This window comes from Capra hircus, chromosome 1 (assembly GCF_001704415.2).
Source record: "Capra hircus breed San Clemente chromosome 1, ASM170441v1, whole genome shotgun sequence".
NCBI classification, from domain to species: domain Eukaryota; kingdom Metazoa; phylum Chordata; class Mammalia; order Artiodactyla; family Bovidae; genus Capra; species Capra hircus.
This window is the reverse complement of record NC_030808.1, coordinates 149,689,188-149,833,366: the sequence shown is the minus strand read 5'-3', so window position 1 is coordinate 149,833,366 and position 144,179 is coordinate 149,689,188. Positions and strand designations below refer to the sequence as shown.

At 46.9% G+C, this 144,179-nt stretch overlaps 1 protein-coding gene across 1 annotated transcript; it reads left to right on the top strand.

The window, feature by feature from the left end:
- KCNJ6 (potassium voltage-gated channel subfamily J member 6) lies at positions 35,827-131,895 on the top strand. Its single transcript, XM_018052846.1, has 2 exons — positions 35,827-36,741; positions 130,533-131,895. Exons 1-2 carry the CDS (start codon positions 35,844-35,846, stop codon positions 130,856-130,858), a joined length of 1,224 nt encoding a protein of 407 aa, XP_017908335.1. The 5' UTR covers positions 35,827-35,843; the 3' UTR covers positions 130,859-131,895.

Sequence of the window (144,179 nt, the reverse complement as noted above, 5' to 3'; positions counted from 1 at the left end):
AGAGAAAAGACAGCCAGTTTCTCAGCTGTTTTTCCTGCAATGGCCTTATGTCTGCTGAACACTCATGGTGTGTCTCTTCATCTCATTATGCCTCTTTGCATCTGGGAACACATCCTATATTCTGGAACCTTCCACCAGGACTTACACAGTGTCTGCACACATGTTCAGTCATTCAATGATTTCACACCAATACATGCAGGAGAGATTTTAGCTTTATCTAGGCAGGGCTTCAACATCAAAAATATAGAAGAATATCGGGCTTTGCCACCAAACTTAATAGCCAAAAAATCCTGTCATTGAAAAGCTTAAAATCTTTACTGAGGATCTGTTTGGATACTGTGCTAGGACATTTGGGGGAAAAAAGCCACAGAGCAATCAGAGAATGAAGTACCATTTAGGGAGCATGGAAAATGAAAAAGCTGCAGAATACCATTCCAAACATTTAGTCTTAAGAAGAGGAAATGAGGCATTCATTCAAGAAACATTGAGTTCCTATTAGGTGCAAGGTCTCGTTTTTTTTTTGTTTTTTTTTTTTTAATTTTTTAATTTTTTTTTTAAATTTTAAAATCTTTAATTCTTACATGCGTTCCCAAACATGAACCCCCCTCCCACCTCCCTCCCCACAACATCTCTCTGGGTCATCCCCATGCACCTGCCCCAAGCAAGCTGCACCCTACGTCAGAGGTCTCGTTTTAAATGTCAAGTTTATGGTCAAAGGAAGCCCTGTGCGCTCGCTTGTTCCTCCACAGTTTAATCAGAGGGGAGTTACTCAGAGTAGAGTGAGTATGATGAAGGATGTGGGGTTTGTCTTTAATAAATTGATTTTGGGCTGCACTGGGCCTTCGTTGCTGTGTTCAAGTTCTCTCTAGTTGCAGTGAGTGGAGGCTACTTTCTAGCGGTGCACGGGCCTCTCATTGCAGTGGCTTCTCTTGCTCTGAAGGGCAGGCTCTAGAGTGTTGTGACACGTGGGTTTGGTGGCCTGTGGGCTTCTCCTGGGCCGGGGATTGAACTCATAGACCTCTGCACTGTCAAGTGGATTCTTTCCTACTGGGCCACCAGGGAATTGCAAGGAGGAAGGCTTTGATGTAAGATAGGAAGTCAGACGTCCTGGCTAAGCTACGAAATGTTTCAGAACCTCCTCTTCCTGTACCTTGCCAATGGTAATGCTGTACAGATGATATCTGCTCACAGTATTTAGGGAAAGAGAGAATTGCACACATAGAGTGAACTTGATAAATGTCCCTCTCGTCCCCCTCTCATCTCAGAGGTCACACTTAGAACCATGCCACATTGCTAGACTTCTGGGTGGAAAGAAGGAAGTGGCTTTCTTGCAATCCCATGCTTTGTTTAAGCTCTTCTCCACGTTTGGGATGTTTCTAAGCCTCTCCTTTTCCACCTAAGAACTCCCTGCTTTCCTCCTGATCCCAGACCGTTAGTCCACCTTCACTACATCTCTATACACTGTGTGTGCGCACGTGAATCACTCAGTCGTGTCCAGCTCTTTCCAGCCCCATGGACTGTAGCCCTCCAGGCTCCTCTCTCCATGGGATTTCCCAGGCAAGAATACTGGAGTGAGTAGCCATTCCCTTCTCCCAGGGATCCTCCCGACCCAGGGATCAAACCCAGGTCTCCCACATTGTAGGCAGATTCTTTACCACTGAGCCACCAGGGAAGTCCTGGACCAAATTCAATTCAGTTCAGTCGCTCAGTCATGTCCAACTCTTTGTGACCCCGTGAACCTCAGCACGCCAGGCCTCCCTGCCCGTCACCAACTCCCAGAGTGCACCCAAACCCATGTCCATCGAGTCAGTGATGCCATCCAACCATCTCATCCTCTGTTGTCCCCTTCTCCTCCTGCCCTCAATCTTTCCCAACATCAGGGTCTTTTCAAATGAATCAGCTCTTTGCAACAGGTGGCCAAAGTATTGGAGTTTCAGGCTCAACATCAGTCCTTCCAATGAACACCCAGGACTGATCTCCTTTAGGATGGACTTGTTGGATCTCCTTGCAGTCCAAAGGACTCTCATTATGTCTTCCCAAAATTTGTATGTCGAAGCCCTAACCTTCAGTGTGATGGGATCTGGAGGTGGTGCCTCTGGGGGGTGGTTAGATTGCGAAGTTGGAGCCCATTGATGGAATTAGTGTCTCGTAAGAACAAACCCCAGACAGCGCTCTCCCTCTCTCTGTCTCGCTCTCTCCCCCCACCACCTCCATCTTATAAGGCCACAAGAAGAAGGAGACCATCTGCAATCCGCCAAGAGTCCCCAGCAGGAACCGAATCAACCAGTGCCTTGACCTAGAACTAGGCCTCCCGGATGGTAAAAAACAAATTTGTGTTCCTGAAGCCTCGCATTCTGCTAGTCTAGTGAAGCATCCTGAGCTGACTAAGATCCGAGTCCTGGGATCCCCAAGGCTGACTTGTGGCTGTGTGCACAGATCTTCCCTTCGAAGCTGAGACTCCACATGGGCGGGGCTGTGTCCTTATTCACCATGGCCCCCCAGCACTTAGCGTGGGATCTGCTATCCTGAAGCCTGTCGCTGCTGTAAGACGTCATCACAGATTCGCCACGCTGCTAATGCAGATGTATTACCTTACAGCTCTGGAGGTCAGAAGGCTGGCACGAGTCTCGCTGGGCTAAGGGCAGGGCTGCATCTTTTCAGGAGGCTCTAGGTGAGGATCTGCTCCCTTCCCCCACCAGCTTCTGGAGGCCACTTGCCTTCCTAGACTCACGGCTTCACTGCATCATGTTTGGTATTATGCTGCCGTCTCTCTGGTCTTCCCTCTTCCACTTTTAAGGACCCAAGGTAATTCCCATGGAGTAAAACTTCACTTCCATCTTAAACTTCAATTTCCATTTGCTGTGTAATATACATACATGTTCACAATGGCTCAGTAGGTAAAGAATTAGTCTGCAATGCAGAAGACATAGGAGACCCAGGTTTGATCCCTGGGTTGGAATGATCCCCTGCAGCAGGAAATGGCAACCTGCTCCAGTATTGTTGACTGAAAAGTCCCATGGACAGAGGAGCCTGGCAGGCTGCAGTCCCAAGGATCTCAAAGAGTCGGACACAACTGAACAACCAAGGGTGCACGCATAAATATTCACAGGTTCCAGGGACTAGGATGTGGGCATCACAGGGCATGGTCTTGCCCACTACATGCCATGGAAGGATACATCAGATAAGCCTGAATCCTAATGTGTGATAACCAAAACTCAGCAAAACCCTAGCCCCACGGCCCTGTTGCAATCCTCATGACACTCACCCCCAATTAGCAGGGTCTCTAGTCTTGAATATCTCAGAAACCTATTCTGGAAAACATTGCTTAAGAGATACATTACCCATCCCATGATGCTTGAGGTTTTTGGTTGGGTTTTTTTTGTTTGTTTTTTTTTTTTTTTTTGGCCTTTAGTCCAATAACCATTTAATCTTCACTTTTCTCACTTGAATTATTTCTGTAAGTGCATGATGGGCTTCTGGGGAAGGTTTTGCAAGGGGGTTCTGCCACTTTTGTTTCCCCCTGCACCTTCCCAAGAAGACACTGGCTGGTGACTAGGAAACCCTAGATGAGCCTCGCCCCTGATCAGCGTGTCTCGAATTCTTTGTTTCCAGCCAGTCATAGACCATCTGCATTGCTTCCCCCATCATCTCTCCTGAAGTCCTGTCATCTGGGAAAATGAAATCCATGCTATCCACTATTCATATGGTAGTGCAGCTCCCTTATTGATTTGGGGAAAAGTGAATTTTCCTGCAAAAAAATTCAAAGCATTTTTATGAATATAACATTTCACTTCCCACGAGATCTTTATAGAATTATAGGCAGGGGAAATAAAAATGGAGGCAACCAATATAGAAGTAGTACTGACCACATTTAACAGCAATAACTGAGATTTTTTTTAAGTGGTTTAAGTGGCCTCCCCATAGAAGGCAGGTGTTGGCATTTTCTCAGTTCAGTTCAGTTCAGTCACTCAGTTGTGTCCAACTTTTTTCAACCCCATGGACTGCAGCATGTCAGGCCTTCCTGTCCATCACCAACTCCCAGAGTTCAGCAAAACTCATGTCTGTTGAGTCAGTGATGCCATCCAACTATCTCATCATCTGTCATCTCCTTCTCCTGCCCTCAATCCTTCCCAGCATCAGGCTCTTTTCCAGTGAGTCAGCTCTTCACATTAGCTGGCCAAAGTGTTGGAGTTTCAGCTTCAACATCAGACCTTCCAGTAAACACCTAGGACTGATCTTCTTTAGGATGAATCTGGTTAGATCCATCCTAGGACTGGTTGGATCCATCCTAGGACTGGTTGGATCTCCTTGCAGTCCAAGGGACTCTCAAGAGTCTTCTCCAACACCACAGTTCAAAAGCATCAATTCTTCTGCACTCAGCTTTCTTTACAGTCCAACTCTCACATCCATAAATGACTACTGGAAAAACCATAGCCTTGACTAGATGGACCTTTGTTGACAAAGTAATGTCTCTGCTTTTTAATACGCTGTCTGGGTTGATCATAACTTTCCTTCCAAGGAGTAAGTGTCTTTTGATTTCACGGCTGCAAACCATTTGCAGTGATTTTGGAGTCCAAAAAAATAGTCAGCCACTGTTTCTACTGTTTCCCCATCTATTTGCCATAAAGTGATGGGACCAGAAGCTTCCCTGGTGGCTCAGACGGTAAAGCATCTATCTACAATGTGGTAGACCCAGGTTCGATCCCTGCGTTGGGAAGATCTCCTGGAGAAGGAAATGGCAATCCACTCCAGGACTATTGCCTGGAAAATCCCATAGACAGAGGAGCCTGGTAGGCTACAGTCTATGGACCAGATGCTATGGTCTTAGTTTTCTGAGTGTTGAGCTTTAAGCCAACTTTTTCACTCTCCTCTTTCACTTTCATCAAGAAGCTTTTTAATTCTTCTTCTCTTTCTGCCATAAGGGTGGTGTCATCTGCATACCTGAGGTTATTGCTATTTCTCCCAGCAATCTTGATTCCAGCTTGTGCTTCCTCCAGCCCAGTGGCATTTTCTACTGATATTCAAAATCAACCCTGATGTGCAGCGAGTTCGTCTACAGATCGATACGTGTGTGGAAACACACACACACATTCATATAATTTCATCCATCCACCAACTTATTCAGACAGTGTCTACAGAGCCTCCACTGTGTTTCCCACATCATCAGAGGCACCGGGGTCAGGCATGCAGAGAAAGCAGGTGATCCATCACTGCTCACCCCTGAGAGTTCAGGGTCTGCCAGGAGAAGGCAGCCTCTGTCACATGACAGGCTGAGTGCTGTCCTTTGCAGGCTTTAGGTGGTGAGGATGCCTGCCAACCATCTTGGGAGCTCCCTGGGGAGGGGAAGCTTGAGCTGAGTCCTGAGGACTCGGGTGAGTTGTGGGAGGTGAGGAAGAGCATGGAAGATGAAGGAAGTGAAAAGACACATGCGTGAAAGTCCACCATGCCTTAGATAACCCTGAGATCTTTAGGTTCAGGCAGAGGGAAAGCCAAGGTCACAGCATCGGTTGGCCCACTGAACAACGCAAAGCAGGCTAGGAATATGGTGGGATCTGAGCTAGAAAGAGCCCAGCTGGAAGCTCTGTGAAAAAGGAAATGGAGTCTTTATCTGTGTTACACCGGAAACTAACACGACATTGTAAATCAACTATACTTCAATTTTTTAAGTAAAAAAGAAATGGAGTAAGAAAGACTGGAGCTGTATCCTAAACCTGGAGACCCCTGCAGGAATCCAGATGCAAACTGATGAGAGGGCTACAAAAGAGCACGCATGGGCTGACCAGTTGGGTGTGAATTTGTGTCGTGACATAGAAAGATGTCCACTAAAATGTTAATGGTGGTTTCCTCTGGCGGCAGGACCCAAGGTGGCTGACTGCTTAGCTTTGCTTCTTTATTCTTTCCTTGGCTCCTCAAAACTTTCTTCTTGAGGCTATATGATCTTTATAATCAAAAACAGAAAAAAAAAAGTTTCATTGTTGTTGCTTATTAAAAACTGACAATGAGGTCCTTCTGTCTGTCCAGTGGTCTATGCTCCCAATGCAGGGGGCTCAGGTTCGACCCCAGGTCAGGGAACTAAGATCCCACATGCCACACTCTGTGGCCAAAACAAAATAAAAAATTTTTTTAAACTGCCAGTGACCTGAGAGACTGAATATATAAATAGGCAATAGCCAGACCATATATAAAAATAGAACATTGACCCACATCCAGCAGCTATTTTCCTGGGAAACCAACCCCTTATGTACAATAAACAACCCAGGAAGCTAGCCTGCTGTTAAGTCAGAGGGGTAGAAACCCAGACTTTCATCTCTAGTAAAACCCAGGAAGCTAAATATTGACTCCCATAACAATCAGCTCAGAATGGCCAGGCCTTGAGTAATAACGGACAGCTTTCCTAACCTTTGTCTCTGCTTCCAACTTAGTACCAATTAAAGAAAGCTAACTACATAGCCCTAAGCAATCCCATGGGATGCCTCCCTGACTAGTTTGGCCACCTACAGCTTCTCCAATAGCTTCACCTTCAGCCTCCAATCAGGGCCCACCTGCAGCCTCCTCTGTCTCCATCATGAAGCTTTCCCACTCCTCTGCCTGCCTTTGAGTCGCTGCCAAAATGCAAGTCTCGTGGCTGACTCTCCTGCTGCAGCAAGCCCTAATAGCCTCTGCTTTTCTTGTGTGGTTGGTCTTCATTTATTCCACAACCCAAGCAGTTCTGGTACAGGGAGGTCATAAAGTGAGGCCGAGGAAAAGCTTTCAGGAAGAAGAAGCCCTGGGAGTTGGCCATCTTAGTGGCCGTGGGGTGCAGCAGACAGGAGCAAGGATGCCCTGGCTCCTGGCTTGCAGGTCTGAACAGATGCCACTGCCAGCCGTGGAGTCAGGGGAAGGGAAGGGACACGTGGGAGATGTATGTGTCAGGGTCTACAGGACACAGAAGACACACGTGGTGGAGGGGGTGTGGAGGCTCGGAAGACAGATCCCACGGTGATGTGTGGAAAGCTAGGGGGAAATAGTCATGGATGGGGAGGCAACAGGGCTGGGAATAACTGGAGCCCTCCCCACCCGAAGTGCCAAAGGAGGAAGCAAGGTAGAACTCTGGGAGAGAGGACCACTGAATGGGACTGTGCTGGTATGAAAGAAAGAGCAAAAAGTCGTGTCTGACTCTTGCAATCCCGTGGACTGTAGTCCGCCAGGCTCCTCTGTCCATGGGATTCTCCAGGCAAGAATACTGGAGTGGGTAGCCATTTCCTTCTCCAGGGGAACTTCCCAACCCACTGCCTTGGCAGGTAGATTCTGTACCACTGAGCCACCTGGGAGGCACCTTTTCTCACTTAGGCCAGCAATTTGGCTGCTCCTTGGAATCAATTTCATTCACAACAGGCTAGAAGGAATAAGTGTTGCTAAGTGGTATAAGTTTCCCGTGACAACCCTGTCCAGTGGAAACATATTGCCAGCCACTCACGTTAACTTATATTGTCTAGCAGGCAAATTTAAAAGGAAAATTAAATGGGTGAAATTAATTAAATGCGTGAAATAGTGATATATTGTATTTAACCCAGTATAATAATAGAGTGTTATCATTCTAGCGCGATCAATAGGAGAACCATTGATGATACATTTTACATTACTGCATTATTACTTTTCACGCAACGGCTTCAAAATCCCCTGCTTAGTTTCACCTACAGCGCATCTCAGTTTGGCTCAGACCCATTTCAAATGCCCAGCAGGGACACGTGGCAGGCAGCTGCCGTGTGAGTGCAGATCTGTGAGACCCCAAGAGACCAAGGAACTTCCTGGCCCACCCTCTGGGAACCACCACCACAGTGTTCTCTCCAGAAAAAGTCAGCCATTCTTCCCAGATGAAATGAGCCCATCAGTCCATCCAAGTGGAGCTTGTGGACTAAAAAGGATCTCTTTGTTTTGCATGTAGCAAGAAGTTTTTAGAAGTTATCGTATTAAGTCCACAGAGTCGGACACAGCTGAGTGAGCACACAAGTAAGTCGAAGACAAGTATATGGCGTTGCTTATATGTGGAATCTATAAAAAAAAGATACAAATGAATTTATTTATAAAACAGAAATAGACCCACAGACCTAGAAAACAAACATGGTTACCAAAGGGGAAGGGGATAAATTAGGAGTTTGGGATGAACATATACACACAACTAATTATATAGAGTTTAGCACAAAGAACCATATTCTGCAATAACATATAATGGAGGGACTTCCCTGGTGGTCTGGGAATTGAAACTTCAACTTCCAATGTGGGGAGTGCAGGTTCGATCCTTGGTTAGGAAGCTAAGAGCCCACATGCCTCACAGCCAGAAAATCAAAACATAAAAACATCAGAAGCAAGATTGTAATAAATTCAATAAAGACTTTAAAAATGATCCATGTCAAAAAAAATCTTTAAAAATACATATAATGGAAAAGGATCTAAAAAAGGATATATATATATTCTTGTAGATATAAAAGAACATATATATCTAAAAGAAGAATATATAGATAAAAGAATATATATCTAAAAAAGAATATATATATATATAGTGTGAAAGTCACTCAGTAGTGTCCAACTCTTTGCAACCCCATGGACTATACAGTCCATGGAATTCTCCAGGCCAGAATACTGAAGTGGGTAGCCTTTTCCTTCTCCAGGGAATCTTCCCAACCCAGGGATTGAACCCAGATCTTCCAAGTTGCAGGCGGATTCTTTACCAGCTGATCCGTGCAGTGTTGACCGCTCAGTTGTGTCCGACTCTTTGTGACCCCATGGACTATAGCCCACCAGGCTCTTCTGACCGCAGGGATTTTCCAGACAAGGATACTGGAGTGGGGTGCCATTTCCTTCTCCAGGGGATCTTCCCGACCCAGAGATCGAACCCAGGTCTCCTGCATTGCCAACAGACTCTTTACCATCTGAGCTCACGTTGCTATACACCTGAAACTAATGCAACTTTGTAAATCATCTATATTTCAATGTTTGAAAATTGGAAAAGAAAAATCTAGAAAAGGAAGCTATTCGTTTTTAGGGCTGGTACAGAAGGAGACCGACACGTAACCCATTGAGCCTGATTATGTATTTAACAGCATTCTCTAAACCAACACAGGAGCCGCTAAAGCAAACACACAAGCAAAATCTCTCCTGGTGCACCTGAGCATTCCATTGGAAAGCATTCTTAGGACTCGGGGGAATGGAGATAAATAGGAATATTACATTTATAGTTAGGAGCACCAGCATCTCTGAATTTATGATAAAAGCCAGAAGTTTGCAAAGCTGGATAAAACATAACTTCTCAAGGACACATCATTTGCAACTGTTGACTTCCATAGGCAAGGCAAAGTCGAGAGAAGAACACAGATTTCTACTTTTCCTTTTAAGAAGAGCAGATGTAATTACTTCAGTGTAGGTATTTGCGTGGAGAATTCAATCAAGTGACTTTAAAGAAATCAAATAAACCTTGGCTGGAGAACTGAAAAGCAAGAATGATTCAGTGGGAGGCTGAACTGAGAGCACAGCACTGCTGATGGGCCCCAGGGGAGGAGCACAGAAGCAGGAGAAAATGTAATTTTAAAAGGACCATATCCCAAGAGCATGAAACCCAAACAGCATTGCAGCAGACAGACCACAGCGGCAGGGAAGCGCAAGACCATTTGCAGTCTATGGGCTGTTAATAAGTCAGCCTCGGGAGATACACAATGCCAAATGGGGCATCATAGTTGCCCCCAAGGGCTGCCTGAAACCATGGCCCACGCCAGCTTCTGCGGCAGCAGAGAATCAGAAAGAGCTTACTGTTTAAAAAGAGCCTGATGGACTTCCCTGGAGGTCTAGCGGTTAAGTCTCCACGCTGCCTCTGCAGCGGACATGGGTTCAACCCCTAGAAGCTAAGATCCCACATGCCACGCAGCGCAGCCAAAATAAAGAAAGAAAATAAAAAGGGCACGGTGTGGACACTGAGCACGCACAGCGCCAGGAAACCTCTGAAGCCACTGTCCCAAACCCCTCCCTCCACCCAGCTTCCCTGAGAGCTGACCAGGTGCAGAGTCACGTCAGTGAGAACATTTCCTCCCTTTCGGCCAAAGGCAACTTCCTTGAGAAGCACATCTCAGCACAGAGACTTCCAAATGCAGACTTGAAACCCTAGGAGCAGACTGGCCCCCCGTCCGCAGTCGGAGCCATGCAGGGCTTCACCAGTTCTACTGTGCAGTCATTTGCAGCTGGTGGCAGGGCTTCCCTCGTGGCTCCGATGGCAAACAATCTGCCTGCAATGCAGGAGACCTGGGTTCCATCCCTGAGTTAGGAAGATCCTCTGGAGAAGGCACTACTCCAGTATTATTGCCTGGGAAATCCCATGGAGAGAGGAGCCTGGCAGGCTACAGTCCATGGGGTCACCAAGAGTCAGGCATGACTGAGTGACTAACACATACAGAAAACAGCCCAGAGCTGTGGCTTAATGGACAGAGAGCCTCAGCTGGTGTCCCAGCCTCTTCCCCAGAACCCACTCAGGCCCCATCCTCGCTAGCTGTGAGAGGACCAGAGGGAGTTGACAGTCCGCTCTCCAGACCTCTTTCCCTCCCGGGACAGAAGACTCAATTCAAGACCTGTTATGGTCAGCGCTGCCTGAAGTTGTTCCAAAATGCAAGGTTGCTGCTTGGGAAAACTGTCTTCCTTTTAGCAAAACGACCTCAGAAAGCAAACAAAAGTGGCAAAGAACTGCAGAGAAATCGTCCTCTTGACATGCCTTCTGCTTCGCTTTAAAAAGGCACTTGATTTTGCAAGAAACACACGCAGTCTGAGCTGGAAGAAGGAGGGAAATGCAAATATTTCCAGTGGCTGATGAAAATTCACACAGTACTGCAGGCTCAAGTGGGGAGTCGTCCTCCGGGAGTAAATGAACAGTAGGTACCGGTCCAGTCCACTTCTGGCCGCTCTAACCCCAAAGGAGACCTTCTCTTCCAGAAAACTCATGCAAAGCGAGGCAAGATGAAATAGGTCTTCACTTGGCATTGGGCCTGGATGGAGTGGGGGCCTCAAGGAAGGAGCAAGTCGTGCTTTCTAAGGAAACTGCTGTGCACCTCACAACATCAGTGCCAACCCGGGAATGCTAACATCACAAAAGGAAAAAGATGGCTCTCCCCAAGGGATCCATTGGGAAACTGACCTCAGAAGAAACGCTTGCTGTCAGCCAGTCAACTGCAACTGCCCGTGGTGGCAACTCGTGTCTAATTTGCATAAGGACCCGATTAAGATGGCATCTCCCATCCAGGGACTGTGAAAGGCTAACACTGGTTGAAGCTCACAGGCTTTCATTATAGTCACTGGTTATGAAGGAGTAGCCAGAGGTCCTAAGCTGGCTTCGGCGTGGTGGTGGGCACTGGAGACGTAGCAGTGAATGGTACGTGAACAGGGAGTTGGACGGACGGTTCTCACCTCTGTCCTCCTCTCCATGAGACCTCCCTGCGCAGGTCTGCTAACATGCTCCATCTCCCAACTGCCTGTGTGATTTTCAGGCTTCAGCAGACAGGGAGTCATGACCTTCTGGATTTTTACCATGCAATGTGACTATTTTTTTAGGTGAAATGCACATAACATGAAAGCTAATCTTTTCTTTTCTTCTTCTTCTTTTTTTTTTTTTTTTTTTTGCTGCACCACTCTGCATGTGAGATATTAGTTTCCCAACAAGGGATCAAACCCAGGCCCCCTACAGTGTAAGGTCAGAGTTTTAACCACTGGACGCCCAGGGATCCAAAAACCTAATTTTTTTGAAGCAGCTTTCAATAGCATTTAGTCCATTGACAAAGCCATACAACCAACATCTCTATCAAGTTCCAAAACCTTCTCATCCACCCCCCAAAAGAAAACCCCTTGCCTATTAAGTTGACACCCTCCCCCATTCCAACACAACATTTAAAAGAACATCTTCTCCTTGTGGTACATGTACACAATGGAATATTACTCAGCCATAAAAAGGAACACATTTGAGTCAGTTCTAACGAGGTAGATAAATCTAGAGCCTATTATACAGAGTGAAGTAAGAAAGAGAAAAACAAATATCGTATATTAACGCATATGTAATGGAATCTAGAGAGATGGTACTGAAGATCCTATTTGCAGAGCAGGAGTAGAGACACAGACATGGAAAACCGACGTGTGGACACAGTGGGAGGAGAGGGTGGGGAGAATTGAGAGAGCAGCACTGAAATGCATACATTCCCGTGAGTAGAACAGAGGGCCGGTGGGAATTTGCTGTATGTCTGTTCAGTTCAATCGCTCAGTCGTGTCCGACTCTTTGCGAACCCATGAATCACAGCACACCAGGCCTCCCTGTCGATCACCAGCTCCCAGAGTTCACTCAAACTCGCGTCCATCGAGTCGGTGGTGCCATCCAGCCATCTCATTCTCTGTCATCCCCTTCTCCTCCTGCCCCCAATCCCTCCCAGCATCAGTCTTTTCCAAAGAGTCAACTCTTCGCATGAGGTGGCCAAACTATTGGAGTTTCAGCTTCAGCATCAGTCCTTCCAAGGAACACCCAGGACTGATCTCCTTTAGAATGGACTGGTTGGATCTCAGAGTCCAAGGAACTCTCAAGAGTCTTCTCCAAAACAACACAGTTCAAAACCATCAATTCTTTGGTGCTCAGCTTTATTCACAGTCCAACTCTCACATCCATACATGACCACTGGAAAAACCATAGCCTTGACTAGATGGACCTTTGTTGGCAAAGTAATGTCTCTGCTTTTCAATATGCTGTCTAGGTTGGTCATAACTTTCCTTCCAACAAGAAAGCATCTTTTAATTTCATGGCTGCAATCACCATCTGCAGTGATTTTGGAGCCCCAAAAAATAAAGTCTGACACTGTTTCCACTGTTTCCCCATCTATTTCCCATGAAGTGATGGGATCAGATGCCATGATCTTAGTTTTCTGAATGTTGAGCTTTAAGCCAACTTTTTCACTCTCCTCTTTCACTTTCATCAAGATGCTTTTTAGTTCCTCTTCACTTTCTGCCATAAGGGTGGTGTCATCTGCATATCTAAGGTTATTGATATTTCTCCCGGCAATCTTGATTCCAGCTTGTGCATTCCCAGTGTTTCTCATGATGCACTTCACATATAAGTTAAATAAGCAGGGAGACAATATACAGCCTTGATGTACTCCTTTTCCTATTTGGAACCAGTCTGTTGTTCCATGTCTAGTTCTAACTGTTGCTTCCTGGCCTGCATTCAGGTTTCTCAAGAGGCAGGTCAGGTGGTCTGGTATTCCCATCTCTTTCAGAATTTTCCACAGTTTATTGTGATCCACACAGTCAAAAGCTTTGGCATAGTCAAGGAAACAGAAATAGATGTTTTTCTGGAACTCTCTTGCTTCTTCCATGATCCAGCGGATATTGGCAATTTGATCTCTGGTTCCTCTGCCTTTTCTAAAACCAGCTTGAATATCTGGAAGTTCACCATTCACATATTGCTGAAGCCTGGCTTGGAGAAATTTGAGCATTACTTTACCAGCATGTGAGATGAGTGCAATTGTGTGGTAGTTTGAGCATTCTTTGTCATTGCCTTTCTTTGGGATTGGAATGAAAACTGACCTTTTCCAGTCCTGTGGCTATTGCTGAGTTTTCCAAATTTGCTGGCATATTGAGTGCAGCACTTTCACAGCATCATCTTTCAGGATTTGAAATAGCTCAACTGGATTCCATCACCTCCACTAGCTTTGTTCGTAGTGATGCTTTCTAAGGCCCACTTGAGTTCATATTCCAGGATGTCTGGCTCTAGGTGAGTGATCACACCATCGTGATTATCTTGGTCATAAAGATTTTTTGTACAGTTCCTCTGTGTATTCTTGCCACCTCTCCCTAATATCTTCTGCTTCTGTTAGGTCCATACCATTTCTGTCCTTTATCAAGCCCATCTTTGCATGAAATGTTCCCTTGGTATCTCTGATTTTCTTGAAGAGATCTCTAGTCTTTCCCATTCTGTTCTTTTCCTCTATTTCTTTGCATTGATCACTGAAGAAGGCCTTCTTATCTCTTCTTGCTATTCTTTGGAACTCTGCATTCAGATGCTTATATCTTTCCTTTTCTCCTTTGCTTTTCGCTTCTCTTCTTTTCACAGCTATTTGTAAGGCCTCCCCAGACAGCCATTTTGCTTTTTTGCATTTCTTTTCCGTGGGTATGATCTTGATCCCTGTCTCCTGGACAATGTCACGAACCTCATTCCATAGTTCATCAGGCGCTCTATCTATCAGATCTAGCCCCTTAAATCTATTTCTCACTTCCACTGTATAATCATAAGGGATTTGATTTAGGTCATACCTGAATGGTCTTGTGAATTTCCCTACTTTCTTCAATTTAAGTCTGAATTTGGCAATAAGGAGTTCATGATCTGAGCCACAATCAGCTCCCGGTCTTGTTTTTGCTGACTGTATAGAGCTTCTCCATCTTTGGCTGCAAAGAATATAATCAATCTGATTTTGGTGTTGACCATCTGGTGATATCCATGTGTAGAATCTTCTCTTGTGTTGTTGGAAGAGGGTGTTTGCCATGACCAGTGCATTCTCTTGGCAGAACTCTATTAGTCTCGCCCTGCTTCACTCTGTATTCCAAGGCCAAATTTGCCTGTTACCCCAGATGTTTCTTGACTTCCTAGTTTTGCATTCCAGTCCCCTATAATGAAGAGGACATCCTTTCTGGGTGTTAGTTCTAAAAGGTCTTATAGGTCTTCATAGAACCATTCAACTTCAGCTTCTTCAGCATTACTGGTTGGGGCATAGACTTGGATTATTGTGATACTGAATGGTTTGCCTTGGAAACAAAGAGAGATCATTCTGTTGTTTTTGAGATTGCATCCAAGTACTGCATTTCGGACTCTCTTGCTGACCATGATGGCTACTCCATTTCTACTAAGGGATTCCTGCCCGCAGTAGTAGATATAATGGTCATCTGAGTTAAATTCACCCATTCCAGTCCATTTTAGTTCGCTGATTCTTAGACTGTTAACGTTCACTCTTGCCATCTCCTATTTGACCACTTCCAATTTGCCTTGATTCATGGACCTGACATTCCAAGTTCCTATGCAATATTGCTCTTTACAACATCGGATCTTGCTTCTATCACCAGTCACATCCACAACTGGGTATTGTTTTTGCTTTGGCTCCATCCCTTTATTCTTTCTGGAGTTATTTCTCCACTGATCTCCAGGAGCATATTGGGCACCTACTGACCCTAGGAGTACCTCTTTCAGTATCCTATCATTTTGCCTTTTCATACTGTTCATGGGGTTCTCAAGGCAAGAATACTGAAGTGGTTTGCCATTCCCATCTCCAATGGACCACATTTTGTCAGACCGCTCCACCATGACCCATCCATCTTGGGGGCCCCACATGGCATGGCTTAGTTTCATTGAATTAGACAAGGTTGTGATCCGTGTGAACAGATTGGCTAGTTTTCTGTGATTATGGTTTCAGTGTGTCTGCCCTCTGATGCCCTCTCGCAACACCTACCATCGTACTTGGGTTTTGTTCTTACCTTGGGCGTGGGGTATCTCTTCACGGCTGCTACAGCAAAGCGCAGCCACTGCTCCTTACCTTGGACAAGGGATATCTCCTCACCGCCTCCCCTCCTGACCTTGAACGTGGAGTAGCTCCTCTCGGCCTTTCCCCGCACAGCCGCCTCTCCTTGGACATGGGGTTGCTCCTCTCAGCCGCCTCCCCTGACCTCGGGCGTGGGGTAGCTCCACAATGCAGAAGCGTGCCAACTGTGATGGACCATGCAGAAGCGTGGCCGAGAGGAGCTACCCTAGCACAAGGTCAGGGGCAGCGACTGAGAGTGCCAGGCTGAGTCGGCACAGGAGTGGCCAGAGGAGCTACCCCACGTTCGAGGTCAGGGGCGGCGGCCAAGAGGAGCTGTATGTCACAGGGAGGTCAAATCTGGTTCTCTCTGACAGCCTAGAGGGGTGGGATGGGGTGGGAGGTGGGAGGGAGGTTCAGGAGGGAGCCTACCTATTGTTGATCCATGTTGATGTATGGCAGAAACCAACACGATATTAAAGCAATTATCTTCCAGTTAAAAATAAATAAAATTTTCAAGAAAGAACATCCTGTTTAATTCCCAAACACTGTCTCCTCTCACTGCCTCCTTGACCTCAGCCCAGCATCTAGCCACAAAAGAGCATGGTGTCCTCAGGCAGGGGGTTAGGTTTTATTCATGCTTACATCCCCAGGGCCTTAGCACAGGGTATGGCTCCCAGTTGAAGCTGTGGGAGCAAAATGGTAAAAACAGGATGTTGAGCCTGCGCTTAAGATAATCAGGAATGCAAATTTCAGCTCCTCTGGAAGTGAACTTCACCCTAGACTCTATGGCAAGCTCACCCAAGGCCTAAGCTACCGGGGAAGCCAGGGAAAGCCAGGAGCGAGAACCCTCCTTCCTTCATGGTGTCCAGACCCCAAGGGCGTCCCAAATGGCACATCCACAGATGGGCTCCATGTCAGCATCCCCCTCCCGCCGGAAACTCAGTCACGGGCGGTCCATGGAATGCTGGAACACGATACATCACAGCACAGAACAGCAAGCACTTTTCAGGGACAGACATTTGACTGTGGCAAACTGTCCCCTAAGAATTCCATCTGGCTCCAATAATAGCTGCACCTGCTGCTCTAGGGATGGGGCTTCGGCCTCAACCCCCACCTGCTGCAGGCCTTTCAGAGCAGATGTGTTTTTCTCATCTGTCTGCAGCTGTGGGTCTGCACCAAACAAGGGCTTTGTCCCTTTAAGCACCTCTTCTGCCCCGTGGCCCCACACTATGTCTCTGGGGGAGGGTTAGGGACTTGCCCTGACCTTTTGGAGCGGGTTCAGGTCTGGATGGGGCTTCCCGGATGGCTCAGCAGTAAAGTATCTGCCTTTCAATGCAGGAGACTCGGGGTCGATCCCAGGGTGGGCAAGATCCCCTAGAGGAGGAAACAGCAACCTGATCAAGTGTTCTTGCCTCGAAGATTCCATGGACAGAGGAGCCTGGGAGGCTACAGTCCATGGGGTTACAGAGACGGACGTGACAGTGACGGACACGCACACACACTGGTCTGGATACTGCACTGGCCTGGCACCAGCTTCCCCCAGAGGGGCGAGCTTTGGGGAAAAGGACTGGAGGGAGATACATACACGAAAATGCCCAGAGCCTGGGTGCTGAGGTCTGGGGCTCCGTGCTCCTCTAAGGGGTAGGACCACGCTTGAACATGGAAAGATTGCACTTTCAAACCCACAGGGCAAGACGCACTCGGTGAAAACAGAAAAAGCAGCGCGATGCATCTGTAGGAGATTCCCAGCCCCGGGCGGTACCCGTTTCTGGTGAAGTGATTCTATTTTAGAACCTTGACTTCCATCTACCCTCTGAGTCTAGCAACAGAGACACAGGTAACCTCCCATTTGTGTTAGAGAGTCTTCCTTTTATTGGGATAATATGTCACTCTCATCTTGGCTGTCACTGAGGGACTGAGTCACATCTTTCTTTCTCGAGCCAAGGGGAGGGAGGAGGAGCGTGGGAGGAGAAACTCCGAGAACAATGGGGATCCTGAGAGTCAGGGAAGCCTGCAGCACCAGCCGTGTCAGCCAAGCAGAGGGCGAGAGGGGCCAGCCCTGAGCAAACAGTAAAGAGGGCCACGTGTGGACCCAACCGTCCCCAGACCCCACTGCACCCCAGGAACCAGCAAACCTGCATTTCAGATACATGGTCCCCAGACCTGAGATGTGCACAGGTTGTCCTGAGCTGAAATGAGCTTGGGGAATTTGTGGGGGGTGGGTGACGGGGGAGCACATTCAAGCAACTACAAATTACATACATGATATATTCTTATATTCCCACTCCAGTACTCTTGGGCTTCCCAGGTGGCTCAGCTGGTAAAGAATCCGCCTGCAATGAGGGAGACCTGGGTTCCATCCCTGGGTTGGGAAGATCCCCTGGAGAAGGGAATGGCTACCCACTCCAGTATTCTGGCCTGGAGAAATCCATGGATTGTATAGTCCATGGGGTCGCAAAGAGTCGGACATGACTGAGTGACTTTCACTTTCACTTTTCGTTCTCATATATAACAGAATATAACATATTATAATAAAACATGTATAATTTATAATATATATAACATTATTTGTTGTTCAGTCGCTAAGTCGTGTCCCACTCTTTGCAACCCCATGGACCGCAACACACAGCTTCCCTGTCCTTCACCATCTCCCAGAGTTTACTCCAGCTCACGTCAATTGAGTCAGTGATGCCATCCAACCATCTTATCCTCTGTCGTCCCCTTCTCCTGCCTTCAATCTTCCCCAGCATCAGGGTCTTTTTCAGTGAGTCAGCTCTTCGCATCAGGTGGCCAAAGTATTGGAGTTTCAGCTTCAGCATCAGTCCTTCCAGTGAATATTCAAAACTGATTTCCTTTAGGATGGACTGGCTGGATCTCCTTGGGAGTTTTTGCGACACAGGAATTGGCAGACTCTCCAATCACGACTTCTCTTCTCCCCTCCCCCAGTGGAACTGCTTTACCAGCATAAGAGGGCTCTTAGCCCAGCTTACAGTGTCTCATGGACTTGGAGGGCATGTCGGGGGCTCTGAAGATTCCCCATGTCCTGCTTTTCACTCTGTACAATTCTTAAACGAAGGTCCCCTTTGGGGAACTTTTGAGGGTTCCCTTCTCCACAGACTGGAAGGGGGTGGTAGTTTCCACTCCACTCTTCCAAGTGGGGACACCGAAGTATAGTTGATTTACAGTGGTGGTAGCTTCTAATGTAGTTTCAAAGTGATTCATATATATAGTCCATGGGGCCGCAAAGAGTCGGACATAACTGAGCTACTGAGCACACATATGCATACACTGAGTTTTATATTTTTTCCAGTATGCTTTATCACGGGATGTTGAATATAGTTCCCTGAGCTATGCAGTTAGTCCTTGTTTATTTTACATACAGTGTTATGTATCTGTTAATCCTCAGATCTTTGTTTGCTTTCCTCTTTCGAAACCATAAATTTGTTTGCCACATCTGTGAGTCTGTCTCTGTTTTGTAAGCAGGTTCATTTGCATCATATTTTTAGATTCCACATATAAGCAATATCATATGATATTTATCTTTGGCTTATTTCATTAGTATGATAATCTCTGGTCCATCCATGTTTTTACAAATTAAGCATTATTTCATTCTTTTCGAGCTTCCTTTTAAAAGAAATTTCTTATTTCATCCTAAAAACAGCTGTAGATGGAAATCATTTTTCAGGATCAAAGCTGGTGGGGTAGGTTGTCTGCCAGCAGTCCTTGGGGAAATGGCACCGGGAGGTGGGAAAGTAAGGCCTGTGGACCAAGATAGGGGACCAAGTGGTTATCTGAGGACTTGAGGCCCCAAACCCAGTGCATTTTCCCTCCACAAAGCCCTGACTAAAGACCTGCCCCTTCCTGAGGACTAAGGCAATGACTGAAGGGATCAGGCTTCTCTTCAAAAGACTCTGAAATGCCAACAGCAAATTTCTCCAGGACAACACAGATTTAATGAAACACAAAATGTAGGCCTTTTGCATTCCAGCCAGAGCTTCACCAGGAATTTAAACCTCATCTCGATAAAAGTGATGCTGTTTCATTGTTGCAGAAATTAGTGTAATCACTGCAATCCATTCAGAGGATGCAAGCCTCCAGAGGAAGGGGGAACATCAGGTTTAATCTGATCAAAATGCTAACAAACTTTGAGTACCAAGTTAAATGACACGATCCCTATAGATGGCGCAGTAAAGGTGAAGATGAGGGGAAATGATACAAGGAAATGACTGTTTTCTTGTAAAATTAAATATACCTTATTAGAGAAAATACCCTGAATCCTGGTCTCCAGGTCACTCCCACAGGTAATAGTTGGAATCTCCCAACAAGGGTTTCACTGCGGGGACCAGTTTTCCTGAAGTTTCCGTTTACCTGGTCACTGCTCAGAGTGAACTACCAGGACCTTTCTCCTCCTATTTATTCCTTTTTAATTTTTATTGGAGTACAGTTGCTTTACTATATTCTAATAAAATCCTAAAGGAAGTCAACCCTGAATTTTCATTGGAAGGACTGATGCTAAAGCTGAAACTCCAATACTTTGGCCACCTGATGCAAAGAGCCAACTCAGTAGAAAAGACCCTGATGCTGGGAAAGATTGAAGGCGGAAGGAGAGGGGATGACATTGGATGAGATGGTGGGATGACATCACCGACTCGATGGACATGAGTTTGAGGAATCTCCGGGGATCGGTGATGGACAGGGAGGCCTGGTGTGCTGCAGTATATGGAGCTGCGAAGAGTCACGCATGACTGAGCAACTTCACTGTCACTTTGCTGCTTAGTCCAGCCACAGCCGACCCCTGTCTCTGACATGCTGGAACATTCTAAGTCTCTTGCTCACCGAACAGCATGCATGTTTAAAGAGATAACTAATAAGACTAACGCACAGCACAGGGAGCTCTACCTTACTCTGTGATGACCTAAACGGGAAGGAAATTCAAAACAGAGGGGATATATGTGTATATACGGTCTGTGGAGCCACAGAGAGTTGGACATGACTGAGCGACTAGCATACACGTGGCTGATTCACTTTGCTTCATACTTTGAATATTAATCAATTCACCTTGATTCACACTGACACAGCAGTATGAAGCACCTATATTCCAATAATTAAACTAAAAATGCAACAGACTAGGGAACACTACGAAAATGAAGCAGAATCACAGATAAAGAGAACAAACCAGTGGGGAGAGGGGAGGAGGGAAGGGCAGCACGGGGTAGAGGATTAAGAGGTGCAAACTATTAGGTATAAAATTCGTTACCAGCATATATTGTACAAGAGGAATATAGCCAATATTTTACAATAACTATAAATAGAGTGTAATCTTAGAAAAACTATGAATCACTATAGCATGCACCTGTAACTAATCTAATCTTGTACATCAACGATACTTCAATTAAAAAATTTGAATTTAGAAAGGAGGAGGATGAAATAAATGATACCCATAGTCTGACAAGGCAGGCAAAGCACAGACTGGATCTCAGCCTCTTGCTCCTCTCCTCTGGGCACCATATGCAGTGTGCAACTACCCAACTGGGTGGTCCTGAGAGGTTCTTAAGGGTCCTGAAACAAAGCAGGACCCTGCAGTCCTTTCCGCTACCCCAGCCCCCATGTCCTCAGCCTGCCTTTTTCTAGGGAAAAACTTTAGCCCAAAAATAAGTTTAATTAGAGTAATGAGAACATGCAGAAACAAAGGAAAATAGTCAAGGACGATCAAATAATAACAGCCATCAAGCATAGTCAAGGACTTTTAGTTTCTTCTCAAGGACTATAGATAATATTCGGAGCCATATCCTGTGAGCTGTCATATAGATACTGAAACCCCCACCAGATGAAAGATGTTAACTACATGGTAACCAGACTGTAGCCACAACATAAGCTGCCATGATCCTGAGGGTTGGCCTCAAGGAAATGGAAACAGATAGACCCTGGAACTAAAGACTGGGGCTTTCCTGGTGGCTCAGACTGTAAAGAATCTGCCTGCAATGCAGGAGACCCAGTTTCGATCCCTGGCTTGGGAAGATCCCCTGGAGAAAAGTGTGGCTACCTACTCCAGGATTCCCGCCTGGAGAATTCCATGGACAGAGGAGTTGGGGGACTACAGTCCATGGGGTCTCAAAGAGGCGGACACGACTGAACTGTACTTGAAACAATCAACATGACATCATCAGACCACCATGACCAGTTTCAAGACGTCTGTCAGAGATGACTCTGCCATTTCTGCATGTAGCCCCCTCTGTCTGTCTATAAAAACTCTTGCTTCCTGCTTTTCCGGGGGGTGGGGAGGAGAGTCTGCCTTTAGAGAGACATCTGCCTTCCCTGCCCCCAACGCCCTGGTGGCCGGCATCCAAAATCAAGCAACCTTTCCTTTCCATCAACCTGGCTTCTTCATTAGCTTTTCAGCTGTGAGCAATTGAACCCTCCGCTTTCAGTAACAGTTGTAACTATCCAAGGTTCTGATTCTTGAAATCCAATGAGAAAAGAAATCACGATATTGAATGTTGGTCTCCTTTGTCCTGTCCAAAGTGAACTGTCATTTCCCTTCTCGTCCAAAGTCATACCCACGTGCAAAGCAGCCAGGGCCAGTCCTCTGACCTTGCAGAGGGTACTAGATGTTCTAAATTTAGGTTCATGTGTGGAGCCCCCGAGTTAGGATTTTAAAAGGCGCCCTCTACCCTTTAGTTTTCATCACATCTTCCCAGTGGAACACAGTAGCTGTTCTGCCACACACACACACACACACACACACACACACACACACACACCTGTGACTTAAACTTTCCAGTGGTCTGGATTTCTGAGCATTATAATAGTCTCCCATTGTTACAACACCTCAAGATACAGGACAAGTAAACATGACTTCACCTCCCCATGGCACATCAGCTGTCGGTGACAAGTGAAGAAGAATCATCACATAAGGACTTATGCAGAAAGACAAGCATCATGGCAAGAGGACCAAGGCCAACTGTTGATTTTGAACTTTAAGCACCGCTTGTAACTACAGCTCTGATTGTTTCTCAGATGTCTTCCAGTCATCAATGGGAGCATAAATGGAAAAATGCAAGAATGACTCTAACAGGAAATCCCCACCCTGTCCTATCTCTGCAGCATCATCACCTGCAATTATTTATTGCTGTTTGTAAACCTTCTGGAGAAGAGAATGGCAACCCACTCCAATGTTCTTGCCTGGAGAATTCCATAGAGAGAGGAGCCTGGGGGGCTACGGTCCATGGGGTCACAACGAGTAGGACACAACTGAGCGACTCTTCCCATTTAGGAAATAGATATGCTTGTCTTTTTGTTTACACAATTTACTTCTTTATTGTGGTAAAGTATATGTAACATAAAATTTACCGTTTCAGTCATTCTATAGAATCGACATTTTTGTGGCATTAAGTACATCCATGTTGTTATGCAGCCATACCATCATTCAACTACAGAATTCTTCCTCTGCCCAAACTGAAGCTCTGTACCTATTAAACCCTGACTCCCCCTTCCCTCCTCCCCCAGCCCTTGGTGCTTTCTGTCTCTAAGGACTTGACTATTCCAGGAAGCTCCTATAAGTGAACTCAAACATTTGCTCTCTGTGGCTTTATCTCACTTAAACCATAATATCCTCAAGGTTCACCCATGTTGTCCCATGTGTCCAAATTCCCTCCCTTTTAAGGCTTATCCATTCATCTGCTGATGGATTCTTGGGTTGCTTCCACCTTCTGGTTGTTGTGAACAGTGCTGCTATGAACAGGAGGATACAAGTCTCTGTTTACATGTGGCTTTCTTGAGCAGTGAGGATGAGGAAAGCTTAGGCTGATCTCTGATTATGCAGAGTTCAGTTATTTGCATTGTGAGATGTACATGCAATTCAACAAGTCTACTGAAGTGCAGACTGTTGTTTAAATTCACACTGGAAAATGAGCCCATCTGAAGCTCCTCCAGGACACGAAGCCTGAGAGAGATGTCGCCAAGATTCCCTCTCCATCCTTCTCACTTCCTCTCCATTCCACACCTGCCTCTCGGGAGGAAACAGACATGCCCATGGCTCAGCGGGTCAAGAATCCGCCTGCAAGGCAGGAGACACCGGTTTGATCCCTGGGCCAGGAAGATCCCCTGGAGAAGGAAATGGCAACCCACTCCAATATTCTTGCCTGGGAAATCCCATGGGCAGAGGAGCCTGGCGGGCTACAATCCATGGGTCACAAACAGGACGGAGCTCGCATGCACCGCCCCCCGCCCCCTCCACCTTTGCTCTCAACAGTACTTTGTCTTGATTTACAGTCCATCAGACACCTCACTCCTCCACAGCCTCCATCCCTGTAGAGTCAACCTCTCCCCTTCGGCTTCTTCTCAGGATAAAAACATGCCCAAACTCCCCCAGTTCAAAGTCACCAACTGCATGAGTTTCCAGCGGCCAGAACACAAAATAGGTGGCTTGAAACAACAGAAAATCTCCTCTTTAATTTCTGGAGGCCAGAGTTTGAAATTAAGGTGTCAGCAGGGCCGCTCTCCCTCCAGACACTCTAGGGGAGAATCCCACCTCACCCACCGGCTTCCAGGGGCTCCAGGTGTCCCTTGGCTTGTGGCCACATCACGCCACTCCCCAGCTTTCCCATCACACAGCCTTCTCTGCCTGTCCTTTTCTGTCTCCTATAAGGATATTCTAATTGGCTTTGGAGCACACCCTATTCCAGAATGATTCCATCTTAATCGTTATCTGAATTGCAGCTCCAAACTGGACCCCTGTTGCTTAGTCACTAAGTTATGGCCAACTCTTTTGTGACCCAAAAGACTATAGCCCACCAGGCTCCTCTGTCCATGGGATTTCCTAGGTAAGAATAGTGGAATGGGCTGAAATTAGACTCTACTTACAAACAAAGTCGTAGTCTGAGGTTCAAGCGTGTGTGAATTTGAGAGCAACACCATTCAAAGCTGCTGCTGCTGCTAAGCCGCTTCAGTCATGTCCGACTCTGTGCAAAAGCTAGTAAATCCCAATTGCCAAGAACAATGGACATGGCTCAGTGGCTGTCTGCAGCAATTGTTTTGATTATTTAAAACAGAAATAGCCTTATATTTCCTACAGATTTTTCAGATTATAGTCATTAAGGGAAAGTTTCGATGTAGAAAAATCGAGAGAAAGCAAAAACACCCACAAACTTACAGCTCTTAGAGACTTACCTAAATTAACATTTTGGATGACATTCTTCCACACTCATTAATATAAGACAATATATGCAAAGGAAACTGCATATTTTATTATGTTTTTTCACTTAAACTGTGGCATGGACAACATGCCAGATTGATAAACACATACTCATTCATCCAATAAATAGATGCAGATGCTTGCTATGTGTCAGACACATTTTCCAGAGCCTGAGATCTAATGGTGAAAAAAAACACGCATAGATCTTTGCTCAGAAACTTCCTTTCGGACAGGGACAACCAACATAAGATTATTAACATAATAAATAACCGCCTTGAAGATGAAAAGTGCTACAGGGAAAGAAACAGTAAGATAAGGAAAAGCAGTGTGAGGAGTGGCATTGACTGTGACTTTTAAAAGAGGAGGTAAGTGCCTCATTAAGAAGGTGACTTCTACACACAGCTGAAGACCCCAAAACACTGGAAAATCATTTTCAATGACTGCATCGTATTCCATTGGTTATACCTGCAACAGTATATTTATTTGACTGGTGCTCCGTGGATAGATATTTAAATTGTCTCTATTTTTTTAACTATTGTAAATATCCCTGCAATAGCCCCTGCCTGGAAGTGAAAGGTGGAAGTCACTCAGTCGTGCCCAACTCTTTGCGACCCCATGGACTATACAGTCCATGGAATTCTCCAGGCCAGAATACTGGAGTGGGTAGCCTTTCCCTTCTCCAGGGGATCTTCCCAACCCAGGGATCGAACCCAGGTCTCCCTCATTGCAGGCGGATTCTTTGCCAGCTGAGCCACAAGGGAAGCCCATGCCTACGACAGATAGATGTTGTAAAATTATTTTCCTAGGATAAATGTCTAGACCCAGAATGGCTAAGACATCTAATCGTTTCTAAATTTTGAGACCTACTCTCACCCTGTCCTCCAGGAAGACTTTGCCAGTTTGCACATCTGATAATACATGAGAATTCACAGTTCTACTGACCTACCATGCACACAAACTCCACGTACTGTATTTGTGGTCTATTTTTAATGATACTAACTTTAGAGTTTAAAAAATGTTATTATATTTGCAGTGCTTTTACTTTGCCATGGTGGAACATATGCTCCTCAGCTCTGTGTATTTCTTCGCTTATAAATTCCTCATTCACTTCCTTTGATCATTTTTTTCCTATGGGGGTATTCATTGTTTTTGTAAATTAGAAACATTATGCGTGAAAATATTTTTCGTGGTTTATCTTCTTGCTTTATCTTTCAAACACTTATAATTTTTATACGGACACAAAATCAGCGTCCCAAGATAGTTTTTGAGACCCCATGGACTGTAGCCCACCAGGCTTCTCTGTCCGAGGCATTTTTCAGGTGAAAATATTTGAATGGGTTGCCATTTACTCCTCCTGGGGGGTCATCCTGACCCAGGGGGTCAAACCCATGTCTCTTGCATTGGCAGGTGGATGCTCTACCACTGAGCCACCTGGAAAGTCCACGAAAGAGGGAAAGGACGCATCACTTTTCTTCCGGCTGTCCCCACAATGTGTGTGTCCCACTTGCCACCTGGGTAGCCCTCTGCCCTTCACGTCTCCCATCCGTCCCTTCCTCAGGACCCTCCCTGGCTCCTCTCCTTCTGACTTCACACTGCACTTGTTTTCCAGACTCTTGTCTTCTGTATCCCCTACTCACGCTACAGTCTCCCAGGAAAGAGAGAGGCGTTCACCATACCCATAGTTATACTTCCATGGGTCTGTGCTGACCACCTCCAAATCCAGAGCTTGGTCCGGCCCCTGATAAGCCTCATCCCCACACATCTGATTTCCCACAGGTGCAAGCACGGGCATACATGCTCAGTCGTGTCTGACTCTTTGTGACCCCACCTGTAGCCCACCAGGCTCCTCTGTCCATGGGGAGTCTCCAGGCAAGAATACTGGAGTGGGTTGCCATGCCCTCTTCCTGGGGATCTTCCCAGCCCAGTGATCGAACCTGAGTCTCCTGCATTGGCAGGCGGATTCTTTACCACTGAGCCACCCAGGCAGCCCACAGAAGTGAGCAGATACTTTCACCTGAAACGTCATCCTCTGCCTCCAGGTTTCAACCATCCTGCCATCCCCCATCCTCCTGGCTGTTCCCCTCTGTGGCCACTAATCTCCAGATTATTTGAGTTTTGCTTCTTATTCAGCCCAGATCCATTGCCCCATCTTCACCCTCATGGCTGCTCCCTTAATCCAGCAGCGAACCATCTTTCTTTCTTACCAGCATCCTGTTAACCCAGAGGTCAGTCAACCATAACCCAGTGAGTCAAATCCAGCCTGCAGCCTCCCTCTGCACTGCCCATGAGCTAAACATAATTTTACACTTTTAAAACAGTGTAAACAATTTTTTAAACTTATTTTTGATGTGGACTATTTTTAAAGTCTTTATTGAATTTGTTACAATATTGCTTCTGTTTTATGTTTTGGTTTTTTGGCATCAAGGCATGTGGGAATCTAGCTCCCCAACCAGGGATCAAACCTGCACTCCCTGCATTGGAAGGTGACGTCTTAACCACTGGATTGCCAGGGGGAGGGAGAGAAAAAAAGAGTATGCAACAAAGATCTATGTTGTTTGCAAAATCTAAAGTAGACCCTTTACAGAAAATATTCACAGGCTTTTGCCTCCAATCTATACTTCATATCCACCCCTCCAGTGGTCTTGTTGCAGGAAGGGGGACCCCTTCCATGGCCCAAAAGTGAGCTCTTATTTAACACTCAGAAATGAATTGTCCAAGGAGATACATGTGCTGAGAAAGCAAGAGATTTTATTGGGAAGGGGCACCCGGGCAGAGATCAGTGGGTTAAGAGAACCCAGGAGAACAGCTCTGCCATGTGGCTCACAATCTTGGGTTTTATGGTGATGGGATTAGTTTCCAGGTTGTCTTTGGCCAATCATTCTGTCTCAGAGTCCTTCCTGGTGGTGCATGCCTTGTTCAGCCAAAATGGACACCAGCGAGAAGGATTCTGGGAGGTGTTTGGACACGTGGTATCACTTTTTGACCTTTTCTGGACTCTTCCGGTTGGTGGTGGCAGCTTATTAGTTCCGTGCTCCTTACCAGGACCTCCTGCTGTAAAACAACTCATGCAAATTGTCACGATGGCGCCTGGCCGGGGTGGGCAGTTTCAGTCAGCGTGCTCGCCCTAACAGTCTCAGACCCACACACATTCCATATCCCCACTGCTCCTCCCAGCACAAGCATCCCATGGGATTCACTCACGATTTCCTTAGAGTCGGGTGAAGCAAATGTCCTCATTTCTTGGGATGGGACACCTTCAGATCAAGTATTTGATCATTCCTTAGCTCTTTTGTGCTAAATTCCATCAGTCATATGCCAGGAGAGTCTCAACATTTTGTTTGAAAAATACCTCTTTTTTCCCCTTCTGATGGTAAAAGAAACATAAAGTCATCCTAGAAATTTTGAAAAAAGTCAAAACTCTTTTAATATTTATTTATTTGCTGCCTAGGTCTTCGCTGCGGCACACGGGGTCTTTGCTGTGGCGTGCAGGCCTCCCTCTGGTCCTGGCGTGCGGGTGTTCCCTTTGTGGTCTGCAGAGCTCCGGCTCTCTCTAGTTGGGGCGCAGGCTCAGGAGTTGTGGTGTGTTCACTTAATTGCCCCAGGGCATGTGGTGTCATAGCCACGCGTTCTGGGAAACAAACTCACGCAGAAGGACAATGCAGATGGTGGGGCGCAGTTTCTCACACTGGCGGGCCCAAGGCAGAGTCTCCTCTTAGCCAAGAAGCCCAACCAGTTTTTGTGAAAACCTTATATACCCTAAGTGTACGTCCCTAAATTCCCTGAAACTAGTCTGAACAAAGGAAAAGAAAGATACAAAGTTAACCTGTGATTCGTATGCCTGAAGCCTAGGTAGTTAACAGTGGACAATTATCAATAGGCCTGTGGGCATATCCCAATAAGCATAATAGAATGTATGATTCTATTCGGTTACGCAGACAATTAGGGTACTCTTCTAGGTGACAGAGAGTCTAGGTACCAGCACTGGGGCTCTTCCTTTGGGGGGGGGAGGGAGATCTGGTTTTCTTGTTGGTGTGTCGTTTCCATAGATACTGGGCAAATAGCTCAAAGTCCACAGTCTGGCCCAGGATGGAGTTCTGCTTTCAAGATGGAGCCTGTTCTGTCTGTTTCCTCCTTCAGTGGGATCTTAATTCCCCAACCAGGGATGAAACCTGCATCTCCTGCCCTGGAAGGAGGATTCTTTACCACTGGACCACCAGGGAAGACCATAGAATATTTAAAAGGAAAATTAGAAGCCCCCTCAGCCCCCGTCTCAGAAGTTCCCTATTAATATCTGTGTGCATTTCCTTCCAGTCTTTGATTTGGTCTGTGCCTTTGAGATCCACCCTGTTTTTCTGTGGGGTTTTCCCGCATGATACTAGAAATTCTCAAAGGGCTCCTTGAACACTCTCTTAGACACATTTCCCCCATTGAATTCGTCTATAATTTGCCATGTAGAATTGCTCATCAGAAGAACATTTCTACTGACCTGGAGCATCTCGGCAGCCTCGGTCCACAAGTGAAGCCCCCAAAACTCGAGGTGATTCTAGTGGTTCTTTGACCAGCTACTTTCCTCTTGTAACTCAGTCATGTGTTGTTTCTTTGAGGTTAAAGTTCACCATCGGATTGTTTTGCACCTCAGCTAGTTTAACGTTAATTAATCATCTTTCTAACGTCTTTCTGAGCTAAGTCACTCAGTCTTATCTGACTCTGTGACCCTATGAACTATAGCCCACCAGGCTCCTCTGTCCATGGGACTCTCCAGGCAAGAATACTGGAGTGGGTGGCCATTTCCTACTTCAGGGGATCTTCCCAACACAGGGACCCAACCCCCATCTCTCGCGTTTCCTGCATTGCAGGCAGATTCTTTACTACAAGCACCACCTGGGAAGCCAGTCTTTCTAATAAGGAGAGAGAGAAAGAACAGGGAGAAGGGGTTGGCTTTTTCACACAGACCCACATTACTCTGAAACAAAAGACAGAAAAGCAACTCGGATCAAGGAAACCATCAAGATCCCGGGCCCCGCTCGGGTCATCCTTTTGCATGCTGTACAGCACTTCACAGTTTGCAGAGAGGTGCACTACGTTATCTCCGGGCAAAGCCACGAGCCGGATGCGGAAGGACCGGGAAAGTGGTTCTGACTGGCAGTCTGAAGCGCATGAGCTTGACTGGGGCCCAGAGCAAGTGCCGGCAGGGCGGTGGCCGGGCTGAGAGGTTGGTGGGAGGTCCTTTGCGTCCCAGGCTATGCAGGAACAGGAAGGATGGTCTGTTCTACCAGCCGCAGCTGCAGCTATCCCCGCTGAGCAGCTCAAATGCTCTTGTCAGAGCAATTCACATCACCCCCTCAAATTCACACCTGGGATTCCAAGAAAGAAAGAAATGTTAAGTGATCATTAACATTCCTTTCTGTATTCCCCGCCCCCACCGCACCCCACCCCCGTGCGTATTTGCATTCGTGCCCACAGGTGCTGAAGCAATGCTCACAGCTCAGACCTGCCATGGCCCTCTCTCCTCCCCAGGCAGGGCAACCCGCTCCAGTATTCTTGCCTGGAGAATTCCATAGACTGAGGAGCCTGGCGGGCTAGTCCATAGGCTCTCAAAGAGTCGGACACGACTAAAGCGACTGAACACACCTCCCCAGTCCAGGGCGGCCTGGGTTTGCTCCAGACAGGGCCTAAGGCAGGGCCGCTCCACACCTGACTCTGGCTCCTCCTGGCATCACTTCTTACTTGACACTCCAGATCAGGCTCCTCTATGTTCCAGGTACTCTCACATTGTATTGGCTTTTTCTGGTTTCTCAACTGTGTCCCTATTCCCCACCAGGCGCTATTAAGCTTCCCATCCCATCTTCCCCAAGATGGATCTCACCTGCACACACAGCCTCACCTGGCTGAGGCTGTCACATAGTCCAGGCTCATACGGCTCCACCCACTACAGGCCAATAAGTCAGGAGATGAGTCGTGGGGGCAAGGAATAGTGACTTTATTTGGAAAACCAGCAGACTGAGAAGATGATGGACTAGTGTCCTAAAGCACCGTCTTACCCAAGTCAGAGTTCAGATTTCTTTCAGACTGAAAGCGGCGGCAGCAGGGTTGGTTGTTGCAAACGTCTTGGTGTCGGAATCCTTTGCTGTTGCCGCTCTTTGTATAGGTCCAGTCATGATGATCCTGGAAACCTCCAACAAGACAAAGGTTATTCTCAATTCTACAACTTTTGATCTCTGTATCAATGAGCATTACACTTTTAAAGGTCAGAGCTTTGAGAATGGGCTACCTTGTGTATTTCAGGCTATAGGCAACATTCTTAGCTTGCAGCAAAAGCAATTGAATCCAAAGGTTAAAGTAAAAGAAACCAGCGCAACGTGGAGTCAGATTTGCTCTTACCTCCTTCAAGGCCACCATTCTATCCCACTCCCTGGGACCTTTAGCTTTCTTTGCTCCCATTTTTGTTCGTTTTAAAAGGCACTTAAGTAGCATGCGCATTGACACTTTTTTCCCTGACACATGACACAGACATTCGATTAACCACATGCTAGTTCATTACAGTGTCAACTGAAAAAAAAAAAAAAAAAACAGCACAACCTTAAGGTTGAGAGTTGCGTTTAATTCAGAGGACCGACTGAGAACCTCAAGCCCAGGAGGCAGTATTTCAAGTAACCCTGAGAGAACTGCTCCAAGGAGGCGAGGAGGGAGAGCTAGAATAGGTAAAAGTTTTGCAACAAAGGGCATATAATAGGGAAAAAAAGGTGACAGCTAATAAAAGAAAGCTAGATATCTCAAGCTAAGGAACTGAGTGCTTGTCTACGAATGGGAAAATGCAAGCATCTGAGCTTCCTGAAATCATTCCTCTGACATGCTCCTCAGCTGTCTGGGGCCAGCAGCCTGTGTTTTCACAGCCTGAGTTTCCACAGGGCTCCCTGTGGGGAGCGGTCACAGTCTGAGGGCTGCTAGGTGACAAGTATTCTTTATTTCCTTCCTGAGCTCCCTCAGGGCTCACCGTTGGAGGGCTGCAATTGCTCATGACCGTGACATTCTTTGTTGACTGACATGGCAGGCAATATTTTATTTCTCACTAGATACTGTCAGAGGTTCAAGTGTCTGCCCACAATGCAGGAGACCAGGGTTCGATCCCTGGGTCAGGAAGATCCTCTGGAGAAGGAAATGGCAGCCCACTCCAGTATTCTTGCCTGGAGAATCCCATGGATGGAGGAGCCTGGTAGGCTACAGTCCACGGGGTCGCGAAGAGTCGGACACGACTGAGCGACTTCACTTTCACTTTCACTGTTAAAAAATAAAACTCAACTGAGTACCTTTGAAGATCAAATTGGCTTTATTCAACAATGCACGAACTAGGCAGCATCCTATTTAGCAGATAGACACTAGGGGTGCTGTACAAAGTGGATGATTTTTAAAGGTCTAAAGGGGATGGGACAGAGTGTCGTAAACAATAAAGGATTATGTCAGGCAAGATCACCTGCTTTACGGGGAATGTAGGGGTCTCTGTGAGAGATTACCTCATCTGTGGCCGGGAAATTCCAGACTGACTATAAAAGGTTACATTTCTGGAGGGACTGAACCTCGGGTTAGGATAGGTAACCAGTCTGCCTTAGCTGATACAGAGCTTAGCACAGGGGACTCCATGTGGGGAGACCTTTGTTTCTTTTCAACATCATCAAACCCACACACACCCCATCTTCACTCTCTTCCTCCCTCCCAGCTTTTTTCCGCATCAGCCCTCCGAGAACTCTTCTGCTTATCCATGTCAGTACTGATGCCCACAGCATTAGAGAGAAGGCTAGAGTCAAAATTAGTACCTGTTTAAACACAATTATTTTTGTTTCTGGTTAGATGGCAGCTTTCTGCCACCAGCTGGGGACCCAGGCCCCTCCATCTCATGATTCCATCATCCATCCTACAAGGGGCAAGGCCAGAGGAGGGGGCATACCCATTATTTAAGACCTTGGCCCAGCAGGGCACACCCAGTCCTAATGGGCCAGGTCTGGGAGCATGGCTGCCCCTCCATGCAAAGGAAGCTGGGAAATGTGATTCAGTCCTGAGCTAAGAAAAGGGGGAAAGTGGGTTTGTAGGATCAACTGGCAGGTTCCCAGGACTGCCCAGAGCAGTTACCTCTGTTCGTGTAGGTCCAGAAACTCACTGACCATTCAAACAGGAAGGTTACAAATGAGCCAGAAGATGGAGAAAACAGCTTCAAACTGGGGGCTGAGATGAGTGTAGGTTCCCTCCATGACATATGAACATGTGGAAAGATTGCAGAAAACTGTTGCTGTTGTTGTTGAGTTGCTAAGTCATGCCCAACTCTTTCGTGACGCCATGGACTATAGCCCACCAAGCTCCTCTTGTCTGCAGGATTTCCCAGGCAAGGATACTGGAGTGAGTTTTGCCATTTCCTTCTCCAGGGGATCTTCCCACGTCTCCTGCATTGACAGGTGGCTTCTTTACCATCGGAGCCACGAGGGAAGCCCAGAAACCTGCTAAGAGTCAGCTAATCTGACAAAGCCGCCCTCTTCCACCTCAACACTCAGGGAAACAAGACCCCAGGGTGACTCTGTGTAGGCAGAGAGCTCCCCACCTGAGGCCAAGATCAGACCACACTCCAGGTCTCCAGACAAGAGTGCCCAGCCTGGCTGATTTTGAACCGAGTTCAGCCCACCTGAAGTCAGACTTAGAGATTCCGTCTCAGGGCAAAATTAGCAATGAGAGCTCAGACATGGCAACCGCTGCATCAGACACCCCACCCCGCCTTGCATGGGGTGCTAGCAGTGAGCAGGGACATTGCCCATGACTCCCATCCAGATCCCCCAACCCCATCCACCCTGTCCCAGTCTCAGCTGCTTCCTTTGACTCTTGTCCTGGTATCTGTTCTGTTCTAAGAGGAAAAAAGACAAGGTTCCTCCTCTACAAATGAAGAGTTACTGAGGGCAGTTATCTAAACATCAAAGCTATCTCGCCAAACATTGGACTCACAGACCAGATGCTGCTTCTTCCTTGTGCTGAAAGATAGAAACAGATCCATGGGATTGATTATTAAGGAAACTATCCAAGCATGAGCAAGGTTAATCCATAAGATAAGTTGGTACCGCTCGAGTCCCATCCCCAGCTGCTTGCTTATTCAGATAAATGTGTTCTCAACAGACTGTTTTTCTCCTTTAACCAAGGGGAGAAAAGGCACCCCAGAGTCAAATGACACAGAGCACAAGCCTGAGGGAAGAAACTGCTTATAAAACTTTCAGAAAGCTTTAAAATTATTGGCTGAACAAGAAATTTCACACAGTGGTTTATATGTGTTTCATAGCAACATCGGTTCTAAACGTCCCCTTGCACTCGGATTCCGGGAGAGTCTTCCTAATGCTTCATCATCAAATGATCGTACCAATGCATTAATCATGATGGCCAGCAGAAAGAATTCAACCACGAGCCAGAACTGCAGATGTTAAATGTTGAGGCAGAAACCAAACCAAATATGTAAACATATAGAAAGAGAAAGACATGCCCCACACTGCTTTTAACCTTGGCATCGCCTTAGGGTAAAATGCATGCATGTGAAAGTCACTCGGTCATGTTCAACTCTTTGCCACCCCATGGACTGTTACAGTCCATGGAATTCCACAGAATACTGGAGTGGGTTGCCATGCCCCCTTTCAGGGGATCTTCTCAACCCAGGGATAGAACCCAGGTCTCCTGCACTGCAGGCAGATTCCTTACCAGCTGAGCCATGAGGGAAGCCCAAGAATACTGGAGTGGGTAGCCTATCCCTTCTCCAGGGGATCTTCCCGACCCAGGAATTGAACCGGGGTCTTCTGCACTGCAGGCAGATTCTTCACCAGCTGAGCCACCAGGGAAGCCCAAGAATACTGGAGTGGGTAGCCTATCCCTTCTCCAGGGGATCTTCCCGACCCAGGAATCAAACCAGGGTCTCCTGCATTGCAGGCGGATTCTTTACCAGCTGAGCTATCACGGAAGCTCATACTTACCAATAAAAACCAGAAATTTTTCAACTCTGAAATTTGACTGAATTAAAGACTTCGCTCAAAATTCTTGCCCCTAAAACCAAGGAGAGTAGCAAAGGAACAATTACAAAGGAGTGTTTATTACATGTCTGTTCCACGCAGGCACATGTCTGTTCCACGCAGGCACATGTCTGTTCCACGCAGGCAGATATCATGCACGTGGTCTTGTTTAACTTTATAATAACCCTATGAATTGGCTATTGTGATGACCGTTTTGTAAATGTGAAAACTGTGGCTCAGTCAATGAATTCGAATAGTCTGTTGGTCTACTCAGGCTGCCCTAACAGAACCCTACAGACTGGAGGGCTTAAACAGCAGCAATTTGTTTTCTCGCAGTTCTGGGGGCTGGAAGTTTAAGACCAAGGTGCCAGCAGGGTTGGTTTCTGGTGCCCTCCATCGGTTTGGAAGACCTTTCTTCCTGCCTCCTCTCTGTGTCCTCACATGGCCTTTCTCCGCAAACTCAGCCCCGGTGTCTCTTCCTTTCCTTAAAAGAGCACAAGTCCTTTTGGATTCAGGCTTCACCCTTTTGCACTCATTTCACCTTAATTATGTCCTCAGAGGACCCATCTCCAGACAGAGTCACACTGGGTGTCAGGGCTTCAACATATGGATTTAGGAGAATACCATCCGTAACAGCACGACCAGGAACCACAGCCGCTGAGTGGTAGAACCAAGGCTGTCTGGATCGAAACATTTCTGTATCCGGAGTGTGCTGCTTCTCACATACCACAGCATCTCAGAGAGAGCCAGGAGACACCCTGCTGCCAGAGCCGACTCTTAGAACTTGCTGGCAGGGAGACACTTTCACAGCAGTGAGCCTTGATCCGGTGGGAAGTGTGGTAAAGTGCTTACACAAGCTAGATCACAGGGCACAGGCAGATGACGCTCCTCCCAAAAGAGGCTTCATCTGCTCTGATAGGAGCTGCGCAAATGGGCCAATGATGCTCGGTCGTCTACGGCACTGCCAACCACCAAGGGGGTTTCCAGGACCCTCAGAGAGCCAGCGGTTCATTCGGTTTCTCTTTTCTTTTCTCCAAACCACCAGCTAACGTCCTAGAGGGTGACTCCATGGACCAGGACGTTGAGAGCCCCGTGGCCATTCACCAGCCAAAGTTGCCTAAGCAGGCCAGGGACGACCTGCCGAGACACGTCAGCCGGGACCGGACCAAAAGGAAAATCCAGAGGTACGTGCGGAAAGACGGAAAGTGCAACGTTCACCACGGCAACGTGAGGGAGACCTACCGCTACCTGACCGACATCTTCACCACCTTAGTGGACCTCAAGTGGAGATTCAACCTGCTCATCTTCGTCATGGTCTACACCGTGACGTGGCTCTTTTTTGGGATGATTTGGTGGCTAATCGCATACATTCGCGGAGATATGGACCACATAGAGGACCCATCGTGGACTCCGTGCGTCACCAACCTCAACGGGTTCGTCTCTGCTTTTTTATTCTCCATAGAGACAGAAACCACCATCGGTTATGGCTACCGGGTCATCACGGACAAGTGCCCGGAGGGTATCATCCTCCTCCTCATCCAGTCGGTGTTGGGGTCCATTGTCAACGCTTTCATGGTGGGGTGCATGTTTGTTAAAATATCGCAGCCCAAGAAGAGGGCGGAGACCCTGGTTTTTTCCACGCACGCAGTGATCTCCATGCGGGATGGGAAACTGTGCCTGATGTTTCGGGTGGGGGACCTGAGGAATTCCCACATCGTGGAGGCTTCCATCAGAGCCAAGCTGATTAAATCCAAACAGACTTCGGAAGGGGAGTTCATCCCTCTGAACCAGACGGACATCAATGTCGGGTATTACACGGGGGATGACCGTCTGTTTCTGGTGTCTCCGCTCATCATCAGCCACGAAATTAACCAGCAGAGTCCTTTCTGGGAGATCTCCAAAGCCCAGCTGCCCAAAGAGGAACTGGAAATTGTGGTCATCCTGGAAGGAATGGTGGAAGCTACAGGTAAGGCGTGCCCACTCTGGGGTGTCTGGGGATGGATGTTCATCTTAAGCCGGACTTCAAATCCTTACAACAAGATGTGGAAAACCGAACCTCCCTCACTATTAGACATCACCTCTTTATTCATGAAATAGTGTATAGCTTCTTACCTTAAGGATGTCCATCAAGAAGTCTAACCATTTAGCTTAAAAAAAAAAAACCTTGGGAAAATACATTAATAATTTTTAAAAACACCTCAATATATTTTAAATTTTCAAACATTTACTTAAATGAAATTTTGATCTCCCTCTAAAGCAATTTTAGGTGGTTTTAAAGCATTGTTTAGTTTGTATAACTTGAGGCTATTTATTGCCAAGATGGGAAGAAGAAGTTAAGCCTTTCAAAGGAAAACCTGACAAATTGTTTTAGTAAAAATGTAATTTTGCCCCTTCTTTGGGAGTCAGTCTCTTCTAAAAATAGAGAAATGGTCTGTTTTTATTGAAGTCTTCACTCAAATCTTTTCATATGTCTTACACATCCCAGCCGCAAAGGAGGTCCTTCCATATTTATCTGTAACGTTCTATGAAATAGAGTCATAACCGCTGACTTAAGGTAACAATAGTGTCCCATAGGATAGGCATAAAGTAGAACACTAATCCACACTTTGCTTTACTGTCTTCTGAGTTATCCATTTTAGCCTTGGGATGCTCTTCAGTTGTACAGTCAGCCCTTCTGTGCTTTGAGGTGTTCAGCTTGAGGCTCAGGGTGGGTTTACACAATCTGAAAATGCGTGGCCACTGGCCGGACTCCAGACTCTTCATCTACCCATGACTTGAGCTCAGTCATCCATCCAGGGCAAGTCACTGGTGCCATGTCTCTGCCTCCCTGGACCCAACAGGCAAGGTCATTATCTCTAACAAATTTCTCTTATAAGGTGGTAAAGCCTTCGGCAGTAGATTTTTTTAAATGCTTCAAGCAATAAAACGGTGAGTAAAAGGCGTTGCATAAACTGTGCTCCTTTGCATGAGACAAAAAGAATGTCTAAAAACAAAATAATGCTAAATAAGTGCTATACAGGTGCACAGGGCTCTCTGTACCCTGAGCCTGACTTTGGGGCACACTGGTGAGGCAACAGTTGTGTGGGAGGAAGGGAGAAGGGGGAGGAGGAGAGCGGGGAAGAGCCTGGATCAGGGAGCGGGGAGGGGAAACCAACTCAAACAGGGAGCTCCATCAGTTCCCACAGACCAGAAACTTCCTCCCAGGCCAAGCACAGGGACTCTGGGTCCCCCTAGTGGTAGCCATTGAGATACAGCCTCTGGCAGCACAAACTGACCCCTGGGGATGCAGTTTTAATATTTGATTTCTCGCTATAAACTCTCCCAAAAGGACAGGAGGGAGGAAAATGGGCAAGCTTAGTTCTCCTCCCATCTCTGAGCCCCAGAAGCAAAATCCAGTGGAGAGGTACCATCTGGTTACTGGTGTTAACTCAAACTTCAAATTGCAGGAGCTGTGTTTCCTCAGATCAAAGCCCAATCTCGAAAGATAAACAAATGCGGAGTAAGGAACTTATCTTTGTGTTGTCCCTGAGTCTGAATCATCCCCAGGGCATGCCGTGTCCTTCTGATGACAGCTTGTGATGAGTGAGCCTTTCCAGCCAGAGGACCGTCCCTTTGTTGGTAATTCATAGTGACAGTTGCCTCTGAGCATCCGGTGGCCTTTCTGCTGCTGCTTTAGAGAAAACTGGGTGGTTACCAGCAAAAAGGAATCAACACACCCCTGTTCCTGGGGAAAGGCAACTGCTATCAACTTTCTAAAAATAATAACAATAATTTTCTAATTTCTCAAAAATAGAGGGAGGAGGCGTGCTCTAGAAAGTTCTGGGTTTTTCTAGAAGCTAGACACCTCTTGATTTTTTTCTTGACAGGATTTGCACAGTTCAGTCTTTCCATCACATCTGATCGCTTAAACTTCAGGGAGACACTTTTTTCTTTGTGAATGAAAAGCATAATTGGGATTTATGGGTATGAAACAGGCTTTTGGGAAGGACTCCCTAGTAGCTCAGACAGTAAAGCATCTGCCTGCAATGCAGGAGACCCGGGTTCGATCCCTGGGTCGGGAAGATCCCCTGGAGAAGGAAATGGCAACCCACTCCAGTACTCTTGCCTGGAAAACCCCATGGATGGAGGAGTCTAGTAGGCTACATTCCACGGGATCTCAAAGAGTCCAACTGGACTGAACGACTTCACTTTCACTTTGGGGAAGGAAAGATGCTTCAATGAACCAAAGCCACAGGAAAAAAATTAATGTGGACCAAATGCACACTGAGGAAAACAAATTCACAAAGATCTCATTATTCACTGGAGGGCTAGATGGGAAATTAGGAGCCATGGAAACCCAAGCTGACACAAAACAGCCTCTGCTTGACTCCAGCTTTGTTTCAAGTCTGTCTCAGTTGACCTTAAACTACTGTCCGTGACCTCCTTTAGGGGGCCTCTCACTGAGGCCCGTTTCAAGGACGAGCCTCATCAGCAACACCTCTGCAGCCTCGAAGCAATGCCCTCTTCCTGTCTTGCACGGCGTGGGCGCACAGTGTCACGATATGGTATCTTCTGGAGACCCAAGCTACTGAGCAGTAGGCTGAGAGGACCAGTCCTTCAGACGGCGGGGGGCTCAGGCTCAGCACAGGTCACCCAGTGACACACAGTAAATATGCCATCCCCGAGCTCGCTGCCCCCAGCCTGCTTCATCACATCACTCAGGGTCAGGCTCAACTTTAGAAACGGCAGGTCAGCTCCTGGAAGGCAAGCGGCTGAGTCTTGCCCGCCTCTGAGGGCCTGCGGGTCCTGGCCCTAAGACTCACACCCACAAAAGACAGACCCACGCTCCTGGTGGATGGCTTGGATCTGGCCCTGCCCAGATCAGGGGGAATTTGTCACCTCTCAAGAACCTTCCAGTCATGTGATTCTATTTTTGAAAATGAATCCAACCCTGGAAAATTCTGACACCAGCCACCCAGACATCTGGGCACTGGCCACGGCTCGTCGCGCAAATGTATTTTTAAAGGGGGCCCTTTGTGTGCCTGGCACATGGGCAATTTGGAGATAGTGATGTTTACAGAGGGTTCACAGCTACGTAAACAAACACGCCGAGCAGCTGCGGCAAGCGTGCGTTAAAATAGTAAAGCATTCATATAGACTGATATTTATAGAGGGCAAATTGGCCTGGAGGCTAGATGACAGCCACACAGAACTGGGCCCCGTGCCAGCCAGCGCCTCCTCACTATAGGCTTTCTGATTGATGAACTTCCAAATTTACCCCCAACGATTATGCAACAGTGACAGGCGGCCCTTTCCAACACCTCAGCAAATATGTCTCCTTTAGGATGAATCCCTGTTAAGCTTTTTTTTTTTTCATTTTATACTGGAGTACAGTTAATTTACAACATTGTATTAGTTTCAGGTATACAGCAAAGTGATTTGGTTATATGTATCTGCATTTCTCCTCTTCTTTGGATTCTTTTCTCACATAGGTTATTACAGAATATTGAGTCAAATTTCCTGTGCTGTACAGAGAGTAGTGTTATCTATTTTAACCTTTTTATTTATTTTTTTAATTGATAGAAGCTATGAGACTTCTACAAAAGTAGACCATACATGTAATCAACTCCCATGTACCCAACCAGTCAATTTCTATAACTGTCAATTCATCACCAAGCTTGTTTCATTTGTATTATCTACTCACTAACTGCCCCTCCAGCATCATATTATTCTATCTGCAAATATTTCAAAATCTGTCTCTAAAAGCTAAGGACTCTTTTTAACACGTATTAATGATCATTTCTTGAGATTCAGTATCTATTAAATGGGCCAAGTGCCAATTGTCTTACAAATGTCTTTTTAATTTTTTTTTTTTAATCTGCTTGTTCGAATCCAAACGAGGTTAACACACTGTGGCTGGCTGAAATCTCTTCCAAGCCTTAGTCTGTGAGCTCTTCTTCTGTCTCTGTGGGATTTTTTTTCCTTTCAAGTTTTTCTCAAGGAAGAGAATTTCTGAAACATTTATATACTACATAGAAAACTGGGGATGGTGGAGGGTGGGAAGCTGCCAACTTAGTGAGGTTATCCTAGATAACATTTTGTGGATGACAAAGAGGGCTGACTGTCCAGAAGTTAGTATTTGGGGGTTACCCAGGAGGAGAGGGCAAACCAGAAGCAGATTCTGAAGGCAAACCCTCCTTCTCCCATAGCAGAGCTCAGTTCCATTTCCAGAGTCACTTGATTTCACACTAAGCGAGCTTAGTCGTATAAGTCACGCAACAGACAGCAGGATTTTTGAGTTGCAAGTCTTCACCCTACTCTTACTTTACTGGTGAGGAAATTGAGTCCCAGCAAGACTAGTGAGCTGGCTAAGGTCAGCTCATCAGGAGCAGAGCAAGAATTTGAAGCCCAAAAGCCATGGATGATGTTGTCCAGCCCCCAGGGGCAGTGCTGAATGCTGTCGGTCCGTGAAGATTCTGTGGAGCACCCAGAAGGACAACTGGTATTTAATGTGAGGACAGGATCTCTTCTCTCCCACCATCAGTTCTTTTTCATTAAGGTTTCTCTGTTGGGCTCCAATGTTATCAGCTTATTTTAAAATTCTCTATTACATTCACATGAATTTTTAACAACTGTATATTAAAATCAGATGTGCCACAAAGCCGTTCTGAAATTGAAGTTAAGTAAGCACCACCTACAAAAATACTCCTGGAAGAACATAATGTTCTGTCAAGTCTGATTCCCAAGGACCATTTTTGTTTGCCGTAATCAAAATGCCGCTTCACTGTAACAGAGGTGCTCACAGAGTTTGAAAAGGTGGCGTTTCTCAGCTAAGACGGCTGCGGGTTAGTGCTACAGTACTTTTAAGCTGTTTCTACTAATAATACTTCACAGCCTTTGTATTTCTCAAATCTTATTTTCTTCTTTAGATAAGTTACTGCTAATCCCTCCGCTGGCCATTCATTATCTCCAGATTTGCCATTTTTCTTTTGAGTTGTAACCCCAACTACCTAGCCTGGGAAAAGAGTTCATTGATAAGATCTGGAATGCTTAGATCTTGGGTGAAAATCTCCCAGTAAATCTCTATAAGGTGCAACAAAAAAAAAAAAAAACGATTCAAATGTATATGAATTTATTTTTCCCAGTAGGAATCCAACATCAAGAAATTCAACCACCCTCTCTTCTTCCAGCATTAATTTCAGGTGATTCTTCAGAGCTTCCTCTCAAACATCCACCTCAATATAATATACCCAGGTAGTGTCATTGGCTGTATAAAACCTGATTATAGCTGCTCCGCAAACATGGTAAACATTTTGTAACCCTAAGCAGTTTGGGAACACTGTTCTGATCCTAACAAACGGAAGTTGGATCCGATGGAACACACATAGAATTTTAACCTCTTCCACCACCCCTTCTAAAAAAAAAAAAACCAATGCTTGCACTCTGTTAAACGTTATAACTCTGTTAAATATTTCTCATAATTTAGAAGGCACTTAGAATCTCACAACTTACACAACAGCAGTGTATCAAGGTCAGCATATATTATTGTGATTGAAAAAGCAAAAGTACTGGGTAGCTATAAAACTTTTCATTATTAAAACACCAGTATCCGAAACTCTGGGGCTCCCCGGGCGGCTCAGGGGTTAAGAACTCACCTGCCAATGAGGAGCCTCGAGAGACACAGGTGTGATCCCTGGGTCAGGAAGATCCCCCAGAGGAGGAAATGGCAACTCACCCCAGTATTCTTGCCTGGAGAATCTCCATGGACAGAGGAGCCTGGCAGGCTGCAGTCCATGGGGTCACAAAGAGTTGGACGTGACTGAGTGACTGACCACACACACACACAAGAAAACCCATTGTTCTTCCTTCTCCAGAAGGGCCTTGAGGAGCTCATAAACTAGATGTTCAGGACAAGGCAGGGATGATCACACAATATATACCATTTAAAGTTCAAACCCAAGAGAAAAATAGACTAGCACCTGAAAGTTTGCTTTTTAGCTAATTTTTTTTTTTTCAAACTCTGAAGTCAATACCCATGTTGGGAAGATATTACACCATTCAAATTAAGAGATGAGTATCAAAGAGTGAGATGCCCTCTAATTAGGGCATCCTTAACTAAATTGAGCTTTATTATTTCCTAGGGCATTCAGTAATATGAGTGCTGACAGCGTGGTGCCAGTGAAGCAGTTCTACCCAGCAATTTCTAATGACCAGAAGAGGATCACTGGGAAAAACTGTGTAAATTACTCACATACGCAAATACACACACGCACCTCTGCTAAATACCTAAACATGCAGAGGGGCTTCCTCCCCAGTTAAGCATGCCCTTGCTCCTCTGTTTTATACCAACCCACCTACAAACCTTATTTGTTGGATTAATTATTCAGTTCTCCTCTTTTTTTTTGGAAGTAATCTCTCTAGGCCATAGCTCAGCTTATCTGCACTTTTCTGTGTCATTTATAGTGTCAGGCAATCCTGGGGTGAAACCACAGTTGTCGCGTCCACTGGCCCATTTAACCTCTCTAAGGCCTCAGTTTTGCCCTCTTTAAAATGGGAACGGGCTTCCCTGGTGGTTCAGCGGTAAAGTATCTGCCTGCCAACGCAGGAGACACAGGAGACATGAGTTCGATCCCCTGGGTTAGGAAGATCCCCTGGATGGGGAAATGGCAACCCACTGCAGTATTCTTGCTTAGAAAATCCCATTGACAGAGGAGCCTGGTGGGCTACAGTCCACAGGGTCGCAAAGAGTCGGACTTGATTGAGCATGCACGCACATCGCAGAATGGGAACAGTAATGGAACCTACCTCATCGGTGACTTTTCAGCATCACAGATTCTGTTAGATCATTCCTTCCCCTATAGACAGCACAGGTGAATGTCGGTAGAGAGGAAGGAAGCCGGGCATTTGGGAAAGCCAGCCCCAGGCACGGACTCCATTGTCTCCAGGGACCCGTACCCCAGGATGAGATGACTCCCCCCTGGAAGGCACGCTGAAGAAGTCAAACGGCAAATGCCAACCTGTGATAGCCAGTGCAAGAAACGCCCACTCACCGCGTGAGAGTAAATGCCAGCTGGGCCTCGTCTCACTTACCCACCATGAATCAGAGATTGATGCGCTCTGAATTAATGAGGCTCACTGGACTCAGAAGAGACTTTGCAGGCCTATAGATAGCAACATTTTATCATTATAATGTCTGCCCAAATTGGACAGGAATATCAATTATGCTCAGAGCTTCCAAGGCCACTCCTCAGGGAGGACAGGACCAAGAGTCTGCATTGAAACAAGATTCAAGTTGCAACCGAAACAAGTTTCTTTCTTTCTTTCTTTCTTTTTTAACACATTGAAACAACACAGATTTCAAACAGGACAAGTCCGCACTGAAACAAGTCTGCATAGAAAGAAGATGTCTGTGTTCCCAACGCCCCTCCCAGGTCCTTCATAAGAACTCTTATCAGTTGATGCCCCAATTTGAAGAATGTATTTTTGGGCTGTAAACTCAACTGAATAATACTTATTTACATAATAAGTCCTGAGAGAAAATTCTTCTTTATAGTACAGATGTACTTCCACAAAGCAGACGGTAAATGTAAATTTCTATAGAGCCAATTCCATTGCTCTCTCTTTACTGAGAATGGTAAGCATCATAGCAGTCAGCTTTGGCTCATTCGTGCTGCAGTAATGAGCAACTCCAAGTTTGCTGAACACGGAGGTTCATTTCTCACTCATGTTAAACGCCAGCTGCAGCCCTGGTTCCTGTCCTGCTGGCTCCAAGATGCAGACGGAAGGAGCAGCCTCACATAGGACGTGCCATTCTAATGGCAGAGAGAAAAAGAGAAATGACGGAGCGCCTCGCTTCTGTCTGCCACTCACTAGTCATAGAGAGTCATACGGCAGCGCCCGACGTCCACGGAATGGGGAATGTGATTCTCTCCCAGGAACGTGGAGTGAATAATTCAGAACAAAATAATGCCATCTACCACAGATACCCAGGTGGTTCTGAAAACCCGCAGAGTGAGTTTTAAAGTTTTTGCAAGTTAGGGCTTAAAATATGCAGTAGTCGTTAGCGTTGTTCGTGGGATATGTCCAGCTTTCATCCTTCTAGACACATGTTAGAATCCTACAGGTTTCCCAGGTGGCGCTAGCGGTAAAGAACCCCTCTGCCAGTGCAGCAGACATAAGAGATGCAAGCTCAGCCCCTGGGTTGGGAAGATCCCCTGGAGAAGGGAATGGCAACCCACTCCAGTATTCTTGCCTGGAGAATCCCATGGACAGAGGAGCCTGGTGGGCTGCTATCTGTGGGGTCACGGAGAGTCAGACAAGACTGAGTAACTTAACACGCACACACCAGGATTCCATTTCTGTTGCTGTTGAACGTGGTCATGTGACTTACATTCGTCCCAGCCATTTGGGGCATGAGAACTGGGGGTTGGGGTAGGGGTCCCTATCCCTGACCCCTGGACCTGAAGACTGAGCTCTGGAGGCAGCCCTCCTTCCTCACCCCTCTCTGTCCTGCCTCGTGCTTGGTCACTTGTGATGTCCACATGTGGTAAATTCTCAGGGTCCTGGAAGGCAGTTGCCAGCTCCGTGCAAGAATCAGTCATTCACAGGCTGTGTGCGTCTCATAAAGCCACTGGCCTCTTTCTGCTGTCATGACAGTACTCAGACAATACCCACCCTCGAGCAGGGCCTGCACGTGGCAAGTCAGCGGCTCTTTAGGGACAAATCTTCAGGTTTCCTGTTTTTGTACCGCAAGGTGAGTAAGCATCCCTTTGGCTTCCCTAGGGGCTCAGCTGGTAAAGACTCCGCCTGCGATACAGGAGACCTGGGTTCAATCCCTGGGTTGGGAAGGTCCCCTGGAGAAAGGGATAGGCTGCCCACTCCAGTCTTCTTGGGCTTCCCTGGTAACTCAGCTGGTAAAGAATCTGCCTGCAATGCAAGAGACCTGGGTTTGATCCCTGGGTTGGGAATATCCCCTGGAGGAGGGAAAGGCTACCCACTCCAGGATTCTGCCTAGAGAATTCCATGGGGTCACAAAGAGTCGGAGACAACTGAGCGACTTTCACAACAGTATAAGCACACGTCGTGAGAATCATTCTGGTGGAAACCTTCCAGGTCAACATATGATAATGCCCCTCCTAGCTCCACAGTTCTCATGGACGCACAGGCCACAGTGAAGTTTCTGTCATTCTGGACCTTTGACTGGCTTTGAAGAGTATAGCTTTGCCAAGTCACTTGGGACCTGTTACATGACTGGGGAATAACCTAATGTGTGCTAAGACACTGCAGTCTGGGTTGTTTATTGTTATTCGGGCACCCAGTTGTGTTTGACTCTTTGTGACCCCACGGACTGCAGCTCACCAGGCCTCTCTGTCCATCACCAACTCCCAAAGCTTGCCCAAGTTCATGTCCATTGCCTCAGAGATGCCGTCCAGCCATGTCATCCTCTGATGCCCTTCTTCTGCCCTCAGTCTTTTCTAGCATCGACTTTTCCAATGAGTCAGGTGTTTGCATCAGATGTCCAAAATACCGGAGTTTCAGCTTCAGCATCTTCAGTCCTTCCATTGAGTATTTAGGGTTGATTTCCCTTAAGATTGACTGGTCGGGTCTCCTTGCAGTCCAAGGGACTCTCAGGAGTCTTCTCCAGAACCACAGTTCAAGGACATCAATTCTTCAGCGCTCCATCTTCTTTACAGTCCAGCTCTCACAACTTTATGTGACCACTGGGAAAACCTTAGTTTTGACTATACTGATCTTTGATGGAATTCCAGTTGAGCTATTTCAAATCCTGAAAGATGATGCTGTGAAAGTGCTGCACTCAATATGCCAGCAAATTTGGAAAACTCAGCAGTGGCCACAGGACTGGAAAAGGTCAGTTTCCATTCCAGTGCCAAAGAATGCTCAAACTACTGCACAATTGCACTCATCTCACATGCTAGTAAAGTAATGCTCAAAATTCTCCAAGCCAGGCTTCAGCAATATGTGAACCGTGAACTTCCAGATGTCCCAGCTGGTTTTAGAAAAGGTAGAGGAACCAGAGATCAAATTGCCAACATCTGCTGGATCATGAAAAAGCAAGAGAGTTCCAGAAAAACATCTATTTCTGCTTGATTGACAATGCCAAAGCCTTTGACTGCATGGATCACAATAAACTGTGGAAAATTCTGAAAGAAATGGGAATATCAGACCACCTGACCTGCCTCTTGAGAAACCTACATGCAGGTCAGGAAGCAACAGTTAGAACTGGACATGGAACAACAGACTGGTTCCAAATAGGAAAAAAAGTATGTCAAGGCTGTATATTGTCACCCTGCTTATTTAACTTCTATGCAGAGTACATCATGAGAAATGTTGGACTGGAAGAAGCACAAGCTGGAATCAAGATTGCTGGGAGAAATATCAATAACCTCAGATATGCAGATGACACCACCCTTATGGCAGAAAGTGAAGAGGAACTAAAAAGCCTCTTGATGAAAGTGAAAGAGGAGAGTGAAAAAGTTGGCTTGAGGCTCAACATTCAGAAAACTAAGATAATGGCATCCGGTCCCGTCACTTCATGGGAAATAGATGGGGAAACAGTGGAAACAGTGTCAGACTTTATTTTTCTGGGCTGCAAAATCACTGCAGATGGTGATTGCAGCCATGAAATTAAAGGACACTTACTCCTTGGAAGGAAAGTTATGACCAACCTAGATAGCATATTGAAAAGCAGAGACATTACTTTGCCAACAAATGTCCGTCTAGTCAAGGCTATGGTTTTTCCTGTGGTCATGTATGGATGTGAGAGCTGGACTGTGAAGAAAGCTGAGTGCCAAAGAACTGATGCTTCTGAACTGTGGTGTTGGAGAAGACTCTTGAGAGTCCCTTGGACTGCAAGGAGATCCAACCAGTCCATTCTGAAGGAGATCAGTCCTGGGTGTTCTTTGGAAGGAATGATGCTAAAGCTGAAACTCCAGTACTTTGGCCACCTCATGCGAAGAGTTGACTCATTGGAAAAGACTCTGATGCGGGGAGGGATTGGGGACAGGAAGAGAAGGGGACGACCCAGGATGAGATGGCTGGATGGCATCACGGTCTCGATGGACGTGAGTCTGAGTGAACTCCAGGAGTTGATGATGGACAGGGAGGCCTGGCGTGCTGCAATTCATGGGGTCGCAAAGAGTCGGACACGACTGAGCGACTGAACTGAACTGAACTGATGCTGGGAAAGATTGAGGGCAGGAGGAGAAGGGGACGACAGAAGATGAGATGGTTGGATGGCATCATTGACTCAATGGAGATAAGTTTGAGTAAACTCTGGGAGTTGGTGATGGACAGGGAGGCCTGGCGTGCTGCAGTCCATGGGGCTGCAAAGAGTCGGACACGACTGAGCGACTGAACTGAACGGAAGGGAGGTACTATATTCTCATTTAACAAATGAAGAGGTTGGTTCTCGAGTGGGACGTTGGGGAGAGTAACTTGCCGGAGATCACCCAAATGGTGAACTGGCAAAGCTGGGATTCCATCTCAGGGATGCCCACCTTCCAGCCTGTCTGCTTCGTGCCCCTCCAGGGAAGGCACAGCACACAGAGGCATACTGGAAGCCTTGGATGTTGATTAAAGTTCGTAGGACGTAGACTGCGGTGGTTTGATGATGTATTCTGTATTTAAACTTTCTACTTTGTGTCAGAGGATAGCTGATTAACAGTGTCGTGATAGTCTCAGGTGGACAGCAAGGGAACTCAGCCATACATATACATGTATCCCTTCTCCCCCAAACTCCCCTCCCACCCAGGCTGCCACATGACAAGGAGCAGAGTTCCCCGTGCTCTACAGTAGGTCCTTGTTGGTTGCCCACTTTAAATATAGCAGTGTGCACAGGCAACCAAGAGCCCGTTCTCTAAGACTGTGCGTCTCCTTCTGTTTTGTAAGGAAGTTCATTCGTACCATTTCTTTTTGATTCCACGTATGAGGGATGTCCTAGGCGTTTCTGCTTCTCTGTCTGACTTACTCGCTCAGTGTGATCGTCTCTCGGTCCGTCCGCGGTGCTGCACACGGCATCCTTTCCCTCTTTTTAACGGCTGAGTAATATTCCATCGTGTATATTTACCACCCCCTCTTTATCCATTCGTCTGTCCGTGGCCGTTCCGGTCGCGTCCACGTCGTGCTCACAGCTCAATTATAAGCAGTGCTGCAGTGAACACTGAACAACAATAGACTTTCCAACCATTTTTCCCCCCCAAATATATGCCCAGGAGTGAGACTACATGGTTAGATAGTTATACACCATGTAGCTCTGTTTCTAGTTGTTTGAGGAATCTCCATACTGCTCTCTGAAGTGGCTGCACCAATTTCTTTTGATTACCGGCTTCCCTAATCAGGCTCACCTCACCTGACCACAGGAGGCAGGCGGGGGCATCTGCTCTTACATAACAGTTGGCACTGAGTCTCTTGGAAGGAAACCTACTTGTTCATACCCTCAGATTCCACCCAGTTCAACGTTATCAAGCAACCACGCCAGTCGACACTTCGGGGCAACCCAATCCAAAGCAGTTTTGTTCTGCATCAAGCATAACCCAAAGTGCAACCACAGCTCAAAAAACCCTCAGGGGAGGAGTTTGACATTGAAAGAGAGGAATCACTTTAGACTCTGAGCTTCCTGCCAGAAAGCACGATAATAAAAAGATTTAGGCTCTGAGTAGCCTAAGTAAACCCTGTTGGGGTTTCCATTTCACCGCAAAACATCCGACAAGATGGTTTTTGGAGTTTGAGGGGGGTGATGATCAGTCTTCTCTAGTCACTGAGGCCATCCTTGGGAGATTTTCATTAAACATTTGCTAAGTAAATACATTTTCTCAAGCATAGTTTCTATGGGTGAATGTTAAAAGAAATCTGTGAGAGTTGATGGGTGAAGGAGGGGCCGTCGGGTAATGACATTAGAGAAGAACATGGAGCAGCAACGGGACAAGGCTGACGGCTGAACCTGAGTTGGACAAATGCTTTGTTCACATTAGCCCCAGACAGCTGGTGTTCAGTCAGTGAGTCATGTCTGAGGCTTTGCAGCCCCATGGACTGCAGCACGCCAGGCTTCCCTGTTCTTCACTGTCTCCCTGAGTTTGCTCAAACTCAAGTCCATTGAGTCAGTGCTGACATCCAACCATCTCATCTTCTGTCATCCCCTTCTCCTCTTGCCTTCAATCTTTCCCAGAATCACGGTCTTTTCCAGTAAGTCAGCTCTTTGCATCAGGTGGCCAAAGCTTTGGAGCTTCAGCATCAGTCCATCCAATGAATATTCAGGGTTAATTTCCTTTAAGATTGACTGGTTTGATCTCCTTGCAGCCCAAGGGACTCTCAAGAGTCTTCTCCAGCATCACAGTTAGAAAGCATCAGTTCTTCGGTGCTCACCCCTGTTTATGGTCCAAGTCTCTCATCCATACATGATTACTGTAAAAACCACAGCTTTGACTATATGGACTTTTGCCCCAAATTAAGTATGTTTAAAACAACTCAGAGAGCTAAAGTAGTAGTAAAGTGTTTGCTTTAGATACTAGGTCATACATAGTCTGTCTCCTCAAAGCTGGAAAAGATGTAAGAGCAAGGGGGAAAGGGGGGCAGCTGGATGAATTGGGAGGTTGGGATCGACATATATACACTGTCGATACTATATATAAAATAGATAGGGCTTCCCTGGTGGCTCAGATGGTAAAGAATCTGCCTGCAATGCGGTAGACCCAGGTTTAATCCCTAGGTCAGGAAGATCCCCTGGAGAAGGGAACAGCAACCCACTCCAGGGAGCATTCCATGGACAGAGGAGCCTGGCAGGCTACAGACCCTGGGGTCACAAAGAGTCGGCTACGACTAAGAGACTAAAAATAAAACAGATAACTATTGAGAACCTACTGTGTAGCACAGGGAACTCTACTCGATGCTCTGTGTGACCATAATGGGAAGGAAATCCAAACTAGAGGGGATAAAGTAAACGTATAGCCGATCCAGCCACTGTTATGCAGCAGAAACTAGCACAACATTGTAAAGCAACTATATAACCAAGAAACCAATTGCAAAGTCAAAGTCGCTCAGTCGTGTCCAGCTTTTTGTGACCCCCATGGACTATACAGTCCATGGAATTCTCTAGGCCAGAATTCTGGAGTGGGTAGCTGTCCCCTCCTCCAGGGAATCTTCCCAACCCAGGGATCAAACCCAGGTCTCCTGCATTGCAGGCAGATTCTTAGCCAGCTGAGCCAAAAAAGCAACTATACTCCAATTAAAAAACAGTCAAACAGAAAAACCTAAGAGGGGAGAAAAATGATGCCGGTCTATGATTCTTGCAAAAGCTCTTATGAATCCACAGGGGGTGCAAAAAAGATTTCCAAACGCCTCCCTGGATCTCTCCAGCATGAGTCTATGGGGTTCGCTGAGGGACCTCAGCCTGTTCAGCTTGGCTTGCAGACCCTATTTCAGTCCCCAAGATAGGGGGAGGAAAGAGGTCGCATTCACTAAGCCGACAACGGATGGGTCATGACTGAATGGGGGAGAGCGGGCAGCTTGACTGGCCATCAGCAAGCCAGGCCAAGAGCAAGGCAGGGCAGGGACATTCCCAGTCCAGCCTCACAGCTTCTGCGGCTCTGGGGACCTGGCCCAGAGTCACATCTGGGCTTGGTGGATGACTTAGGAAAGCCCCGCGTGTGGCTGGAAATGCTCGTTTCTGACACTGAAGAGACAAGCTGTCATGCCCTGGATGCCCAGGTCAGCATTGCAAGGTTTCCTTCAGGGCCAGGCAGAAGGCTGGAACGATGGCCTGGCACCTCTTCCCTGGAGTGCACTTTGACACACGCCCACAGGGTAGAAGCAGGCATCTCATGAGTAAGGAGCATCTGTAACCTGGGGAGGTGGTGCTCAGTGGACAAGAGACAGAGAAGATGTCAGGCAAAAATATGCGGTATGTCCCGCCCTCGGGACAGTCTTAGACCCAGACTGCTAACTGATCCATCTAAGTGGCTCTCAGGTCTCTTCAGTACAACTTGTCCTAAACTCAAACCGGCTCCCTCTCCTGTATCCACCCTTCAACGACTGGAGCCTCTGGTCTCCAAGTTGCCCAGGTCAGAAGCCTGGCTGTCATCTTGTGCTCTCCCCACCCCTCCCCGCCTGGGGAGCTACAACCTTCTCACTCCCATCCATTTCCCCAAACTCTGGATGACTGGACTCCTTCGTGCAAATGAGGAAAACACATTCCGTCCTCAACTCTACTGCCATCTGCTGGGAAATGCGTGTCATAAATATGTCAATGTATCTCTGTCCCTTAGGTGTCGTGAGTTGTGCAGTGTGCAACCTGCACAACCATATGTGGCAGCCCTGGCTGAATTCATCCATTCCATCTTTGACCTGTGTCTAGTACCCAAACGTCCTCTCCTCTCCAGCATCTTAGCCAGCTTCTCTAAGTGTAGACTGTCATGTCAGCAATCTCACCCTTTATAATTAGCAGAATACACGTTGTAACTTACAAATCCCACCTTCCCCCACTCCAAGCTCAAACATTCTCAGTAGCTCCTGAGTAGCTAAAGAATCAAGTCCAATCTTCTTTGATTGTCGCAGTCATGCCTTCTGTCCAGGAGGCCTGTCACTTGCCCCAGAGCCCACGTGAGCTACTAAAATTCCTGAATACACCAGGGGTTGTTTTGCCTCTGCACACACGCTATGACGTTATCTCTGCCTGGAATATCCTCCTCCATTTACCTCCCCAGTCACCCCTTACCTACCCACTGAAAGTCCCTGCAAACATTGCCTTCTGTGAAACCTTCCTGACTGCTTCGCAAACTCAGGCATCCCCCATCTCTGCTTCTGCTGTATTTCTACAAACTTCCATCATGTCTGACTGCATTCTGGGTGACTGATCACATGGCTAGGTGTCCCCAGCAGACTCTACATTTTTGAGAATAAATATTATGCCCTTTTTTTCCCTATCCCCAACAACTAGCACAATCTGCCATGTGGTAGGTGCTCAGCAGAAAGAGCAAATGCACCAGTGGCTTTGTCAAAGCAACGTCTGCCCTTTCTAAATGTGCCTTAAACTCTCTAAAGCATTTCCTTTCCACCTGGCACCATGCTCTCTCACCTCTACTGAGAGCCCAGGGCTATATCTGCTTTCCCTGTGAGGCTGTTACATCATTTAATTAAAAAACTAAAGACACATTTTATTAAAAGAGTCTGTTTATTCTACAAGATCCTTCCACCGGCCAATATTCACCAAGAACCTAATAAAGTCCATCCAATATGTATACACAGATAGTTTAAAGCAGAGATCCAAAAGCCAACCTTGTTGCAGAATTTGATCTCAAACCACACAGCAGGCTCTACCAGGTAGATATATCCCTGTGCTCCTTCTCTAAGCAGGTCTAGTCCACGAGAGGCTCAGCGGGGACAACAGGCAGGACCTCCTCGTGGCTTTCATTCCCCTTCATCCCACACATGGCTATTTCCCTTCCATGCTATCTGGTTCTGCTCGCCGATCTCCTCCCCTCTGCCAAGAAGCAAGCAGATACTTCAGAAGAGCAATATGTGGGAAGAGAAGATCCCTTTACCCAAACTGCTAATCCAAAAATAAACAAGGAGTCTCTCCATATGAGCCACACTCACAGCAGTGAAGCTCCAATACGTTGGCCACCTGATACAAAGAGCCAACTCCATTGGAAAAGACCCTGATGATTTGGGAAGGATTGAGGGCAGGAGGAGAAGGGGGCGACAGAGGATGAGATGGTTGGATGGCATCACCGACTCAATGGACATGAGTCTGAGCCAACTCTGGGAGAGAGTGAAAGACAGGGAAGCTGTGTGCTGCACTCCTTGGGGTCTCAAAAAGTTGGACACAACTGAGCGACTAGACAAAAACAACACTCCATTGATGAAAGACACAGGTAAGTGCTGAGTCAGGACCCACCAGCCCACCTCTGAAGCCTCCCAGGAAGGCTTTCTGGAGGTAAAAACTCAACAGGCACAGTGTCAGAAGCTGAGGAGTACCCAGTCTGCAGGCGAGGATTTTCCAGAACCTTCCGTGTGCTAAGACTTGTGCAAAGTTAGACAAGCACAGTCCTGCCCTCAGGGAACTCACATTTTAGAGCAGAGGTGGGCAGAATGTTTTCTGTAAAGGGCCAGGTCATAAATATTTCAGCCTCTGTGATTTCTCTGTCACAATGCCTCAACTCTGATGCCGTAGCATACAAGCAGCCATGGGCAACACATTTTCAGAGAAGCGTGGCCACGTCCCAGTAAGATTTTATTTATGGACACACAATTTTCATGTGTCATAAAATATTACTCTCCTCTGGGGTTCTTTCCAACCATTTAAAAATGTCAAAACCACTTTCAGCTCTAGGCCATGGGATTGGACATAAAAACAAATTACAATGCAAAATGGAATAATGTATATTAAGAGAGCATTTTTTTTTATGGGGAGGTGGACCAGCAGGTAAGAGAGCATTTTTTTTATGGGGAGGTGGACCAGCAGGTAGAGGGACTCTGCTCTTGTACTGCTAGCCAGAATCCAACTTCAAGTGTGTGCCACCTAACAAGCGCTAGCCGCAGCAAGCCTGGCACCTCCCTGGAGGACGAGGAGCAGCCACCATCCAGGAAAGAAGAAATCACACGCATTTTCTGCCTGCATCAGCATTGCCCCAGAATCAGGTGATAACAGGGAGCAGAGGGCCCCTGACCTTGGAGAACAAGCGAAAAACTGAACTTCTGCTCAAAAGCCGAGATTCGTCGGTAAACAGTACTATTATCAACATAATGGTTTGAAGGGGAAAAAATTTTTAAAATGTGAGTGTCTTTGTTTCTGAGGGTTTGCACTGACGCTCCCTTTTGTGCCTGCTCTGTTTTTCTTTGACTGCAAATCACTCCGCTTACTTAAAGTTGGTTCCCCAGAGGCTCAGTCAGTGAAGAATGCAGGAGACACAGGTTCGATCCCTGGGTCAGGAAGATACCCGGAGAAGGAAACTGCAACCCACTCCAGTATTCTTGCCTTAAAGTTGTACTGCTGTTCTCCCAGCAACATTTATTCTTTTTTATAAGTTAAAATATTTATTTAATTTTATTGACATATAGTCAATATACAACGTTTTTGGTGTACAGCAAAGTGATTCAGATATATAAGTTACTTTTCAGATCCTTTTCCATTTCAGGTTACAATTTACTGAATATAGTTCCTTGTGCTATATAGTAGATCCTTGAAACAGATCCTAGATCTATTTCATATATAGTAGTATGACTCTGTTAATCCCAAACTCCTAATTCATCCCTCCCCTACCTTCCCGCTTTGGTAACCATAAGCCTGTTTTCTATGTAACCTTTATCCTTTTTTAAATTTCTTTATTTTTATGTATTCCTTTATTCTGGGCTGCATTGAGTCTTTGCTGTGTTCGGGCTTTCTAGCTGACAACTAAAAACTTAGTCACAACCTGAAAGTAGAGAGTTGTTTTATTTGCATTTCATGAAGCTCTGAGAAAACTGCTCCAAGGAGGCAGAAGAGCAAGTCAGGCTATATACAAGTTTGCAACAAAGGGAGCACGCAGTTGGAACGTCAAAGATTATTATTAAATAAGGAAAGCCAGATATCAAGTTTTTGTTTCCCTGATAGCTCAGCTGGTAAAGGATCCACCTGCAGTGCAGGAGACCCCGGTTCAATTCCTGGGCCAGGAAGATCCCCTGGAGAAGGGATAGGCCACCCACTCCGGTATTCTTGGGCTTCCCTCATGGCTCAGCTGGTAAAGAATCCACCCACAATGTGGGAGACCTGGGTTCAATCCCTGGGTTGGAAAGATCCCTGGAGAAGGGAAAGGCTGCCCACTCCAGTGTTCTGGCCTGGAGAACCCCATGGGCTGTATAGTTAATAGGGTTGCAAAGCGTCGAATACAACTGAGCAACTTTCACTTTCACGGATATCACATTAAGGAATTTAGTGCTCCTGTAGGTATGGGAAGATGCATCAGACCCGGATTATTGCGGTCGTCTCTTTCATAGGCATCTCGGCTCTCTGGGGCCAGCCTGCTGTCTTTTTGATTTCTCACAGTCTCCCTGGCCCCCAAGCCCCTCAGCCATCACTGCAGGGGGTGGCAGCATCTGTTGGACCACAGGCTTTGCGTTCCCTTTTGGGAGCCCCAACTTTGTCGGAAATACTTCCCGTTACACAACTTGCTGTCAACGCAGCCCTAGCAACGCAACCAAACATGGTCGGTGGGAAGACTTCACCAAGACCCACAGAGTTACATTTGGCTGTATTTCTATCTAATCGCAGGATCTTGGATCAGAATAATCGTAACGAACTCTTGAAAACCAGTAGCACGCTGGAACTTGCCTTAACAAAAACCGTTCTCCCTAGGATGAGTTTTCACCTGAACACACACAGGCGGAAGCCCCGTGGTCTCTCCTGGTTCACTTCCGTTCCCTGTCTCTCCCTGTCTTTCTCTGCCTTCCTTTCCCTGCTAACCTGAGTCCTCCACACCCTGCAAGATCAGATAAGTGCCCTCCTCCGTGAGGCCCTTGAGTGATGCAGCTTGCCGCTCGTTCCCACTGCTAACAAGGACGGTACTCTTCCCTAGGCTTCCCGGGTGGCTCGGTGGTAAGGAATCTGCCTCCAGTGTAGGAGACTTGGGTTCGATCCCTGGGTCAGGAAGATGCCCTGGAGAAGGACACGGCAATGTACTCCAGTATTCTTTGCCTGGAGAAGCCCATGAACAGAAGAGCCTGGTGGGCTACAGTCCATGGTGTCGAAAAGTCAGACACGGCTACTGTCTCCTACCTTTCCAAGTGTCGTTGTCAAGGGGACTCTAAGCCGCATAGTGGTAGGACCCTAACCTTCTGGTCTTCTCTCTCCCTGGTCCCCTTGGCCATGCTGAGCACAAGAAACAAGAGCACACGATGGGGGAAGCTCAGGGACCTCCTGAGCCCCCCTACAGATCCCAAATGTGCCAAGGGTTCTTTGTTAACAATTTGACAGTGTCGGGACCAAAGCCGGTTCAGTTCGGTTTCAGATGTTCAACATCGCTCACCTGGTTCAGATCTTTATATGGATCCTCTTAGCCGATCACAAGTCAGGGGCAGTTGAACCATCTTCCACATTTCACCACATTTGCTGGACCATCCTCTCTAGATCCACATACAGGGGTCAGCATATGTACGCGTGTGTATACATGTATATGCATTTGTGATTTTTAAATCACTTGCGAGTGAACTGTAGACATAGTACCACTTTACCCCATGTTTTGTAAATGTGAAGACAGTCTTACAGAACCACTGTATAACCATCAAAATCAGAAAATCGATATTGATATAAAGTTATTATCTAAAGGCTTGATTCAGATGTTGGCAAATTTCCAAATAATTTCTCTTATTGTCAAAGAAAATCCCAGGTCATACTTTGCTGTCATGTCCCTTAATCGCCTATGACCCAGCGGAGCTCTTTTGTGTCTTTAACTCTCAGGACGTTGACATTTTTGAAGAGCAGAGGCCACTTACTTTTGTAGAATGCCCCTCCCTCCATATGGATTTTTCCCACGGTTAGACTCGGGTTTTGCATTTCTGACAAGAATACGACAGAAGTGAAGCTGTGTGCTTCTCTGTACATCATGCAGGGAGGTGCCTGATGCTGGTTTTCCCCAACTCAGGTGATGTTACATTGCAAAAAGTATCTTGTAGACAGACACTTTGAGACCAAGTAAATATCCTGTTCTTCCCGCAAACTGTCATTTTAGTATCCGTGGGTGATTCTTACTTGAAACAACTATTACTAGAAGGGTTGTTGTTGTTGTTCAGACACAAAGTCATGTCCAGCTCTTTTGCAACTCTATGCAGTGTACCCCACCAGACTCTTGTGTCCAAGGGATTTCTCAGGCAAGAGTACTAGAATGGGTTGTTATTTTCTTCTCCAGGGATCATCCCTGGTCAGGGATTGAACTGACATCTGCTTGGCAGGCAGATTCTTTACCACTGGGCCACCTGTGAAGCCGACTAAGACGGTTACCAAATTACAGTTTTCTAACTCCATGATTCTTTCTACATTTAGATGTTGACTTTCAGTGAGAAAGAGCTTTTCTCCCTGTATTACTTCAGTTCAGTTCAGTTGCTCAGTCGTGTCCGACTCTTTGTGATCCCATGAACTGCAGCACACCAGGCCTCCCTGTCCATCACCAACTCCCGGAGTTCACTCAGACTCATGTCCATCGAGTTGGTGATGCCATCCAGCCATCTCATCCTCTGTCATCCCCTTCTTCTCCTGCCCCCAATCCCTCCCAGCACCAGAGTCTTTTCCAATGAGTCAACTCTTCACATGAGGTGGCCAAAGTACTGGAGCTTCAGCTTTAGCATCATTCCTTCCAGAGAACACCCAGGGCTGATCTCCTTTGGAATGGACTGGTTGGATCTCCTTGCAGTCCAAGGGACTCTCAAGTGTCTCTTCTCCAACACCACAGTTCAAAAGCATCAATTCTTCGGCGCTCAGCTTTCTTCACAGTCCAACTCTCACATCCATACATGACCACTGGAAAAACCATAGCCTTGACTAGACGGACCTTTGCTGGCAAAGTAATGTCTCTGCTTTTGAATATGCTATATAGGTTGGCCATAACTCTCCTTCCAAGGAGTAAGCGTCTTTTAATTTCATGGCTGCAATCACCATCTGCAGTGATTTTGGAGCCCAAAAAATAAAGTCTGTATTACTTACTTATCATCTATATCAGTATAGACTCACTGAGTCTTATTTTATCCAATGGACTTTTATCTGCTTCTACAGTTACTTGTGATGCTCCAAGTATTAGGGATTTGGTCAGTGGGACCTCCTACAGGCAGGCCTCTTACCCTTTAAACATCTCCCCATCCCTTTATAGCACAAAACAGATTTTCCAGACTCACATTGTAATTTTCCAGTCCCTACTATACAATCAGACATTTATTGAAAGATTTTTTTCACTCCTTTTAGTAGAGAATGGTCTTTAGCAACCAAGACTTGTGTACTAGGTGTGAAAATGATATCCATATTCAGTTCAGTTCAGTTCAGTTGCTCAATCGTGTCCAACTCTGCGACCCCATGAATTGCAGCACGCCAGGCCTAATTGTCCATCACCAACCCCCAGAATTTACTCAGACTCACGTCCATCGAGTCAGTGATGCCATCCAGCCATCTCATCCTCGGTCGTCCCCTTCCCCTCCTGCCCCCAATCCCTCCCAGCATCAGAGTCTTTTCCAATGAGTCAACTCTTTGCATGAGGTGGCCAAAGTATTGGAGTTTCAGCTTCAGCATCAGTCCTTCCAATGAACACCCAGTACTGATCTCCTTTAGAATGGACTGGTTGGATCTCCTTGCAGTCCAAGGGACTCTCAAGAGTCTTCTCCAACACCACAGTTCAAAAGCATCAATTCTTCAGTGCTCAGCTTTCTTCACAGTCCAACTCTCGCATCCATACATGACCACTGGAAAAACCATAGCCTTGACTAGACGGACCTTTGTTGGCAAAGTAATGTCTCTGCTTTTGGATACGCTATCTAGGTTGGTCATAACTTTTCTTCCAAGGAGTAAGTGTCTTTTACTTTCATGGCTGATATCCATATTAGCCTCCTCCTATTACAAAGGAGAAGGTCAGTTCTATCCCAGTGCCATTGACTGCTCGTTGTATGTATCTAAATTAAACCACAAGTCCAGAAGCACTGCCCTCCAGAAACTCTTCAGGGAGAAATCTCAAACTCATCTCCTCCATTACTTATCAGAAAGTTGGTCTGGAGTGATCCATCTGGGAAGGCCTACCTGCCTCACACAGACTCCACATCCTTCCAGAAGGTCTACAAGCCAGTTTTTGCACCTACCAGAAAAGCAGAGGGCTTTCCTGGTGGCTCAGACAGTAAAGAATCTGCCTGCAATGCAGGAGACTTGGGTTCAGTCCCTGAGTTGGGAAGATCCCCTGGAGAAGGGAATGGATACCCACTCCAGTATTCTTGCCTGGAGAATTCCATGGACAGAGGAGCCTGGTGGGCTACAGTCCACGGGGTCACAAAGAGTCAAACACGGCTGAGCATGAGAAGCTCAGAGAAGACTTAGAGGCTCACTGCAAGACTTAGAAGAGAATTACTGGACTTAGAAGCCCACTGCTGAAGGTTTTTACTGAGCTGCAAGAAGTAAAACCAGCCCAGTGAAAGGGACCTTGTGTCTCCTAGAAGACAGTGTTGACTACAGGGTCACAGCCCCACCAGCTTGTTACAAACTCAGGAGACATTTCTTCATGTCACAGTGCTAATAGTTGGACTTTTGCCTAAAAGTTGATTTCCTTGCACGTGATGGATGCTCTGAACTCTGTGTGGTGTGTATAATCTGTAGCCAGGCCTCCCTGCGGCCACAGTAGTGCCTGGAAGCAAATCTGCGGCATCTGTAGCAAGGCTGCACCTCCTTGGGATGTGCGTTCACACAGGGCCTCACTCCTGGTGCTCTTTATGACCTGATGCTAGCGAGCTCTCTCCCTAGCATCGGCTCCCCTCCCCCACCACCCCACATCATGGCGGTTGCTATGGATATCTAGGCTACTTGTATTAGTCGTGTGGGGGCTGCCATTAGAAATCACACAGGATACACAGCTTGCACAACAGACGCCTATTTCCTCTCAGTCACAGAAGCTGGGAGCCCCAGATGGAGGAGGCGGGGGTGGCGGATGCAGTTTCTGGTGGCCACGCTCTTCCGGATTTGCAGATGGCCACCTTCTCCTGGTGTCTTCACAAGGCCTTTCTCCTTCATGCTGGAAGACAGACCACACTTCCTCTTCTAAAAAGACACCAATTCTACAGGCTTCCCTGGCAGCTCAGACAGTAAAGAGCCCGCCTGCCTTGTGGGAGACCCAGGTTCGATCCCTGGGTCGGGAAGATGCCCTGGAGAAGGGCATGGCAACCCCCTCCAGTATTCTTGCCTGGAGAATCCCATGGATGGAGGAGCCCAGTGGGCTACAGTCATGGGGTTGCGAAGAGTCAGACACCACTGAAGCGAATGAGCACACGAGCACCTCTGAATAGGCCCTACCTCCGACAGCAGGCCCCTCCACGCTGGGGCTTCATCATGAACTTGGAGGGAGGGGACAGAGCTGACTGTAACTCCACGTAAACCACGTCTGTCCTTGTGAACCACGAGGACAGTGTGTGCATCCTCGCTAGGAGTCTGCAGCCCTCCCAGCTCTGACACCTAGCGCACAGGCCTGCCGCACCTGTGACTCGACGACCTGTGCTCCATCTGAAATGGTGCTCTGTCATGCCCGACTCTTGCGAGCCCATGGACTATAGCCCGCCAGGTTCCTCTGTCCATGGGATTCTGCAGGGAAGAATACTGGAGGGGGCTGTCATGCCCTCCTCCAGGGGTTCTTCCCAAACCAGGGATCGAACCCCAAGACTCCTGCGTCTCCTTCACTGGCAGGTGGATTCTTTTACCACTGTTCCACCTGGGAAGCCCCCTCTATCTAAAATTATATAAACTACACTCCACTAAAACTTGGCTCATTATTCTACAACCAAACAGTGGAGAAAATTCCTAAAGCGCCCCACTCTCCCTTGCCCAGAGCTGCCCACACCCCTTCTTTCTCTGTTGGAATGTGAGCTCATTGCTGTTGAAAGGGCCGTGGGTGTGGGGAGGTCCTGGGCCTGAGCGAAGATGCTGTCACCTGCCCAGGTGAGAACCACCAGTGTAAACACACAGCGGGACGGATGGCCTCTTCTTAGAAGGGGAAGCCTGAGGGTACGTGGCTGGGGTCCTGGGCGCATCACATCCGCATCCCAGCTTGGAGCGTCCTCCCTTCCGAACCTCTCTCCATCGTCCAAGCCCCTCTCCAGGAAGGTGCCGCTGGCGCTGCAGCTGGGTTCATCGGTAGCTTCAGGAGCTCTGTTTCAGTTCATGCGGTGCGGTTTCTGCTTTTCTTCTCAAGTCATCCATCCATCTGGAATGATCAGCTGGACTCTGTGGTCCGCCCTCTCCTGATCGCTTCTACTGACCGAGCAGCTCGGGTTCTCAGGGCAAGAGGCTCTGCCCAGCAGGGACACCCATGGACCCGTGCACACCTCCTGGCCCCTGCAGGGGGCTGCCCCGGCCTCTCCTGTTCTGCCACAGAACCGCTCAGCCCACCTGGACTCACACCCTCTTCCTGCCCACTGGATCTGGCTGTGTGGACGTAGCTGTCAGTTCCAAGCCGTCACCCAGGATGCAGTCTTGCTTACTCATGAATCACAGCCCAGACTCCCATGCTCCTTCCTCCTCCAGCTCAGGCACACCCCCAGCGCCCCCTCCTTGTAGAAGAGGCATCTGACACACCATCCCCCAACCAGTGACATTCGTCAAGAGACCACAGGGTGTATACCTCTGCTTAGACGTTACTGAGCTAGTCGTTGCTGGAATGCTGCCTGAGAAGGCCTGTGACATAGCACTTGGCGGCATCAACGCCAGAAGGAGATATTATCACATTTCAATAGCTGATCTGACAGATTTCCAAACTGGATTAGTGTTATTTTCTGCTGTCGCCAGAGAGAGTATCACAGGCACGTTTCTCCCTACCCATCAGTCCTTTTTTAAACTGGCATGTAGTCGATTTACAATTTTGCGTTAATTTCTGCTGCACAGCAAAGCGAGTCAGTTATAGTAATGCATACATGCATATATGCATTCTTTTCTCATGTATTCTTTTCCATCATAGTTTATCACAGGATACTGACTATCGGCGCCTGTGCTATACAGCAAGACTTTTTGTTTATTCATTCTGCATATACTGGTTAACATCTGCTAACGCCAACCTCCCACTCCACCCCTCTGCCAACCCCCTTCCCCCTTGGCAACCATAAGGCTGTTCTCTTACATCCAGTGAGCCTGTTTCTGTTCCACAGGTACGTTCATTTGTGTTATACTTTAGACTCCACATGCAAATGTTCCCACATGACACTTGTTTCTCCTTCTGACTTACTTCCCCTTGTACGACAATCTCTAGTTGCATCCATGTTGCTGCAAATGGCATTATTTCACTCTTTTTATGGCCGAGCAGTACACATCTTCTTCATCCATTCATCTGTCGACCATTAGTCCTTTTTAATAGAAAACAAGCCAGAACATCAACAGAGTGTAGCTAGTCCCTAATGAGACCGTTCTTACAAGGTTGCTCACAGAATCATTTTTGTTGTGATGATTTACAACACAAATAGAGATATATAAAAAGCTACCCCTTCTTGGCACCTATGTTAAAACTTAACGTATCTAATCCAGCCTTTTTATTCTAACTTTAACTAAATAAACATTTCATTGAGGGAAGTGACTTTAGAAGTTTGCACTAAATAGATACTTCCTTGACAGGTCACCAGCTAATTGTGGGTCTCAGTGGGAGATCTGTGTCTTAGAGAATGTCAAATTGCCAATCCTCTGTCTCTTTGAAAGTGAATTTTAAGTACTGTCCTGTCTTCCTGCTTCACTCCAAAGCCAGGGTCTAAACTCTACTTCAGGGAGAGAGAAGTGCTCATCCCCTAAGCCCCAAAGTCCTGCCCGAACCAGGAGAACATAGTCTGTGCAGCCAAGACAAGGCTCATATTGGCCCCCACAGCCCCACCATTTTCCTGAATCTTCTACAGAAATGGGAGCTAGGGATGAGGCATTATTCTTATAATCGGTAAGTGATTGGCGTTGGTACAGCTGAAGAGATTATACTTGTTTTTGTCTCCTATAAACCAATGAGCTTTAAACACAATTTGAATCCCTTATGCAGCTCCTTGGAAATTATTCTGAAACAGAGGAGGGGAAAAGCATTGATTTATTTCTCAAAGGGAGAGGAAGTTGAAATACTAAAGTTCCATGGGAAGGTGGGTGTCTCTCGATGTTCAGAAAGTGGACGCATGTACCAGATTCCATTGCCACCAACCCCGAGTGACCAGCAAAGCGCATTAGAATCCATCCAAGTCAGGAATTGCTTAGAATAAGAAGGAACTATCAGATAGCAAAGCATCTCAGAAGAGAGCTGCCTTTGGTCCACAGTGATGGATCACGGCAAAAGCGTGTTGGATGAACAAACGCATGTGTCTGCCCTTGTTTTAACAGGTCCTGCAGGGTCCATGGAGTTCTAATGGCTCTGCTACCCAGACACGCACAGGTGTACTAGTCATGCTCCCGATTCCACCCCTGCCAGGCGGCTCCAGCCAGGTCTGATCACACGCTATTACCGCTGATTTCAACTTGTGCCTAAAACTGAGCAAAGCACAGGGGGCTGAAACGATGCCTGGAGGCCATCCCAGCCAGGGGCAGAATTGTGAATCAGGCGCAGGATAGGACCACCAAGAGTTCTGCAGACCTCAGGCTCAGCTGGCGATTTCACCCAGTGGGGGCCAAGGCTTTCAGGCTTCCAGCAAGCGCTGCCGGGCTCCGTGAAGGCCCGCAAAGCAAGCTGTCAGAACCCTGGTCGTTGGCCCAGCTCTTCCTTATTGTTGCCGTTTAGTCGCTTGATTGTGTCAGAATATTTGCGACCCCACAGATTGTAGCCTGCCAGGCTCCTCTGTCTATGGGATTCTCCAGGCAAGAATACTCGAGTGGGTTGCCATTTCCTCCTCCTGGGGATCTTCCTGACCCAAGGATCGAACCCATGTCTCCTGCATTGGCAGGTGGATGCTTTACCACTGAGCCACCAGGGAAGCCCAACACTTCACTTGCGTTGAAGGTAAATGGTCGGAAGTGTAGAATTAGAGAGCACGGTGAGACCACGCTGCCTGCCCAGCCCCCTTACCTGGCCAGCAGCCCCCCAGCAGCAGTCTCCTGGGCTAGGAAGCCTGGGCTCTCAGCCTCCATCCCCACCCTTCCTCCTCAAAGAGGCAGCTTAAGGATGCTTGGCTTGACATTGCAAAGTCAGCTGAGACTTCACCAGGAATATGTTCCTCTGATCTATGCCTGCTTCTTACACATCTGCTGTTTGGAAATGGAAGAGCTTTATGGATTTTACTCTTTTTTTTTTTTTGGATTTTACTCTTTTAATTCATCTTTGTGCCTGGATTGTGGCCATAGGCTATTAGCTGAGTCAGGTGCCATCCTTGGTAATCAGGTCCCCAGAATTGAGGAAAATATCCATAGGGTATTATTGGAGTTTCCCATAACCACGACCTTGTATTCTACCAACACCTGTTAGAGACGCAAAGTTGCATAGCTGCCCAGCACACTTTGGCTGAAGTCAAAAATTTAACCCCATGGAGCACAGATATTTATTAAAAGTCTTGTAGTCAGTAGTCTTTGAATTTTATAAATTTAAACAAGATTCAAGGCGGGAAATTTTACTGTCTAGTGTATGCTCCAGAGTGGAGGTGTGCGTGCACGCATGCTCAGTCGTGCCCTGCTCTTTGTAATCCTATGGACTGTAGCCCCCCAGGCTCCTCTGTCCATGGGATTCTCCAGGCAGAATACTGGAGCGGGTTGCCATTCCCTTCTCCAGGGGATCTTCCTGACCCAGGGATCGAACTGACGTCTCCTGCGTTGGCAGGAGGATTCTTTTCCACTGTGTCACTGGGAAACCAATGTGCAAGCATCTAAATGTGAAAAAAATTAAATGAAAAATGATAAACCTCTGGACATAGTTCATAAAGATGATAAAAATATAGCAATCGGTAATTTTCATATATGTGGATATTTTTAACTAATTATATCATGTGTTGATTAGTTGTTGATTTTAATTACATAATGCTACACAGAGAAGACAAGGGTATTTACAAGGACAGTTTCTCTAGTTGATTGCAGTGGGTTTCTTTCATCTTTCTAAACCCTCAGTCCAAAATTAAGCTCCCTGTGGATACAGCAGCTTGGGCCCATTGATGAGATTTAACCTTTGATTCTTGGTTTGGGACCCCAAGCGGCTTCAATGGTGGAGAAGAGCAAGTACTTCCCCAGTGTGAACCAATGGTGTGAGGAAGGATTCTCAGGTCACCCAAGCTTCCCACCAACTCCTGATGCCAGAGATGAAATAAGCAAGAGATTAAACCTCATCTTTCACAATCAAACACGAGGTTCAAAACACAAATAGCCCAGCACGACGTGTTGCTTGTTCTGACACTGAGCGACAGCTGTTTTCTTGTGTTACCAACAGCTTAATTCTTTAAAAGGGAGGAAGGGAGACTGCCTCCTGGGCACTAAGAGCCAAGGGCTGTGGTTGGGTAGGTGATAGATAAGAAGCGATCTGAAAAACTCTGCCTGGCATCCGAACACCACCTTCTGGGGAGGCTTCGATAACAAAGAAACAGGATGAGGACACTGAGCCCCTGAAAGGGCAGAGAACAAGGTGGAGCCCCTTGGAAGGGGGAGGGAGAGCCAAGGCAAGCACACCCTGCCTGCCGGCTCTCTCTCCCTGCTCCCTTCTAACCCACCGGACTCTCGAAATTTTGTGATTTTGAAGTGACTCCAGGGCAGGAAATTCATCAAGATATCATCTCACGAAGGGCAGTGGAGGGTAGGAGAGATGATTACCTTCCTCACTTTGGCTCTGTCCACTAGAAAGGGGTCACTTTTTAAAAGCTGGGGACCCTGACAGTTCTTCCCCAAGCAGGACCTCTCACTCACTTTAACTGTCCTTTCAAAAATATGTGTATAGCTCAACTCAGTGCTCTAGTGACAACCTAGAGGGCTGGGATGGGGGTGGGGGGGTGCGAGGGAGGTTCAGGAGGGAGGGGACGTACGTATACCGATGGCTGATTCATGCTGTTATACAGCAGAAGCCGACACAACGTTGTAAAGCAATTGTCCTCCAATTAAAAATAAATTAATAAAAACAGAAAGAATATATGTATATTATATGGGACCTTCCTGGCAGTCCAGTGGTTAAGACTGTGTGCTTCAACTGCAGGGGCCACAAGTTAAATCCGTGGGCAGGTAACAAAGATTCCTCATGCCAAGCAGAGCAGCCAGGGAAAAAAGAATATGTGTACACAATGGTGAGAGTAACAGTCGCTCAGTCGTGTCCCACTCTTCGCAACCCCTTGAACTATACAGTCCATGGAATTCTCCAGGTCAGAATACTGGAGTCAGTAGCCTTTCCCTTCTCCAGGGGATCTTCCCAACCCAGGGATCAAACCCAGGTCTCCCACATTGCAGGCAGATTCTTTACCAGCTGAGCCACCAGGGAAGCAGTGTGATAATACATAATATATAACATACCATAATGAAACATATAACGCTGTATATTATACATATGCATACATGCATGCGTGCTAAGTCACTCAGTCATGTTCGACTCTGTGACTGCATGGACTGTAGCCCACCAGGCTCCTCTTTCCATGGGATTCTCCAGGTGAAAATACTGGAGTGGGTTGCCATGCTCTCCTCCAGGAGATCTTTCCAATCCAGGGATCAAACCTGCATCTCACATGCCCCCCTGCATTGGCAGGCAGCTTCTTTACCACTAGCACCACCTGGGAAGCCCACATATACTCATTATATGTACATGAATATATATATAAACGTATATACACATTTGGCTTAAAGCTCAACATTCAGAAAACGAAGATCATGGTATCCGGTCCCATCACTTCATGGGAAATAGATGGGGAAACAGTAGAAACAGTGTCAGACTTTATTTTGGGGGGCTCCAAAATCACTGCAGATGGTGACTGCAGCCATGAAATTAAAAGACGCTTACTCCTTGGAAGAAAAGTTATGACCAACCTAGATAGTATATTCAAAAGCAGAGACATTACTTTGCCGACTAAGGTCCGTCTAGTCAAGGCTATGGTTTTTCCTGTGGTCATGTATGGATGTGAGAGTTGAACTGTGAAGAAGGCTGAGCACCAAAGAGTTGATGCTTTTGAACTGTTGGAGAAGACTCTTGAGAGTCCCTTGGACTGCAAGGAGATCCAACCAGTCCATTCCGAAGGAGATCAACCCTGGGATTTCTTTGGAAGGAATGATGCTAAAGCTGAAGCTCCAGTACTTTGGCCACGTCATGCGAAGAGTTGACTCATTGGAAAAGACTCTGATGCTGGGAGGGATTGGGGACAGGAGGAGAAGGGGATGACAGAGGATGAGATGGCTGGATGGCATCATGGACTCGATGGACATGAGTCTGAGTGAACTCCGGGAGATGGTAATGGACAGGGAGGCCTGGCGTGCTGTGATTCATGGGATCGCAAAGAGTCGGACACGACTGAGCGACTGAACTGAACTAAATATGCATATATTTAATAATATCTTGACTACAAATGAATTACATTAGTTCAGTATATACTCAAAGATTTCTCCATTTGACCTATGGCACTCTTGCTTCAGATCTAATATTTTAGCCAATACTTCCACCCATGATGTCACTGTGTCTATTAAATGCCTTTTCTAAGACTGTAGGGCTAAGAGAAAAATACTTACTAAGCAATCAAGTCTGGTTTCCAGCCAAGTATGGGTACAGACGGGTTCCATTAAAGAGTAACCTCAGGTGTCTTATCTGACAACCTGCAGCCCTCTCCCCCACCAGTTTGGCCAATAGAATTCGATGTCCCAGAACCAGCCTTGCCAGCGTTCAGGAAAAACTAGCGCCTGACAGGAGTGAGAGCAGTCAAAGCAAATTCTGATCAGGAATGATCACAATAGGGGAAGAAAGCTCCGCATAGAAGTGCGCTCCATTCCAAACGCAGTGCGGCCAGGCAGCAACTTTCAGCCAAGGTGGCAGAGAAGGAAGATGTCAGCGGGTGGAAAAGTTCCGAGAGGGAAGAACCGGGGTAAGGGAGAGTGCCAATGAATCCAATCCAAGAGGACGCTCACTGAAGGCAGGCCAGGGCGATCAAAGGTCAGCTAGGGAGTGGTGAGGACCGAGAACCAGCTCCGTGCCAGAGGCGATCAGATATGGAGGAGGATGGGTGTCTGGCTAACCCAGCTTAGGAGGACGTTTGGCTAAAATTGGGCAATACAGAGACAGAAGTCCAAGGGTCAAGGCCTCACTGGAGAGAGGATTCGGGGGAGCCCGCCTAAAGTCAGGTCAGGGAGAGCCTTTGGCACCATCAGTGGGTTATGTTTAACCCTGCATTCGGCTGACCAAGAGGGTGAACTCCACCAGGGAGAGCCGTGGTCTCTTGCGATCAGAAAATGTGTTCACGTCTTGACCCTGCCCTATCCTCGACCAAGATACCTGATTCAGACAGACCCCCAGTTCCTGTATCTGATGAGAGAGGAGAATAACCTGCTTAGCTTGATTCTGATGATTGCAAACTGAGATTCCATAAAAGCACTTAGCATAGAATCTGAAATATTGCAGACAATAGAGAAAAAAAAAGTCTGCTTTTTTTAAATCTTGGCATCTCTCTAGTGCTCGGAGGTTCTCCTCACCTGTAAAATGACAGATGGTTCAAACTCCTGAAAATGTCAAGTTAGAAAAAGCATGCCTCCTCCTTATTAGCTGGTGATTCTTTCTTAGGATGAATCTTCGCCAAATGAGCTGGGAATTCCATCACATATAATCCAGGTAATTTTAGAACACATTAGTTCTAAAACTATCTTTATAGAGGGAAAAGAAAAAACCCTGTCTGCCAAGCCTTCACTAAAAATATGAGCTAAACTAAAGATGGAGAGCTGTCTGTTTCTCATCAGGGGTTCCATACCTGAACCAGGTCAGGCAAGAGGACTGCCTTCCATCTTAGACAGTAGGACTCAATGAAGAAGAACCACAGAATTTAAATCATCCAGAATTAATAAGGTCAAAGTAGCACTAAAAAAAAAAGTTTTAATCATCTGACACTTATTTATCTGGCAACTTGATCCATCTAGATTCCAGAATCCAACTAAGAACCAAAAGTGAGGCTGAAATGCAACCACAAAAGAGGTCAGGGTGTCCACTGATTAAACCTGGGGCATTTTAGCACAGAGGGCTTCCCATGGCAGGGTGCAGTGGTAAAGAATCCACCTGCCAACACAGGAGACGTGGGAGACGCAGGCTTGATCTCTAGGTCAGGAAGATCCCCTGGAGTAGGAAATGGCAACCCACTGCAGCGTTCCTGCCTGGAGCCTGGTGGGCTATAGTCCATGGGGTCCAACAGAGACAGAAATAACTGATCATGCAGGCTCGCATTTTAGCACAGGCACTAAGGCTGACATGAAGATACGCAAGAGCCTGTTTCTTTTTTCTAATCAGAAATCCTAAGAAGGCGGGTTGACTGGGTTCCCAGACCAGAAACAGAAGCAGTAAATAAAGGCAGGACACGGGTTTGCAAAACAGCTGGCTGATGGAAAGCAGTGAGTGAGGGAAGCCCGGATCCACTCATCAAAGAAAAAGAGCCCAGCGTGCAACCATAGGGAGCTATTTGGGAAAGAAGCCCACATTCCTCCGGCTTCCAGTCTCCCGAGGTCAGGTCTGCACTGAAGATCCGTTCAGGAGTCGAGGTTTCTGTCGCACGGCCCCAGAGACAGGAGAACACGCTGGGATGATGCCCAGCTTCGTCTTGCTTGAAAACAAAGGGCAGTGTTGGCCACACTGGCCAATGATGTGTGGCTTCAACCGAAAAGCGTTTGATCATTTCCATCGCCGCTTACACGGGAAAACCTCAGTCACCCTGGAATATCCACCCCGTAGGGCATAATCCCGTGGGGAGGAGGCAGCAGCTGGTACCCTAGCCTTCCAGGGCCCCACCCGAGCCTGTCCCCAGGAGGATGCACACCGTTCTCATGCAAGCCAGCCCCTGAAGCACTTCCAAGGGCCTGGACAATGCCCTCTGCCCCACGCACCACCCACCTCCCCGCCATGTCCTAGAAGATAGCCTGCCCTCTGGCGGTGTTAAGTACTTCCTGGAAGAAAACAGCGTGGACCAGGGGACCAGCCTGCTGGGGTCTCCTTCTCCTCTTTCGTCCGGCCGAGTGTTCTCAGGAACATGGCTTTGCCGGCCTCTCAGAAGGACATGTGCTCTGGGTTCTGCCAGGGTTCTGCCACTGCTCCCCCCCATTCATTTCCACACTCACCTCTCCCTCCCCATAGCAGCTGTGTCCCAGCATCTGGGTGCCCAGGAGTCGGGGGCCTGAGACCCAAGACGGAGGCTCCTGTCTAATCCTGTTTCCCCATGTGTGCTGTCTCTCAGTCATGCCTGACCCTTCGCCACCTCAGGGACTGTAGCCCTCCAGACTCCTCTGTCCGTGGGATTTCCCAGGAAGGAATTCTGGAGCAGGTTGCCATGTCCTCCTCCAGGGGATCTTCCCCAGGGATCGAACCCGAGTCTCCCGTGTCTCCTGCCTTGCCAGGCGGATTCTTTACCAATGAGCCATCAGGGAGGCCCCTTGGGTCCCGGGAGTGTTGAGACGGGGAGGGTGTTCGGAGGTCAAAACGCCTGATTCAGGGCCTGTTTGTTAAATCACAGGAACTCTTGCCCTGCCAGACCACAGACACCCTAATCCCCCGCCTACACTGCCAGTTTGATTAAGCTGATGAATCTCTTTCTTTATTTGCTTCCATCTAAAGCAATTAAATGTTACCTGTCAGTGTCCCCAGCTGTGTGCACGTAAGAGTTCCCCAGAGCAAAATCATTTTATTGTCAGGGAAGAAACAGTGCCTCGTTCCTCATTTTGTTTTGGGTTTGTTTTTTTTTTCATTTTAATTTCAATCTTTTTACATTACAAGTCATAGTGGCACATGGTAAGAAGTTCCAATAGCATCAAAGAATATATGATGAACAGGACAATCCCCCCTCTCCTTTCTGTTTCCTCTGCCAAGAGCCAGGCATACTCAGCCACTTGTACGCCTTCCAGAAATGTTCCATACTTATCCAAGCACACGTCCACCTGCATTAATACATATTTATACCTTGTCACACAGATGGAAGCATATGGGTTTTGCCCCTGGTTAGTTGCTTTTTCAAAATGTAATCTATGTTTGCATTCACGTGTTCTTTTAAAAGACAAAATAAGAGTCCGTTTTATGGATGTGCGATCATTTATAGAGCTAGTCCTCTGTTGATGAATATTTAGGGAGCATCCGACATTTTTTCTGTTACGAAAAGCACTGCTAGGAAACTATTTGACTTCCATAAAATAGATCATTAGAAGTGAGATTGATGGGAGAAAAGAGGGTATGCGTATTTTGCTTTTAAATATGCCGCCAAATTGCCCCCTGGAGGTTGTGTCGACTACAAACCTTCCTCCAGAGGGGCGGGTGCCTTTGGAAAGGTGCCTTCACCCTCGCCGGATGTAAGAACTCACTGATCTTTACCAGCAGGATAGGTGGAAACCAAGTGTCAACTGTGTTTCTTAGAGGGGTGTTGAGCACGTTTTAACATATTTACTGCTGCTGATTTTTCTGCCCTCTGCCCAGTTTTCGAAATGCATTTTTAGCTCTTTCTTATTGGCTTGGAAAGGCTTGTTTCGTATAAAGAATATTAGCCCTTTGCAGTTAAGTGTTGTGCACATACGCATTTTTCTCAATCTGCCCTTGGCCTCGTGACTTTCTTTGCTAACGGTACTTTTATTTTTTTTATTTTTAGCCTGAACATTTTTATATTATTTATATTTCATGTAGTAAAGCTTGTCCGTGTTTTTCTTTTTGAGATTTCAGTTTCATGTCATATGTGTGTTTAGGGTTTAGTAACATAAGAATTGTTGCTGTTGTTTCATTGCTCAGTCGTGTCCGAATCTTTGGGGCCTCAAGGACTAGAGCCCGCCGGGCTCCTCTGTCCATGGGATTCTCCAGGCAAGAATACTGGAGTGGGTTGCCATTTCCTCCTCCAGGGGATCTTCCCCACCCAGGGATCAGACCCGTGTCTTCCGCACTGGAAGGCAGGTTCTTTGCCACTGAGCCACCAGGGAAGCGCAACAGAAGAATAGGCCTTCCCTGTTCTTTTGTTATTAACATGAAGCAACCCTGCTTTGCTTTCTTACAGTCCTTTTAACAGTTTCACTTTTAGACTGAGATCTTGGATCCGGCTGGACTCCGCTGGAAAGCCAGCTTGCATTTTGCTCCAAATGACCGGCTAATCGTCCTAACACTCTCCTCTGCATAATCCACTCTTCTCTCTGCTGCTCTGAGTGCTCATCGCCTTTGCAGGTGGCTCAGCGGTAAAGAGCCCACCTGCGAGATAGGAGACCCAGGCCTGGTCCCTGAGTCGGAAGATCCCCTGGAGAAAGAAATGGCAACCCACTCCAGTATTCTTGCCTGGACGATTCTATGGACAGAGGACCATGGCGGGCTACACACCATGAGGTTGCAAAAGAGCTAGACGTGATTGAGCATGCACGCACGCGCGCGCACACACACACACACACACGCACACACACACACACAGCTTTGAACCATGTGATTTTGCCTGACCTTCTGCAGCAAAAGAAAACACAATAGTAAATATTTACAATACTAAGTAGTAAATACTATATTTACAATAGTAAATATTCCTAATCTGTGGGTTACAGTAACGGTTTCAAATGTCAGTCTAAGGCCTCTTAAGCTGCTTATGCCAACACAATGCTTTACAATTATTACTGTTAAACTATATCCCCCCAAAATTCAGACGGTGACATCCTGGCCCCCAGAACCTAAGGATGCGTGCTTGTGTGGAAACAAGGTCATCGTGGATGTAATCAGTTAGGATGAGGTCATGCTAGAATCGGGTGGACCCTGACCCTAAAGGACAGCTGACCCTGAGCCTAGAGGACAAGCCCGCTGTCCTTATAGGAAGGTACATTTGGGCGCAGACGTGGGCTCAGGAAGAACGGCATGGGGAGAAGAGGGCAGAGACTGGAGTGGGGCATCTCGGAGCCGTGGACCACCAGTGATTGCAACAAGCCCCCAGAAGCCGGGACCAGGGCCTGGAACAGACCCGGCATCACCACCCTCAGAGGAAACCCAGCTGAGGTCACCTCGCTGTCCGACTCCAGACCTATGAGACGCAGCTCTCCACTGCTGAAGCCCCTGGTCTGAAGGACTCTCTTACGGCAGCCCCGGCAAACCAAGACAACCATAAGAGGGAGGGTCTTAACTTCTTATTAAGACTGGAGACCAGCTGGCTCACTGTGGGAGAAGCTTCAGTGGGGAACACCTCCCATCTGTGCAGGTCAGCCTCCCATAGACATGGTCACTGGCCATCTCAGGCCCTCGGGGAGCTGCGCCCCGGGGTCTGGTTCTCCCTACCCGCTCTCCCCGCCAGCCCCACACCATTTGCCCTCCCAGGCAATGGCTCCTTCCCCCGAAGCACATCAGCAAAGAGCACTGCCCCCATCCCAGGTCCCGACCAGCCGCTGACTATGCTGAGCAGCCTTCCCCAAGCCCGGCCGCTCTCAGCCCCCAGCAGAGCTCTGCCTGCTCCTGCCCTGCCCTTGGCTGCCTCCCTGCCTCCCTCCTCTGACCCCGCCAGGCTCTGAGCCTGCCTTCCCTCTTCCTGCAAACGAGCAAACATGCTGAGCCAGGCAAACAGGCCATCCCCACCCTTGCAGGGACCGTGCGTCCAAGGTCCCACAGCTAAGAAGTATTATCCGCAGTGTGCTCGTGAAACGGCAGAAAAGCCAATAGGCTGAGCGAAGGAGTGGGAGGAGGTGATGGGAGGAAAAGGATGATCCTTTCAGGGAACCCTGAGGAAGGAAGGATTTATGCAAAGCTGCTCTCTGTAAATGCTGTTTTAAAAAAAAGCAAGAGCCGTGAAACATCCCTCCAGGAATGGGGGCTTCTCAACGACCACGTGGCACTGGCTGGCCTCTGCAGCCATGTCTGTCACTGGGAAGCCACCTTTGTGACACTGGCTCCATTGTTTTGGGCAAATACAGCTATTCTTCCTGCTGCTTCGTGCTTGTATGTGGACTGGGGAGGGGGGTGGGGGCATGGCTTGTAGCTGATTTCCTCCCTCTGGGAACACACAGCTGAAGAAATGATAATGGGAAAAGGATGGCCGTATGATTCAGAGGACACACGTTTCCAGGGAGGCTCCCCAGAGATGAGAGGCAAGGGGTGGGAGCAAGCAGGATCTACTTGCAAAGGCAAGCCTGGATGTGGGCTCTCTGACTTGACCATCCCCAAGGGCTGCTTCCAGAAGCATCCCGACCTTTGCTCCCACTGCTCAGAGCTCCTGAAAGCCGCTGGGGTTGCAGCCCCTTCCCAGCCAGCTGCAGAGATAGATGGAGCCCTTTCAGCATCCTCGAGTTAACAGAGGACCACCACGGTCTCCACTTGAGGCGCCAAGCGTGGTTGAATGGTGACCCCACCCCCGAAAGATGCTTATATGCCCTAAGCCCCAGTACCTCTGGATGTGACCTTATTAGAAAAACCATCTCCAAAGATGTAAGAAAGCTAAGAATTTCAAGATGAGGTCATCTTGGATTGCCCAGGTGGTCTCTAAATCCCACAACGAGTGTCCTTACGAGAAAGGAGAAGAGAACACAGGCCCAGAGGAAAAGGCCGCGTGAAGATGGCGACGGAGATGGGAGTGAGGCAGCCACAAGCCAAGGGGCTTCTGGAGGCTCCCGAGGCCGGAAGCGGCAGGAAGGATCTTCCCCTAGAGCCTTCAGAGGGAGTTCAGCCCTGCTGACCCTTGATTTCAGACTTCTGGCCTCCGGCTCTACAAGAGAATCAATTTATGTTGCTTTAAGCCATCCAGTTTATGGTGATTTGTGATGACAGACGTGGGAAACGAACACACCATCCCTCCAAATAATCCCTCACATTCTGCTGTCTCCTCAGAGACCATCTAAACACACACTATTTGTGGAATAAAGAAACCAACAAGATAGAAAAGCACCAGGCCCCAGCCAGCCCCACAACATGTGGGCACAGCAGACCTCTCTCCCCTAAATAAAGAAATAGAGCAGCAGGTGCCTGTGCCCTTCAACAGCCATCCGAGACCCGCAGGGCACGCCCTGGCCTCCGGTCACATGGGAGCTCCACGGACACTGGTCTCAGTTGCCCAGGGTGTCTGCCCGGAGCCTTGACTTTCCAGAAAACACCATCTTTACCTTCTCTTTTTTTTCCTTATTTTGTTCTTATATTTTTGTCACTAGCATAATTCACCAGCCACATATACATTCACAACGAGAAAGTTGAACCAACAAAATGAGAAAACATTGCTCCTGGTTTTCCTTTTGACATCACAAAAAGTTGTGAACAATCCAACGGAGTGCAGACATTCCTGAGAAAACAAGCCCTTGGTGGACTGATCAGGGTGAAGACAGCAGGCTTAGGCGTGCACCTGTCAGAAGCTCCCGATCAAATTACAGGTTTCTATTCTGCTCAGAACAGTGCAGAATCCTGTGCTGTTCACTGATAATTCACCAATGAGTACCTGTCACTCTCCTCTCAGACTGAAACCAACATAAGAACTATCTGCAGAAAGTGAAGAGGATTCAATCAGAGAAACGTGGATGGTTATCACATTGTTTTCAATCACTAAGTCATGTCTGACTCTTTGGGACCCCATAGACTGTAGCCCACCAGGCTCCTCTGTCCATGATATTCTCCAGGCACGAACACTGGAGTGGGTCGTCATGCCCTCCTCCAAGGGATCTTCCAGACCCAGGGATCGAACCCTTGTCTCTTGCGTCTCCTGCATTGGCAGGCGGATTCTTTACCACTGAGCTACTTGGAAAGTTACCAAATTACTATCTGGCTATTTCTGGATCATCCTCCACTCAGATCACATTATACCTGTCGACATCTGGGGAATTTCCTCCCCTCATGTGAGAATTTCAAGTCGTTGCATCAGATGAAAATTGCCAGGAAAGGCAAGGACTGAAAACTCTCACTCCCTGGAGACTTAGCGAGACAAGAGGAAAGCTCAGCCTTGGCGTTCTTATTTCTGACCTGACCATGGGACTAAGCTATTTAGGCCTTGACGGTCATCAGACAGATTTCTTGAGGTCACTTGGAAATCTTGTGGTCAGCTCTAGGGTCACAGCTCCCTGCACAGCCGACAAGATCCTCAGCTGAGTGCTCTTGGTGGGAAGTTTTGCAGAAACAAAAGATCTGCTGGAAACAGCAAATGCTGCCTGCTCTGGAGAAGGGACTCTTTAGCGAGCTCTGAGGCTCCAGAGGTGTGGGTTAAAGAAGCTCCCTGAAGGGTGATGGAGATGCTGGCTGCAGTGTTCTGCGTAGCCTGTGTTATTAGTCTGGGCCCTCCAGAGAAGCAAAACCAATAGGATCAGTCAGTTCAGTCGCTCAGTCGTGTCCAGCTCTGTGCTACCCCATGGACTGCAGCACGCCAGGCTCCTCTGTCCTCCACTATCTCCCAGAGTTTCCTTTGATTCATGTCCATTGAGTTGGTCATGCTATCTAACCATCTTATTCTCTGTCGTCCTCTTCTCCTTCTGCCTTCAGTCTTTCCCAGCATCAGGGTCTTTTTCAGTGAGTCAGCTCTTCGCATCAGGTAGCCAAAGTATTGGAGCTTCAGCTTCAGCAGCGCTCCTTCCAGTGAATAGTCAGGGTTGATTTCCTTTAGGATTGACTGGTTTGATCTCCTTGCTGTCCAAGGGACTCTCAAGAGCAGCACAGTAATTCGAAAGCATCAATTCTTCGGCGCTCGGCCTTCTTTATGATACATAGGTAGGTAGATAGACAGATAATAGCTCACAGATAGATACGCAGAAACAGATGGTAGCTAAAGAGACTTACTATAAGGGATTGGCTCACACAGCTATGGAGGCTGAAAAGTCCCAGGATCTACAGTTGGCAAGCTGGATACCCAGGAGAGCCAAGAATGTAGTTTCAGACCAAGTCCAGACCCGAGGAGAGAGGACCAGTGACCCAGCAGGAAGACAATCACTAATCATAGGAGAGTTCCTATGTTGGTTTCAGTCTGAGAGGATCTCCTTCTCCACCCTTTGGTTCTGTTCAGACCTTTAATAGATTGCATGAGCTCCCCACATCATGAAGGGCACTCTGTTATACCTAGTTCAACCATTCAACTATGAACCTTATCCAGAAACACCTTCACAGACACACCCAGAATACTGCTTGGCCCCATTATCTGGGCACCGACTGGCCCCCACCAAACCGACTTATACAGTGAGCCGTCATCGATGACAATGGCAGCCCCATGGTGCCCGGAGCTGGCTGGTGAGCTGCTCCCTGAGGTCTGAGAACTCTGGTGTTGTGGGGAAGGAGCTGAAACATGCTAGGGGGTCACGGGAGGTGCAAGTCAGACAGCCAGCCTCGTTAAAGGACCGGAAGGGGCAGGCCCTTGGCGGCAGTCAAATGAGACCGGCAGTGACAGCATCGGCACGCACGCTGAGTTCCCCTTCCTGCGGGCGCCCCGTGGAAATCCACGTCATCAGTTGCTCTCCAGGGCCCTGGCTGATTGGACCAAGGTGATGAGCAGAGTTTTGCTACCTTCATGCACATCATTCTTGGGCAAATGTTTCTCTCTGATCCATCCCCAGAGGGCTTGCTTCCTCAGGAATTTCTGCACCGAGTTCTATCTTCACTCACTTTTTTCCCTCCAAAAGGGGGGGAAAATGAGTAAAGAACAAGTAAGAATGTTCTGTTATTTATATACACTCCCAGTCAGGAAGGGAAACCAGTTGAGAGGCTGAATAGAATCTACACATCTAGCTTTCATTTTGGAGGTGGGGGTGGGGGGAAACATGATTCACTGTAGACCATTCATTTATATACAGATATCTAGCTAGAGTCAAAAAAGAATTTTAATCAAAGTTCTCACCATGGTAACTGGCTCTTCTGCTGACTCAGGGCTTCCCAGGGAACTGGTGCTCACAGATACTCAGCTGCTTCAAAACGATGAGTAATGAGGATGTTTGGCAAAGCTTTTTAAGGTCAATATTAGACAGGGTTCTTTCAACCAAGCCTAGCAGGTGAGAGAGCCTGATCTCTGAGTCGGTGCAGTCAGTGACCAGGAGAATGTCCTGAGACAAACAGGGCAGGCTCAGCCCAATCCTGGTCCTCCACGGTGATGGTCTTCATTCACTCACCGGCCCACAGACATCCTCACACTTGTGCTAGCAGGGCTCGCCAACTGGTTAGGGTAAGTGTCGATTTCCACCTTCCATTCATCCAGCAAGAACTCTATTTCTCCCCCTCTCTTCCATCTTTGCCCAAAATTCATGCAGTGGTTACTAATGATACTTAAAACTGATGACCACTGATTGAGCAATTACTGTATGCAAGGCGCTGTTCTAAGTACTTCGTGTGGACTAACTCACAAAACTCTTATTGATCCTCTATGACAGAAACACCATTATTATCACCCTAGTTATGTGGTTGAGGAAGCAGAGACACCAGAGTTTTAATTCACTTGTACGAGGGCACAGAGCTTCTGTCCTGTTCATCCACTGATGTACCACACTGCTGCTGCTAAGTCACATCAGTCGTGTCCGACTCTGTGCGACCCCATAGACGGCAGCCCACCAGGCTCCCCTGTCCCTGGGATTCTCCAGGCAAGAACACTGGAGTGGGTTGCCATTTCCTTCTCCAGTGCATGAGAGTGAAAAGTCAAAGTGACGTCGCTCAGTCGTGTCCGACTCTTCGTGATCCCATGGACTGCAGCCCACCAGGCTCCTCTGTCCATGGGATTTTCCGAGCAAGAGTACTGGAGTGGGGTGCCATGTACCACAACTTACCCCCAAACTTAGGGGATGAAACAACAAATACGTGTTGTCTCCTGTAACTGACTTCTAATCTCATAACATTGTGGTCAGAGAGGATGAGTGATACAATTTCGATTTTCTTAAATTCACAGAAGCTTGATTTGAAGTTTCTGTAGGTCAAGAATCAGGAGCTACTTAGCTGGGTGGTTCTCAATCAGGAGACCTCAGCTGCCACAGAAGCTTGATTTGAAGTTTCAGTAGGTCAAGAATCAGGAGCTACATAGCTGGGTGGTTCTGGCTCAGGAGACCGCAGTTGCCCAGAGGCGTGATGGGGTTGGAGCGTCCGCTCCCACGTGGCTGTTGGCTGAGGCCTCATTTCCTTTTCTTGTGGATGTCTCTCTAGGCTGCTTGAGCATCCTCACAAAACGGCAGATAGTCTTCCCCAAAGCACGTGGCCCAAAAAAAGAGACACAGACAGCCTCAGTGCCTTGAACGACCTCATCTCATCACTTCCACTTTTACTTCTTCATTAGGAATGAGTTCTAAGTCCAGACCACACTTTGTTGTTGTTCAGTTGCTAAGTGGTGTCCAATTCTTTGCAACCCCATGGACTGCAGCACACCAGGCTTCCCTGTCCTTCACCCTCTCTCAGTGCTTGCTCAAACTCAAGTCCATTGAGTCACTGATGCCATCCAACCATCTCATCCTCAGTCACCCTCTTCTCCTCCTGCCCTCAATCTTTCCCAGAATCAGGGTCTTTTCTAATGAGTCAGCTCTTCACATCAGGTGGCCAACATGTTGGAGCTTCAGCTTCAGCATCTGCCTTTCCAAAGAATGTTCAGGGTTGATTTCCTTTAGGATGGACTAGTTTGATCTCCTTTGGGACTCAAACTCAAAAGTTTGGTCTCCAAGGGACTCTCAAGAGTCTTCTCCAGCACCACAATTCAAAGGCATCAATTCTTCAGTGTTCAGCTTTCTTTATGGTCCAGCTCTCACATCCATACATGACTCCTGGAAAAACCACAGCTTTGACTAGACAGAATTTTGCTGACAAAGTGACGTCTCTCCTATTTAATATGCTTTCTAGGTTTGTCATAGCCTTTCTTCCAGGGAGCAAACATCTTTTAATTTCATGACCGCAGTCACCATCTGCAGTGATTTTGGAGATGGGTGAGTTGGGAGATAAATGAGTGGATGGATGGATGGATGAATAGCTGGCTGGACATTTGGCTGGTTAGATGAATGAGCTGATGGTTGGGTGACAAAAGGAATGGACTGATAGGTAGGTGGGTGGGGAGATAAAGAGTGAGTGGATGGAACAATGGAATGTATGGATGGATGAACGGTTGGCTGGTTGGATGAATGAGCTGATGGATGGATGAACAAATGAATGGGTTGATAAACAGATGGGTGGGTTGGGAGATAAATGAGTGGATGGATAGATGCATTATGCATGAATGGATGGATGATGCTTGGATAAATGATCAGGTGAATGAATGTTTAGGTTGGTAGGTAGATGGGTGAGTGGATGGATGGCGAGACACAACTTCTGATCTCATGGAGCTTCAGTTCAGTTCAGTTCAATCGCTCAGTCATTTCCAGCTCTTCGCAACCCCACGGACTGCAGCATGCCAGGCTTCCCTGTCCATTGCCAACTCCCAGAGTTTACTCGAACTCATGTCCATTGAGTCGGTGATGCCATCCAACCATCTCATCCTCTGCCGTCCCCTTCTCCTCCTGCCTTCAATCTTTCCCAGCATGAGGGTCCTGTCAATTGAGTCAGCTCTTCACATCATCAGGTGGCCAAAGCATTGCAGCTTCAGCTTCAGCATCAGTCCTTCCAATGAATATTCAGGACTGATCTCCTTTAGGAAGGACTGGCTGGATCTCCTTGCAGTCTTACAACAGTCAAATTAAGATTAACAGAATATATGCATTCTGGAGAAATCTACCAAAGAGAGATATTATGGAAAACAGCCTAATCAGGATAAAACCATATGAAAAACAAAGCATAAAATGTTAATACAAACAATAGCAAAAGAGGGGGAGAGAGATGGGAGAGCCCAGGAGAAGGACCCCAAATGAAAGGGCAGCTAAAAGCACCAGCATTGCACAAACCCAAGGATTTGCTCCTCCTGAGCAACATCACTGCTTCTCCCCCAATGGACTGAAAATAAACTCTCGGCCAACTTGCTGTCTGGGTGGGACGCAGGCTGCCTGTACCCCGTGTGCCTCAGGAGCGGATCCAGCGCGGAGCTGTTGCCATGGAAAAGCCATCAGCCTGGGCTGTGTTCACAGGAGCCCGCCCCCACCCTCGCTCCCTCACCACAGCAGCTCAGAGCCTGCCTTCAGCCTCGGGAGGGACCGGTCCAGCCATCAGAAGCAATTGTCCAAGGACGGCAAGGAGGCGGGCACCACCGTCCTGGCCTCTGGGGAAAGGGATTCGAATCAATGGTGGATTTCTGCCGCTGGACAGAGGGAGCTCAGGGATGTGCATGCGGCCTGGCCAGGAGCCCTGTCCCTGCAGTCCCCTGGGACCAGAACTGCAGGCCCTCTGCATAAGGTCGCAGGCCCCAGTGCTGGGCAAAGTGGAGGCGGTGGAGAGGATGCACTGGAAGACTGGCAAGCGCCGGCAGGGTGGACAGAAGCCCTCTGCGTCCCCGCTCAGTCCCTCCAACGCAGCGCTGCTCCCAGCCGCGGCGTCTGCTGGGCGGCCGTCCGGCGCGTCGGAGGGTGTTTTGCAGCCACAGATCTGGCCTCTACCCTCTAGGGCAGTAGCTATGCTCCCCGAGTTTAACCACCCAGTGTCATCAGAGGAACCCGGGGTCCCTGAGGGTGGGAAAACACTGCCCACAGAGAGCCCCTACTCTGGCAGCAAGGCTGACCCCTCTGTGCCCCTGTTGTTTCGTGCACTCACGTATCACCTCCCTCTAGTCCAGCCCTGGACAGAGCCCCTTCACAGACCCTCCCCTGCTCTCGGGCGACCACGGGCGCCCAGGGCCCCGGGCGCATGCTCAGAGCCCTCGACAGCTTTTCCACGGGGCCCTGCGATTGTCCATCTGAGTTCATGCCTCATTCCCCTGGGATTTATCAGGCGCCCAGCATCAGATGGCAGCAGGGGGCAACAGGGGCCAGAGGGCAGGAGCGGTGGAGCTTGAAGCCCACCTGTCCACCCGCCCATGAGCTCCTTAGGGTCACGGGACACACACCCGACCCGCGGCAGGACCGGCCCCTAGAGGAAGGTCACGTAGCACACTCTCAGCATTGACCAGCCCGTCAGTTCCCCAGGCTGCAGGCATCACCAGCCTAGCTCACCGCCCTCAGACCACGGGCCCCCGGCCGGCCTCAAGCTTTCCGGTGCACACAAGTCTGCTGGGGAGAGCGCTGACATGCTCGTTGTGACGCAGTGGGTCTGGGTTCTGCATTCCAACCAGCTCCCAGGGCTGCTGCTGCTGCTGGTCCGAGGGACCACACGTGAGATCCAAGTCGCACTCAGGAAATCTGACAAACGCCTCGGGCGGGGTTAGTGCACTGTCGCCCGCGGCCGTGGGGACTGCAGAGGCATTTGCCCTGAAGATGACGCTAGCAATGAGAATTTGGGGGTTGGGGTAACGGTGGCATACTTATTCAGGAACAGGACACAGAAATTGTCTAAGAGCCAGCTTGCTGTTCCAGCTTGATCGCATCAGTTGTATCTGACTCTTTGGGAACGCCATGGACTATAACCCACCAGGCTTCTCTGTCCTTGGAGCTGCCCAGGCAAAAATGCTGGAGTATGAGGCCATTTCCTTCTCCAAGGCTTTCCCTGCTGACTCAAGCGGTAAAGAATCTGCCTGCAATGCAGGAGACCCAGGTTCGATCCCTGGGTCGGCAAGATTTTTCTGGAGAAGGAAATGGCAACCCACTCCAGTATTCTTGCCTGGGAAATCCCATGGACAGGACAGTCCATGGGGTTTCAAAGAGTTGGACACGACTGAGCAACTAACACTTCTCCGAGGGAGTCTTCCGGACCCAGGGATCCAACCCACATCTCCTGCATTGCAGGCAGATTCTTTACCACTGAGCTACCTGCAAAGCCAAGAGTCAGTACCAAGTTGCTATCGCTTTCAGGAAAAGAGAAGGCCTCTGGTGACACCTTCCAGGGTCTGTCTCTACAGGTCAAGACATACTGGCTTATCACACACCCTCTCCCGGGAGCTAGAAAGGCACTGAGGCTCAAGTCATCACCACGGCCCCTGATCCCAGGTCCAAGAAGTCAAGGAGCAGCTCCTCCCAGAGATGGTGGGGACCTGAGCACAGCCCGAGGTCTCCGGGCGACAGCACCTTCCCTACGTGACATTCGTGGTGACCGCCCAGCACTGTCAGTTCGGTTCAGTTCAGTCACTCAGTTCAGTAGTATCCGACTCTTTGCAACCCCATGGACTGCAGCACGCCAGGCCTCCCTGTCCATCACTAACTCCCGGAGTTTATTCAAACTCACATCCATCGAGTTGGTGATGCCATCCGACCATCTCATCCTCTGTTGTCCCCTTCTCCTCCCACCTTCAATCTTTCCCAGCATCAGGGTCTTTTCCAATGAGTCAGTTCTTCACATCAGGTGGCCAGAGTATTGGAGTTTCAGCTTCAGCATCCAGTGAATGTTCAGGACTGATTTCCTTTAGGATGGACTGGTTGGATCTCCTTGCAGTCCAAGGGACTCTCAAGAGTCTTCTCCAACCCCATAGTTCAAAAGTGTCAATTCTTCCGCGCTCAGCTTTCTTTACAGTCCAACTCTCACATCCATACATGACTACTGGAAAAACCATAGCTTTGACTGGACAGCAGTGACCGAAAGCAACCTGGGTCCGTCTGACCATCTCTGAAAGACGTACGAGCGCCATCTGCTGGTGTGGTGATCACACAGCGGGCCGCGCTTCGGCCTGCCTGGAGGCTGATCCACAAGTCTCTAAAACCAGGGCATCAGTCACTGGAAAACATCCCCTAACTCTATTCCTCCCTTCTGAAGTTAATTCTGTGGACGTTGATATCTCCGAGGTGTAGCCGTCACCCCTGAAACTAGATAATGAAAGGAAAGGGCTGTGGGGTTTGCACTGACCCAAGACCATAGGACTGTAAACAAAGCAGAAAGTTTTGAGGCCTCCCGAGCTCAGACCAAGCCAGACACTCAGAGCGTGATGCGCAAGACGTCTGCTGAGTTAAGTCCAGGGTAACTGGCCCTCTGAGCAGGGCTCCCTGAGCCCACCTGGGAGGCTGGGAGGGCTGGAGAGGATGGGTCTGGAGAGAAAAAATACCCTTCCTCCTCCTTAGCCACCCTAATGGGGCCCGTCAGCTGGATCTGGTGCATTGGTTCATTCATTCCTTCATCATTAGTGAGCACACAGTCTCGAGTCTTCCAGAGCTCACGCTGTGCACCAGCAGTGAGTGAAGCAGGCTCTGGCTCCCACGTGTTTGCAAGCGGGTGAGTGGGAGACGGGGGCTAAGAGAGAAGTACCCGGGTCAGGGTGGGGTGGGCGAGAAGAAAAAGGAAGCAGGAAGCAGGTTCTGAAGTGGGGGGTGGGGTGGGGGGCACAGGTGTGGCGGGGAGTCAGGGAGGGTCTCTCTGAGAAGGTGAGGTTAGAACCTGCCTGCACAGGGAAGCCGTGAGCCATGGAATCTAGGGGGGAGAGTGTCCCAGGCGGAGAGGACATGAGTGCAAACGGCTTGCAGGGAAAAGGCAGCGTGGAGAAGTCAAGGGTGTGCTAGGACGTTCAGAGCTAAATCTGGGCAGGCCTGGATGAGCTGGTCACTGACTGTGGCCGGCAGCCAGGAGAGGGAGAGAGGTCAACCAGGGGCCCAGGTGAGAGGCAGTGTTGGGAGGGTGGTTGGAGGTGAGAACCCAGGAGCTCCACAGTGTGGGCCTGGGCTTCTACAGGCACCTGTGGGTTCTTCCCTGCCCCCCACTTAAGAGCGGCCCGTCTTCACTGGTTCTATGGACCCAGATAGAGGCCGACTTCTCATGAGTGGAATACGCTGTGTGCACTAAAGGAGAGAGCTGAAGGTTACACAGTAAAGGCGGACAGGTAAGCTCTGCTCTTCAGCCGCCTTCTCCTCCAAGGCTCCCCCAGGTGTCTCCAACACACAGCGGGGACGAGCCCCGTGAGAGCCTCTTCCCCCTTCTTGCCTTCACTGAGCCACCTGGTAAACTCCTATTCATCCTTCAACACCTAGTCTATCTTTTTTGAAGGCTTTTCTTGCAACACTCTCACCCGTAAAATCCCTCCCTTCTCTCTGCCCCCTCAAGCTCCGAACACACCTCTAAAATTAAATGTACCCATCTATCCTGTGACTAACAAACTAACAAACTGTGGGAAATTCTGATAGACATGGGAATATGAGACCACCTTACCTGCCTCCTGAGAAATCTGTATGCAGGTCAAGAAGCAGCAGTTAGACCCAGACGTGGAACAACAGACTGGTTCCAAATTGGGAAGGAAGTACATCAAGGCTGTATATAGTCACCCTGCTTATCTAAGTTATATGCAGAGTACATCATGAGAAATGCTGGACTGGATGAAGCACAAGCTGGAATCAAGATTGCCAGGAGAAATATCAATAACCTCAGATATGCAGATGACACCACCCTTGTGGCAGAAAGCAAAGAAGAACTAAAGAGCTTCTTAATGAAAGTGAAAGAGGAGAGTGAAAAAGTTGGTTTAAAACTCACCATTCAGAAAACTAAGATTATGGCATCCAGTCCCATCACTTCATGGCAAATAGATGGGGAAACAGTGGAAACAGTGACGGACTATTTTTGGGGGCTCCAAAATCACTGCAGATGGTGACTGCAGCCATGAAATTAAAAGATGCTTGCTCCTTGGAAGAAAAGCTATGACAAACCTAGACAGCATATTAAAAAGCAGAGACATTACTTTGCCAACAAAGGTCCGTCTAGTCAAGACTATGGTTTTTCCACCAGTCATGTATGGATGTGAGAACTGGACCATAAAGAAAGCTGAGCACCGAAGAATTGACGCTTTTAAACTGTGGTGTTGGAGAAGACTCTTGGGAGTCCCGTGGACTGCAAGGAGATCCAACCAGTCCATCCTAAAGGAAATCAGTCCTGAAGATACTTTGGAAGGACTGATGCTGAGGCTGAAGCTCCAATACTTTGGCCACCAGATGTGAAGAGCTGAAAAGACCCTGATGCTGGGAAAGATTGAAGGCAGGAGGAGAAGGGGACAACAGAAGATGAGATGGTCGGATGGCATCACCAACTCAGTGAAGATGAGTTTGGGTAAACTCCAGGAGTTGGTGATGGACAGGGAGGCCTGGTGTGCTGCAGTCCATGAGGTCAGAGTTGGACATGACTGAGTGACTGAACTGAACTGACTACATATAAAATAGATGAACAACGAGGACTTACTACATAGCACAGGAAACTATACTCAATATCTTGTAATAACCTATAATGGAAAAAATATGAAAAAGAACTGAAGCATTTTCCTGTATACTTGAAACTAACAACATTGTAAACTGACTATGCTTCAGTCAAAATGATTCAGAAAATTAATTAAAATTTTAAAGGAATATTTCTTTTCTCCATTCTCTGTATGATTAGTTATCTATCCTTTAATGTTTAAGAAAGCACACAGCGAAAACACTTCATTTTTTCCATCTAGTATTTCTTTTTTATGAAGCCTTTTAACTACTAATTTAGTTTCTTTAACAGTTATAGGACTACTCAGGATTTTCTATTTCTAGTTAAGCCATTTTTTTTGAAAATTACATTTTTTTTAGTAAATTTGTCTGTTTCATTTAGATTTTCTAATTTACTGGTATAAATATATATATTATAAAATAAGTTTATGTGTATTATATTTTCATATCTCCACACACCTTTATCTATACACTTTGATTCCTAATACTACATGTTTGAAGGAGGAAATGGCACCCCACTCCAGGATTCTTGCCTGGAGAATCCCATGGACGGAGGAGCCTACCAGGCTGCATAGAGACGGACATGACTTATGAAGCATGCACACACACACACACACACACACACACACTGTTCATTTAAATTATCTTTCTTCTCAACTATGCTAATCTCAGAAGGCAATGGCAACCCACTCCAGTACTCTTGCCTGGAAAATCCCATGGACGGAGGAGCCTGGTAGGCTGCAGTCCATGGGGTCACTAAGAGTCGGACACGACTGAGCGACTTCACGTTCACTTTTCACTTTCATGCATTGGAGAAGGAAATGGCAGCCTGCTCCAGTGTTCTTGCCTAGAGAATCCCAGGGATGGGGGAGACTGGTGGGCTGCCGTCTATGGGGTCGCACAGAGTCGGACACGACTGAAGCTACTTAGCAGCAGCAGCAGCAGCAGCAGCAGCAGCATTCTAATCTCATTAGTGGTTGGCTCATTTCAATAATCTTCCAAGAATCCACTTACTCCTTTTTGTTACATTACTGTTTTCGCGCTCATTGCCTGTTGCTTTCGTCTTTATTGTCTCTTTGCCTCTGTTTCTTTGGATCATTTCTGTTACTTTCTCCCCTTAAAGTGCAGGTTTCTCTCATTCAGCTTCTGTCTCCTTTTTCTTTTCTAATAAATTCAGAACTAATTTTCTAAGAGTCCCTTTAGTTTCATCCCACAAGGTTTGATTTGTCGTTTTTAAATTATGGTTCGACTCTAAGAGTTATCTAACCATGATCTTGGATCATTAATTGACAAATTATTTAGACATGACTTTATTTCCAAAAGCGCAGCGTCTTATTAGTCTTGCTTGTTATTGACTTCTAATTTAATTTCATGACAGCTGGAGAATGTGAACTGAACGACAGTTCTTTGGAATTTATCAGCCTTGTTTGCTGAGTCTGTGCACAGCCGATTTAACAAATACTCTGTATGTGCTTAAGAAGAACACCGTCCCAGCCCTTGGATGCAGTGTTTGACACACGTTCAAGATGTTAATTAAGCTTTTCATTGTGTTCTTTGTATAGATATATGTACTCTTACTGGTTTTTTGTCTGTTTAATCTGTTACTGATAGAGCCTTGATTACATTGGTGAATGTGTCCCCTTCTTCTTGTTCTGTATTGCAATATGTTATTGTGTACTCAGACGCCCAGCTGTGTCCAGTTCTTTGTGACCCCATGAACTGTAGCCCGCCAGGCTCCTCTGTCCATGGGATTCTCCAGGAAAGAATACTGGAGTGGGTTGCCATGCCCTCCTCCAGGGGATCTTCCCAACCCAGGGGCTGAGCTTGCATCTCTTATGTCTCCTGCTTTGGTAGACAGATTCTTTAGCATCACCTGGGAAGCCCAAAACATGTTATTAGATGTATGCAAAGTTAGCATGTTTATATCTTCTGAGTAGAAACATTTATCATTTTGAAGTGATCTTTTCACCTCTTGCAATAATTTTGGCTTTAGTTCACTTTATCACTTATTAATATAACCACCCAAGTGTTCTTTTGGATCCTATTTGCCTAATATACCTTTTTTTTTTTTTCTTCAAACTCTCTGTGCTCTTCTGTTCAAGGAATGCCTCTTTTAAATAGGATCCCATTGAATTCTTTAAAATCTCAGTGGAACCACCTTTGTCTTTTTATTAGGGAATTAGTTGAGTGCTCGAGGTCAGAGGTTAATGGGGGTTTATAAACTTTTCTGTTCACATACTCCCTAAAAAGGTGGATAAATTATTAGACCTCTCATATAGCTTTAATTTGACATCTAGCTTGTTTATCATAAGCTAAGTAACTGCAAAAGATTTTTTTGACATATTCTAACTATTGACAATAACTATTAAGTGATTAAATAATTCATTTAAATATATTTCATGAAACATAAATATATAAGAATTACTCTATAAAAATATTCTTCTTAATTCTATAAGAATTCTCATAGAATAAGTATTATTTTTATAAATACATAAACAATGGTAGAGTGAGTATCAATATAGTAACTCAATCCTTTGAACTTCTTTAGAGTCACTCGTTTTAAAAGTTACACATTGATCAATCATCAAAAAATATTTTAAATGATCCATACACTGAGACATGAGTTAAATCTTGTTTTAGTTTTGCTAAAAGCAAACCCTTAGAAACCAGGTCCTTACAAAAGTATGTGTTACTCTCACCGAGTCTGAGCTCATACTGCTCATCACAAGATAGTCCAATAAACAAGAGACAAGCTTTCTGCCATAAGGATGGTGTTATCTGCATATCTGAGGTTATTGATATTTCTCCCGGCAGTCTTGATTCCAGCTTGTGCTTCCTCCAGCCCAGCATTTCTCATGATGTACATTGCATATAAGTTAAATAAACAGGGTCATAATACACAGCCTTGACATACTCCCTTTTCTATTTGAAACCAGTCTGTTGTTCCATATACAGTTCTAACTGTTGCTTCCTGACCTGCATACAGGTTTCTCAAGAGACAGGTCGGGTGGTCTGGTATTCCCAACTCTTTCAGAATTTTCCGCAGTTTATTGTGATTCACACAGTCAAAGGCTTTGGCATAATCAATAAAGCAGAAATAGATGTTTTTCTGGAACTCTCTTGCTTTTTCCATTATCCAGCAAATGTTGGCAATTTGATCTGTGGTTCCTCTGCCTTTTCTAAAACCAGCTTGAATATCAGGGAGTTCACGGTTCACATATTGCTGAAGCCTGGCTTGGAGAATTTTGAGCATCACTTTACCAGCATGTGAGATGAGTGCAATTGCGTGGTAGTTTGAGCATTCTTTGGCATTGCCTTTCTTTGGGATTGGAATGAAAACTGACCTTTTCCAGTCCTGTGGCCACTGCTGAGTTTTCCAAATTTGCTGGCATATTGAGTGCAGCACTTTCACAGCATCGTCTTTCAGGATTTGAAACAGCTCCACTGGAATTCCATCACCTCCACTAGCTTTGTTCGTAGTGATACTTCCTGAGGCCCATTTGACTTCACACTCCAGGATGTCTGGCTCTAGGTGAGTGAACACACCATCATGATTATCTGGGTCATGAAGATCTTTTTTGTACAGTTCTTCTGTGTATTCTTACCACCTCTTCTTAATATCTTCTGCTTCTGTTAGGTCCAGACCATTTCTGGCCTTTGTTTGTAGCAAAAGCAGTAAAATACAAAGGTTAAAGTAAAAGAAACCAATCCAACATGAAGTCAGGTTTGTTCTTCTCTGCTACATTACTAGTCCTTATGAAAGTGCAAGTGTTCGCCGCTCAGTCGTGTCTGACTCTTTGTGACCCCATGAACCCCATCAGGCTCCACTGTCCATGGAATGCTCCAGGCAAGAACACTGGAGCAGATTGCCATGCCCTTCTCCTCCAGTGGATCTTCCCCACCCAAGGATTGAAGCTATAGTCAGCTCCATTCCCTAAGAACTTTACAAGGGTGCTGGAACAGATGAGGTTATCAAAACTATTACCAATAGTATCTAATGCTATTAACTAGTATCAAGTTAATTATATGATAATAAAATAATCAAAATTAATTATATCAGTTCCCCTTGTAGTTAGAAGCATCTCTTTTAGCCCATTTTCCAAAAATTTTTAGAAAAATAGAAATATTATTCATTTCAATCCACCTTTTCAAAGGAAAAGTTGAGTAGGGTATTCAGTAATTAAAAAGCTGGCAAAATTTAATGCAAATGCTTCCCCCGTAAGTCTGCATAATGTTGAGGAAACTCTACAACACTGTCTTTCCTCTGATGGATGCTGTGTGTGTATGTGTGTGTGTGCCAAGTTGCTTCAGTCGTGTCCAGTTCTTTGCGACCCTGTGGACAGTAGCCCGCCAGGCTCCCCTGTCCATGGGAGTCTCCAGGCGAAAGTACTGGAGTGGGTTGCCATGGCCTCCTCCAGGGGATCTTCCCGACCCAGGGATCAAACCCGCATCTCTTACGTCTCCCGCGTTGGCAGGCGGGCTCTTTACCATGGGTGCCACCTGGGAAGCCCTCTGACAGATGCTGCTGCTGCTAAGTCGCTTCAGTCCTGTCCGACTCTGTGCGACCTCTCAAAGACGTCACGATGCTGTGCTAGAAGGAGACATCCTTTCCTTCTCATCCTTAAAACCAGGCAGATGGTCCACAGAGACACCAGCAGGAGACAAGGCTCCCCAAGATCAAGGGGGTGAATTCAGAGAGTAGAATTCCCGGTGCCTGGCCGGCATCAGGAAGCTTCCATCCCATATGCAGAGAGGGTGCTCGGGGCCCATGGGCCCTGGAGCGTGACTTCTCTCCAGGCTGTCTATTTCTAACACCGAGAAACAGACAAGGCGTGGATTCCTGCGTGTGTCTGTGTGTTTGCTCGTTGGGTGACAGGAGACATTACCATCCAAGAGTCTTAGTTTCGTCCTCAAGGGGACAGTGCATGCCGTGGCCGTAGAAGGAGATGAAAGGGGAAAGATAACCAAAGGGAACTTGATGCTCTGTTACCACCGCTGAGCTGGAGCACCAGTATCCGGCGCTCCCTGCACAGGGCAGGGCTTGCAGACCCAGGGTGGTGCCCGGTTACAAGTGTATGCATCAGCTTTGGTGCTTTTTACCACCCCTTCAGGGCCTCAGGAGGTCCCTGCACTCTGGGGCATTGATTGATGCTGGTGAACTGTGGCCATTCTAGGTCAAGTGCAAGGGGATCCATCTTGAAAACAAGGAAGAGCGGGAAAGAGACTGCAGGTGCGTGCCAGGCAGATTCGTTTGGGAAAGGCTACCTGGACTGTGAGACTCTGCAGTGATGCTGCTCCCCCCTACCCCCAGTGGACAGGGGAGCCTCACTGGGGTCCCCTAGCCATCTCCACTTCCCCCGTGAGTCCCTCTGCCTGCCTCTTGGCACTTCCCTTTCCTTCCAACTTCATCTGTACCGACGCCACCTTTTTATCCTGTATCCAGCATTTTAAGTATTTCAGAGGGGGTGGTTTTCTGGTTGTTTACACAGCTAGAAACAGAAGTGATTGGATAGCTTTACAAAAGGTTTTGAATCTCTTCTGGGTAAGGAAGGTTAAAGAAGCCGGGAGTACACCAGCTGGAATCCTGAATTCTCAAACTTGCCCAAGCATCAGCTTGTTCCCAGCAGCCCCCGTGCGTCGAGGGTGACTGTGGTCCCAGCACCGGCTTGGGCTGGAGACCACTGGCTCCTGTGAGCCCCCCAGTGAGGAAGCTGAGGGTCTAGCTAACACCTGCCCCCAGGGAGGTCCCAGGCCATGGTGAGTACAAGCTTCCCCGCCCTCCAGAGTGTCTCCCATCCTTCTCTGCTCTTCCCCTGGTTTATTCTGCCTCTTTCTCAAGCTCGCCTTATTTCCAGTCTCATTTCTCGGCTACATCTCAGACTGACCTAGACCCTTACAGCATCTCTAGCAGCTGAGGGGTCACAGGAGATTTGCCTCAGGGGTGAGGGGATGGTCCTGGTCCCCCATCCCCACTTAGAACAAGGTCTCTGCTGCCAGTGAGGGGGTCCTGAAAGTGAGAGCTGACTCTTCAAGAGTCATCCGCCCACTCCTGTCGCACCTTCTGGGTTCACTTCTGCGACTCCTTTGGGGCCAAGTTCATGGTCAAGAGTGCGACCTCACAGCCCATTTCTCATGAGGAGCAGTGTGGTCTGACCACATTACCATTTTCAGGAGTGCCTGGGAAAAGAAAACACCCGGGGATGGCCTGGGACTCTTCTCGAAGCTCCTCCTGTGGCTCTGAGAACCTCCGAGAACCAAGTTTTAACCAATGACCCCTGACAAAGCAGGGACGCATTTGAGGCCGGGAAACTGGATCAAAATACATCTCCTTTGGGAAAAAAAGAAAAAAGTGAGGAGTATTCCCAGCTCAATTTCCAGCTAATGTAAACACTGGAAACAGATTACTCACTTGAGGAGTGAGAACAAGGAATTTGATATTTTAAAGTGTGCGAGCCAGCATCTCTATAGAGATATTTAATGTTTGAGGAGACGCAGAATGGAAAGAGGGTCACCCTGAGGATTGGAGAGTCCAGGTGAGCCCAGGTTCTGTCACTACCCGGATGGATCACCGGGGTCAAGTGGTCACTTCCTCTGTTTCCCCACCTGACACAGAAGGAGTGGGGGCCCCACTGAGGCTCCTTGCACCCCTAATGAGTCAGGATTCTGTGCCACAGAGAATTCCTTTGGCCTAAATTCTTTGGCTACCTGATGTGAAGAGCTGACTCATTTGAAAAGACCCTGCTGCTGGGAAAGATTGAGGGCAGGAGGTGAAGGGGACGACAGAGGATGAGATGGTTGGATGGCATCACCAACTCACTGGACATGGGTTTGAGTAAACTCCGGGAGTTGGTGATGGACAGGGAGGCCTGGTGTGCTGGGATTCATGGGGTCGCAGAGAGTCAGACACGCCTGAGCGACTGAACAATAACAACAGCAAAATCAGCCCTTCCCCTCCCGTGAGTCCTGCCGCTGGGGTCTGCACTGCCTTGAGAATGAGCACAGTATTGGAGTGCGTTTTCTTTTTCCACTCATTCTATAGACAAGGCAAAAAAGAAAACCTATTACCACTCCTCTCCCCATATCTGCAATGCTTTTCAAACCATCAGAAAGTTGCACACACACATCATTTCCCCCCACTTGCTGCAACATTTTAGCAACTGAGAAGCTCTTCTCAAATGTTCTGCACTTGGAGAAGGCTATGGCACCCCAGTCCAGTACTCTTGCCTGGAAAATCCCATGGACAGAGGAGCCTGGTAGGCTGCAGTCCATGGGGTCGCTAAGAGTCGGACACGACTGAGTGACTTCACTTTTCACTTTCATGCATTGGAGAAGGAAATGGCAGCCCACTCCAGCGTTCTTGCCTGGAGAATCCCAGGGATGGGGGAGCCTGTTGGGCTGCCATCTATGGGGTTGCACAGAGTCGGACACGACTGAAGCAACTTAGCAGCAGCAGCAGCAGATATTGTAGGACCCACGTTAAATGGCTGTGCAGCGGCAGAAACTTGATAGAGACCCTTGCACACGTGCGAAGACATCTCCAAGGGATCTCAGCTTTCTCATCCAGACTAAGTTGCAATGTCATGCATGTCTTTAGGGTCCAAATGCTTCCGTCCCTCCCTTGACTTCACTGTGCGTTCCCACCGTATGCTTGTGATGCCCTGATCTCGCTTTTATTTTCCTCTTAATCTCTAAAATGAGCATCTCCACCAGGCCGTGGCTGGTGTGAAATCAGTTCCATGGGCCCTGACTGCACATGGCCGTGTCCTCTGCCCCCACCAAGCTCAAAGCAATTCTGTTCCATGTGTGACCAAGTGATCAGTAAATATTTACAGAAGCAGGAAACTTGTTTTAGGATAAAAACACCCAAGTTAGATAAACGAGACTCAGAGCGCAAGTCCAGACCGGCCACGGTGTGATCCACTTGGACGGCCAACAGACCTGAGTGCAAAGCCTCCGCTCCAAACTGAAACACGCGCATCACCACATGTGAAGCAGAGAGCCAGTGGGAACTTGCTGTGCGACTCAGGGAGCTCAAACCTGGTGCTCAGTGACAACCTAGAGGGGTGGGGCAGGGTGGGAGGTGAGAGGGAGGCTCGGGAAGGAGGGGACATATGTTCACCTGTGGCTGACTCATACTGATGTATGGCAGAAATTAACACAATACTGCAAAGTGATTATCCTCCAATTAAAAATGTTATTATATATATACATATCTTTTTAACTCTCCACCTACCGCTTCAGCAGCTCATGAGACAACCACAGGAAAGATGCTGTCAGAGAAACAGGTCCCCAGAAGAATGAGCGTCTCAGGACTTCATGTTTTAGGGACTTTTCTGAATCAGGGGGTGGTCCAGACGGGTCGCTCTTGAGAAACTGTCGTTGTATTTAACCGCCTTTCCACGATGACCTCACTTAACTATCTTTCCACCAAAAATGATCTGGAAAAAACTGGAGAAGCATGATTTTTTTTGCCAAATCCAGGAAATTAGGGGAGCCCCTCTGGTTCACTGTGGTCCCCCTGATAAACCGTCACCCGTGGACAGGACCCCTTTAGAGGAAAGAGAAAAGGAGGAGCAGGGGATGAGGCCCTGACGTCCTCACGGAGCTTGGGTGGCTCTCCTGCTGCGGACAGAGAGGAGGGGCTCTTCCAGGGGATGGCAGCAGAGCGCCCCCATCTCAGAACCACTCCCCATCAGAAGTGCCCCTCTGGGCGCCCCCTGGCTGCGCCCCACCCCAGGCCTACCTCTGAGGTTCCTGGGGCCAGGGCAGGAGCTCAGGTGCAGCTCCAGGACACACATGTCTTCTCTGTGGCCCCCAGCCCCCTCGTGCAAGGGGCCCTTGGGGCTGCTTGGGTTCACCCCGGCGGATATGCCCAAGCCTACCCGCAGCCCCTCAGGCCCAGGGCACCCACACAGCCAATTCTATGACTTAGACCAGCTCAGGCCTTGAAAGAGAATGGGGAGGGTGTTCCCAGGTCCCAGATACCCGGGACCAGCAAGGCCAGCGCAGGTCCTGGGGCTGTTTCTGTACTTAGTCACTCAGTCATGTCACTCCAGAGAAAGATCTGGAAACATCACGCTTCATCTTCCTATTGGTGTCAGGGTTTGCTCGATGCCTTATTATTCTCTGAATATTTCCAAATACCCTTTGATGCCTAATATTTGAAGAGTCACTCTTCTCGTCAAAGAGAAAAGTGTTAATGGCTCAGCCGTGTCTGACTCTTTGTGACCCCATGGACTGTAGCCCACCAGGCCCCTTTGTCCATGGAGATTCTCCAGGCAAGGATACTGGAGTGGGTTGCCTCCATGGGATCTTCCCAACCCAGAGAGAGAACCCAGGTCTCCCGCATCACAGGCAGATTCTTTACCGTCTGAGTGACCAGGGAAGCCCAAGAATCCTGGAGTGGGTAGCCCGCAGAGGCCTGGTATTTATGGAGCCCTTGCAAAAGATCAGAAGTTCTATTCAGATTCCCTGGTTAAGGAATGAGAGTGGAGGTACAAAAATATGTTTACTAAACGCATGGGCTTATGCCTAGTTGAGGAACTACTCGTACTCATTTTTTCAAAGGAAAAAGAGCAGACAGAATATGAAAAGACCCTAGCCAGTGGTACAGACCATAAATGAATCAGAATTCCTGAGAATAAAGCTGGCCAGGGTGCTCAGAAAGGCCTCCTTATGGCATTGGATGGGACTTTGACAGGCAGAGGAGGAGCAAGAATGTTCCAGAAGGGAGGACTGCATGAAGGTGTAGAGGTTGCCCACCCACCCCCACCCCGCCCCATCCCAGTTGCTGTCTTTGGGAGAGCTTACCACGGGTCGGGTAAAATCCACGACATACCTTGTATAGTACCAGATAAGGAAGCTGTCAAAGAAGGAGGCTCAGAGGGATGCAGTAACTTTCCCCAAGCCACACAGCAAGTGAGATGCAGACCAAGGTAGCTGACTCCCAACAACGACCCTGGGCTGCCTCCTTCCATGCAGCCCCACCTTGTCGGTGCAGGTTGCTCAGAGGGGACCGCAGAGAGCTGGCCCAGGCCCTCTGGGTCAGCCGCCAATGGAGCCAGGCTACCCTGAGGGCCGGGCAGGACGGGAGCCACAGCTTGGTGCACTGCTTTTGCAGAATGCAGACCCAGCGGACAGGCTGCTTTCAGAGCGGGAATGAGCGTTTCTTGGTTATTTCACAAATGGGAACATCCAAAAAGAGATAAATAGACATGTCTCTCCCTCATGCAGTGCCACAGATCTTGGTAAGATTTTTGTGCTTTCCATAGAGGTTTGAGGATCGTCAACCTTTATAAAGGTCCAAGGCTGAACTAGTCTCCAGGGACAGAGAGAGAGGAAGCCAAGAAAGCTACTGGGTTTTCTCCCTGACCCCAGGAGGGTCTTCCTTCTGCTTCTTCTGTTAGAGTAACACCACCACTCCGGGAGCTGGTGACGGACTGGGAGGCCTGGCGTGCTGCAGTCCATGGGGTCGCAAAGAGTCGGACACGACTGAGCGACTGAACTGAACTGAAGCACTTTTGTGAAATACGAACTTCTTATCAGATCACTGAATCAGTGAGGTTCAGGCTAGATTGTTAATAAAGTCTGAAAATTGTATTTGAAGAACTGCCAGTGAAAATGCAGATTCAAACTAATAATGGAAAAATGCAGGGATAGTTCAGAGTCCACTAAACATTTAACTGAAAAAGTGAACTGACTTTTTTCCAAACATGTAACCGAGGTTTTATGTGTCCGGTCGCTCAGTCGTGTCCGACTCTGCAACCCCATGGATGGCAGCTTATCGTGCTCCTCTGTCCATGGGGATTCTCCAGGCAAGAACACTGGCATGGGTGGCTGTGCCCTCCTCCCGGGGGTCTTCCTGGCCCTGGGATCAAACTCGCATATCTCACATCTCCTGCATTGGCAGGCGGAGTCTTTATTCAATAAAGCAGGTGAAAAGTAAGGCCATCCTAAGTCTACTCCCCCTCGTCATTGAAAAGCAGAGCTGGTTTTGCCGTACACTGACATGAATCAGCCACGGGCGCCCATGTGGCCCCATCCCGAACCCCCTCCCACCTCCCTCCCCATCCCATCCCTCTGGGTCGTCCCAGTGCCCCGGGTTTGAGGGCCCTGTTTCATGCATCAAACTTGGACTGGTCATCTGTTTCCCAATACTGCAAAGTAATTAGCCTCCAATTAAAATAAATAAATAAATTTTTTTTTTAAAAAGCAGAGCTGGGAATGGAGGTGAGTGCAGAAAGGGGGTGCTGTGTCCAACACACACCTGTCAAACCATGTAGAATCTCCACGGACTAAAGCCATCCAGCAAAGAGCTGAGAAAGCGAATACAGCTAATGAGAGGCAGGCAGATGGGTTCCCTGGAGCCTGGAAAGGATGGATCCCGTCTGTGCATCACAGCTGGGACCCAGGCTGGGGCACGAGGACCCCCAGTTGCATGTCCTGAGCCCTCTCCCACATTTCCTGCCTGAATCCTTTGAGCCCGCGTGCAGATCAGCGCAAACCCACCTCCACTCCAGACCCGGGGGTCCATTCCTTGATGGTCAGTCTCACCACGTTCTTTCCCTCTTCCACCCATCCACTGATGTACTGAGCACCTGCTCTTTGCAAGGCACGGAGTCAATACTGTGTGAGACAGAAAGCCTACTGGTGAATCGGGCCGGGGAAGGCTGAGGCCGATATGCAAATAAGTATGGTTCAAACAGGAAAGGCCGATGCTCGGGCCGCAGCTCAGCCTTCTGCGCTCGGGGCCTTGACTGGCACAAGTCACTAGGCGTGCTCTTCCTCTTGCTTTGTCTCCACTCCCTTCTTAGTTCTGAAAAGTTCCTTCTGACACCGTTTTACTCAAGCGTTTTGCTTTGGGGTTGATTTTTTTTTTCCCTCATAATTTTATTTATTTATTTATTTATTTTTTGGCTCTTCATTGCTGTGCGCAGGCTTCTGTCTAGTTGCGGGGAGCAGGGGCTACTCTCTACCTGCAGTGAGCAGGCTTCTCAAGGCAGCGGCTTCTCCCATTGAGGAACCCGGGCTCTAGGGCACAGGCCTTCAGCAGTGGCATCACGTAGTCTCAATAGCTGTAGCTCCCGGGCTTAGTTGCTCAGCAGTATGTGCTGATCTTCCCGGATCATTGACTGAGCCTGTGTCTTCTGCACTGGAGGGCAGATTCTTTGCCCCTGAGCTCCCAGGAAAGCCCAACACTTTGCTTTTTAAAGTTGGTTTTCCACTATATGTCATGGTCCAGACGCAGGTTGGAAAAGAATTTCCAGACATGAGACTGAACGGGAAGGTAATAAAGTTTCTTAGAATGGGAGATGCTGTTAGAACAGCTCAAGGGAAAACTGACATTGAACAGGGGTCCTTAGTTCACTTTTATACCCAGGATACAAGGAGGGAGTGGGATAGGGGTCTTGCGGGTCGTTTGCTGAGGCACGTACGCTGGGTGTGGGAAGAGCAGGGCAAACACCTTCTCCCTGTGGGTAGGAGGGGAGACGGGTTATACTGCTCAGGAGGACCTAAAATCTGTGAATAATTACAACATGGGTGGAGGGTGGAAGACGATCAGGGTCTGGTTTTTCTGTTCCTGCATTCCAAGACCCTCCTTGGTTTTATTTGCTCTTTAGACCTTGAGTCACCACACTATACATTTTCTGATTAATTCAGATCATGTCGTAAGCTATTCCTTTCACATGTTTTGTTATATACTCGTGTGATCAGTATTTTCACAGAGAAGGAGTCCTTAGGAAGTGCGGTGAGTTGTACTGTGAGATACAGGGCCTCTGTGAACCAAAAGGTACCCTCAAAACCCACAGCCACCAAGGCTGCATGAGCGAAGCAGGGCTGTGTCACCCACAAGGGTCTCAGCAGGAGCGTGTAGAAGATGCTCGCTGCGTCTCACTGATGCCACGTGGCTGCCTTCTATTCAGTGACGCAGAATAAACACAGGGGACACAAATGTGGGTAAATCAGAATCCAGGCTGCCTCATCTGGAGACAGCCCCTTCCGAAACATCAGCAAGGGGCGGCCCCACCAACGGTGACCTCTGATTCAGAACTGCCTCTCTGCGGATGGTACAGACAGCCCCTAGCAAAGGGCTGCACTCATCCCACAGCCTCCCACCTTGGAAACCCTCATTTCCCATTGTTCTCATCATGCAATCATCACAGAGGGCTTTTGCAACTTACAAAAAAATTCCTCTCTAGGTCTCCTTCAATTTCTCATCCTATCTTCCTTAACATCTTCTATTGAGTTGTATAGTTGTGGTGAATTCTGTGGAGCAAGATTGAACAATTAGTGGAAGCTGAGGCAGGGAGGTGGCTGCTGGAGGGTAAGAGCTGTCCCATCTTCCTCCTGGAAATCTAAGTGCTAGGAGGCTTTGGCTCAACACTTCTCAGATCTCTTCCACAGCAGCTCATGGATGTTTTAATTGTAAAAATTAAATAGAAGTTAAGAGGAGGGAAAAGAGACATACAGTTGTTTTAATATTCCCAGTTCTTAAAAAAAAATTTTTTTTGTAACCCCCGTGTAATAAATCCAATAGAATGTGGCTGAGAAATTACAAGACACAGGGCAGGTATTTGGTTTTCATCATCTTGTCAGGCTGAGAATGGTCCCTGACATCTACGGTCCAAGACTCAGCACAATGAAACTGAGACCCTCTAGTCTAAAATCGGGTTCGCTGGGCTCAGCAGTAAAGAATCCGCCTGCAAAGCAGGAGATTCAGAAGAGCCAGGTTCGATCCCTGAGTCAGGACAATCCCGTGGAGGAGGCAACCCACTCCAGTATTCTTACCTGGAGAATCCCATGGACAGAGGAGCCTGACGGGCTGCCGTCCATAGGATCGCAGAGACTCGGATTCAACTAAAGCAACTGAGCACACACACGCGCGTTCTAAGAGCAGTCGTGGTAAATGTGCACCGACTGACAGTCTGGTTAGGAGAAAATGCTAAAGCAGTGAAGTTAGCGTATCCAGAAAGGAAAATAAACCTCTTCTGGTTTTTGCCTCCTATTTTAAAGACTGGCCAGATGACATTCATCCCCTTAAGGTCACGGAGCAGTTCTCCAGGTAGGTCTCCACCATGTGTGTGCATGAGCACTTCCTAGAGGAAAGGCTGGCCGGCTTGCCTCCCGCCCTCCAGCTCCACTGAGGACCACCCTAAGAGCTCCACAATCAGCTGACAGAGGTCTAAGCAAGGAACCGGCTGCTTGCCAGACTGCAGCCCCAAACTCTGCACCTAGAGCAGCCTGGCCTCAGCCGTGCCAGCCTCCAGCTTCTCAGCAGAGCTCTTCCCCTGTGAGCCCTTCCAGTCCTTGTTCCCTGAGTCTTGGCTCCTCTGGGGAGCATTTTAATTCTGGAAAGAGAATGACAGAGGTCACACTCAAAGCTGCCTCCCCTGCAAGAGCCTGACATATCCCCCCAGGACTGTCTCAAGATGCCCCTCAGGACTATCTCAAGATCCCCTCCAGGACTGTCTCAAGTTCCCCCGCAGGACCGTCTCAAGATCCTCCCCAGGACCGTCTCAAGATGCTCCCCAGGACCATCTCAATATTCCCCCAGGACCATCTCAAGATCCCCCCAGGACCATCTCAAGATCCTCCCCAGGACCGTCTCAAGATCCTCCCCAGGACCTGCTCAATATGCCCCCAGGACCATCTCAAGACCCCTCCAGGACCATCTCAAGATCCCCCCCAGGACTGTCTCAAGATCCCCCCTAGGATTGTCTCAAGAGCACCTGTGGGGGCCACTGCCCTGTCCTGGCTACTCCAGGCCAGGAGGGCCCCAAGCAGCATCAGAACAGCCCAAGCTATCAGCCACGACCCCTGACCCCTGGAGCTGGCTCAGACCCCATGTCCGAGTCTGAGGTCCGGGAACACAACTACTGTGAACAGCGCTGTTGCTTCCTCACTGGCTACATCGTCAGCCAAGCCGTGGACCCCGTCCTCTGCTTCCTCCAGAGGTAGACTCCTTTTAGAGTGTATCCGTAGAAAAGTTGAGACCTGGTCAGGCACGCAGATCGGGGGTGTGTGGCTCAGTCACTCAGTCATGTCCAACCCTTTGTGATCCCATGAACCATAGCCTGCCAGACTCCTCTGTCCACATACTGGTGTGGGTAGCTGTTCCCCACTCTGGGGGATCTTTCCCACCCAGGGATCAAATCCATGCCTCCTGTATCTCCTGCACTGCAGGCGGGTTCTTTACCTCTGAGCCACCAGGGAGGCCCAATAGACCAAGTGATGATTGCAAAGATGACTCACTGCATATCCCAGGAAAAGGGGGCATGCCACGTCAGGAGGGGGTGGGTATGGGTACCACTAGAATTGACCAGGGAGAGGGAAACTAGCAAAAGCTTTTATTGTGATTTCCATGGGAGTGTGCACCTTAATAAAGAAAAAGGAAGAAAGAAAGAATCACATGTTTTATCGGCAAAGTGATTTTATTTGGGAAGAGCAGAAAATTGCGATTCGAGATGAGCAAACTGTGGTGAAGCAAATGCAAGTCCAGAGAACAGAGGAGGGGGTTGAAAGGAGGAGACTGGGGAGGGTGTGGGGTCAGGCACTGGCGGTGGGCAGCTTGCGTCGCATGGTCAATGGGAAACCTGGCTTCCTGACTCCATTCTGAAGGAGGTTTCCTTTATCCCTGTTTATAGAAGGGGCGAGGCAGGCCCCGGATGGGCCAGTCTGGATAATCTCAGTGGACTCTGGGCATAGAAGCCATCCTTGATTGCCTGGTACAGGGCCCTCAGGAGTGATGAGGGCTGGTGAGCAAGGATCTGAGAGTGTGAAAGTCTCTTAGAGGAGCTGGTCAGGGGTAGGGGCTCTGAACTGGTCAGTATGCATTTTAAAATCGCTCTCACTGTCAAGCAGTTCACTATTGATGGACAGGGCTTTGCAAATCCTGGGAGGGACAGTCGCTCCAGAATCACCAAGACCCCAAAGGTCGCAGAATCAGGACATGAAAAATAAAAGACATGGTCCACACATTAACCCAGAACCCGGCCACGAAGCAGCCACAGTGTTCTGCCCCTCCAGCCAGCCCTGATCCTGAAAGCATACACACCCCTCAGCCAGGTCTTTAAACCTAACAGAACACCCCCTTAAGCAGACCCCCCTGCGCAAAAAAAAGTCAAAGGATCCGAGGAAATGAGCTGAAAAGAATCACCGGTGCATCAAGGATACGACTAGCATCAATCACATAACAGCCTGGACTTAATAGGTGGTGCCCTCGGCTGGAAACACGTTAAGAGTTCAGCGCTGAGCTAGAGACCCGAGTTTTATCCCATCTGATAGAAGACTTGTCTTCCTCCCACTGCGACAGAGGAGGGGCACCCCCTCCCTTCAATCTTGACCCAGGCGCACAGTCTCCGCCACGCTGGGTAAGGGCCATTCTCACCGGGAGACGGAGCTGACTGCAGACACACATCATGACCCAGCATCTCAGCACCTGCTGTTCCAGACTCCTGGGAACTCTGCTCAGCATCTCCAGGGACACCGGCCAGGACATCCTGGCCTCGGTGAGATGAGATGGCAGAGATTAGCCCGAGGAGGAACACGGTGTCGTTGTTCGGGTCCTTCTTGCCTTAAAAGGCAGAGCCAAGTAAATGCTGAGGCTCCCAGAAAACAGGATCACGCCAGGATAATATTAGCCAGAAGAGGTGGAGAGAAACCGAGGGACAGCTCTCTCACTGCCCGGAGCTCAGGCAGGCTAGAACTTGGACCCCGGGCGGAGATTCAGGGCCAATGGATGGAGCGTGGTGAGGGTTTACCTGGCCACACCAAGTTGCCGTTCCCTCCTTAGAAATATTTGATTCTCCCTTAACATCAAAACCCTGTATTTGCAACATCAGACCCTCCTGGATTACGTCCCTTGCCATAAATGGTTTGGAACGAGCAATGTAGAGATCAGTTGATCTACGTGCTTGGAATCAAGACTTGAATGTGAATTTAGCCTCAGCAGCCTCTCCTTTCTAACGAGTTGACGCATGTTTATGGGGATGTGTTCATTTAGAAGGCTTGTCTCACGTGCCACACAGCAAACCAAATTTTCCACGTGTCGGGAAAGAAACCAAATTTGAAGAAAGCATGCAGGATGGAATCGGGTAAGCAGAAGTGACCTAAGTTCGTTCACGGTTCACCATCAGTCAAAGAAAGAGGAAATTCCAACAGATCCCAAGAGCAGCACTAGATTTGTAACTCAGGCTGTAAAGGGGTTTTTTTTGTTATTGTTTTTAAAAATCTATTGCTTATGGTTGTAAAAAAAAGTCCTTTAGGATCTGTTCTGTTATTTGTAAAGAAAAACACCTGCTTTCTCGGCGTTTCTCACGCCTCACGCTTGCCACTTCCTCTGTGGTCCAGCCCTTGCCTTCCCCCAGGAGGACAGGGACCTTTGAATCTTGCAGAAAATTGACTTTGAGGGAAGGAGGGAGGGCAGGAAGCGTGGCTATTGTTTCTGCAGGTATCCCCTTAACCTTCAGAAGAATTTCAAACATGCTCAAAGCATTTCCTTTCTTTCCTTCCACCTTGTTGAGCTATGGTTGACAGCGCAGCACTGTGGAAGTTTAAGGCACGTGACCTGACTTACATGTCTTGTGAAATAATATTACCACAATCGGTTTAGTTAACGTCCATCATCTCTTACAGATACCAAAAAAAGAAAGAAAACGTTTTTCTTCGTAAGGAGCTCTTAGGATCTATTCTCTTAACAATTCGGAAATCTACCCTATGATGACGTTAACTATCCTCATCATATCCTGCCTTACAACTCTAGGACTTGTTTCTCATAACTGGACGGTTGTAACTTTGTACCATCTTCCACCCGCTCCCCACTCCCCCACCTCTGAAAGCCACAAATCTGATCTCTTTTTTTCTATGAGTTTGGTGGCTCTTGTTTTTCCTTTAATTCCACACGTAAGTGAGATCGTGCAGTGTTTTTCTGTCTCCAGGCATTTCCTTTTGACAGGTTATTAACAAAGCAGAGGACAGACTGGTCCTCTGAGAACATGCAAGGTACATCTCTGCAAATTGATGAAATGTGCCTCCTGAGGTGCAAAATAAATGAAAAACATAAACAATTAGGAAAAGGCAATAAAAGCGAACTATGGTCAGGCCAGGCTCAAGCTACACATAATTTTTCAGGGAAGGGGCTCCAATTTCTGTGCACTCCTGAAATATCAGACAGATTCACAGAGCTAAAGGAGAATCAGGAGGTCACCGTGTTCTGCTCCTTTCTTGCTCGTGAATCATCCCACTACTAAAATTGATCAAGGTTTGTACACATGCCTCTCACAGGCAGAGACAAACCTCAGGTTCAGCAACTGAAAGTCGTTTTGATAGGTGTCACTGGAGGCTAAGTGTGTGCATGCATGCTAAGTCACTTCAGTCATATCCAACTCTGCTGTGACCTTACGGACTGCAGACCTCCAGGCTCCTCTGTCCATGGGATTCTCCAGGAAAGAATACTGGCATGGGTTGCCAGGGGATCTTCGTGACCCAGGGATTGAACCCCCTTCCCCCACGTCTCCTCCATTGGCAGGTTCGTTACCACTAGCGCCACCTGGGAAGCCCACTGGCTTTGTGCTCTTGGCCAAATCAAATCCAAGTTAGTTGGTATTCTCTCTCTCTCTCTAGTAACAGTGTCACCTTCTCTTCACTTTCAGCTTTCTAAACAACTACTCAGGTGCAAATATGTGACAAGGGGCGCTCTAGAGACCTAGGTCACCCACTGGGATGCCAACAACATCCACAAGATGCCAGATCGAGCCTTTGTTGACATGTCTAGTTCTCGATGGTAGCACCGTAGCCCAGAGCTGGCTTGCAAGTGACAGATGGAAACATCAAGGCACGTGGGTTCTGCTGCCCTGGAATCCCCCTTGCCCGATTGTCAGGGCCCAGCTAGGTCCAGGCAGCCCAGTCCAGAAGCTTCCCAGAGGGAGTCCCTCAGCCATTAACCCTTGGGCACACTCCCTGAGCTGCTCATTTTAGCTCTGAGTGTATGCACCTCAGACTACCCGCTGTGTTTTCCCCAGGTGAAAGCATTCCCTTTGCAGCTAAAGTTAGCATGCTGGAAGGGTTCTCAGTGAGAGAAACGCTGGGTACGTGCTGTCATTTCCTCTCGTTTCTTCAGATCCCCTGATCTTTATGGGACACTCACCATGTCCCACTCCAGGCGTGGTTCCAGAAACATAAAACGGGAACGGTCCCTGCTATCACCGCATTTATGTTCTATCAGGGAATATGGGCCGTTTCAGCAAGAATTGCAGTGAGCGTCTCAAAGTGTGGGTGTGATGGGTGACAGTGACAGGGAGATCTAACTCAAGGCAGGGGTCCAGAAAGGCCTCCCTGGAGGAGGCGATAGGACCCCTGAGATCAGTCTCAAGCCAGCCACGTGAGAGGAGGATGGGGGTCAGGGAAGGGGAGCAAAGACCTGGAGAGACTGCTGGAAGGATCTGGGAAGCGATTATATTCCAGGAGTGAAGGGGAAACATTGACAGCCTCTAAGCAGTATTCTTGCCTGGAGAATCCCATAGCCAGGAGGCTAGCAGACGACAGTCCACAGGGTCAACAAAGAGTCGGGCACGACTGAAGTGCATGAAGCAGATAGGCACGCAAAACTGGGACACAGATATGATCCGATCTGCTTTGTTCCAAGGTCACTCTGTTGGCAGGAGGAGACAGAGGCTGAAGGTGAGAGTTGCTGCTGGAGGTGACCTGGGTCAGGATGGTGGCCAGGAGGGGACAGAGCAGCAAGGAATCCCAGCAATTCCCTGGTGGCTTAGCTCGGTCCCTCAGTCGGGAAGATCCCCTGGAGGAGGGCGTGGCAACCCACTCCAGTATTCTTGCTTGGAGAATCCCATGGACAGAGGAGCCTGGTTGGCTACAATCCATGGCGTCTCAAAGAGTCAGACACAACTGAGGGACTAAGCATAGAATCAACCAGAGGTGTTCAGGGAGTGGACGCTGAGGGGAGGGGAGGAGAGAATTCTGTCCGGATGATGGTCCTGGTGCCTGGAATCAGAAAGCTGGGATGAGGGGCAGGCTTAGAGTAAAAGTGATCCTTCCTGCAGGCGTTCCATCAGGGACATTGAATGAGACACCACTGGGAAGACGCCCAGTGGGCAGGTGAATGCCTGGGTCAGGAGATCAGTTGGAGGGCCAGCTGGAGGTGTGAAAGCCAGCTGCACGTGGAACCACATGAGTGAGTGAAACCGTCCAAGAGAGAGTATGGACAGAAGACGTTGAAGCCCCAGGCCACCCTCCTGATGGCCATGAGGACCTAGGAGCTGGCTGGCCAGAGCCGCTGTAGGGCCACCCCCATGGGCCACACACAGCAGGAGCTCTAGGATCCCTGAATTGATTTTCACAGGACAAGATCACCTGCCCTCCTGTTGTCTGCCAGCAGCAGTGGTTCCGCCTGAGTTTGGGGCTTTACAGAAAAGCTAGATGGGCGGGGGGGGGGGCGGGGGGGGAGGTGAGGTCATCATGTAGCATTGCCACAGAATTTTATTTATTTATTGGGCTGCGTCGGGTCTTAATTTCAGCTTGCAGGATCTTCCTCGCTGCCCTCAGACTCTCTAGCTGCAGTGCGCGGGTTAAGTCATTCCGCTGTGGCACGTGGGATCTTAGCTTCCCCAACCAGGGGTCCAGCTCATGTCCTCTGCATTGCAAGGTGGATTCTTAACCACTTGCCCATCAGGGAAGCCACTTGCCTCCACACTTTTAACTCTTGATTGTCACAAAAACACTATTGGCAGTGGTTCATGTAAGTTTTAGTCTTCTCAGAACCACAGCACCTGCTTTCAACACAAAGAATCAATGAACTGGACAAGAGCCCACAGATCCGTAGAAATGGCCTACATGTACATTCTTCTGGGCTTCCCACATGGCTCAGTGGGTAAAGAATCTGCCTGCAATGCCGGACACTCGGGTTCTATCCCTGGGTCAAGAAGTTCCCCTGGAGGAGGAAACGGCAACCCACTCCAGTGTTCTTGCCCAGGGAATCCCACAGACAGAGGAGTCTGGTGGGCTACAGTCCATAGGGTCTCAAAGAGTCAGACTTGGCTAAAGCAACTGGGCACTCACACAAGCATCCATCCTTTACCAGTTAAAAAGATCCTACATTTCTCTGAACTCCACCTCCATATGTCTATATTGTTCTAATTATCAAACTCAAAACTTGGAAGTCTGATTTTACTAGAATCTTCAAGTAAGTTGAAATAAGATGCTTGTGTTGAACTGTGCAGAGTCCTAGAATCACCTAAGCTTTCCTAAGCTTTGTAAACTTGCCAGAAAGCATCCTCAGGCTCACAGACTCTGCTTTTTCCCCTCCAAGACGAAGGCACTTGAGTTATAAATGTCAGTTTTTGTTTTATTTGAGAAGGAGGCGTCCTAAGAATTTTAAGCCAACTGTTAAAAATACATTCAAGGAGAGTTTATAATTTTATAGACGCAACACTCAGGAAGCAGAGAGAGAACTGACTTTTCTCTGCAGCTGAAATTAACTCTTCTCTTAAACTCCCTTTTTGTTTCCTTGAAGGAAAAAAGAAACCTTAAATTTGCCAGTTAAAAGGTAACAATCACTTCCCACTTTAAATGTGGATGATCTGTATCTAAGCTGTCACTCCAGATGCTCCTCTCCCCCACTTTGGCAGGGCTGTATGTGCCATGGTTCGTGACTGTGGACTCACTTCTGTCCATCACTTGATACAATGGTCTTTAAATTCATTCTGCACGAACCACTAAATGAGCCGCATGCGCCTTCTGGAACCAGTGACCGTGGCTAAGAAAATGGTTTGTATTAACAAGCTTAAGCCAAGGGGGATGTTATGCCCAGTGTCCGAGTCCCCAAAACTGAGAGAATAAGACGTCCACAGCAATGCAAAAGCATAAAGGGGTTTATTGCTAGCTTGAGCTAGGGCTCAAGTCTCATCCAGCACAGTGGAGTCTTGATGAGAGCCCCGAGCTCTGAATCACAGCTGCTTATATACAGGCGGTCTTTTGTCTCAGCAACAGTGTAGTTGGCGTGTGGTAACTGACTCTACCTTGGGTCATCGTGGTGATAGACTTAACCTTGGCGTCATCGGGGGGGCGGGGGGGGGGACCTTGGTGTCATCGGGGACCTTGCTGGGGCTTCCCAGAATTATGACTCATGCTTACAAGAACCTGAGGCCTAGGCCTAGTGTGGCCTGTTGAGCCTGTCATGGCTCAGGTCAGGTCCCAACAGGGGAGCCCAAAGTTCATGGGCTGTCGTGGTGGAGTGCACCTAATAAAACTCTGAGCCCTTTAGGAAGGGGGAATATTAGCAGCAAATAGGCATGACAAATTCATGATTACCTTCCTGTCTCATTCCGTCTTTGCTTCTCTGATTAACCCACTCTCCCACTCAACACAGAAAATTTCAAATCTTCCCCCACCCACATCCTACTTCACAAAGAAAATAGGAACCTCAAGACAGAAATCCCCATATCACAAATCAGGACCAACACCCAAGGACAGTGAGGACAGAGGGGCCCCTTCTCCTTCAGATCCCAGCTTTATCCATCTCTCAGAATCATAAGTTCACTGACTACCTCTTCTTCCAACTTAAACCAAGCCCTGCCCACTCAAAGCCTTTCCCATCAGTATCTGAATGCAGTCAGGTATCCACGTCTTCAAGAAATGACTCAGTTCCATGTACCTGGCCAACAACTGCCTTCACTCCTCATCTCTGTGGCCAGATTCTTGACAAGCCTTCCTAAACTCACTCACCCCACCTCCTCACTTCAAGGCCACTTCTCAACCCACTTCACTAACTCCTTTACCCACCAGCTGTCACTAAGTTGACAGCGACCACCATGTCTGAAATCCAACATATAGTTTTCAGTTTGGGGCAGTTTTTCTCATCCGTTTTTTTTTTTGGCACTATTCACCACCCGCCTTTCTCGAAATGTTTCTCTCCCTGGCTTCTCCCCCTTCCACCCTTCTGCCTTATCTCTCTAACCATCCTCTCTCCTAACATCCTGGACAAGCTCATCCTTCTCCACCTTCAGATGTTACATTATCATAAGACTTAGTCTCATCCTCAGTTTTCCTCATCTCATATACTTCCCTGGTAGCTCAAACGGTAACGAATCCGCCTGCAATGCAGGAGACCCGGATTCTATCCCTGGGTCAGGAAGATCCCCTGGAGAAGGGCATGGCAACCCACTCAAGTATTCTTGCCTGGAGAATCCCATGGACAGAGGAGCCTGGTGGGCTACAGTCCATGGGATGGCAAAGAGTCAGACATGACTGAAGTGACTCAGCACCCACTCACAAGCAAGATTCCGGTAGGGTGAGCACTGGCTACGGAGGAAGCACGCAGGCTGCCTACAACCCAGGTGCAGTGTAACTAAGCCCTCTCTTCTCTGTTTTCCCTTAAACCACTTCCTCTTCACCTGCAGGCACACAGTCCAGTTCAGTTCAGTTCAGTCGCTCAGTCGTATCCGACTCTTTGCGACCCCATGAATTGCAGCACGCCAGGCCTCTGTGTTCATCACCATCTCCAGGAGTTCACTCAGACTCATGTCCATCGAGTCCGTGATGCCATCCAGCCATCTCATCCTCGGTCGTCCCCTTCTCCTCCTGCCCCCAATCCCTCCCAGCATCAGAGTCTTTTCCAATGAGTCAACTCTTCGCGTGACGTGGCCAAAGTACTGGAGCTTCAGCTTTAGCATCATTCCTTCCAAAGAAATCCCAGGGCTGATCTCCTTCAAAATGGACTGGTTGGATCTCCTTGCAGTCTAAGGGACTCTGAAGAGTCTTCTCCAACACCACAGTTCAAAAGCATCAATTCTTCAGCGCTCAGCCTTCTTCACAGTCCAGCTCTCACATCCATACATTACCTCAGGAAAAACCATAGCCTTGACTAGATGGACCTTAGTCAGCAAAGTAATGTCTGCTTTTGAATATACTATCTAGGTTGGTCATAACTTTTCTTCCAAGGAGTAAGCGTCTTCCAATTTCATGGCTGCAGTCACCATCTGCAGTGACTTTGGAGCCCCCCAAAATAAAGTCTGACACTGTTTCTACTGTTTCCCCATCTATTTCCCATGAAGTGATGGGACCAGACATGATCTTCGTTTTCTGAATGTTGAGCTTTAAGCCAACTTTTTCACTCTTCTCTTTCACTTTCATCTTCCCCTAAAGCCAGAATGGTTTTCTTGTTTTATTTTTGTTCGGGCCCTTTGTTTTGTCAGAACCTAGGATCCCATCAGCTTCAGTTCCAGAGCGCTTGATCATGTGCAAACTGTTAAGAAAGCATCTATGAGTTTCATAAGGTTCCCAAAGGGTCCTTGACCTTAAAAGTTAAAAACATTGCCTGGAAAATGCAGAATAATGGGGGACATGATCAGGAAGATCCCCTGGAGGAAGAAATGGCAACCCACTCCAGTATCCTTGCCTGGAGAATAGATAGAGGAGCCTGGTGGGCTACAATCCATGGGGTCACAAAGAGTCAAACACGAGTGAGCCATTAACACTCTTCACTTTGAGGAGAAGAGTGACTTCAGATATTAGGCATCAAAGCCTATTTGGAAACGTTCAGAGAATAATAAGGCATCAAGTAAACCCATAGGGAAATGAAGCCTGATGTTTTCAGATCTTGCTCTGTAAGATTTTTATTACTTTTACAAAAAATCAACAAGCCACAAAACACCTGATGTAAGGGGCGAATGCTGTTGATCGATGCTGCTAACTCTACAAGAAAGATCAGCTTTTATACTTGACCAAAGGGAGGAAGGGACCTAAGAGGATTCCCAGTGGTGTCCCTGGCAGAACTCTCTGTTAAGGCTTTTGTGTCAAAATTTCTTTTCTATTGTTTTATTTTGTTTATGTGGCTGCACTGGTTCTTGGCTGTGGCACACAGGATCTTTATTTCACCATGCAGAATCTTTTCTTGCTCTACATGAACTCTTGGTTGTGGCATGGGGGATCTAGTTCCTTGGCCAAGGATGGAACCCAGGCCCCCTGCATGGAGAGTGGGATATCTTAGCCACTGGGCCACCAGGGAAGCCCCCATGTTGAAATTTCTTGTAGATGCCTTCGTATCTCTACTCTGGTCATTAATGTCTCAGCTATGACAGATGAGGAACAAGAGACGCTAAGTAGCCTCTCCTGGCCACAAGGAGACTCTGGGCAACCCAGATACCAGCCTGGGCCCGTCTGCCTCCAGCCCCAACTGTTTGGCTTCACTGTACCACTGTGCCACTGTGGGTTTTGTGACAGGAAGCAATGAGCACATCCAGAGATTCCAAATTTCTCTAGCAGGAGGAAATCATCATACAGCTCCCTGTCCTGAAATACACGCCCTCTGCTGCTGCTGCTAAGTCACTTCAGTCGTGTCCGACTGTGCAACCCCATAGACGGCAGCCCACCAGGCTCCCCCGTCCCTGGGATTCTCCAGGCAAGAACACTGGAGTGGGTTGCCATTTCCTTCTCCAATGCATGAAAGTGAAAAATGAAAGTGAAGTCGCTCAGTCGTGTCCGACTCTTAGCAACCCCATGGACTGCAGCCTACCAGGCTCCTCCATCCATGGGATTTTCCAAGCAAGAGTACTGGAGTGGGGTGCCATTGCCTTCTCCAACACGCCCTCCATAGGGTCAAAATGAGAAATAAGAGTGTCTGCATGTCTATGTTGGCTTATTTGACAAAAGGAAACAGGAGGTAAAGCAGAAACTAATGAACATGGCTACATATAGGAAGTAGGTGGAAATAGGATAAAAGGAGAGGTAGGAATGAGACCTTTCTGAATATATCTTTTTATACTGACCTTAGTTTTGAATGATTTAAGAGGTTTAAGATTTCTTTTAAGAAATGGATGACAAAAACAAATCCTAAAAGGAAACACTATTAGAAACAAATCGAGATGTGGATGGATCTAGAGTGAAGTAAGTCAGAAAGAGAAAAGCAAATATCATATTTACGCATCTATGTGGAATCTAGAAAAATGATACTGATGGACCTATTGCAGGGCAGGAATAGAGACACATACAGAATGTCCATGTGGGCGCAGGGGAAAAGGGGAGTGTGGGATGAACTGGAAGATTAGGATGGACATGTATACCTAACTACGTGTGGCTCAGTGGTAAAGAATCCATCTGCCAATGCAGGAGACCTGAGACACTCAGGTTCAGTCCTTAAGTTGAGAAGATCCCCTGGAGGAGGAAATGGCAACCCACTCCAGTATCCTTGCCTGGAAAATTCCACAGACAGAGAAGCCTGGTGAACTACAGTCCATGGGGTCACAAAGAGTCAGACTGAGCAACTGAGAATGCAATGCACAGATATGTGTAAAGTAGACAGCTAGTGGGAAGCTGCTGCATAACACAGGGAGCTCAGCACTGTGTTATATGAGATGGAGCGGGAGTAGGGTGAAAAGGATGGGGGCGATGGAAGGGGGGTAGGATGGAAGAGGGAGAGAGATGCAAGAGAAAAGGGACATTTGTATACTTACAGCTGATTCACTTCATTGTACAGTGGAGAGTTGGCTCAGACAGTAAAGAACCCACCTGCCAATGCAGGAGATCCAGGTTCAATCCCTGCCTCGGGAAGATCCCCTGGAGAAGGAAATGGCAACCCACTCCAGTGTTCTTGCCTGGAGAACCTCATGGACAGAGGAGCCTGGCGGGCTACAGTCCATGGGGTCGCAGAGAGTCTGACACCACTGAGCAACTTTCACTAACACAACATTGTAAACAACTATCAGTTCGGTTCAGTCACTCAGTCGTGTCTGACTCTTTGAGATCCCATGGACTGCAGCACGCCAGGCCTCCCTGTCCATCACCAACTCCTGGAGTTTACTCAAGCTCATGTCCATCGAGTCAGTGATGCCATCCAACCATCTTAACTTCTGTAGTCCCCTTCTCCTCCTGCCTTCAATCTTTCCCAGCATCAGAGTCTTTTCAAATGAGTCAGCTCTTCGAATCAGGTGGCCAAAGTATTGGAGCTTCAGCCCCAGCATCAGTCCTTCCAATGAATATTCAGGACTGATTTCCTTTAGGATGGACTGGTTGAATCTCCTTGCAGTCCAAGGGACTCTCAAGAGTCTTTTCCAACACCACAGTTCAAAAGCATCAATTCTTCAGCCCTCAGCTTTCTTTATAAAGCAACTATGCTTCAATTTAAAAAAAGAATGTAGGGAAAAGAAATTTTTAACAGATAACATGGCCACATAGAAAATAAGATGAATTCAATAAATTGGAACTCTGTACTTGGATTTTACTAGTGGGAATAGTTTTAAGTTTAAAAGAATTACAATTTTTAATTTCACCTCATAGATTTCAACAATACAAAGAACACCTGTACTATTAACAAAAAGTAGTTTATTCAGATAATAGGGGATATTAATAGTTTGTTACCATCTGTTTCCTTCTCAGAGAAATTCATGGGTTTTATAGAGTAAAAGGTAGAAATGTCAAGACTGTCTTTGATTGGCGAGTGTTCTATTAGAGAATTTTTGGAAGTGGGGAAGCATTCTGATTGGCTTTCAAGTGCATTTGGCAGTCTTTGATTGGTTAACTCTCTACTGGTACATGTTGGGGCTTTCACACCAAGCCACAGGGGTTTTTCTGTTTCAGCTGGAGGGATATCTGATCCTCTTGCTTTGAGGTCTGAGTCTTATACAAACAAATCCTCAGGAGACTTGTGTGTGTGCTCAGTCCCTCAGTCGTGTTCAACTCTTTGCAATTCCATCGGGCTTCTCTGTCCACGGGATTTCCCAGGCAAGAATACTGGAGTGGATGCCATTTCCTCCTCCAGAGGATCTTTCTGATCCAGAGATCAAACCTGCATCTCCTATGGCTCCTTCATGGGCAGGCGGATTCTTCACCACTGCGCCACCTGGGAAGCCCCCTTACTGGCGTCATCATTCCTAAACTGTTTTGTGTGCTTGTAGGAAAGAGCCAGTGACAAATGTGTAGACTGTTGGGAGCCCAGAACTGTGAGAGACACACACACAGAGTGGGAGAGGTTGAGGAAGAACTCTACAGTTTGTCATTTGATTTGAGGCTATCTCATGATTTCTTTAAAAAGAATCAAGGTTGCTTGATGTCTCCAAGCAACATTCTGGAGCTGGTAGCCGGTGCTCCAGACTCAGTAGAGAATAAGCACATTTTTGTGGAAGACAAGGCAAGGATGGGCAGGCTTAGGAGAGCTGGTGGGAAAAAAAATGGATGATATGATGGGAAAGATAAATGGTAAGCAGTTATTTGCTGGCAACTAAGTTACAACACCCAATGGCAACATTCTCTGGCCATGATGATTCAGCCACGCTCCATTTTATTTCATAAATTTAAGTATAAGGCACTTAAAGGAGTTACAAGGGCTTCTTCCCTGGTGGTGGTAGTTGTAAAGAACCCGCCTGCCAATTCAAGAGACGCAAGAGAGGCAGGTTCGATCGCTGGGTCGGGAAGATCCGCTGGAAGAGGAAATGGCAACTCACTTCAGTATTCTTGCCTGGAGAATCCCGTGGACCAAGGAGCCTGGCAGGCTACCGTCCATGGGGTGGCAGAGAATCAGACACCACTGAGCATGCTCGCACGCAGGAGGAGTTATACACATCACAATGAACACATAATCCCTCTTAAAAAACAGATACAATACTGTGGCAGTTGAATATATAGGCCCTAGAGAGGCTATGACTCCTTAAACTAGAACTCTGCTTCCACTAATGAGCCACTGGTGTTAGGGCTGGTGTTAGCCACTGGTGTTAGGGCTGCCATAACAAAATACTGCATATTGAATGGCTTAACCAACAGAACTTTATTTTCTCACCATTCTGGAGGCCAGATGTTTAAAAGCGAGGAGCCGACACGTACCCCAATGTTCATCGCAGCACTGTTTATAATAGCCAGGACATGGAAGCAACCTAGATGTCCATCAGCGGATGAATGGATAAGAAAGCTGTGGTACATATACACAATGGAGTATTACTCAGCCGTTAAAAAGAATACATTTGAATCAGTTCTAATGAGGTGGATGAAACTGGAGCCGATTATACAGCATGAAGTAAGCCAGAAAGAAAAACACCAATACAGTATACTAACACATATATATGGAATTTGGAAAGATGGTAATGATGACCCTGTATGCGAGACAGCAAAAGAGACACAGATGTATAGAACGGACTTTTGGACTCTGAGGGAGAGGGAGAGGGTGGGATGATACTGGAGAATGGCATTGAAACATGTATACTCTCATGTAAGAAACGAAGTGCCAGTCTATGTTCGACACAGGATACAGGATGCTTGGGGCTGGTGCATGGGGATGATCCAGAGAGATGATATGGGGTGGGAGGTGGGAGGGGGGTTCAGGATTGGGAGCTTGTATACACTCGTGGTGGATTCATGTCAATGTATGGCAAAACCAATACAGTATTGTAAAGTAAAATAGAGTAAAAATAAAAAAAATTAAAAAATAAAAAGCGAGGAGCCGAGAGGGTTGGTTTCTGGTGGGGCCTCTATCTCGGCTTGGGGACAGCCGCCCTCTGGCTGTGTCCTCCCGGGACCTGCTCTCTGAGCACAGGTGGAAAGAGACCAAAGCTCTCTGGTGCCTCTTCCTCCAAAAGGATGCCATTTCTTTTGCATTAGATGACTTCGTTTAACTTTAATTCCCTCTCTAATGTTCCTATTTCCAAACACAGTCATGTAAGAGGGTTCGGGCTTCAGTACAGGAATTTCAGAAGCATACAGTTCAGTCCATAAAACTGTGTGACCCAGAAAATTATTTAACTTCTCTTTGTCTTAGTTCGCTTCTATGTAAAATAGGTATCATAGCACCACCCACCTAAGATGGCTGTTATAAGATGTTATTGGTTGAAGAACGTAAAGGATTTGGTGCCTGGCAGACAATAAACAGGTTTCCCCAATGGCTCAGCTGGTAAAGAACCTGCCTGCAATGCAGGAGACACATAAAAAATGGGTTCAGTTCTTGGGTTGGGAAGATCCCTTGGAGGAGAGCATGGCAACCCACTCCAGTATCCTTGCCTGAGAATCCCATGGACAGAGGAGGCTGGCGGGCTACAGTCCGTACGGTCGCAAAGAGTCACACATTACTAAGTAGCTACACGCACGGACGCATACGATAAACACTCAGTAAATAATGTATATTACTTAATTCAATACTTGATTTATGAATTTATCAGCCACTTTGGTGAAAGCAGATTGGGAGCAGGACGAGACGGGGATGACAGAGGATGAGATGGCTAGATGGCATCACCGACTCGATGGACATGAGTTTGGGTAAACTCCGAGAGTCGGTGATGGACAGGCAGGCCTGGTGTGCTGCGATTCTTGGGGTCGCAAAGAGTTGGACACGACTGAGCGACTGAACTGAACTGAACTTGGTGAAAGCAGAATTAGGAGTACACATGTAGAATGTCTTTTTTTAGACACTTTTTTTAAAAGGACATTTCAGTATCTTTTTGTGTAGCTAGAGATGAACTTCACTGGCCATCCAGTACTTCAGTAACAGAAAAAGCACAACAGTTTACTGAAGGTATTTTTAACCTGAACATAAGGCAGGACTTGTTATTTAAATGATTGGCAATTGGCTGAGCCTCCTAAAACTAAAACCACTATTACAGTAAGATTATTCTTCTTCTTTTTGACCCTGGACTTGGTAAATCACCAACATCCTTCTCGACACGAAAACCTATAAACATTAGTGCAGAACACTTTATCACTGCACTAATTCAGTGCAGGTTTATTAGAATGAGAACCAAGAGTCAAGGAAAACATTGCATCATATAGCCTGGTATTTGAAATAAAAAGGCAAAATGTCAGCAGTTAATTCTCTGATTCTGAGCATTGGCAATTTAGATTTATTTTACAGAATTCCAAAGTGGTGAGGGTGGTTCATATCCATCTTATTTCATCTTGTTTCATTGGAATCACATTCTCCAGGCCTTTGTGATGCATTTTTTATCTACTAAGAGAGTACCTCTGGCTTTTTTCAGGGGTCTCTCTTGAGGATGGCTTTCGTCCTATTGCTATTCTGCACGAAACATCTCTTGTCATTATTTGTCACCATGAATCTAAAAATAGGACTCTGTCTGTTAAATCTCCATCTTGCAGGGCCTTACCCGTGTTGGCTCAGGGCTTATCAGATCCCTCAGCTGGGCCTCAGCTTGGTTTCCTGGCTTTCAGGCTTTCTGTCCAACACCACCACCAAGCCTTGCCTCCTTCACCACTCCTTACTCTAACACCGTCTTACTCAAGGAAGGGAACACCACCAAAAGAGATGGGCTGGTTTTATTCGCTTCCAAGTGAGTTAAACTCTTGGAAGATTATCCAGAAATTGGCTCAGACAGTAAAGAATCTGCCTGCAATGCAGGAGACCCATGTTCAATCTCTGGGTCAGAAAGATTCCCTGGAGAAGGCAATGGCAACCCACTCCAGTATTCTGGCCTGGAGAATCCCATGGACAGAGGAGCCTGGAGGGCTGCATTCCATGGGGTTGCAAAGAGTCAGACATGACTGAGCAACTAACACACACCAGAGAAGTTCTCAGTAGTGAAATTAAGTGCAATAAATTTTTTAAGGCACAAACACAAACACACACACACACACACATACACACACACACATACACACACACAGCCCTACCCCTTTGGGCTTTGGGGAAATAACTTAGACCCGACAAGCTTTGGCAGAAATCAAGCAGCCTTCTCAAGCACAAAGTCAAAAAGGCTTGCCTGGCCCAAGAACATGCCAAGAGGCCCTTTCTCCTCCGACCCCGCTGGCCTCCATGCTGTCTTATAATGTCGGTGTCCAGCTGTTTTTCTTGAGATGGCGAGGCCAGATTCCTCAGGGACGGGACATGAGTGGTCTCCACTCCTCAGTTTCCTCATCTGTAGAACAAGAGTAGCGCAACAGCACCTGCTCACAGCACTGGTGTAAGGATTAAGTGAAATAGACACGGTAAAGGCCTTGGGAAAGCCCCAGCTCAGAGCAACTACTTAGGAGTGTTCCATGAAGGTGACAGTGACTTGATAATGCAGAATAAGAGAAATGGAGACTGTCATTCAGAGCACAAGTCTTCCAACCGCATCCCCGTCTCCGACTTCATCTCACCCTCCTCTAAGTTGACTCACAGTGGTGGCATCTCCCAGGCTTATTTGCACAGACAGCAGTCAAGGAGGCTGAGTAGGCGGCATTCTACTCTACAGAGACCTAATTTCTGACTCACTGTCAAGGAAACAAAAATGCATGAAAAGTTAGTTGAAAGGTGGCAAACACAATCACGTGCTTCCGTTTAACTCCAGCAGCTAGAACATGGAGCCAAGGAGACAGGAATGCCGGTTAGACCCCAGAAGTACCAAACCTCCCTCCCCATCCCCACCATTCATTCCAAAGGCCCCAGGCATCCTATTGGATGTTGGTCTTGATGAGTCCTTGGTCTTGAGGCCAGGGTCCTCACTTCTGAAAGTCCCAGTCAGAATATCTGAGGCTGAACTGCTACAGAAATGAAAAGATGGACTGTTGGTCCCTTGAGGCTAGGAACACAGTACATAGCATATGGGTTGCATTTAATAAATATCACCCAAAAAAATAGTGGTTAGCAGTTCTGAGAACAGAATAGCTTGAAGAAAATCATTATAGCCATTTTGAGCCAACAGATGCTTGGAAACATTTAAATGACAGTCCAACTCTTTGGGACCCCATGAACTGTACACTGCATGGAATTCTCCAGGCCAGAATACTGGAATGGGTCGCTGTTCCCTTCTCCAGGGGATCTTTCCAACACAGGGATTAAACCCAGGTCTCCTGCATTGCAGGTGGATTCTTTACAATCTGAGCCACCAGGGAAGCCCAAGAATACTGGAATGGGTATACTATCCCTTCTCCAGTAGATCTTCCTGACCCAGGAATTGAACCAGAGTCTCTTGCTTTGCAGGCGGATTCTTCACCAGCTGAGCTACAGGGAAACCCATAAATGATAGTACAAAGCAGAGTAATATAGATTAGATTATGTCACAATTCTTTTCTACTGTTTCCAATTCTTTACATAAAAAGAGTAAGTTCATATAAACAACAGGGACCTACTCTATAGCACAGGGAACTATTCAGTATCTTGTAATAAACCACACTGGAGAATACTTTGAAAAGAATATATACACATATAACTTAATCACTTTGCTGTATACCTGAAACTAACACATTGTAAATCAACTATTCTTCAAGGGAAAAAAAGGGGAAAAAAAAAAAAAACGTTTTGAAAACACAGAACAAGAAGGGCCCTTACACAAAACATACGCAGGCTAACACTACAACAAAAAATGGAATTACTGATTGAACCCAGGTCTCCTGCATCGCAGGCAGATGCTTTACCATCTGAGCCACCAGGGAAGCCCTTTTTAAAATATAATACTTGATAAGTACAAAATAATGTAAGTCACATATTATGTTGCACAGTATTGCTGGTTCAGTTGCTCAGTCGTGTCCAACCCTTTGCGACCCCATGAACCGCAGCACGCCAGGCCTCCCTACCATCACCAATCCCCAGAGTCCACCCAAACCCATGTCCACTGAGTCGGTGATGCCATCCAACCATCTCATCCTCTGTTGTCCCCTTCTCCTCCCGCCTTCAATCTTTCCCAGCATCAGGGTCTTTTCCAGTGAGTCAGTTCTTCCCATCAGGTGACCAAAGTATTGGAGCTTCTGCTTCAGCATCTGTTCCTTCCAATGAATATTCAGGCTTGGTTTTCTTTAGGATTGACTGGCTGGATCTCCTTGTAGTCCAAGGGACTCTCAAGAGTCTTCTCCAACACCACAGTTCAAAAGCATCAACTCTTCAGTGCTCAGCTTTCTTTATGGTCCAACTCTCACATCTACACATGACTACTGGAAAAACCATAACTTTGATTATATGGACCTTTGTTGGCAAAGTAATGTCTCTGCTTTTTAATATGCTGTCTAGGTTTGTCATAGTTTTTCTTCCAAAGAGCAAACATCTTTTAATTTCATGGCTGCAGTCACCATGTGCTGTGATTTTGGAGCTCAGGAAAATAAAATCTGTCACTGTTTCCGTTGTTTCCCCATCTATTTGCCATGAAGTGATGGGACTGGATGCCATGATCTTAGTTTTCTGAATGTTGAATTTTAAACCCTTATTATCCCCCTAATGGTAACATTCCAGAGTCTGCAGGTGGCTGCGTTTTGTATTTTGTCCAGAAGTCTTGGCTATAAGCAATGGGAAGGAAAGGCTGGACTGACTCCATCTTCACCAAGCCCAGAAATCCCATCCCTTACTTTTTATTGAACTTACTTTGGATAAAATGTAAATGTTTGTAATTTTCTTTTATCTAGTTCGCGTTCTAGCTGAGAGTCCTTCCCAGGTAATCTGACATAACCCAGGAAGCAGAAATCTCCCACTTTCTTTTCTAAGGACCACAAGCCATCTTTTAATTTAATGATACATGTCAGACATTTCTAATCAACATTTCTCTAGAGTTCCTTCCTGGACCTAAGGGGGGAACCTCCTATGGTGAAACACTTGCTAAATGGTATGGAGATAAAAAAAGAAACCTCGAGGCATTCACCATCCTACAAGGATGCCAGCCGACAAGGAAACCAGAAGCTTAGCCTGAGTTGCAGAAGCTGTGAGAAGGCTGGGATGGGATCTCTCTGTACTGTCTGTCCTGCTAGCCCTGGGTTCCTAGTCCTAATTCAAGAGAGGTCAGTCCCAGGGAAAGGGAAAGTGAAATTGAAAGTTGCTCAGTCGTGTCCGACTCTGCGATCAGGCCAGAATACAGGAGTGTGTAGCCTTTTCCCTTCTCCAGGGGATCTTCCCAACCCAGGGATCCAACCAAGGTCTCTGGCACTGCAGGCGGATTCTTTACCAGCTGAGCTATGAGGGAAGCCCATGAGTCCCAGAGGAGGTAGAAAAGGAGAGAGTAAATCGGCTCTGATAAGACAAACAAGATGCCGCTGAAGAAAAGGCATTCAAGATAGAGCAGACGGCACACGTGCAGGCATAAGAATTAGAAATGCAAGCAGCAAGGCGGCCCGGAGTAAAGCAGCTGCCCCCCAACTTGGAGATCAGACTTTTCAGGTTTTGCTCATTTCGACAAAACAAGCATCTCGTTTTCCACAGATTGCTTTGCTCGCTTAAGACACCTACCTCGGGACAACGTAATGATCTTTCTGATACGAAAAACAAACACAACAGCATACACACGGATTGAATCTTCTTTTTTTCTGGATTCAAGAAAGTCTTCTCTTGTTTCATGGTTTCTATGTGTGTATGGATTTGCTGTTGTTAGTCGTGTCTGACTCTTTTGTGACCCCGTGGACTGTACCCGCCAGGCTCCTCTGTCCGTGGCCTTTCCCAGGCAAGAACACTAAGGTAGATTGTCACACCCTCCTCCAGGGGATCTTCCCGACCCAGGGATCAAACTCACTTGGGGTGTCTTGCTTGGCAGGCCGATCCTCCGCCACTGAGCCGTGTGGGAAGCCCACGTATACAGATGCACGGTATCTAAACATTCGCCTGCATGGTGCATATGCCTTCGTCATTCCTGTTTTCCTTTATCAGTGTTGCCAATATTTGTATGTTTTCATGTTTCATCTTCTTTATTAAAGAAATAAAATTCTGCATCCTCTGCTCACGCTCATTCCAAAGCCTAAAACAAAGCCCATGGAAACTTGTTCCCCGAGTCCGTCACACTTCCCTGAGTTAAGTGACACTGGAAATCACAAGGGCTCCATCACCACACACTGATGTAATGTTGGCAGCTCCATCTGAGTTGGTTTTATTTGGTTATATTTTCAACAACAGTAAAAATCACATTTTTTCTAAGAATGGACTGGGACCAATGTCAATATGTAAGACAGGAATCTTTCTGAAGGAAATGAAAATTCACGGCTTACACTAGAAATACTTTGTAATACTGTTAGACAAATATATTCATATTCTTTTTTAATCTCTTCCACAATGAATTAGGACACCAAAAGATGGATAAAACTCAGAAAAGCATCCATGAGCATTTGTTTAAATCTCACTTACTCATTTTTTTAAATTGGAGGAGATTTGCTTTATATCGCTGTGTTGGTTTCTGCTCTACAACAACGTGAATCAGCTCTGTGCTTACATATATCCCCTTCCTTTTGAGCCTCCCTCCCCCCTGCCCCCATCCCACCCTTCAGGTCATCCCAGAGCACAGAGCTCAGGTCCCTGTGCTATACAGCAGCTTCCCACTAGCTATCTAGTTTACACGCAGTAGTGAGGAGACTGAGAGAGCTGGCTTAAAACTCAACATTCAGAAAACTAAGGTCATGGCATCTGGTCCCATCACTTCATGGCAAGTAGATGGGGAAAAAATGGAAACAGCGACAGACTTTATTTTCTTGGGCTCCAAAATCACTGCGAATGGTGACTGCATCCATGAAATTATGAGGTTTGCTCCTTGAAAGAAAAGCTGTAACAAACCTAGACAGCGTATTAGAAAGCACAGACATCACTTTGCCGACAAAGTAAAGCTCCATATTGTCATAGCTATGGTGTTTCCAATAATCATGTACAGATGTGAGAGTTGGACCATAAAGAAGGCTGAACACCGAAGAATTGATGCTTTTGAACTGTGGTGTTGGAGAAGACTCTTCAGAGTCTCTTGGACTGCAAGGAGATCAAACCAGTCCATCCGAAATGAAACCAACCCTGAATATTTATTGGAAGGACTGATGCTGAAACTCCAACACTTTGGCCACCTGATTCAAAGAACCAACTCATTAGAAAAAACTTTGATGCTGGAAAAGAGTGAAGGCAGGAGGAGAAGGGGATGACAGAGGATGAGATGGTTAGATGGCATCACCAGTTCAATAGACATGAGTTTGAGCAAATTCTGGGAGATAGTGAAGGACAGGGAGGCCTTTCCGTGCTGCAGTCCATGGGGTTCCAAGGAGTCAGACGTGACTCAGTGACTGAACAACAACAACAAAATCTTATTAAAGTGGTGCAATGAAAATGTGTTTGACTATCCCACTGAAATTCAATAAGCACGTTCATTTGTTAGAGCTGACATCACAACGCACTACAGACTGCGAGGCTTAAACACCAGAAATTCATTGTCTCATAATTCTGGAGGCTAGGCTTGCAAGATGAAGGCCCTGGCAAGGTCAGCTGCTCCCTGCTCAGTCTGTGAATAGAGGTGGCGATCTTCTCCCTGTGTCTTCAAATAGTCTTTCCTCTGTCCTCGTCTGTATAACTAATCTCTTCTCGTAGTGACACCAGTCACAGAGAATTGGGACACCCCCGCATGGCTTCATTTTAATTTAATTGCCTCTTTAAAGACCCTCTCTTCAAATGCAGTCACAATCTGAGGTTCTGGGGGAGTTGGAACAACATGTGTATTTGGGGGAAGGGGAGTACAAAATTTAGCCACTGGTTGTTTTCAACAAATGACCTAAGGAAAAAGGCTATTTTCATTGGGCAAGATCTGTGCCTGGTCAATAAAGAGACCTGTTTTGTGAATGGGGCTTTCTAGGGAACTGCTAGAAACTTCAAATAATGACAGTTCTGAACATGAGAATTTGAAAGAGCTCCAGTTCTGTTCCTACCCTCCAGGAGTTGCTAGCTGCTCTTTTGCACCGCAGTTGCTGGCTATTGGGTTTGTTGTTTTTGTGTTTGTTTTTTTTTTTATTGTTGTCTGTGCTGGGTCTTCACTGTTGCCTGGGCTTTTTCTCTAGTTGGAGCAGGCAGGGGCCACTCTCTGGGTGCCGTGCATGGACTTCTCATTGTGGGGGCCTCTCTGGTTGCTGACCGTGGGCTCTGGAATGCACAGACTTCAGCAGTTGTGGCTCACATGCTTAGTTGCCTCTCAGAAGAGGAGTCCTCCCAGACCAGGGGCCAAACCCACATCTCCTGCTTTGGCAGGTCAGTTCTTTACCACTGAGCCCCCAGGAGAAGCCCAAGCTATTGATTTTGAAGTCTAACATAAGCTGAGCAGGGGGACGCTGAAACTTTGCCAAGCTCAGGGTTCTTACTGAGATTCCGCCATTTTTCTTGAACAAACACTCCTGGAGTTCATTTATAGAGTTTTGAAGAGTTTGTATTGTCAATTTCTGCCAATGTCCTCATTACCTTCATGGAGGAGAGGGTTTTCAGAGGTCCTTTCCCCATCTCCCCGAGGACATCCTCTTGGCTGCTTCCTGCATTGTTTCTTCACACCTGTATCTCAAGTTTCTGATTCTCTGTTCAGCTAATTCCAATCAGATGTGAAACCGACTGATTTTAACATAAATTTAACATATAGAGTTTAATTTTAATCATTGTATTTTTAATTTCTAGTTCCATTTGGCTATTTTCAGTTCAGTTCAGTCGCTCAGTCGTGTCCGACTCTCTGTGACCCCCATGAATGGCAGCACGCCAGGTCTCCCTGTCCATCACCAACTCCCGGAGTCCACTCAAACCCATGTCCATTGAGTCGGTGATGCCATCCAACCATCTCATCCTCTGTCGTCCCATTCTCCTCCTGCCTTCAATCTTTCCCAGCATCAGGGTCTTTTCAAATGAGTCAGTTCTTCACATCAGGTAGCCAGAGTATTGGAGCTTCAGGTTCAACATCAGTCCTTCCAATGAACACCCAGGACTGATCTCCTTTAGGATGGACTGGTTGGAACTCCTTGCAGTCCAAGGGACTGTCAGATGTTTATCCAGCACAACAGTTCAAAAGCATCTATTCTTCGGTGCTCAGCTTTCTTTATGGTCCAAGTCTCATGTCCATACTGACTACTAGAAAAACCCTAGAGCCAGACATCTTGGAATGTGAAGTCAAGTGGGCCTTAGAAAGCATCACTACGAACAAACCTAGTGGAGGTGATGGAATTCCAGTGGAGCTGTTTCAAATCCTGAAAGATGATGCTGTGAAAGTGCTGCACTCAATATGCCAGCAAATTTGGAAAACTCAGCAGTGGCCACAGGACTGGAAAAGGTCAGTTTTCATTCCAATCCCAAAGAAAGGCAATGCAAAAGAATGCTCAAACTACCGCACAATTGCACTCATCTCACATGCTAGTAAAGTAATGCTCAAAATTCTCCAAGCCAGGCTTCAGCAATATGTGAACCGTAAACTCCCTGATGTTCAAGCTGGTTTTAGAAAAGGCAGAGGAACCAGAGATCAAATTGCCAACATCCGCTGGATCATGGAAAAAGCAAGAGAGTTCCAGAAAAACATCTATTTCTGCTTTATTGACTATGCCAAAGCCTTTGACTGTGTGGATCACAATAAACTGTGGAAAATTCTGAAAGAGATGGGAATACCAGACCACCTGATCTGCCTCTTGAGAAATCTGTATGCAGGTCAGGAAGCAACAGTTAGAACTGGACATGGAATAACAGACTGGTTCCAAATAGGAAAAGGAGTCCATCAAGGCTGTATATTGTCACCCTGCTTATTTAACTTGTATGCAGAGTACATCATAAGAAACGCTGGACTGGAAGAAACACAAGCTGGAATCAAGATTGCTGGGAGAAATATCAATAACCTCAGATATGCAGATGACACCACCCTTATGGCAGAAAGTGAAGAGGAGCTAAAAAGCCTCTTGATGAAAGTGAAAGAGGAGAGTGAAAAAGTTGGCTTAAAGCTCAACATTCAGAAAACAAAAATCATGGCATCTGGTCCCATCACTTCATGGGAAATAGATGGGGAAACAGTGGAAACAGTGTCAGACTTTATTTTTGGGGGCTCCAAAATCACTGCAGATGGTGATTGCAGCCATGAAATTAAAAGACGCTTCCTCCTTGGAAGAAAAGTTATGACCAACCTAGTTAACATACTCAAAAGCAGAGACATTACTTTGCCAACTAAGATCCGTCTAGTCAAGGCTATGGTTTTTCCTGTGGTCATGTATGGATGTGAGAGTTGGACTGTGAAGAAGGCTGAGAGCCGAAGAATTGATGCTTTTGAACTGTGGTGTTGGAGAAGACTCTTGAGAGTCCCTTGGATTGCAAGGAGATCCAACCAGTCCATTCTGAAGGAGATCAGCCCTGGGATTTCTTTGGAAGGAATGATGCTAAAGCTGAAACTCCAATACTTTGGCCACCTCATGCAAAGAGTTGACTCATTGGAAAAGACTCTGATGCTGGGAGGGATTAGGGGCAGGGGGAGAAGGGGACGACTGAGGATGAGATGGCTGGATGGCATCACGGACTCGATGGACGTGAATCAGAGTGAACTCCGGGAGATGGTGATGGACAGGGAGGCCTGGCGTGCTGTGATTCATGGGGTCACAAAGAGTCGGACATGACTGAGCGACTGAACTGAACTGAACTGACGAGACAGACCTTTGTTGACAAAGTAATGTCTCCGCTTTTTAATATGCTATCTAGGTTGGTTATAACTTTCCTTCCAAGGAGTAAGCGTCTTTCAATTTCATGGCTGCAATCACTTTCTGAAGTGATTTTGGAGCCCCAAAAAATAAAGTCTCCCACTGTTTCCACTGTTTCTCCATCTATTTGCCATGAAGTGATGGGACCGGATGCCATGATCTTCGTTTTCTGAATGTTGAGCTTTAAGCCAATTTTTTCACTCTCCTCTTTCACTTTCATCAAGAGGCTTTTTAGCTCCTCTTCACTTTCTGCCATAAGGGTGGTGTCATCTGCATATCTGAGGTTATTGATATTTCTCCTGGCAATCTTGATTCCAGCTTGTGCTTCCTCCAGCCCAGCATTTTTCATGACGTACTCTGCATATAATTTAAATAAGCAGGGTGACAATATACAGCCTTGACGTACTCCTTTTCCTATTTGGAACTAGTCTGTATGTAAATTTGGCTTTTACATAACCAGAAATGAAAATCTGGGTGGATATTATTTTATGTGCCTGTCTCTGTTTTCTAGTCATGTTAAAATAAACCTATGCTTCTTTTATGGGGAAAAAAGTTATAATTGTTTTATCATCTTTCCTTTTGACTTCCTGTCTGTGCCTCACTTTGAGCCCGTATAACCCTGCCATCACTTGCCTTCCCCCATGACTCCCAAACACAGCTAAAGACTTGCTAACTCCAAAGAGAAACGTTCTTTGAAAAATCAAACCAAGATGCTGTTGTTCTTTGCTTTGCAATGCCTAGTAGCCTTGTAAACTTGTTTTCGAGGCATGCGGGTGAGGGGACCAAACCATTGGCAAGTCAGGAAAATATTGAAGAAGAGTAGCATTCAGTTTGGAGGTTCAGAGGAAGAGCAAAGGGCTAAATGAGGACTGTGTGGGCTCAGACTCTGCCAGCTACCGCAGGCCAGTCCTTTAGTCCCTGCCTCCTTAAGGCCCGATCCTTAGGACCATTTTCTTCTTTTAGCCATGAGAAGTCAATGCACTGCTGTGGGAATATTTTGTAGATCTGAACCCTTCTGTGTAAAACCTATTTGTGTCCTATTCTCGTTATCCCAACTGCATTGAGCATAAAGCAATTGCTTAATGCATGTTATTCACTGTCCTGACGGACAATATTTGAGTGACTGGTTGCTCCCCTGGATGAATGAACACAAGGAGGCAGTAGGAATATCATGAGTCCTACAGAGCTTCACCTCTGTGGTCTCCTTATTCCATTTTTTAAATGTTTAGTTATATTTTTATAGAATTACATGATATAATATGTATGAAGTATATAACCTACTTCATATGATACATAATAAGGGCTTCCCCGGTGGCTCAGTGGTCAAGAATCCATCTGCAATGCAGGGGATGCAGGTTCACTCCCTGGGTCAGGAAGATCCCCTAGAGGAGGGCATGGCAACCCACTCCAGGACTCTTGCCTGGGGAATCCCAGGGACAGAGGAGCCTGGCGGGCTACAGTCCATGGGGTCACAAAGAGTCAGACTCTACTTAAGTGACCGAGCATGCACGCACACGTACTGTGTAATATGCTGCTGTTGTTGTTCATTGTTCAGTCCCTCAGTCATGTCCGACTCTTCGCGACCCCATAAACTGCAGCATGCCAGGCTTCCCTGTCCTTCACTATCTCCTGGAGTTTGCTCAAACTCATGTCCATTGAATATGTAATAGACTTTATATAGAGATGAATATATTAACATTTTCTTCTACCTGAAATCTCTTTTTTTTTCTTCTGACTTTAAAAGCAAATAAAAGTTTTCATGGGCTCCTAAAAACAGGATGGGCTTTTAGCACTGAGCTTACTGAGTTGAAGGGAAAAATCAGACCTGAAGGGATGGCGAATGCTTCCAGCTCCTGAGAAGTTTCATAAGAGAATTCTTTGACCTCGTGGGGGCGGAAAAATGTACCAATGACATTCTTCTATTTCACCCCAAGCCTGTTGCCTTGTTTTCTCTCCTTAAAGTAACAGGTGGGATTTCCCTTGTTCTGCCTTTTCACTTGTAAAAGGAAGCCACTCCTGACTCCTGGGCTGCCACTAGCTTACATGGCATTTTTGTGCAAATTAGAAAAAGTTTTCTTGTCTATAAGCAGGAAGGGCGGGTGAGGTGGGGAGTGACTTTGTTATATTATTGCATGAGCTGAAAGACATCTCCACTAGTCCTAGGGAACGTACAAACTCGGGTGGGTTTCCTTTCCAGCCTTATTTGGGGAACCTACGTGTCAGGGACGTAGGCCTCCAGCTTTAGGGCATGTAAGTGTAGCTCATAAGTCAACTTTCTTTCTAAGTCTGTGGCTGCTGCACTCAAATCCCAGTAGGGCTCAGGCAAAGCCTCTGAAAGCAATGTCAGATCCCGGTCATGACCTCAGGTGAATTTGGAACAAAACGTGGGCAAGGCACAGCCACATGAGTGTGTACCCGTGTGCGTGTGCACACACGCTGTCCTGTGACCTCGCAGGCAAGCTTTGCCTGCTGTGGGCCAGAACTCCCACCTCACTCCCTAGGACTCCGCAGAAGAGCACACGCATATGGTAGCACACTAGTCGTCTGTGACAAGAAGCACACCTCCCTAGTTGCGGCACTGTTACCGAGTCCAAGCTTGAACTGCTCAACAGGCCAGTAAATTGAGAAAGGAGTTGTCTTTATTTGGAAAGCCAGCAAACCAAGAAGATGGCGGACTAGTGTCCCAAAGAACCATCTTACCTGACTTAGAATTCAGGCTCCTTTTATATTAAAAGGGGAGGATGTATGGTTGTCATTGCTCAGTTGCTCAGTTATGTCTGACTCCTTGGGACCCCGTGGACTGCAGCAGGGAACCCCGGCTTCCCTGTCTTACACTACCTCCTGGAGTTTGCTCAGACTCATGTCCATTGAGCCAATGATGCCATCCAACCATCTCATCCTCCGTCATCCCTTTCTCCTTCCTGCCTTCAATCCTTCCCAGCAACGGGGTCTTTTCCAATGAATCTGCTCTTTGCATCAGATGGTGAAAGTATTGGAGCTTCAGCTTCAGCATCTGTCCTTCCAATGAATATTAAGGACTGATTTCCTTTAGAGTGGACTGATTGGATCTCCTTGCAGTCCAAGGGACTCTCAAGAGTCTTCTCCAGCACCACAGTTCGAAAACATCAAACTTCTCAGAGGGGAAATCCTTCCTTCTTGCAACTGTCCACATAGTTCAGGTCATGACCTTCCTGTAAACTCCAGCAAGACAAATGCTATTCTCTTTTCTGCAACTTTTTATCCTGTACCAATAGGACAATGTTATACCTTCAAAGGTCAGAACTTTGAAAATGGGGTCTCCTGTATATTTCAGGCTATCGGCAACATTCGTAAGTTGCAGCAAAAGCAACAGAGTGCAAAGGTTAAAGGAAGCAGATAAAATATGGAGTCAGAGCTGTTCCTCCCTGTTACAACAGTCTATGCAGGTCACAGTCTCAACACTAGACACAGCAGTACTGCCCAGCTCCCTGAGCCCCCAGTCAGTGGGAAGCCTGCACGTACGCACGTGTGCACACACACACACACACACACACGCACTAATCCTTCTACTCTCCTCTCGGCAGGGATGACGTGCCAAGCTCGAAGCTCCTACATAACCAGTGAGATCCTCTGGGGGTACCGATTCACGCCTGTCCTGACGCTGGAGGACGGGTTCTACGAAGTTGACTACAACAGCTTCCATGAGACCTACGAGACCAGCACCCCATCTCTCAGCGCCAAAGAGCTGGCCGAGTTAGCCAGCAGGGCCGAGCTGCCCCTGAGCTGGTCTGTCTCCAGTAAACTCAACCAACACGCAGAACTGGAGACTGAGGAGGAGGAAAAGAACCCTGAGGAGCAGACGGAGAGAAATGGTGACGTGGCAAACCTAGAGAATGAATCCAAAGTTTAGTCCCCGGGCCCGGGGCCGCCCCTTCTCCTCTCCAACCCCCACCCCCCACCCCCGCAACCCTGCCTTGTCTCTCATTCTCTTTCTTGTCTGTCTGTTACTCTGTTCTTTCCTTATATTTCAGTTTGGCATTACCAGGAAACAAATCTTCAAGGTGTAAAATATCTACCTGCCCTCTCAGTTAGTTCAGATTGACGAGGTAGCTTGCAGATTGGGTTAAGGCGTCATATGCCCTCTTTTGTGGTCCCAGCCTGGTCTCCTCCCGGGATAGAGCACATCTGACTAGAGATTTACGCTACTCCCTTGCATGTGTTGTAAAATAGCAGATCGCTCAAAAGGGTGCATCCAAGAGTTTCCCTGGGATGTGACGAGGAAGGTCTCTGGTGCCTATTCATTCACGCAGTGAGACATGGAGTCGAGCCCTCTGTTTTACACATCTCAATAAATTTCATCCACGGGGCGAGGTGCTTGCCCTCTGTGGGCATTGCGGTTACAGGACCCAGGTGAGGTGAAGACAAAACCCTGTACATATATATGCCTTATGTAATTATCTTCTTTTGCAGTTAGTAACGAAACCCAGCATGTACAAAAGTGCTGTAGAACACAACTGCTAAATACTGTACATAGGTGTAAGATCAATGTAGGTTTAGATATATAACTTTAGAAATAAGATTTTTAAAAAATGATCCCCAAAGTACAGTAGGCATTTCTGTTCTGATGTCTCTTTTCTGGATTTCTTTGATCCCATCGACCGCTGGCCCTTTAGTGCATGGCCTTTGTTCTGTGTCCCAGACTGGCAGACGTTTGGGTACCTCACTGTTCCCTTCGTTGACTCTAATAAGCCATAGGTCTGGGGGAAGTTTGGAGGTCCAGTAGATGGCAAAACCCATCACCAATATGCTGATATACTGTGAAATGTTTACAAAACTGAGGTCTCCTTTTTAAGACAACAAGGACCTCACTGACTAGCTTGGGGCAGAATTTCAGGAGGAGAACATGCTCTGGCATGCCACAATGACGTGCACTTTTTTTGTTTCTTGTGTGTGTGTTTTTCTTCCTTCTTTTTTTGGGGGGGGTGGGGTGGAGGGGTAGGGGTGACTATTCTGCGAAGCTTGTGAAATCTTCATTCCCTGACCAGGGATTGTACCTGGGGCCCTGGCAGGGGGAGGAGTGCCAAGTCCTAACCACAGGACCACCAGGGAATTCCCATCAATGATGTGTTGATGCTTTTCCAGTGAGTTTCACCCTTTGTAGAACCATAGTTTGAGAACCTTTTCTTCTACAAAACCACTGACTCTCCCACTGTTTCCACTCTATAATCACAGTTTAAAGATGAGACATGGTAAGTTCATAAAAGATGGTTTGGGTCTAAAGTCATGAAATTCATGATGGCATGTAGTGGGCAAAGTATACTATAATCAATGTTCTCACACCCTTTGACTCCATCTGACACTCTTCCTGTACCTAGGGACTTAGCCGTCAGAATTCCTTGCATTGATATTTATTATTATTATTATTATGAAATTACCAGAACTCAATATTCAATGATTAGATCAACAATCTTGGTGATCGTCTAATAAAGAATCGCTTTAGAGTATGCCACAGGTTAGAAACTATAAATTCAAAGAATCTCCCAAAGAAAATGACAAAAAAATGACAGTCTTAATTCATTTTAATCTGCAAAGGTAAATGAAAAAAGAAAGAAAGAAGAGAGGAGAGAAGGAGGGAAGGAAGGAACAATATTTTGTGCTGAAAATCTAATTTTCAAAAATGAAAAATGTTTCAAATGAAAAAATAAGAGAAAGGAGAGAATCTTAGACAAAACCTCAAGGGCAGGTGGAGATTTTGCACTGAAACAGATCTTTCATGTTGATTTTGCATTTATAAACTGTGTGTTCCCTAACACAACCATCCATCACAGATATTCATTGACTGGATCCAATTTCATTTTCAGCTCCTACAGCTGTGCTCAGTTTGAGGCTTTGCACCGTGGTGATTGCAGAGCTCAAACTAGCTGCCCTTCCCTGTTGCCCTGGCCTTCCCTAACCAGATAGCACAGGCCTTCACTGTAGTTTGGGGACCTCATGTACTAAAAGCATGTCCCAGAGATAAGGAAAGTAACTCCTAAATGTGACGTGGCGGGGGAGGGAGGGTGTCTCTCTTCTCCCACTTGTGACACCTTGTATCAAGACAATTGCGTCTTGGCACTAATCATATGGAAAACAAAACTGCTGGCCGTAGCTCTTGCCTCCGTGCCAACATTTCACTTTTTGCATTGATCATGTGTTAGTTTTTTTCATTCCACACACTCCAAAAAGGAGGTTGCAGTTGAGGAGGAGGGAGCCCCGTTGTTTCTTGCCAGGCTGTAGGGAGGCACTGTGGCCTTACCTCAACGTAGCCTTAGAAAGGGCACTCTTGCCTTGGGGACGCTAAACCTGCAGCATCACTGGAGTTGCAGGGAAAGGCATGGCAGCACAAAGCAAGGCCAGCTGGGGCTGCAAAACGTCTGCTAACATAGCTCCTGGAGACTCAGTGGGCCTTTCCAAACGCTTTACTAAGCCTTGAAGGACAAAACACAGACTGTTGTCTGGTTGGGGTGGGGCCCCTTGCGCACAATTGAGCAAAGAGCCTTAGCAACTCTTTGGGCAGACACAAGTGTCAGTTCTGTATCTGTGACAGGACACCCAGGTGTGAGGTCTTTCCCCTTTTCTCACTGTCTTTGGTGTCAATGTAGTTGGAGACGGAACACTAACCAAATCTCGTTTTTGTAATGTGAGCCTCTGAATCTTTAAATGATGATGCTCCAGAAGAACCTTTTATTAGAATGTCCTTATCAAACATGTCTATTTTTCTACAATTGTTGCTAACACAGTTTAACAGTGTATTTTGTGTCAACTGTTAAGATTTGGAACTGAAAGAAGCTCATTAAGACTGAATTTTCTAAGTAGCAAGTATTGAAAGGTGTTTTTCATTGACAGTCCAGCAAAGATGACTCTACAGTTTCTATGCATTCTCTTCCACCATATCCAGTCTCCAATCACTCAGTCCCTTGTTTATTTCCATAGGAAATCCAGCATTATTGAAATAAATAAGCCTATTGTAATCCTTCAATATTCATAATGAATGAGGATCACTCTCAACTTGATATTTTGATCTGTCCGGTGGCATATTTGAGTCCCTTTCCCAAAAAAGCATGGCCGTATCATTAGCCAGATAAGAACTTTAGACGAAAGGGTTACAACTTGCCATAGCTGACCCCAATCTGGAGAAAAGACAGACTCAGCTGGAAGCATGACCTCCCCAAGGGCTGCTGAGACCCTCAGATTCTCATTGCCACCCACCCCAACATGCTTTCTGACTAGAAGATCACCTGTTTATCTCAGTTTTATGTAACTAATAAAATTGTTTATGTTTCTGGATGTCCCATGGGCAAACTGTACTCTTTTGGATTTACACCCTTGCGATCCCTGTAAGGACAGGTCATCGCTTTTCAATCTCTTCAAAACATGGGCTTCTGGCCTGGTTTGGTCCAATACATAGACACTCTAGGTCCGTGGGAAGGAAATGTCTCTTTCCCCATCCCCTTCTTCCATCCAGCCCTTTCTTTTGCTATTTCCCTCATTCTCCAGTTCTAGTTCCATCAATTTAGTTTAGTATCTTATGTTCCCAAATATTAATTCCAGCCACTGTATCTAAAAAGTTCAGCCTATTTCTAAAGCACAATTTTCTCTTATCAGTTTAACCAAACGAAGGCTCTGAAATGTCTATTTCTCATGATACTCTATAATTTTAAAATTATTTATGACTTTATTTAAAAGCCTAAGTTTTGAAGTTTCCAAGCAACATTCCTGTTTCTCTCTCCCTAAGTTTTCTTACTCCGCCCCCCCTCCTTTGCTGTTGTATTTAGGTCGAAGTCGGTATCTTTGGGATATTCAGAAAGTGTTTATGAATGTGGGTGCCAGTGGACAAAAGCTCTATTCAAAAACTATTTGAACTCACCGAAAGAATGTGAAATTATTTGATTTTGATTAGCTAAGTGCTTCAAGATAAAAAATAAAATAAAATATAGTCATTTCCAAAAGAGCTTGCCAAACTAGTCTGACTAGTTTTCAGTCTTGCCGTGACTTGGGTGACACTCTGATTCAAAAGAGTCCTAAAGGGTAGTTGAAAGTTAAATGTCTTACACGGATGGTGAACTTTGTCTTCTATCATTTCTTTTCAGTGGATGGCTATGAAGTAAAAAAATATAGATAATAGATACCTAATAAATATTTCATTGATATAGCATTACAGTAGAGTCAATTAATAATATCTTGTTTCTAGATTTTATGGCCAACCTGTATTTAGGCAAATGTCATCCTTTAATTCAAAACTGAGTAAAATGTACTTCCCCCAAGTATTTCTGCCCTTAACGTCATAGAGAGCTTCTGGATGTAGTGTCATCTAGAAGTCAAAACTTGGTCAGGCTACTATTTGATTTTTACAAAATACAGTATGGACAATAATAACAAAACTAGTACATGCTACGTTGTGTAGTGTTTTGGAGCATTCAAAGCACTTTCATGAATTATCTCATTCAATTCTAATCTACCATGAGAGCTTGAATATTATAATTTACACTCTACAGATGGAAAACTAGGGTTTGGGCAAGCTGAGTAATATCCTTGAGGCCACAAGTCCAGTTAATTACAGATCCTGGTCTCAAATCCATGTGCAAAATAAAAGAAAGAGAAAGATATTTAGTGGCATGTAAAAATTACATCAAATTCAAATGTATGTATCCATAAATAAAGTTTTATAGGAACACAGGCACACCCATTTGCTTATGGGCTGCTGTGACCATTTTCGCAATACACAGCAGAGTTGAATTTATTAGCCAGAGGCCCCATAGCCAGAAGACTAAAGTAACTACTATCTGACCCTTTACAGGAGAAGTTTGCCAACCCCAGTACTGTACTATCAAATACTATTAGTACCATTAAATACTATTAGTACCATTAAATACTATTGCATATTGTACTGTACTATTAAAAGATTCCTGGGCAACTTAGAATAATGATGATCTTTTTCCACTATAAATCTATTTTCAAGTATAAATTTATTTCCAGTATTGTGCATGGGTTTATTTGAGGAAAAATAACTTATTTTTTAATAAGAGAGACAATTGCTTTTCAGTTGTATGTTTCTTTGAGCTGAGTCTCAAAGAAAAACTGTTTCCTTATTATAACCACTTCCCCAAGGGTGGTAAAAAGAGTAAATAGTGAGGCAAGATTCAGTGGCAACTTCAGAAAGTGGTGTGGTAAAACTACTATATTAAAAATTAAAAGTAATGAATGATTCCTTTTTGTCAGAATTCCCAGCTATTCCTTCACTGAGCTATTGCTTCACTGACATTCACAGGAGTTAAATACTGAGATGGTTGGGTCCCCAGTCTCTGTGGAGTGGGATGGCCTGGATTTGCAGTGGTTGCCACATGTCCAAACAAATTCCCCTCCCTACCTGCCTTCCTCTCACGCCTTCTTGGAACAGAACTAGCTAGACGATTGAGCTGTCTCTCCATCTTTCCTTGCCAGGTTCTTCTAGCCCACAGTTGATCAATATGATAAGAACCCTAAGCTACCACTCCTGTCTAGCTGTACATGTTCTGGCTCCCTCTAGCTACTCAGCTAAAAGGGTAACATGCAAATAAAAACAAACAGGTCCTTTGAAAAAATGCTCAGGAAGAAAAAGAGGTGTAGTAAAAGAATTGGTGTGTTGTTTGCTGCTTTCTGAATCTGAAGTACAAGATAAAGATTGGCAGCTACAGAAATATTGGATCAAAGAAATTCAGACATTGGGGTTTCGAGATGAATCAATATTAAATGACACTCTTTGGGACCACCAGACTGAACTCACTTGAGTTCTAAGGGAGCATTTTTAAAGACAGACATAGGTCAGCCAAGCCAGGTTTTTCACCCATTTAGTTTTACTGAAAAAATACATCAAGTTCCCTTCCAGGTGCTTTCCTGGAAGTTAGGTGGGAAAGAAAATGTTTCGTAATAAATTATTGTGATATTGAATTGCTGACAGGTAAATGATGGAAACTGGGATGGATTTGGTCCTGTGTTTGAAACTAGGCAACGGGATCTGCAATCCCGCAAAAAGCTCACAATTTTGCAGCTGCGTGGAACAGCATAATAACTTAGGGCGAGAGAAAATATCTCAAAGTTCAGCACCATAAAACTTAAGTAAATGTTAAAAGGAGTCAAACTTTTACTTGGCCCCATTACCTTGGTGAAAGAAAGCTTCATACAGCCACCTAATTCAAACAGAAGAGGGATGGGGGAAGGAGGAAAAAATACTTTAGTACTCACAAGAATAGCTCACTGAAGTAGCAACATGACTAAGTGATTGAGGTTTATCACCAGTGAAAATGGTGCTTAAAAGTTATTCTCAGACACCACACCCCTAGACATGCATTTGAACATGCTCTGTGGTCAGTTAGAGAATTGTGACCACATAGACAACAGAGCTTGATTTCAGAGAACTAAATTGTTTCTGCTCAAAAAGCGTAATCAACCATTTCAAGATTAAGGCTACACATCCCCTGTATTAACACCGATCATGAAGGCTGTGATATCAACCAGTCAATCTTTATAAGAACATGAAGGGCTGTATCTCTCAGGCAGTGTAAATATCTGCTACCAACAGGCACTAGTAAAATAAGCACCCAAGGCATCATCATCCCTAAAGTTTAATAGAAAACATGAAATATCCAACCAAAGGAACAAGACGTCCCAGGAGCCTAAGATGGAACCTTGGGTTACTAAAACCCCAGTCCACACTGAATGCCTTATGGAGTACATCAACGCTGGGTCCATCACGCTAAACACAGCTGGTGGAACTGGATCAGCTGGAGTGCAGAGAGCTGGGTTCCCAACAGCTGTGAGATTGGGACCTCTGGGTGTTTAACAGGGCTGCTTAGAGAGAGAGACAGAATACTGTTCACAGATTCCATCATAGCAAGTTCTCTTCTGGCAGCATCTCTCAGGCTGGCTGACTTGGGGGATGCATATGAACCACGCCTTCCCTTGCCCCTTGACTCAGCCTTGGGTAGTGCAGAAGCCTCGGTCATATCCACCACCTCTGTGGGTGAGTCCTTCCCTCCAGCCCTGGTTTCTGACCATCTAACTGATGACAACTCCCCCAGAAGCGTCTGCTGGGAACACTACATCTTTTGAGCTTGACTTGGCCAGCACTCTTGACCCCACAGAGCACCCACGTGGCTCAGGGATGATAACCCTTCCTAGAAGAACTGAAATAAGACCTTCTGAGTCCCCTGGGCACAGGGATGCCCCTAACATATGTAACTCAAAATTAAGCAGTACTAACACATAAAAAAGAAAGTATAAAGTCCCAGAGAGTTCTCAGTTCCGTGGTGATTACCTCACTGCTTTATTTTCCTTTTTACCTAATTCTTCAGCCTCTAGAAATGGTCACGTCTTGGTATCCCAGTGCCCTGAATACATACTTGATTGGCTCATCCAGCAATTTCAGCCATCTCTCAAGATGATCTGGCCTGTCCCCTCTTCTTAAGTGAGGAGTCTTGATGTGTTCAAATGCATCCCACCACCGAAAAAAAAAAAAAAAAAACGCCAGCCAGGTCAAAAAATTTTGTATCTCTTTCCCTTCCTCTGGAAGAGCCACCCAATGTGACAGCAAAGTCAAGGATCATCTTTTTATTTGCAAGGAACACATCTGGATTTCCACACTTGGAGACCCAGCTTAAGCTATCCCCCAGGTGCCCACAGAGCTTTCATGTCACTGCAAATGGTCATCCAAGCACTCTACCCAGCTCCTCTTTCTGAATTTCCTTCCTCAGCAACTGCCAAAAGCCAGATTTTCTGGCACCTTCCTCTGAGTGTTCATTCCATTCTTGAGCTGCAACTGAGAACCTATTGTGTGCCTGCTAAGTCTCTTCAGTTGTGTCCGACTCTTTGAACCCCATAGACTGTAGCCCACCAGGCTCCACTGTCCGTGGGGTTCTCCAGGCAAGAATACTGGAGTGGGTTGTCATGCCCTCCTCCAGGGGATCTTCCTGAGCCAGAGATAGAACCCGTGCCTCTTACTTACATCTCCTGCTTTGGCAGTCAGGTTCTTCACTGCTAGTGCCACGTGGGAAGCCCATTATTGGGGTTAATCCTATCTCTTGCTTCATTGTCTACCACCAGTTTTAACTGAACATGGAATATATTCATGGTCGGATTACCTGAGACTAAAACATAGAATATTTTGCTCCTACCCCACAGATGTGAGACATTGAGGGCCCAAGTGTGATGCTTGGGCATTTTGACATCAGCCCGTAACTGAATGGAACATCAGTGAAGTCTTGTGCCCAAGAGGAAGCTGGACTTTTCCAGGGCAATTTTCTTGTCCTTATGACTAGGCTGGCCAGCTGGCCAAAGATAGTTACAAATATCTTTATTCAGCCCGATGATTCTTCGTCTAAAATGAGAGCCATGCAGGGACAGTGGTGAGCTCTCACACACATGCAGGTTTCTGAAATGGTGACTCAGACACCTGCCTGTGAAAAGTGGTCTTTCCTCTGCCACCATCTACACAGACTGCGCCCTGGGGAAAAACCTAGCCCCTGTGTGGTGCCTGGTTACCTGGATCATTCATGGCTGCTGCCATGGCAACCACAGCCTACCAGCATGGACCGCTCCATGGAGTCATTGATGAGAAGTGGCAGAGGCCCCAGAGAGCTGAGGCTCCCCAGGAGTGCTCCACCTGGAGATAGCCTTGGGGGAACTGAAGATGCAAGGGGCAGTGCCCAGGCAAATGGGTATTTATTTAGCATGCCAGGTGTGAGGTATTCCTATCTCACATTCCTAGGATGGCACACACTGAGGAGGCCAAAAGGCTCCTTAAAAACCTATTCTTCAAGCCATCATCCCATGTGCACACTCTCACATTCAAATCACATTTGCCTTTAAAAAGATCCCAAAACCAAAACTAAATTCACATTTTCTGATGTATGTCCAAGAGCCTCCATCTTATTAATCTCTACATAAAAGATAAAGTTTGGTCCAAAACGAATAGTCAAATAGTGCTTCAATAATAAACTCAAGGACAAACAAAAGAGATTTTTTAATTTTACTTACAAATTTTTGTAGAAAACCTAATTTCCAATTGGAAGTGTTCATTTTTGCCCCAGAATGCAAAGTCTTCTCAACATCGTTTCTCCTTGAACTTGCCATTTTCCATGTGGCTTTGAACCTGAGAAAAACTCCTTTCAGCTCAGTTCAGTCGCTCAGTCATGTCTGACTCTTTGTGACCTCATGGACCGCAGCATGCCAGGCCTCCCTGTCCATCACCAACTCCTGGACTTTACTCAAACTCATGTCCATTGAGTCGGTGATGCCATCCAACCATCTCATCCTCTGTCGTCCCCTTCTCCTCGTGCCCTCAATCTTTCCCAGCATCAGAGTCTTTTCCAGTGAGTCAGCTCTTTGCATCAGGTGGCCAAAGTATTGGAGTTTCAGCTTCAACATCAGTCCTTTCAATGAACATTCAGGACTGATTTCCTTTAGGATGGACTGGTGGGATCTCCTTGCAGCCCAAGGGACTCTCAAGCATTTTCTCCAAAACTCCTTTACACTGGCATGAAAGGTGAAGTGGAATTTAGCTCTGAAGATTTCAGAGTTCAGTTCGGCCAGGGTCAGTGACTCCGACTGGAATAAACTATGCTAACCAGAAGCATCTCTGTAGCAATCTCACTGGACACTGACCTCAGGGAAACTTTGGAGGCGGTGATGCTCAAGATGAGAACTTGCTTTTAGAGGGAAGGTCTTAATGTTCAAATCTCTAAGTCATGCCCACACTCTGCAAATCAGACCAGACCAGATCCCAGAGTCTGCTTCACTTGGTTATCTGGCCACGTTCAAATGAGGTGCTAGGGGAAAAGTGAGACTTTATCACGACCTGAACCGTTTGACTTCCATCGTACTTTCTAACACGATTACAACAGGTACCAGCCAGATGTGCGGCCTCTTCTCCTGCGGTTCCTGTTTGTATCTTCATGTGATTTTTTTTTTCCTTTTTCTAAAAGAAAAAAGATTGTGCTAAACATTACACAATGCAGTGGGAGTTTTCAGTCTTTCATAACTAACACATCAGCCGACGAATGCAACAACCCCTTCCCTGCATACATACACACACACATACACAAATACACAAGCACTTACACACACACACACACATCCTTCCCAATCAGTTATGAGCTGGTCCACACAAGTGAATTTCCAGAAATCCAAAGCCATCAGAATAGCAACCACCTCTCCCCTGCCCCTCTCACCACCACTGTGGTATTCTTTCTTAATTATACCATACGTTGCCCTGAACTCACAGGCAGTGGCTCAGGAAGCAGCCTTTTATTTCACTAGTTACATAGGAAACCTGGATTCAGTCCGAGGAAGAGTAGGATTCTGGCCCTGGTTCCATCCCCAGAAGGGCCAGATGTTCTTGACTAAATCAATGAACTGCTCTGAAACTGTTTTCTCACCTTTTTTCCAAATCAAAAACTTTATTGTCTTGCTTAGAGTAACTTTAGGTCCACAGCAAAACTGGGCGAAAAATACAGAGACTTCCCGTATATCCCTGTCCCCACAGTACACAACCTCCCCCATTATCAACATCTCCCAGCAGAGTGGTCAATATTGGTTGCAATTGATGAGCCTATATTGATTTATCATCATGACCAAAAGTCCAATAGTTTACATTAAGGTTCGCTCTTGGCGTTGAACAGCGTTTGAGTTTTCAGACCACCATGGCATCATACAAAATAGCTCCCCTGCCCTAAAAACCCATGCTGTGCCTTTTAATCTCTCCTTCCTTCTAAAGCGTGGTAACCACTAGTGTTTTTATTGTCTCTTCAGTTTTGCCTTTTCCACAATGACATACAGTTGGAATCATACAGTACATGCCTTTACAGGTGAGCTTCTTTCATTTGGTAATACACATTCAAGTTCCTCCACATCTTTTCATGGCTTGGTAGCTCATTTCTTTTTAGGGTTGAATAATCCTACATTGTGCTGATGTACTACAATTTATTTACCTATTTACATCCCGAAGGACGCCTTCGTGGCTTCCAAATTTTGACAATGATGAATAAAGCTGCTATAAATGTCTGTGTGCAGGTTTTTTATGTAGACATCGGTTTCGTTTTGTTTTTCCATTTGGTTAAATACCAAGGAACATGAATGCTGGATCATATGATAAAGCTATGTTTAGTTTTGTAAGAAACTGCCAAGCTGTCTTCGAAAGTAGCTGGACCACTTTGCATTCCCACCGACCACGAACGATAATTCCTCTTGCTCCACATTCTTGCCAGCATTTGGAGTTGTCAGTGTTTTGGATGTTGGCCATTTTAACAGGGACGCGCTGATGTCTCATTGTTTCCATTTGCGTTTCCCTGATGATATATGATATGGAGCATCTTTTTGTATGTTTACTTGCCACTGTACTTCTTCTTTGACGAGGTGTCTGTTCAGGTAATTGCCCACTTTTTTAAAGTTTTTATTGGAATAGAGTTGATTTACAATGTTGGGTTAGTTTCTGTTGCATGGCAAAGTGAATCAATCATACGTATACAGAGACCCACTTTTTGTAGATGATTTCCCATGTAGGTCATTACTGTGCTATCCAGGAGGTCCTTAGTAATCTATTTTGTATATGTTGGTGGTGGTTTAGTCGCTCAGTCATATTCAACTTTCTGCGACCCCAAGCCCTAGAGTCTGCCAGACTCCTCTGTCCATGGAATTTCCTAGGCAAGAATATTAGAGTGGGTTGCCATTTCCTTCTCCAGGGGATCTTCCTGACCCAGGAATCGAACCCAGGTCTCCTGTATTGCAAGTAGTCTCCTGACTGCCTGAGTGAGGAGAACTGACTTTACTGACCCAGCCACTAGTTTGAACACAATAATGTATATATGCCAATTTCAATCTCCCAGTTTATCCATTTCTCCCCTCCCCTTGGTAACCATCAGATTGTTTTTTGCTCTATTTCTGTTTTGTAAATAAGTTCATCTGTAGCATTCTTTTAGATGCCACATATATAAGCATTATTATATGATACTTGCTTTTCTCTGACTTGCTTCAGTCAGGATACCAGTCTCTAGATTCGTCCATGTTGCTGAAAATGGCGCTATTTCCTTCTTTTTACGGCTGAGAAATGTTCCATTGTGTAACTGTATCGCATCTTCTTTATCCAGTCCTCTGTCAGTGGACATTTAAGTGGCTTCCATGTCTTGGTTATTGTAAATAGTGTTCCAATGAACACCGAGGTGAGTGTATCTTTTCGAATCATGGCTTTCTCTGGTTGTATGCCCAAGAGTAGGATTGCTGGATCATATGGCAACTCTATTTTTAGTTTTTTAAGGAACCTCCATACTGTTCTCTGTTGGGGTGGTATCAATTTACATTTCCACCAAGAGTGCGAAAGGGTTCCCTTTTCTCCACATCCTCTCAAGCATTTACTGTTGGTAGATTTTTTGATGATGGCTATTCTGACCAATATTGTGTTGATTTGCATGTCTCTGACAGTTAGTGATGTTAAGCATTTTTATATGTGCTTTTTGACCATCTGCATGCCTTCTTTGGGGAAACGTCTATTTAGATTTTCTGCTTATTTTTATTGAGTTGTTTGATTTTTTGTTATTGAGCCCGATGAGCCATTTGTATGTTTTGGAGATTAATCCCTTGTCAGTCGCTTCATTTGCAAATATTTTCTCCTGTTCTGTGGGTTGTCTTTTCACTTTGCTTATGGTTTCCTTTGCTGTGCAAAAGCTTTTCTGTTTAATTGGGTCCCATTTGTTTATTTCTGTTTTTATTTCCAATACTCTAGGAGGTGGATCAAAAGATCTTGCTTCAGTTCATCTCAAAGAGTATTCTGCCTATGTTTTCCTCTAAGAGTTTTAAAGTATCCAGACTCACATTTAGGTTTTTAATCCATTTTGAGTTTATTTTTGTATATGGTATTAGAGAGTGGTCTAATTTTATTCTTTCACCTGGAGATGTCCAATTTTCCCAGCACCTCTTATTGAAGAAGCTCTTTTTGCCCTTGTATATTCTTGCCTCCTTTGTCATAGATTAGTAGACCATAAATGTGTGTGTTTAATCTCTTTGCCCATTTTTAAATCAGATTACTTCCTTGTTGTTGAGTTTTAAGAGTTCTTTGTATATTTTGGATAATAGTGCTTTATCAAATGGGTCTTTTGCAAATATTTTCTCCCAGTGTGTGATTTGTCTTCTTACTCTGTTGACAGTGTTTTTGCAGAGCAAAAATT

What these genes read in the sequence shown, in the direction of transcription:
- KCNJ6 (XM_018052846.1), top strand. Translation starts at nt 35,844, where the DNA reads ATGGACCAGGACGTTGAGAGCCCCGTGGCCATTCACCAGCCAAAGTTG. An exon ending in AGGAATGGTGGAAGCTACAG is followed by an intron (nt 36,742 to 130,532) that starts GTAAGGCGTGCC and finishes TCCTCTCGGCAG; the next exon opens with GGATGACGTGCCAAGCTCGA.